General features: G+C 42.7%; 1 protein-coding gene across 1 annotated transcript; it reads left to right on the forward strand.

Annotated features, from left to right (window-relative positions):
- The first annotated feature begins 19,257 nt into the window (after positions 1–19,257).
- On the forward strand, positions 19,258–120,442 carry CREB3L1 (cAMP responsive element binding protein 3 like 1). Its single transcript, XM_044437243.1, has 12 exons — positions 19,258–19,458; positions 76,932–77,160; positions 87,107–87,267; positions 90,453–90,531; positions 95,173–95,330; positions 96,562–96,711; positions 99,772–99,830; positions 106,410–106,478; positions 110,042–110,141; positions 111,578–111,698; positions 116,749–117,016; positions 118,505–120,442. Exons 1-12 carry the CDS (start codon positions 19,351–19,353, stop codon positions 118,539–118,541), a joined length of 1,539 nt encoding a protein of 512 aa, XP_044293178.1. The 5' UTR covers positions 19,258–19,350; the 3' UTR covers positions 118,542–120,442.
- The last annotated feature ends 23,737 nt before the right edge of the window (positions 120,443–144,179 follow it).

Genomic DNA, 144,179 nt, shown 5'->3' on the forward strand with positions numbered 1-144,179 from the left:
TGTAGTTCTGCCCTTAATTTTGAACAAATTAAAGGTGCATTCCTATCCACATTTAGATAGAAAATGTCCTACAGCTCCCAACATTCACCAGCCACTTGTAGGACTTTTTTTTTTGGCAAAATGTGTAGCGGATTGCCCTTAAGAGACAAGTGGGGAAGATGAATGGTGAAGCTTGGAAATAGAATTAAATTCAGTGCTACAAACTGTAAAATTATATATTGGGTAGGGAAATGTTTTGGTTATCAGCTGGAGACTCATCACTTGGAATTGACATGGAGATGGGAAAAGTATTGGTTGATCATTATCTGACAACAAATTCAAAACATTCATGCAGCTGGGTACAAATATTAGGTAGCGTATTCCTCACAGCAGTAGGAATACTCACCCATGTACAGTGCTGGTAAGATTTAATTTAGAATAGTATCTTATGTTTTGGCTACCAGTGCTGAAAAAAAATAGATTCAAACTGAGACAGACAATGATTGAGAAATAAAGAGCTTGTCAGAACAGCTGTAATTATTAAGAATTTTAAGAAACACTTTCTATTTCAAACCCTGAAACTCTTGACATAGTTCTTAGTCTGCACTTCTGCGTGGTCCAGTTCCATTGGATCCAATGCTGTGAATGTAACAATCTTGGGATGGGGTTGCCAACTGATCAGAAAATGTTGATTTAACATGTTCCTCTGCCTTTCACAACAGCTTGATTGCAATCACCACGTGAAATTCTTAATTGCAGGGAAATAAATATTAACACAGACTATCTGCAGATCAAGACAGAAGGAAAGATAAATCCACAGAAGCAAGAATCAAATAACAAGTTGACAAATCTATACTGAATATTGTCTAGAGAAACCTGGATTCAAAGTTCTTCTCTGCCATGAAAAATAACTATCCCTCAGCTGAATCTTATTGGGATAAAGTCCATAAACTGAAAATTTGCTAGTCTACAGAGTGTTTCCCTCTCTTGTAATCGGTTAAGGCAGAGCTCTGTTTTACTGTTTTGTTGCTGTGAAGTTGTTACCATTTTTGTTGCTTTTATATTGTACTATACATGTATTTTAGTAATTACAGAGGTATTTTAATTGTCTGTTAATAGTGTTGTCTTTATAACCTGCTCAGAGATGTTACTATGTTAGGTTGCATACAAGTATCACAAATTAATTAGATGGGTTAAAAATTGCGAGTACATTGCCCTGACCTCCTTCAAAAAATGGTGGAAGAATTCAAATGGGATAAGCAAGCACCACATGCAGGAGGCCTGTTTACTTTGGGATGCAGTATCTGGCATGTGTATCTCACATCACTTATGGGGGGATTCCTCACCCTAGTGTGGGGCCACAACTTGCATCATTCCAAGGCAGCATTGCCATTTGCACCACACTCTTGCCTGTAGGCTCTATCCAAGTGTGTTGAAGATAAAATGAAGAAAATGCAATCATTTTATTTATTTACTTATTTATTAAAAGCATTTCTAAACTGTCCACCACTAGCATCTCGGGATGTCTTACAATAAAAACAAATGGAATAAAACGAAACACTTCAGTATCCACAGTGTGAGATAATAAAACCCCAGTTAAAATCAATTAAACATTAAAATGATGGGAAAATAAAAATGATTACATAAAAATATGCAATCATTTAGCCTGATTTGACACTACCAAATACCATTTACACTGAGAGATTAAATGTATCTCTTCTGTACAACTGAAAAATTGTTTTTCACAAAACCTGTACAATATTTTGCTGTTGCTTTTGTGAAAGCAGCCCTTCTCCTAGTCAATTCTGTCTGACACAGCAGGTTTATAAAGGCAGCCAGCATGGTATAGTGGTTAGAGTGTCAGGCCAGGAGTGGGGAAACCCTGGTTCAAATCTCCAGTTAGCTATGACTGGGCCACTCACTGATGGAGTTCAGACAACATGACAAGCCATGTTGGTTTATTATTGTTGCTTGTTGTGTTGTCAGAACCCACTCATGATCTTTAGAAACCACAATAAAAATGGTTTATTCTATGGTTTCTCCATACCACTATGGCTTGTTTTGTTGTCTGAACCCAGAGTCATGGTTTCCACAGAGTCCCTTGGGAAAAGCAGTAAGTGCAGGAGCTGCTCCAACCACACTGTATCTATGTATCAACGAAAGGGGAAAAGGCAGGTGATGGAGACAGGGAGCAATGCAGCTTGAGACTGAACTCCAGGCTTCACTGGGATATGTGCTAACAACAAGAAGACTGAGTGGGAAGGATAGAAACTAGTATAACATAGAAATTACTTGATCTATCTTTTGAGTAAATAATGGTAAAAGACCAAGAACTGTAGTAACCATGCAGGGTTGCTTGTTGTGTTCTGTGAACCCAGTCACTGTATCTCAGCCTGATCTACTTTACAAGATTGTTGTGAAAATAAAATGGATGGGAAGAGAAACTTGCATTCTACCTCCTCAATGTTATGTATTTATTATAGTTATATTCTGCTTTTTTCTGTCAAGGAACTGATTCTGGCTTATGTAATTATCCTCCTCCTCCCAATCTTACAATCACAAGAGCCCTGTGAGGTAGGTTGGGCTGTGAGTTGGTGACTATCCCAAAGTCACCCATTGAGCTCCATGGCTGAGTGGAGTCTAGCATCCAGATCTCCTGAGTCCCAGTTCCACACTCTAAATCAATACGCCACTCTGACTAATAATGGTGGATTATAATGAAATAAATGCATAACATTATCTCATATATGGGCTTTCAGTGGGGATAAGAAACAATTATGATTTTACAGTTTGTTTGTTTTTTCCTCTCTCTTTCTTATCTCATACTTACAATATGTAGAACACAGTGCAGATTAGGACAGATGAAGTTATCTGAGAAACATTACCCCCATTATGAAAATGCTGATATGTTGATACAATTATTCAATTATTCTCTCTGTTCTGCTTCCCGAGTAACATATAATCATCTTGTTTGCCTTTAAAATTATTATTTTTAAATAGGAGAAATGGCTGTGCATGCAGTATTGTTTTAAATACTGATCATCCTTGCACCCATTCTATTTCCAGGCTTTGAGCATCTGGGTAGCTTTATCCATTTTAGTATTCCTCCTTATCTAAACACTATTTTGCACATGAAAGGAAATTATTTTCGGTCTCATGCCAGCATTTGTTACAAGGGCCTTTGCACTGTGACCTTCAATTTTAATTCTAGGAGTAGACAGTGGGTTTTAATTTCCTCTGTTTGTGGCATCCCCTGGGTCAATCCTTCCCAACACATCTCCCATTCCCCCACTCTTTGGAAACACTAGTTTAAAAAGTCATGATGCCAGTATCAATTAGAGTCCTAAACCACATTCAAGAATGGGCAATTTAGGTTTAGAGTCATTGTGGATCAACCCTGGCTGCCTTGGTTGTGTTTCATCTCTAAATCTGACATTTTTATATGTTATTTTTACTAGAATGATAAAAAATAAAGACCACATAGTGAGAGTTTTTGGAACTCTTCACAAAATAAAGATGCAAGTTTGATCAGAAATTAGGTTTTGCATAGGCTAAGACTTTGCTACATTTGTCAACAAAAGAATTTATTTCTGTTCACAGCTTCATAGGCAATGTAAGATTTGCGGTGTCACTCTTTTCTAATGTAGTAATGGCATAATCATTAATATGATATACTGGTATATAAAGAATGCAGAATTCCTTGGCTGTCTGGACTATTCTGGGAGAGCTAAAAATGTACTGAGCTTAGAAGTGGGATGTGAACATTTACTTATATGCTCTTCTGCCCCTCCTGGGGACATCTATGTAGTGGAAAGCCAGGAATAAATGCAGGGCCTAGTGGCAAGTATTATTATTATTATTATTATTATTATTATTATTATTATTATTTCTATACTGCCCAGTAGTCAAACCTGTCTGGTCAGTTCACAAAAAAAAAAAAAAACACTCCACAACATAAAATAAAAAATAAAAATCTTTAACATACAACATTTAAAACAATTTAAACATCTAAAAAAATTATAGTAAGATACTGGGCTGATAAAAACGTCATCATTATCTCACTGAATTGATACACATCACTTGCCTAATGTGCTGGAGCAGAGGCAGGGAAGCCAGGCCATGGCCAACTCCTCTTACTCCTAACCACCAATAGTTGGGTGGTTTCCTGGCTTTTGAGCAGTTTTTCCCTATAGTACAAGTCTGAAATGTACCTCGAAAGGCTCACAGGAAGAACTTGGACCTAAAATAGTGTTGGATTATTGGTGTTTTGCCTACCCCCTTTTGCACTGGTCCAAAGCCCTTTGCATACCAATAGAATGGTTGCTCCTCTAACCCACATGCATGAATATATTAACATGAAAAGAAAACTGACCTACAGACTGAGAAAAATAGAAAAATACCAAATATACAAACATAGGACAACTGTTATATTAATAATTAATTATATCAATTGATTATGTTTAAATTACATTAAAGCATATTAATACATGTTTTAATTAATTATTTTATTATGGTTTTATTTTGTTTAATTATTATGATATTTAATTGTATTATTTTATTAATACTATGTGTTTATTTTATATTATAATGGCTGCCCAGACAGCATGTTGCTAACAGGCAGCTTTAAAACAAATTTAATAAATTAATTAATTAATAATAAACTGTCCTAAAATACCACACTGAATATGTTTTGGAATCACTGTCCTTATAACATTAACGTCTTCATATGACTTACCTGGAATAATTTCCCTCATCTTGGAAACATTATTGGACACTCTACAGCAGTGGTGGCAAACCTATGGCATGCGTGCTGCAGCGGGCACGCACAGTCCTCTCTGTCGGCACGTGAGCCAAGTCACCCCAGCATCGCCCCAGCAGTCAAGCATCAGATAACAGCACACATAGTGGCCATGTGCATGCTTGGAAAGGAGTAGCAGCGCCAGGCGATGACATCATGAGCCACGACTCATTAGCCATGACTCGTCCGAGCTTTCGCATGGCCGGTCAGTGCGCTGCCAAGGACATATATATATTTGCTTGGACTGACTTTGAGTTGTGTTTTCTAAACTAAAACCTCAGTATTCAGGTTTTATTGCAGTGTTGGCACTTTGTGATAAATAAATGGGTTTGGGGTTGCAGTTTGGGCACTCGGTCTCTAAAAGGTTTGCCATCACTGCTCTAGAGTGTCCGATAATGCACTTTAGAGCAGCCTTCCCCAACATGGTCACCTCTAGATGTTTCAGCTAGAACTCCAGTATTACTGACCATTGGCCATACTGGCTGGGGCTGATAGGAACTGAAGTTTGAAATAACAGAAGAGCAGCAGGTTGAGCAAGGTATCTCTAGACACTAGCAATGGAGGTTGTGAGGTGTGTCTTTAACAATGGAAGAAGAAATGGGTATGCTCTGTAAGGCATTAGGATTGTAAAGGAAACTGGATTACTCCTTTTATATTTCATACTATGATCAGGCACTTTCATCAACTGCCAGTATGTTGTGCATGGGTTATTATGAACTACAGCAGTGTTCTTTTGGAATTGTATATTTTTCTTGGAACTGTACATTTTGTATGTGGACACACATTTTAAAATGTCAACCAAGATAAGCAGAGCTTGCCACTGAGAATATGCATGCCAGGTTTATATCCCTGTACTTTTTCAGTAAACATACCTGGTGTCTGAACAACATCTTTCCACCAGCAAACAGAACCCTCAATTCTTTCCTTGCTCCCTTTTAACCCTGTAATAGCCCTTATTCCAGCATCCATTACAGGGTAAATAGTGTGTTCCATTGGGCGAGGAGAGATCTGCTCAAGATACAGTCCACTCCTAAGCTCTACTCTGTAGGCTATACACATAGATTCAGGTACTCTAGCAATACTTTAAAAAAATCACTATTGCACTATTGCACAGAGACTGGGTTCAAATGTCATGACAAGCAACCCAATGTGCTTTTCACACTGTGCAGTTTTTTCCCTAGATGTATCTGACAGACAATAAAATGGTTTCTATACTAGTGTGGTTTCCACCCTCCTCATTCAGTCTTCCCACTGTTGACACAAATCCTATCATCCGCACCTGAAATTCAATCACACACTGAATGGTTGCGGCAGCTCCTGCAGCTGCCACTCTTTCCAGAGGACTCTCTGGGAGCAACATACCAAGTTCATGGAAATCACACTGCTGGGTTAGAACAAACAAAGAAAGCATGATGAAGCATGGAAACCATAGGACAAACCATGGTTTCTTATCTTAGTTTCTAAAACCCAAACATACCATGGTGAACATACTATGGGAGGTGGTTGAAGCCCCATTGATGAGGGTGTTTAAGGATAGGCTGGACACGCACAGGATTGACATGTCATGTGTGGAGCCTGCTGGAGCTGGGGATCAGACTAGATGACCTGGGGACCCCTCCTGACTCGCTCTGGTTCTATGTTTCCAAATACAATGACCGGGTTTAGATGACAAAATAGGCCATCCTGCTCAAGAAACCACAGGGGCTTGTTTTGCAAACCTACCCACAGTTTTAGCTCTGAGGTCTGCATTAAGAGAAGGATGGGAACAGACTCCCCTTCAGCCTCCTGCAAGAGCTAAAAATGGTAGATTCTCTTAAAGCTATATGCACACAAACAACCTCCTCCATTCCTTAATAAACTGCACTGCTGCTACAATCAACTTCACAGCTCTGTCTTCATTTCTCTAAAACACTGATATACCAGGAGAATGGCTAAGAACACTGGACTACACTGGAGAGTCTTAGAATGCTTTAATTGCCCTGCACGATACTGGGTTATTTTGCAGGACTAGTAAAATCCCTACTTTCTCAGCCATGGCCTTAGCTCCTGCACAATGGGTATAATAATGATAAACTTTATCTGCCCATATTGTCAACATGTTTTTAAAAAAATGTTTATAAATTCAGGATTTTTTTAAAGAAGACCAGAGTTAGTAAAATAATGAATTCATGTTTTTCCTGCTACATTTCATTTATTTATTTAGTACTGCTCAAACCTTGCTTCAGGAATTAATATAAATTTAATGAGGCTGCAAGTACTTCCTAACAGGGAAGATCCCTATAAGGTTTAACAGACCCAGATGGGTTAACACATCCAGATACTGGGCATGTTAACCACTGCTATGACTTCATTCATTGACTAAAAACCTTGAAAGGTGGAAGCTGACTAGTTTCTTACCAAAAAAATGGGCCAAGTAATGGCTGCACATTTTGTCGCATATATTGGGCTCTACAAGTGATAGAGACTTCATTTTAAAAAATGAAACCTGGGAATCTGGAGATTATGGATCATTCAGAGAGAAGGGCAACTGCACCCCCTTGCCCCTTATGCAGAAACCCTTTGTGCAAGAACACCCATGTTCCCCGGCAGTTGGTCTATGGAGGCATATACAGAGGTCAAGGTAATATATAGCTGCTCCTTTTCTCTCCATTGTTCCAAAGTGTTCCTCATTTGCATTTCTGCATTCATCTAAACAGTTTTACAGTTAAAAATTACACAGTGCTTTACCCTGAGGTTAGAAGGGAGTAAAGTAAAATCAACAACTTGCAGCTCCTTTAAAATTGCCCAACCAGCAACCTTGCTTAGGCAGAGCAAGTAATGGGTACTTGTGGCTAATACAGTCAACTCGCTGCCTCAAAGGAATATTTGCTTCAATTCTGCATGAAATTCTGTGTTAAACCTCAGAACTTGTTTATATAAAGTAGCTGTTCGTTACCATGTAAACAAGTCAAATCGAACATACAAGCTTTTCAGTTTGGTCTGCTTTAGCAAATACAGCTTGAACTCCGGCAGGCACCAGAGTTTTGGTTGAACTCAATGAGTCCTGTGGGTTGATTTCTAGGGGGAAGAGACACTGCTGTAGCTGATACAAGCAAGGGACAATATGAGGCCTTGCTGTAAGGGTGACATTTCAAGTATGCCTGTAAAATCAGTTGCCATGGAGATGTCTATTAGAGTCTTGGCTGCACTGCACCCTCTCAAGTTGTGAAACAGGTTTCACATTATTTATTTGTTTTTTCTTTAAAAGAAAACCATCTGCCAATAAGAGGTGTAGAAGAGGAAAGGGCATGTGATGACCCCCTCCACCGGATACGCACACAAACACAAACCCCTCGTTGAGTGAGTCAGGCCCACTTCAAGCTATTAACTGGCCCACCTTACGTCAAAACTCTGAATCAGAGGAAAGACTAAATGGAAATGTCAACAGACTTGAATGGAAAGGCCAGAAGGTAAAAGAAAAAAAATCTGAGCACCCTCAGTGAAGCGAGAGAAGATTAAAATTCAGTGAATGCATTACACGCAAATGAAAATCTGATTAAACCTGCTGTCTTCTGTATACTCCTAAACCGGAGCTCTAGACATCATAAAGAGAGTCCATGTCGGTGGGATTCTTTGAAATTAGGAGAGAGAGACGGTGATAGTAGGAAAACAACAGAAGTGAAATCTTCCACTGTACACTAAAAATGTGGAGTTTATTAGGCTCACTGCATCCAAGGCATGCCGGAGGTTTGTTCTTCTGTTGCCTTTTCCTGCACACTAATGGAGGTGGCACCCAATTGTGTCCATCAACCACAAGTGGAGCAGACTCTGGCAACATAATGGATTTCGCCTCTCCCATGTACCTCTGCATCTCTCAAATGCTATTCCAGAAGGCTGAGACACCTTCTAAAAGAAAGTAGCAGGGAATGTAGTCCAAGAAGAAGTCTGTTTATGTAACAGTAGAAGTGGGTCTTAATGAATTCAGTTCCTATGAATAATAGGAGGCTTTCAAGCAGTCAGAAATTAAACAGGATCCAGAGGGAGTATTCTGCACTTCTTACCCATTTGCCCCTGTTTATATGTGATGGGGACTGATTTATATTTAAACAATGGATCTGCCATCATCACACTTAGTTTAAGCTTTTGAGAACCTGCCTACAGCCTACACTCGAGGTTTTGATTTCTTTTGCTACATATGAAAGAGCTATGCCTTCATCACATAGAGTAGAGCATGCAGGAGAAGTGACTGTCTCACCAGTAATGGTACAAGAATGGTTTATACAAGGGATGTCAACAGCGGCTGAAATTTTGACCTGGCAAGACCAGTTTTATTTTGCACTTGAATTTTTGGAACCCTATTTCTGACATGTTGGGATCACTGCAAGCCAAACATGGCACAAATAACATGACCAAACATCCACCATATCCATTGCTCTTTCCCTTTCATTCACTATATTCATATAAATATGTATGTTAAAATCTACATGGTAGGAAAGCACACTAGTTCATACTGTGAAGGTGGCACCACAATACCATCCATTCTGCTATATTTTGTATAAATTCAGAACTCCAATCACCATTTCTACTGTCCTTTCTTCCACAAGGCTCTCCATTATGCTCTCCTCAAGTTCTTTCAAAAGAAGGGACCCCTTTCCTATTATGAATAGCCATTAATGGCTCAGACAAACTATGAAAATAAAGATTCCAAAAAACAGCTAAAAAGATGCACGAATAGTCCTATAACATGGTTGCCACGGAGCTGCTGTTCTCTGCGGAACATTTATTGCATAGATGGGCAACTTTGAGCAGTCTGGGGGCCCATTCCCATCCTGCCAACCTGCTGTAGGACAAAGCGGTCAGTCTCTCCATAAAATAATAAAACTGATATAAATCTGCCATCAGAAATGGCAACATTCAAACACTTGAGGAAGATAAGCTCAGTCTTCCAGGATACTCCAGGGCTGACCTGGTGGTTGACATTTTAAGAGGTAACTCCAGCAGGAAGCTGCTTATTTATTTGTATAATAATAGTCCAATAATAATAGTCCATAGTTTCAGTGAACTATGAGGGTGACTTACTTGTTCAGGCAATATCAAACAGTTAACATTCAAAAAATAACAACTTGAACTAAAAAGTATAAAAAAGGGAAAAATCATAAAAGCAATATAATGTAACAAGATTTTATTCTATCATTTTGGATTTAATCATGAAAATAGTTTCCTATATCACTACAGACACCAATTGATTTAGCAATGTTAGAGTTTTATTATTTTTACTGTTCTTGTGAAAGGTCATTTTGCTTATCTTAATTTTTACAAGCAATAGTAAGAGGCTGTCTTTTTTCTGTTTCATAGTGATTTGGCCACAGTGGCTGCATTCAGAAAACATGACAAGCCATGGTGGTTTTTTCATAGTACAGTGGTACCTTGGCTCAGGAACACCTTGAGTCATGAACAAAAATTTCATGAAACTTTTGACTTGGGTCACGAACTCCGCTTTGGGTGGCGACCAAGATCGCAATCATCTCCCCACCCCCCCAAGTGGGGAAATGGCCACGATCGCAGTCGCATTCATGTAGGGAACACGTGCGTGATCATGGCTGTGCTGTGCCGCGCCCGTCTTTCCTGCAGGAGCGCACCCGTGATCACGCACATCTTCCCTGCACGAACGCAACTGTGATCCTGGCCGTCTCCCCACTTGCGGGGTGGAGAGATGGCCGCAATCGTGCTGGTTGTGGGGGGGGAGATGGCCGAGATTGCACCCGTCTTTGCACCCGAGATTGCACCCATGCCAGGGTTTCTTTGAGAAGCACCACCCCAACATAACTGTAATGAACAGAGTGTTGATTCTGATGAACGATAACATGGTCTCTCATTTCCGGAGGGTTATGCAGCGCAGGAAAAAACAAGTGACTATAGATAGATTTTTCACCAAAATTGACCCTGCAGCTCAGAGACAAAGAAGAGAGGAAACCCATGAAAGAGATCTCCCCAATGTCCTTATGGAGGGGGATTCTCCCTCAAAACAATGACCTCCCCCCCAACCTAGGTTAGTATTCTCCACTGTACTGTACAGTACTTGGTTACTTTGTTGTTCTTTGTCACTTTGTTTCAAAATTTCTGATAAAAAAATAGTTACAGAACAGATTAACCTTATTTACGTTGAACCTTATGGGGAAATTTGACTTGGCTCATGACCAAAAACTGGCTCACAACCACATTTGGTAAGTTTGTTTCTTAGAAACCATGAAAGGAAACAATAGTTTTGTTCTATCATTTATCTGCACCACCATGGCTTGTCATGTTCCCTGAACCCAGAATCTTTGCTTCCACAGTCCTGGTATGCAACTACCACAATGTCCTTTAGAAAGAGTGGTAGCAGCAGGAGCCGCTTGTATGTGTAAACCCATAAGGAACAGGCTAGTGGCATAGGCAGGGAGTAATGCACCTTGGGATTGAATTTCAGGGGCAGTGGCTGATGGGATACATGCCAACAGTGGGAGGAATGAATGGAGAGGATAGACACTGTGATGGAGTAGAAGCCACTTGATTTTCTGTCAGGTGGATCATAGCAAAACAAAAGTCATCTAGCAGGGAATACTGGGAACTGTACTTGAACCCTTCTGGAGGGCACCAGACCAGAGAAGGCAAAGCTAAAGGATTTTTCTGTTTACAGTAAGTGAGGAAGAAAAAAAGGAGGGCATTCTTTATAATTGAAAGGAAGTACTGTAATCTCCCATAGCCCTTCCTTGCCATGAAGCAGCAGATGAACAACTTAAAGAGGCGATCCTATGAAATCTCGTTAACACTTCTCCCCCTTATTGCAGCATAAACATAAGCTTCCTTCTGATGAATGGGTCTGGCATGCTGCCGCAGACATTACATTTGGGAGTTTCTGTTTGAAAGATGAGTTGCTAATGAAGGTTTGCTTTACTTTGTCTCTGTTTTCCCCAAGTGAAAGTCTGTAATTAGCCATCATTGGGTGAGGCTGCCAGAGACTAAAACAATGTTATTTGAACTGGGAGGAGGATGAAACATGACTGAATTGCTACTTTTTATTTTCTCTTGGTACAATTCTGTGGAGGAATTCAACTTTTTTTAAAAGTTAAGTTTCTAAAGAACTGATAAAGATGTTCTTGTCATGCCTTCCTGGAAAAGGACAGCTATGAAAGAACACAGGCTGCTTAGACAAGCACACAAATTGAGAGTATGAAGTTAAACCTGTCTGTAGATGCCATGGAACTGTGGAAAACTATGTTTGTTTGTGAGCCACTATCACTTCAAGCAATATGCAGTCCTGCCAGTGTGCTGCCTCTCATTCTTTTGCACCAGTGTGTCTCACAACTAGTATAATAAGGAGTTCGTGCTGCCTTAAACAAGCCCAAAATAGGCTGTTTCTGGATTGGAATGACCTACAATTTCCACTGACCTGATCAGTTCCAGGAACAAGCATTTCTGCTAATTTCTGGTTGCTTTAAAAGGTGATAATTTCCCACTCCTCTAGCAGCTGGTTCTGTTGACATGCAGGTAACACTGGACACTGCCCATTGTTTCTACCCACTACTCCTCAATTTGTCCCTGATATGACTATTTTTGCCAGGCTTGCAAAACATGAGTGGACCATTTCCCCTTCCCCTGCTGGGGCTCGAACTCCCCTCTACTATTTCCCAACCCCATGCCCCATTGGAAGTTACTGTGTCTCTGAGGTAGTCTTCCCCCATTTTGGATGCTTGTCTCAAGAATATTTTCTTCCCTGGGTGGGTCCCAAGCCCTTGTTACAGGATGCTGCATATGTTTGCTGCAGGTATACTGCCCAGGGGGCTATATAAGTGTTGTGGTGTGTGGATTCTTTCCTTTTCTTTGCATCCCAAGAAGGCACCAACCCCTGGCTGTAGGAGGTACTGCCTGGCAACTGGGAGCAGCAGGATCATTGTTGGCAAAGCCACTGTGGAGAAGGGAGGGGAGCACTGTGGCCTTTTTTTCATGTGTTGTGCATGCAACTATGCAGGGGTGTGTTTCTTCATTGGCTCCCTCTGTTTGTGAGAGTCACATTGATGCTGACTGCTGCGATTTGAAAGCATTTCTAGGAACACTGGGAGTGTGCAGTGCCAACCCAACCATTTCATCATCTAAGGCAAAGAACATGATGGCGCACCCTTCCCACTCCATGTACAAAACTCTGGAATAACAGTTGTTGTTTTTTTTTCTTCGATACAAGCAATGGGGCAGCATCCTTTTCATACCAGAAGGCTGCAGGCTAGCTTAGGAGCCATAGGACACACAGCTCTCTCTTCCATCTCCTTGCTGCTGCCAATTGAGGTGACTGTCCCTCTCCAGGCTGAAAATGTATGGGGCACTGTGGCCATTCCACAAGCATCGCAGCTGCCCATTTCCCCTCCTCAGCATAATTAGTATACTAGAATCCTCTGCTAGTCTCTCAGGCTCTGCTCTGTTCTGCTCTCATAAGAGACAAAAGCAGTTATGAACTTTACATAGCACTGTGCTTGTGATTTCTCTTTCATTTCTGGCATTGCCCCAGGTTGCTCATTAACCCAACACATTCATGGAGTTTATCCATACACAAGACTGTAATTAATATTTTTACTCCCTGTCTCCCTGTTCCCTTAAGCTATTCCTAGAGATCTAAGCAATAAAGAGGGAAAATGATGTACATGTTCTCCTTTGTATATACATGCTTCTGAGGCAAACATAGAGTTCACATAGAATACTCTGCAGACTCAAATCACTGCTCAGACAAAGATGCACACATGCAACTATACAGTAAAACAGTTGTGTTTTCATTGCAAAAAATAAAAGAGCTTTTTAACTTAAATGAACAACAAGAAAAGGAAGTGTGGCATAGTGTCACATTACTGCTGTTCTTGCTCCCTCGGTACTCCTTGAGGAATGGTGGTAACAGGTGTTTAGTGTACCTGGCAAAGGGACAGAAGTAACAAGGAAGCAGGAAATGGAAAGCAGCTGAATCCGGCTTTGAGTAGCTTGTTTTTTTAACCAGCGTTCGGAAGATGATAATAATAAAAACAAACACACGCACGCACACTTTTTGTGTCTGCTAGAGTGTACAAACCTCTTTAAATCAATAGCCCTTTCTCCAGAGGACCTCTCTGTGGCAATATACTCCATCAGTCCTTGTTCACACAGTGATTAAATGGCTGAAATAAAACAGGATTGCATGTCAGCCGATCGTTTAATCTAGCATACAAGTGCATTGTAGATTCTCATTCTGCCTTGCAACCATCCCTGTTTTGATAGAGAAACAGTTTTACAGTGTGGCTTCAGATGTGCCGACTCTCTGATACATGTGTAGTGTGCCATGTGTTTAATTGGGATTCTTCTGACACCCTGGCTCAAGGATCCACTTTTGTTCTGGAAGGCACAGCCTGAAACCTATGCCAGGCCTCTGGAACCACCGCTAAAGTTCTGAAACAATAGAATATGCTTGCTTTCTCCTCGATTGAAGGAGGCCATTCCCTGGAACCAGGGTAAACATGCAAATGCTCGCCTGATTGCCATGCTACTCTCCAACTGACTATCCAGAGAATATCTTTGTACTAGCCAATCAAAATCCCTAGTGGGGAAAATGAAGTATCCATACCTCTTTGAATAGTGTGGTATGCTACTCTACTGTGAAGATTGGCAAGATGCAAACCATGTTTCACCTGGCTGTTTTTGGATTTGGTGTGGTAAAAAAATGACATTTTTCTTCTTAAGATAAGGCATGTGTGCAGTGCACATACCTTGTTGGGAAGTAGCGTCCTGCTCTTGGAAATTTCCCCTGTATTTGATTTTCTTTCCCAACAAAGTCTGTGTTTCTAAAAGAAAATGCCTCTTTTTCCCTGTTACTGGCAAAATCAGCAGTCTGGCAGAAGCAATTTCAGTGGTAATGGGGGAGAGCTGCAGGTCTTGGTGTGTTTTCAGATGGGGAAATGGCCCCAGACCTGCAGGTGTGAGCCAATCCTGCAATATAGATTAAAAAGGAATACAAATGCATATATTAATAGATGCAAAATTCATCCAGGGGCACAGAACATCCTCCCTGCTACTCAGTTGCCAGAACCAACTGTTCCTTTGTTTTGAACCGTGCTGTCACCTCATGCTGAAATCACAGCAAAATTGCTTATGCACAGTGGAGTCTACTTAGAAAGAGACCAAGGCCCTGATTGTGTGGGGAAAAAGACCACATCCTTCTCTGTGTAAGTTATTATTTTTAGGCTCAGAAAACCCTTTTGGGTAAAATCCTGTTAATGTTTAGAGAGAGAAAAGTCCTACAACTTTCAACATGCCACAGAGTGCATGACTGCCTGGGCACCCTGGACATTCTGGGGCTGTCCTCTCTCAAGACATGCATAGAATTGAACTCTTAATTATTTAATTGATCTGTTTCTCATGCCAAATTAATAGGTATCACACTGCAGTTCATACCAGAATGTAATAGCTATGCTATACGAGTCATTCTTCGTTTTTGTTTTGTTTTGTTTTTGATGTAGGGGGATTACTGCAGTAGGTGATGAAGAAAGCATCTGGCATAAATTGACAGCTCAGCTAATCTGAACTTCATCCTTGTCTGCTATTACTGAAGAAAAAGTGGAGCCTGAGGGGCCCCCTATACAGTTTTGCATAAATACATGGGATACAAGGCCGTGATTTTAAAGACACCTTCAGAAAGGATTTTGAGTGGTCAGAGTGGAGTGGGCTACTTTTCCCCTGCTTGTTTACTTCTTCATTTCATATTGCTCTTCACCAAATCTTTTCCTATTTTGGATTTGAAACAGGTAACTATGCATTTTGAACCTTGCAAGTGGGGGCAGTTTTGACCGACCATTTCTTCTCTCAGTCCTTTTCCCCAGTCTGTTTTCTTTCTTTTTAAACACACACATGCACACAACAGTGGTGGAGCCTCATTACACACATTGGCACAGCAAGCCTTTCAAGCCAAACAGCACAGACACTGCTAAGAAATCTGTATCAAAAGCTTCTGTAACATACTGCTTTCAGTATACAATGGGTATGTTTTCAAGGTATACCTTTCTCCATCTTCCTGCGTCCATGCCTACAACCTTATTCTTACTCCTGCCAATATTTACAACTTAACTCATAATTATCTGGAAATATTTCACCTCTATAGTGGTATGACAATGAAACATTTCCACTCCACATAAAATACTTTTAGCTCTGTAAAATGGAAATAGCAAGCTGTTTGGCTGCACAGACACAGGCTATCCCAGCTGAATTCAAAGTAGCCCTTTCTGGAGACCAGGCAGACACATGGGAAAGGACAACACAGCAAGCCATGATCTGAAGATTAATACAGAATGGTGGGTCTTATGTAAACTAGCTGCTAGGCTAGGGGTGGTTTTGGGAATGAGGGTGTAGAAACTTGCGTGTAACAACTATCATGAAGACTGCAGACACTGCTAATCTACTAGAAAGGAACATCTACTAGAAAGGAACAAAATGATTAACTTGTTTTGAGAGAAGGAAATGTTAGATGTTCATCCTAATTTGCTAATAGAGTCTAGATATAATCATTTGTCTTAGAGTGGATATTAGTTAAAATCAATAATATTTTCATGAGTCTTAACCAGGTACAAGACTGCAGTGGCTATGCAATGCTTGTCCACAATACAATGTAGTGAAGAGGAAAGCCTTACTGCAGGCTGTGTTCTCAGGAATGCGCTAGGCTACTTGACTATGCTACAGATGGCTGAGCTTCTTCCAAAAGATTATTCTAAGAGGTTTCTCTAGATGTCTATCAAATACAGGATAAGATTGGCCAAGGATCTGTAATCCCATTTACATGAAGCCCTGTAATCTTCCTGAAATTCTAAAATGGTGTTTGAATCTTTAATTACAGAGTGATTAGATGGGCTGCAGGAAATAGGCCCACCTGCATTGACAAAGTGACTGCTAGTGTAAACTCAGGAGTACCAAAAGCCAGATCTACTTGTTCACTTTCCATTCACCTTTGAAAATTCAGCTTTTGAAATTAATCTCTGTCTCTCCTGCCAAGAATACTTGTCTATTCAGACAAACAGAAAATCTTGCTCTAGCAGTCTTCCTCAACCGGGTACCCTCCAGATGTGTTAGATATGACTTTTATCACCCCCTGCCAACAGGACCAGAGTAGTCCTACTTACTTGTAGCATACCTGGTTGGGAAAGACTATTCTAGAGACACCAGGAAGAAAAATAGTTCTGCCAAAAAACTGTTTGCATTGTATTTCATCAAAATGAAAAGATGACCTTCAGAAATGGGCTGTCTTTAATTAAGGTTTCTGACCTCTGAGAGTAATCATTTTAGGTTCTGAAGTGCCAAAATATGCTGTGCATTCAGTTGCTACTACATTTTTCTTTTACGGGTTCAGTATATGAATGAATAAGGGAGGGAAAGATACACCTCAGGAAATGCTGAATATAGAAAGAAATCTCTTTTTGTCATCAGTATGCTGACTGCCCTAAAAAAGCTGGAAGAGTTCTGCATTGCATTGCAATTGCAATTTCCATGGAGACATCACTGACAATAATCTGTGAAAACGGTTTCATACAATCAGACTTATCACTAGATAGCAGGAGCAGTGATCATTTGATAAACATGGAACTGGACCATAGGAACCCTTAGAAAACCGAGGGTAACAATTGTGGTCTTCTAATCTATGTCCACCCGCCAATTTCTCACTTCTCACAGGATGAGGACAACATGAAGGGCTGACAGTGACATGTGAGGAAGCTCAACAAATAATTTGCTTGATTTAAGAATGCTCATGAGAACCCCATTGTTATTGTCCTGCTGTGCTATGATGGACATCTCTCTAGATAATTGTTTCTACAGGAGGCAGGACAACAGGATTCAAGCTCTGCCCAGAATTGTACAAGAGATAGAGGAGGAGGAAGAGAAAATATTAAGCCAATCTTGGGCTGATATGAATGTCTTATTAATAATAACCTCCTGAATATGTTACTAAAAGAAACCTAAGACTTTTTTTGAAATGCGAACACATTATACAAAGAGGTCAGCGGAAGAATACAGGCAGGCAGAGTATATGGTTCACTCCTTGGCATCTAAATTTAAAAGATCTCAGGTGGCTGCCTGAAAAAGGGTTATCTGCTTGAAAGCCATTGACACACAGAGTGGACCAATGGATCTTAACCTTGACTCCATTACTGTCCACCAAGTGTGCAACCTTGTCAGCAAATCTCCCAACAGCACTCCTGACAAAATCTCTGTATTTCTGATATACAGGCATATCTATGATGGCCACATTACACAGGTCTCCAGCATACATTCTATGAAACCAAAATGGTCACCAGAAAACTCCTTACTTTTAGGTGCATTTGAACACCTTCCGTTATTTTCTTGTTTTTGTTGCCACGGCACTACTTCCACCTCCTGTTTTCTTTCTGGAAGCTCAGAATGGGCTTTTTAAAGCTGATTTTTGTTCCAAAAACCAAGGAGGAGCCATTCCCGTTTGATTTCTTTGTCCCACTGCCTGCTTTTTAATGTCCTAGTGTGGGGATGCGGGGGAGAAATCTAGTCTGGGATTTTACCAAAACAGGGTTAACAATATAGGACTCTTCTCCACTAACTTTCAGAGCCATTGTACGAGGGAAGAAGGGCTTGTCTAGAATCCTACAAACTTCCCATTTGCCCCCAGAGTTCTGAACACACCCTTAATTTTTTGAGTACCCTGTAGGTGGCCATATGGAATCAGTACAGAAGGCAACAGTCCAATGGTTTGCCTGAGGAAAAGGCAGCTGTCAGCAAGGGACTTGTCAGCCGGGCCATAATCCTCGGGACAGCGCAAAGAGGGGGACAGTCTCTGGCACTGCTATCATTATGCTCTTTCCCGCAATCAGACGACGCTGCGGCTGCACGAACAAGACGAGAACTGGCGGGCCGTTGCCGATATACTACTTACTACGGTAAAACACGTCCTAAACTAAGCGCGCCCGGGCTACCTAGCTCGAGCTCCGCGTTCGCCTCTCGAGCCAGTTCCGAGTTCCCATTGGAAGGGACGGGAGTGGGCGAACCCTTCGCTTACCTCAGAGACCGAGGAGGTAGGTTTAAGCCGGCTGCGTCTTTACTTATTCATGAGTAAGGGGGCGTGGCATTGGGGAAGGGGGCGTGACAGGCGGCTGAGCTTAGGGCTGGACTGCCGAGTGTGGCGGTGACAGCTGGGCAGAGATCCCGGAGGAGGCGAAGCGCCCCTCCTTTCGTCCCTACAGGAGGCTGCCTCAGCCCCTTGCAGCTCCCCTCTCCCTCAGCCCAGATCCCGCACCCCCTCCTGCACTACCGGGGTGGCGTTCCTCAGCCGCACCCCCTCCAACCCGCCCCCCGCCACCGCTTCCCTAGCCCCGCTCACGGGAAACGACCCCCATGGATTACTGGCTTCCTTCAGGAGGAGGTATGAAGATGATGGCCCTTCCCTGCCCAGCGCCCTGGGATACGCTGCGCGCGGCTGCTCGCGAGTGACCCTGCCCGGCTCAGAAAGGACCCCGCAGCGCTGGAGGGGAACAGAGTGCCTTCCCGGTTCCCCACCACTTTCGCTCCTCCACCTCCGGATTGGCCCTTCTACCATGGACAGTATCCTGGAGCCCTTCCCCGCGGAGCGCCTCTTCCCCGGAGGCGCGTCCAGTTTCTTGGACCTGGGAGATCTGAACGAAGCGGATTTCCTCAGCAATGTGGTAAGGGGAGCGCCCGGGAGAGGGTTGAGGTTGTTGGGTGCGGGCGAAAAAGCAGAAGAGCAGCCGGCAAGATTTGTAAAGTAGCCCCCCGAAGATTTAGGTTGGCTGGGGCTCTTTCTTGGTCGGAGGGTGAGGGGGCAGAGGCACAGGGATGGAAAGAGGCGGAAGGAGCCTTGCTGTGTCCTGGGATGCCCCCGGATTTGCTTCCAGCCTCACCTTAAAAGAGCAGCTTGCTGGCAGCCACTTATTGGGAACTACCGCGATTTCAGTTAAAGTCGGGATCTGTTAAGCAACACGTGTTGCATGCAGATTTACACGACCGTTCATCCCCTGTATATTCCATCACATGCCTGGCAGGCGTGGCTCAAAACTGTGGGTTCATTCACTCACTCATGCACATACCATCCTTCGATTTCTCTGTGCTTGATGACTAGCAGCTAAATGCGTGACGCGAATCCATTGACAGCAAGCACTGTGCTTGACGTCTGATATGAACATCTATCTGTGATGCTTTTCTCACGCAATCACCATTTTATCCTATTGTCTCCAAAAGATAGCCATGTATGCATGGGTTAGCCAGAATGCTTGCTTTGAAGTATGGTGGCTGAGCAGGTGAACAAGAACTGATTAACTTTTTTTTTTTTTTTTGGTGGGGGGATCCATACAGATCGACCTGGTGATCTGAATGCAAAATGTCACCTCCCCATGGAACAAAGAATCATATGCATTCATGCTTGTATGATCAGATGGAGTATTTTCTGTAGATTCACAACACTATTTTTTCTATTTCAAGAAACAAATTCCATGTGATCCTGAAGTTGTAAGTAGTTCAGAACATGCCCAGCACAAAAGTTCTACAAACCTTTAAAAACTTGGTTAAGAATCAGATGAGATCCCATTAGCCTGTTATCTTAATGGATACGTCACCTCTGAAGTGCCAGAGGAGAAGTAATGCAAGAGATTTTTGATTAGATCTCTCTTTTTGTTTTAACTTAAAAACAGCAGTAGGATGGGGGAGCACCAATTTTGATTTGAACATCAATATGGTGCATCTGAAGGTGGCTAGCTGTTAAACTCTTCACTCTGCTATTCTTCATCTCTGGACATGTTTATGTGTGCACTGGCAATTTCAATTCATGCTGTTACTCTAAGGAGACTGTGAAAGGTGATGATAATTACTTGTGAGCCACGCTAGAATAGAGAAATGTGACCAGGTGAAGACTCCATGTCTGTTTTAGTACGTGTTAACTACCTCATCTTGGCTAATTTCATCTTGACTGTTTTCTGTAGTCTGAATAAGTTCTCCAGAAGTGCATGGAGCCCCTACTATATATATGCAAAATGCGTCATATGCACAAACATAGTGGATAGGCATTAGAAAGGTAGGAAAGAAATATCAATATAAATATAATTAATTTGAAATATAGGGACTTTTCTGATGTGTCAATGTTCCTATATTAGGGAGCCTAATGGAAATGCCACAACCTGTTTTGATAAATTATTCCACCACCTACCTTCTAGCTTGGAGAAGGCACTGAGGTGTAAGCAGGGGGACTATATTTAATAGCCATCTCCTTCCTGTAAAACAGTATGTTTTGATCTGGTCAGAGGAAAGAGGTAGATGAAAAATTAATTTGGATTTAAAAAGAACATTTTTTCTTTTAATTAAATTTTTTCTTTTAATTTAATTAAACCCATTTGTGCTTATTTACTTTTGGGGCAGGCAGTATAAACACCAAGACCATTTTTTGATGTAAGGGCTTTTTGGAGGGGAATGTATTTATGTATTTATAAAAGTTCATATTACCATTCCAAAATTCAGATAACAAGGTAGAGAAGGCATTGCACAAAAGCAACTATTTTAGTTCAGGCATTAACAATTGTTTTTGGATTCTGGTCCCTTCTAAACTTAGTCTATCTTTTGTATCCCCTGCCCACAACTCAGTACCAACCATCTATTCCCAGGATGAACATGAGTTTGGAGTTCCTTACATTCATGCAAATATATACGGAACTGGGATTTTATTTAGGGAGGGGGCATTCACACACCACTTTATTTCAGACCATATCTGATTAGTGGCCAGGAGCATATTATTTCTAGTTATCAAGCAACCCAAGCAGCAACTGTTCTTAAACTACTCCACTTTGCTGCAATAATATAATATTATTATTAATAATATAATAAAATTGTTACAGATTTTTATTTTAATCTATAATAAAAAAGAGGATGTGTGTCTGTCTGTCTATCCATCAGTGCCATACTTCAGGACTTTAAGATCTAATACCTGATATTACCTGCACAAGGGAACAATACAAGGGAGGCACCTAGGCGCTATTTTGTTTTTTAAATGGATTAATGTACATTAATTTAAATGCGTCCATATTGTTGATACCTCCAGTACCATCTTCAGACAGTAGGTGGCAGATTTCTCTAAACAGCCCATGTCTTTGCAAACAGCTGTGCTAGTTTGCTTTGTCTGTGGTTGAAGCCTGCAGTATTACTTTCAACCACTAGGGGCACACTACACTAACTGTAAATGGTTGTACAATCAATACAGTTCAGTGACAATTGAAGTTTAGAGTTAGCCATGCCAATTTCTTTCTTTTGCTTGTGCATGACATGCATCCCTACAATAGTTCTGGGGGGCACATATACAATCCACATGGAATCATAGAATAGTAGGGTTGGAAGGGGGCAAGAAGGCCATCAAATTCAACCCCTTGCTGGTACAGTACACCAGTTGCACCATCCCACTCAGATAATGGTCTATTGTGTGCAGTACTTAGGTAAAACAGGGGTTCTCAAACTTTTTATCTTCAGGGCTAATTGAAGAAAGGTGAAAATGACTGAGGCCTACCAACTGCAAAATGATGTTGTAAAGCCAGAGGTACTTACAAAATGGTGACAAATGAAGGTGATATTTGGTATTATAAGCTGCCAATTACTGATATAATTTCATATTGATGTTAGATCCTTCCTTGCAAAATTGTTGCTTTGTTTGCCACTGCTTTTAGTAATGAGCTCCATAATTCAGCTTTCCTCAAGTACAGACATTGGTTCAAATTTATTTCCGAAAGCATTTGCTGATCCAGAGACTCTAAATCTGGCTATGTTCGTGGATGCTGCTCTTGGCATCCATTAGGTTACCTGCTCTCTTGGTTTTAATGTTATTACCTTAGAATATTTGATTTTTAAAATGGGAAAGTCCTGTTATTTGTGTTTAGGTGAGAGCTTTAAAAACATTATTTTGGGGCTTAGACCCACAGTTTCTGGTTTATACTTAGACTCGTGCCCTAGATTTGAGCTAGTTGCTTTTCTGTTAGTCTCACTGGTTTGCCTGCTGGGAAATGAGTGTTTTGTGGCTCTCAATGCCCACAAATGGCAGCCATTTTATGAATGAGCAAGCCCCTCCTTGGCAGCCATTTTTAAGAGTGCCCAAAACACTGTTAAAATTCCTGTTTATTTTATATTGTTATTCTCATTCTGCCACATGCCTCTCCAAGTCTTCTTACCCATCTCCTATCATTTCTTCTTCCTTTCTTTTTTGCACGTAACTTTCAGCATCAACCTCCTGTAATCCCTTCCTCGTCCTGCTTTTACATTCAGTTCTTAGAACAGTTTCCCTCTTATCCCCTTCTTTTTTATGCCTAATTTTAAAACAGAACAAAATGAAACAACAGCTTAAAATATTGGCCTTGATGTCTACCCAAGCCCCATTACCACACCTGCCTGCGGCGCAAAGAGGCCCAGGCAGCTGCAACACTAAGACCTACCTGAATGTTGGCTGAGACCAGCTGGTGGGTACCAAGCCGCAGCTGGAGAAGCACTAGGATAAACACCATATGTAAAAAGAGCCTCTGCTGGCACTTCTCTCTGAAAGAAAGAGCAATGGGACTGTGCAACCAAAAGATAATAATGAGTCACAGAACAACTCTATGGGTGCTTGACAGCATCGAGAGGGCCATAGGAATGTTCAGATTCCCAGATCAGAGGTCAGAAAAAGCTCCTCTCTCAGAGCTGGGGATCCATGCTCAGAGCCTTCTACACCCTTTGCAGCTGGTGAAGAAAGAACCCTGTCAGCAGTTTCACCAAGTTCCTAAAAGCAACCTTGTAGGAGTGGAGAGGGCATTCCAGGGGACGGGGAGGGGAGGAGGCTGAGTCTTCCCGGATGCAACATGTTCTGGCAGTGCTTCAGGCTCCTTCCCTCTCCATCTGACCCACCTTGGGTAGATGGCCAGAACCAGCCATCAAGGGCAGGAAGAGTGCAGCACAAGGACATGCTCCTTCCACTCTGCATGGGATGCCTGCAATCCTCTGAGTGTGGAGGCTTTTAGGCAGCCCTGCTGGATTGCACCCTCAGCGACTCAGCCTTGGTCATACAGAAATATATAACTAATGAGTTTTACACAATTAAATCTTTTCATGCATTTTGTCTTTGTTGTGGGGAGGAAAATCCCATTATGGTGTGGTGGAGTGATACAGTTTGGAGCCACGGGAGAATAGCAGGGCCAGGGGCAGAGTTCTTATTCGGTCCCCTCCCCACTGCTGAGGGACAGCCCCCCCTCCTAGGGGAATAGAGTTGGCCAACTCCTCCTGTAGGAGGGCACTGGTGTGCACAGTGACAGGAGTAATGCCCAAATGTGTCAGCAGGCATGCCAGTACTTAAATAAACAGGTCACAGAGTGTCTAGCACTTGACAGACAGGAAGTTTGCGCAAAGATTTTGCTGTATCAAACTAAGGACCATTACATCCTGTGCAATGCTAGGACTGCTCATTAGTATTCAGTTTATCTGAAGCAAGGCCTCTGAAACTTTCTTTGTATCTTGCCTTCTCACTGGCCCATTGACTGGAGCATTCTTCTTACAGGGCCATCTTGTCTGTCTCTGAGGAAGCGGTGGCTGCAATGCCAAACTTTACTTTAGAGGTCTATTCATTCCCTTTGTTTTACCTCAGGTATCTTACACCCTATCCTGCAGTCTTAAAGAACCTAGGCAGGATCTGAAAAGGCCCTGCAGTTCAGTGAATGAGCACCTGATTAACATACATAAGGTTAGTTTTAAGGCAATGTCCAGTGTACTGATTAATGGTACTGCTTTGTTTATCACTTTTCCTCTCTGACTTAGCGAAAGTGTGTAGGCTGATGTATCCTGATACATCCTGGCAAGCAGTACCAGATGGTTTCTTGCCTCTTAGTGCAGTCTCGCAGCAAGCATTTATCAATGATTATTGTAATTAGTATCACTGATGTTTGCAAGCTCATTAAAATTGCAAAATGCTACTGCAGCCTTAGCCAACCAGATTTGTTGGACTGCAATGCCTATCATTCCCAGCCAGCATGGCCATGCCAGAGCAGTGCATCTGGAGGGCACCAGGTTGTAGAAAGCTGTGGTACAGCAACCTCAGGAAACACAGGTAAATGTCACTGTTTTTCTGCTCTTCGAATATGACACAAGTCAGAACAAAACGTATATCAGCAAGTGATACTTATGATTAGCAAGCTGTTCACATAATCAAGGAGTCTGAAAAAAGATAGAATTCTAGTTATCTACTAGAAAGTATTGAAAGGATAGAGTGATCATGACCTCACTGATTGTATTTCCTAGTCCAGATTATAATGAGAACATAAAATCACTAAACATTTTCTTACATATAGTAGGTCAATCAGTGAGTCGCTGAGCAATGGCAACTCTCTTAAGAATTCAGCAGAAAATGAGGGATAACTTGCATGATGACTTCATCTTCCAAAACAAACCATCCCAAAGTGCAGGCTTTAAAATATTTTTGATGTGATTCAGATAAAATCACCCTCTTCAACGATAGTGCTGAAAACATGAAAAACCTTTTCATTCTCCCCCCTGACTCACCACAGACTGGAAAGCAGACAGGGCCGGTGCTGGTCTTTTCCACTATATGCTGAGGCCCAGAAAACTACTTTCAAGCTTGTAGTACTGGTGCAGCTTTCTACTGAGGTGCAGCAGTAAAGGAATTTCTGAGGCACAGGGACAAAGCTGCCCAGATTGCCCTAGTACTATTGTAGTAGAAGCTTCTGCTGCAGTACTAGAGGCCTGGGGCTGTAGGGCTGCCATTGTGCAATAAGGGTTACCATTCTCTTGCCAGTCATCCTCACTTCCCTCCTATGCTGGTCATTATTCATTCTACTTTTGCAGATTAGTGGTGTAGCTAGGCTACTGTAGACCCTGTGCCTACCGCTTTTATGGGATGGTGGACTTTAGATGGCCATGTGTGTTGCTTTAGGAGTGATGACTACAAGTAATCTCTTTCCCCAGAACTTCCATACTTTACAATTGCTCCTACATTCCTAACATGTTAGAAGAACAAGAACCATGTTTGACAACCCTGATCTATTTTTTAAAAACCCAACAGTTTTGCTTTGTGAACTCACTTTAATCATAGCACCATTGCAACTGGGAATAAAATTGAGGTTTTTTCCTTCTGCTGCCCTCATCACCTGCCATTCTGGGGGATCACTTGGCCCAAGGTCCAGCCTTAGCAGTACTATCATTGCAGATGGAGAATTAAAGTCAAAATAATCAGCCTCTATTAAAGACAATAACTGAGAGTAGAGATTTTGGAAGAGGGAAAAATCTTCCCTCTCAGAAGCAACCCAAAATTGGAGGTGGGTTTGTCCTGTGCACCAGAGTTTTCTGACAATGTTTTAATCCTTTTGAAGAAAGTTTAAAGCTTCTTTGTTTTTTGCTTAGATGTATTATCTGAGTGGGGGAGAATATGGATAGCAAGATTTTGTTCTAAGTACTAAGAGCAGATTCATTATCTGACTAAAGCAAAAACTGCATCACTCATAGAGCAAATAATCTGAAAAAGAAAACCACAAAGGTTCTACGTGATATTTCTGGGTCCTCCACAGGGGCTCCAGAAGTCACTGAGTTCAGATTTTCCCTAACATCCTCAAAGCACCAGCTGCCTCCTTTCTGTAAAAAGTTGTAGGATTCCAATCTTTATAGCCTTAACTGTGTGTACTTCCATGACACACACAGGTGTGTGAGGTGAGATATGTCAGTCTTCATATCCAGGCCAGAATATACACATTTAAGAGAAGAAATTTATATTTATTTATGTTCCAGGTCAACATTCAAAACAATCATCAATGTGATAAATAACAGTGCTACAATCCCCAGCTTGCTTGCTTGCTTTTTACTGTTTAAGCATGCTTGGGATTGCACATTAACTAACACTGGCCTCTCATGAACTGCTCCTGACCTATTCCTAACGAACTTTCTTCAACTAATGCTAACTCCATCCATCATTCCATTTTGGCCTCTGCTGTTAGTCATTCCTCTTTACACACTCATCTGTTACAAAAGAGGTAAAAGAACCCAATGAGGACATACTCAACTGGCACAAAATGACTTTCTACATAAAACTTGGGAAAAAGCATGCGGTAGAGTATCCGTGAAAAGGATATGGCTGGCTGGCTTGAATTCTGAACAGCAGCAACCTGACACTGAAACATTTTGTTTCAGATCCCACTTATTTCGTCTGTTAGTCCAGGAATGCGAAACCTCTAGGCTGTTGGTTTAATCCAGCTCATGAAGTTTGTGCAACCAAGCCCTGGGGATGGTGCATGCCGCACTAAGCCAGGGACTTGTCCAGTGCTAGGAGGACCTCTTCCTCCTTGCAGCACTGGCCCTTTCTCTGTGCTGGGATGGTAAAAATAATGGGGGGGGGCAATGAAGTCAGTGCATGTGGCTATAACCACTGAAACCCTCCACCTTTGAGGACATAGTGGGGAGGATGCAATTCAGCTCACCCACACTGAAATACTACTTCACCTGTTCCTAACAAATACATTGCAATAAAGTCAGATTCTCTTCTGGCCTGGCACACAGCCTCTCTTTTGCCCTTGGGGGACCTGTGCTTGACTTCCTGACATGAAAGGAGTCTATATAAGTAAACTTAATCTTCCATGTCATGTTTACTTATGGACTGCAGTGAACGTTCTCATTATATTATTGCACTTGCTGTGTTAACCTTTCTATTGTCAGCACTAGATTTTGGCAGCATTGCTTAATCTTGCCAGAATGCCGCTATTCATTCATTGTTTTTATAAATGCTATGATGAAGAAGGCAGCCCTCAGTTCTTGCTTCAGACACAGTTATGCTTTGAGCGTTTGTTTGTTCTTTGCCTACCCTCTCTAGTGTTCTTGCTGGCTTTAAGCCAGAAAGACATTGGTGAACCAATTTGTCTATTCCTATTCTAATCCCACAATGAACCTGCTTTATCTTTGGGAACAATGCATATGGCAATACCATCCGTATTATTAACCCAATGATCCAAGATGCTTCTGAAAGGTTCAGAATTCCAAGCATGGGTAGAAGCCAGGCAAATACGTACACTGAATATTGTTAACGGGGGGGGGGGGGGGGGATACCACCTAGCCAGCTTTGGTTGACTCAACACCTGCTGATGTTTCTGAATGCTTTCTGACAAAGCTTTTGCCATGGCTTGACATACAGCTTTTGTCCATACATTTTCTGGAACTGGAAGATTGGGGAGATTTACTAGTTGCTAGTATCTAGCTCACTTAGTTTCTTGCGATTTGTATCCTGCAAGGTGATTTATTTCCTGTTGTTAGGCCTGGGAAATGACCACATGGTTTCTATTTGTTAGTTGATTACATGTCAGTTCTGCCCAGTCACTGAAGCTGTCTAAATGGTTTGCAAAATAAGAGTTAACACCACAAAATATAACAACATAAAAAAGCAGAATATAAAACATTTAAAAATTAAACTACAATTAAAAACCAAAGTAAAAGCCAGCAGCACTTCAAACATCTTAGAAAACACAGAGGAGGCAATCCTATGGCTCCTAGACAGCATCTGACAGGTCACAGGACTCTAATTTTAGAGCTGGGAATTAGCGCTCTGAACCTTTTCTCTTGTACCCTCACAGCTGGCCCAGAAAGGACCATACCAGCTGCTGTCTGGGGTCAGGGAAGTGAACTTGGTGAGGGTGGGGGTGTTGCAAAGGGAAGGGAGGAGACTGAGAAACCAGGTTATCAGCTATCCTGTAGCTGCCCAACTTCCTTCCCTCCCCCTCTGAGATGTTCTAGTTAGATATATTATCTGTATTATTAGATGTTAGTTAGATTATCACCCACTTAGTGAAAATGCAATGCGGGAGGATGTGGAGGCAAAGAGCATCTCTGCTGATTCTTCCACTCTGCATATGATGCTTGTAAGACTGCAAGTTCAGCATCTTACAGGCATCACAATAGGGTTGAGTTCCAACACTTAAAAAAACCTGGAGGTTTAAAAAGCACGGGAGAATGAAAAAAGTCTTCAGCCAGCGCTAAAATGACTGCAGTGTATGAGCTAGGCGAGTCTCTAGGGGAAGCTTATTCCACGGCTGGGGTGCCACAGGCCACAACAGAAAAGTCCTGCTTAAAAGCCATCTGCCTTGTGTCACTTGGTGAAGGCGCCTGGAGAATGCCTTTTGAAGCTGAACTTCCAAAGCCTGGGCAAGTAAGTGGGGGGGGGGGGGGAGAGAATTCATAAAACCCAGCAATTATCTTGTGGAGGGCAGCCCCTTGTAGTATAGGCTTCCCCCACTAGGTGAGTGTTCTAGGAACACATCTGCATCCGTGTACCCAGCTGGGCTGTTGTAAATGGCTGCATTCAGCTTCAGTGAGGTTTTTTGAGAGACCCTTTCAACGTGTTTTGCCTGTTTTGTGATGGCTGATTTACATGAACAAAGTGCGGCAGTGAAATTTTGTTCAGATGAGTGTTCAGCAGCTTTTGACCAAACATGGCATGACCCTTGTGCCCCACCTTCCCTATTCACCTATTTTGCCCATTGCAATCTTTTTTTTGTTTTTGTTTTTGTTTCCCTGGATGAAAAAATCCTCAAAGGGAAATGTTTTGCCAATGTGGAAGAGATGAAACAAAAAAATGGCAGAAGCACTAAAAGGCATCAAAATCAATGAGTTCAAAACTTGTTTTGAGCAATGGAAAAACTGTCTCCATAGGTGTATTGCATCAAACAGAGAGTGCTTTGAAGGTGATGGAAGTCTGAACATGTAAAAATAAATACACAGTTTTTAATAAGTAAATCCCTGGGTTTTTTGCCCCCCCCCCCATATGTGGGAGGAGACTATCCTCCAGGTAACCTGGTCCCACAGCGCTTAGAGCTTTACAAGTTAATATAGCACTTGGAATTAGGCTGAGAACAGGGCAAAGCGCTGGGGTAATATGATCATTTTGGCTGGGCCCCTGTTGACAATCTTGTTGCCCTATTTTGAACCAACTAGCTGAAGTTTCTTCACCATATACAAAGGCAGTCTCTCTCTCTCTCTCTCTCTCTCTCTCTCTCTCTCTCTCTGTGTGTGTGTGTGTGTGTGTGTGTGTGTGTGTGTGTGAACAAAATAATTTAAAAGTCTCCTGGGTGTCCTGATGAGGCCCAAGACTGGACAGACGATGAAATCAGAGTCAGGACAGGACAGGAAAGAATTGGCATAGAAAAAATCTCCACATACCATTTGATTAGCATAACAGATAATACACAGCTTTGGAAAACTTTTATACCCCTCATCCTAGCAAATATTGTGCTCACAGTGGATGAAAAGCTCACTTAATTGAAAAGGGCCATGTGCATTCAATTCTGCTTGAAAATTCCCCCCCTTCGCCCCCACCCTGAAAGCTGGAACTAAAAGTCTAGCCAAGAATTTTTACCAGTTTCCAGTTCTGCTGGATTCCATAGCTCAGTGGGAAGCTGTCTCAGCTGCTGTGAGAGGTACACAGATGTCTTTGGAGCTGATGCCAGCCCAGCACTGTGGCCTATACAGAAAGTGTCACACTTCCGATTTTATAAGCTGTTAACAGTTAGTTGATGTATACCATCTTTTGAATTATGGTTAGCCAGTGTTGTCTAGTTAGTCTAGCAATATGGAGTAAAAATGCTAGACGTTCCTTAGGGTGCAATCATATGCAGGTTTAGGCCACATTTTTCAGCTCCCAATATTTCCCACCCAGCGTAGGTCTAAACATGCATGGGACTGTGCCATTAGGCAAGGTCAATCTCATTTAATAAAGGCAGCTTACATCAAAGTTTGCAGTGCATAGGTTTGATGCAGCACTGGTCACCTAATCATTAATTGCTTGCTTAATTATTGCACCAGGTTGAGGGAAGCGAGATAAGACCATTTACAAATTTAGTGTAACTTTCTGTTTGCCACACTAACCAAGCAGTTGCCTTTGGAAGCCCATGGACAGGGTATAAACACAATGACCCTCTCCTGCTGTTGCTCTTCAGCTGCTGGAATTGAGCAGTATACTGCCTCTGATCCTCAAGGTTGCATATAACTGCTGTTACCTGCAGTCATAGAATAGACAGACTCATTCATTCTCCATGAATTTATCTTGATCCTCTTTAAAAACAATGTGTGGTACGGGCCATCACCTTATCTTGGGGTAGCAAGTTTCAGAAATTAATTATATGATAAGAAAAGAGGGCCTAAGAAATGCAGGAAAGTAAAGAAGAGGAAAAATGCAAAGATGATGAAGGGCATTTATATGACAGTTGTAAGAATTTGATTATACTATTGCCTTTAGTTGCTAGTTCAGGTGGGAAACTAGAGGCCAATCCGCACAATCCTTTAGGTTTGACAGACTGAGCAGATCATGTATCCAGATATGAACTCATGATAGCTTGCAAAATCTTCCATATGGAATTTGAACTGAGATTTAATTTGTAGTACCATAGAATCACCATATTCCTTCAATAAAATAGCTTTGGAGCTGAGTTTGTGAGGGTAAGGCAAATATGCTTAAGATGAATACTGTACATTAGATGATAATATATGTGGGATTCCCTTATCTATACCTGGCAATTGGTTTCAGAAAATAAGTGCTTCATTTTGTTAATTTTTGTAGGGTTCCAAGTTCCAGTTAAAGATGATGGATTCAGTATTCCAGAACTTCCTTTATATCAGGGGTCTCAAACTCAACTTACCTGGGGGCCTCTGGAAGTAGAGTCTGGGTGAGGCTGGGCTGCATCAAGTATTCCACAAAAAATGGATTTCAAGTATTCCAAAAAAAAGTACAACTGATCCAATCTTCTCAATCTTTACTAATAATAATTCAGAACATGAACGGTTCTTCAGAACATAGGCTTCTCTTACTTCCTCCTACTCCTTGCTGCCAGAGACCTGACAGCGCTTCCTCTTACACAGCTGAGCCACATTTGGCTTGAGGGAGAAAGCAACTGAGACCCTCAGTATGGCTTGAAGATGCTCAACAGTAAGTTTGGACCTGAACTTTGACTTATTAAAGTTCATGGTGGAGAAGAGCTTTTCACACAGATAGGTGCTCCCAAAAAGGCACATGGTCTGCTTGAACATCCTGGAAAGCTCAGGGAAGGTAAGGGGCAATTCTCTCAAAAATTGTCCAAGCTTGTCTGCTTTTCCACTCCCCTCCCTGAACTGCGGTGGTGGTGGGCCGCTCATCCTGCGTCGCTCCCGGAGGCCGGCCCGGGCGCTGCCGGTGCTTTGAAGGCCGCAGGGCCCCTCCCCCGTGCCCTGCTCGTCCCGGCACGCAGCTTAGAGGGAAGGCTAATGATTCACACAGGCTAATGACTCACACAGGTGCGTGTGAGAAAAACGCGTGGGCCGCACTATCACTAAACTTTGATATCAAGTGGGGGCCACAAAATATCATCCCACGGGCCGCAATTGGCCCGCAGGCCGTGAGTTTGAGACCCCTGCTTTATATCATCAGGCTTATCTGCTGATGCATACTGAAATTTGGTCATAGAATCATAGTAGAGTTGGATGGGCCCATTGGGCCATCAGATCCAACCCCATGCTAAGTGCAGGACTCCAGGTTAAACCATCCTTTTCCGATGGTCTTTTACCTTGGCCAACTTTGGAATCCTCTTGTCAGGTTCCTCTCTCTAAATGGGTGGAATTAGTTCTAGATATGCAAGAATTCATAGGGTTCCTCCCACAATTTCTATAGATAGTGATGTATGATGTCACATCAATTGCACTTTGAGCCATTTTTTATTTATTTATTTATTAAAACATTTTTATGCCGCCCCATTCGCCGAAGCCTCGGGGCGGCTTACAACAAAAAATTAAAATAACATTTTAAAATATATACAATAAAATACAAATATATAATATAAAACATACACTATAAAACAAGCCGCCCTGGCCAAATAAAATTCAATAATATTAACATTTAAAATACTGCTTAAATAAAAAGGTTTTTGCCTGGCGCCGAAAAACAAATAACGACGGCGCCAGGCGGACCTCTCTGGGGAGCGCATTCCATAACTTAGGCGCCACCGCTGAGAAAGCCCTCCTCCGAGTAACCACCCTCCTAACTTCTTCCATGGAGGGCTCCCGGAGAAGGGCCTCTCCCGCCGATCTCAGGGGGCGGCTGGGCATATAAGGATGTAAGCGCTCCTTCAGGTAACCAGGACCCAAGCCGTTTTTCATGATAAATTGACTTTATGGGGCAATCCATAAATCTAAAATCTACATCTAAATCTAAAAATTGATATTTTTGGTGGGGGGGGAGTGGTGGTGTTTGTGGTGGACATGAACAGATAAGGTGCTTTTTACTTTATACCAACAGGTGCATGCCAACATAAGCTATTATTTTCCGTCCTGTATGCCAAATATGATATGCCACCTATGACTGAATGGGAATACCTGCAATATCTAAGTTTGGCCCAGCCACTTTTAACAGCATCAGTGTCTCTGTCTTTAGTGGAAGCACTTATTGAGGGTGGTCAGGCAAAGTGACATACGACTAATATAAACACTTATTGGAATTAGATTGTTCTGTTTGCCTAATCAGTGGATCATCACTTTGGCATCTATACCTGTTCATCTATGCATCTTTGGTTGCATCATATTCAGCAAAATGTTTTGTTTTGTGCTTGTTGGACACCACAAGGTCTCTTTAATAAGGAATTGTCTAATTCATCTAAGTGCTGGTGATAGTCCTTTGACATTGAAGTAGAGCAGAGGAGAGAAGGAATTATACCTCATGTATGTTGGACTAAGCATACCATGCTAAGCTGTGAATTATTATTTTCTTGTCTTTTGGGAACAAGTGTTGGACAATTCTATGCACAGTTCTCTTAGTAAGCAGGTACTAAAATTAGGATGGTTGCTCTTTGCTTGGAGCTTAAATGAAACATAAGTGTACTGCTATATCATCTTCACCCTAGGCCATATGGAAAGAAAGTGAATCTGAAAGTAGGACATTCCATTCAGTATATTCTTACTAGATGTTTGTTTTTTGCTTGTTGTCAGGAGAGCTTTGTTCCTCAAGCTCTGGCATGGTCCTGAGAATAACCACAGATAAGGTCTGTTTGTTGTTTTTGTGAAACCTGTGCAAACTACATAGATAACACAAAACCAAGCAAACAGTTCCATCCTAAGTGTATTTATGCAGAGGTAAGCTTCTTCAAGTTTAATAGGAATTATTCCTGAGTAAGGGCGCCCAGAACTGCTGCCTAATAGATGGGATTCTCTGTTTAAGGCTGGGGAAGTTGTGTTGCTCATAGCCTTGGATTCTTACAAATGCAGGTAGTGAGGAGATTCTAAACATAGACTATCTATTCATTGATTGTTTCTTATTTTATTTTTCTGAAGACCAAAGGCACTCTTTCAAGATGTAATAGAAACTATTGTTCTGTTCTATGATGTGAATCTCCTTATACCAAGCAGATGTTAGAATATTTCATCTGCTACTGTTTTTACACTAATCTCTGAAGTTTGCAATGACTGTTTTGCTTTCTGTGGTTTCAGAAGATGTTCTTTCAATTTATTTTCCATACTGCAAGGATCCCATTTCTACCTATGCTGTTTTATGGTAGGATGCTGAAGTTCCATTCAATTTTTGCTTCCTTCACTGCAGAGCCAAGCAAATGTGGATCATCTTCTCTATTTATTTCATCTGGATAAGTGAAATATGTCTTATTGATGTTTCATGAAAAAGTGCTGATCATTCACTCTCTGCCTTATCTACCTCACAAGGTAGTTGTTGTGAGGATCAAGGTGTAAGCCACCTTGGGTTCCTCACAAGAAGAGAAAAGGCAGGATATAAATGCAATGTAGCACAGCAATTGTCCAAGTGTATTTGGTGGGACTTTCTTTCAGGCAAGTAAGTATGTGACTGCAGCCCAACTGAACTAGGAGGGGCAAAAACCTGCTTAGAAAAGATTTTTAAAAAGGAAGGTGAGAGCCTGAGGAAGCAAAATCCCAGATTTCCTGTAGTTTGTGAACATATAAGATAGTAACAAGAGACCTGAGTACCTCCTTATCTCAGCAACTTCACAGGGTTAATAAACTGGTTACTAATTGGAGGATCTGCCTTTGGAACCAGATAAATTGCCTTCTAGTTTGTTGTTACCATTACTATTTTGCCCTCTCTCAGTTCTCATTTGTGTCCTCTGTATGGATGTGCTTTGGCAAAAGCTCCTGCAGGAAGTTACATTTTAACTAGGAAAGGGAGATTATTATTCTACAGGAAAACTGCCCCTCAGGGGAAAGGATTAAAAGACTTTGAATGCCCTCGTTCAGCCTTCCCCAGCTTAGTGCCCTTCAGGTGTGTCATACTACAGCTCCCAAAGGGGTAAAGACCATCTAGAGAGCACGAAGTTGGGGAAGCTGCCCTAGCTGTCCAGACATCTTGGCAGGGGACCCCAGTTCCTGTGGATGCCAGTGTGCTCAGCCATGGCAGATGTGGAAGTCCTCTTAGTTCAGCACTTGGCCATGGGGTGCAGATCCGCAGATGAGTCCAGTGTGGTACTTGCAGTGGCAGCTGTGTGTGCATTGCAGGGACATGTATTTGTTAAGTTCTGTTCCTCAGGCAGGTTACAGGCAAGAAAAGAACAGGGCTGCGTTGAGAAAGAATAGCTGGGAAGAAAGCGTGAACTTAGCTGGAGATAACTTCAGCACGCTCCTGAGTCATTTGGGCCTACTGGCACAGACTCAGCAGGATAGGCTGAAGGGGTTATCCAGGGCATGATGTAATCCCCACAGTGCTGCTCTGGTATCTCTCCCTCCTGTAGCTCTGAAGGATGCTGCATCTGGTGCATGTTGGCAGTGGGTGTTTTGATTTCCTGTTGTTATCTGGGGAGATTTCCTGGCTGCTCCTCAGCTGCTCATGTTTTGGGTTGCTGTCCAGCCGGAACACAGAACAGCTGGACATGGCTTTGTCTGGCTTCAGTCCAGCCCCTTGTGCAACGAGCACTGTCGTTTTCCTGCTGAAGGGCAGATATGCAAGGCACAGGTCACTACTTAACTCTTGTGGGAGGAGTCATGTGACACACTGCCCCACTCACATTTATGGCAGAGCAGGAAATGCTTTCTTCCACATTCAGAAGGACCCCTCTTTGCACTGCCTGCTCGGTCTGCCCTTAGTTCTTGTTTGTGTCAGTCACATATTTCTTTTGGCTTGCAAAGCTGGAGCAGGGCATGAAAGTTTTCTATAGGCAGACTGGTGTGTGTGTGTGTGAGAGAGAGAGAGCGAGAGAGACAGACAGAAAGAGAGAGACTATAAAAGAATAAAACTTTACTTTGCATGGACTGCACCTTCTTGCTGGGTTTCCCAACAAATAAATCAAAAGGGGAAAAGTGAAACCTTACCTATCATCCAACTGGGGCTTGTTATCCCAGAATATTCCATCAAATACAAGGCAGTAAGCCCTTAGAGAGGCCTCTTCCCAGTCATTCCAGCTCAAGAGTGCTTCTGCTGAGCCTAAGCCAGGGGTTCTGAGTCACTGTTTTGGTTGGTATTGTCAGGGGTTGGTACACACCCTGCTCCTTCCATAGCGAGCAGAAAGCAAGTGAGTGAGCCACACCTGTCAGTAAGAGGGCCAGGAATACTAATAATAGAGAATTCCAAACTCCACACATATAGTCTGGGAAAAAATCAGATTTGAAAACCAGAAAAGAAAAGGTTGTGGGAGTGCCAGTGAGTCCAAGAGTCAGATGAATTTGACATGTCAAGCTGCTACTTGGAAAGATTTTTCTTTCTGATCAAAGCAGCAACTCCTATAGTCCAAGGCAGAACATTTCCAAAATGCCATTCAATGCCTTGGGAAAATGAACCAAAGATTTGCAGTTAAGTGAAGCAAAACATTAGGAGAATCAAGAACAATGTTTATACATATTTTGAAGTTGGAGAGAGAAGGACTGATGTAGGAGGACTGGGTGGGCACCGCGTAGAGCAGGAGAACCCGGGAAGTCTAACAGTTTGTGGGTGCAATCTTATGCATGTTTAGAAAGAGAAGAGGCCTAGCCAGTCAGCAGAAGTGAAACCGACTTCTGAGAAGACATGTTTTCGAGGTACAGTAAATGTGTTAAAATATATCTGTACCCAAAGGGCAAACAGTTACAGCCTTAGTTGAAGCCCTGGAGATGTGATTCCATTTCTGTCAGACACCATGACAGAGCTTCAGCAGACACAGGATTTAATTTCAAATTTAAAAATAGCTTCCCTTTTCATTCTTCTATAAAGCACAAGACGGACTGAATGGGAATATATGAAGTTACTTTAGGTCTTGGGTACCCCTAGCTCAGGGCCAAAGTAGGCTTTACTGTAAATCAGTATCTAGCAGTTATGTCTTTTTAAACTATTCTTCTAAACAAAGGATTCCTTGATCTAGATTTTCAAAACCCCCACACTCAGCTCCTATACCAAGGTCCTAATTTGAATTGGGCCTCCTGCTTTACTCTAAAGTTAAAATGAAAACAAAAGAGTATTAGTGTATTCTAGCAAATTTATTATGACATTAGTTTTTATGGATTGGAGACCACTTCATCATACCCAAGATCTGGCTGGTAGGTATATAGCGAGAATGGGTATAGACAGTGCTTTTTTTGTAAGAAAAAGGGTGCCGGAACTCATGAAATTATTTACCTTTCACACGTAGTCAATCACTGTACACACACCCACGTCAGTTGTGTAATGAAACATAACGGTCGCCGCCCACAGTAAGCACTCAGCATGCAACCACATGACCAGTCGCAAGCCGAGCAGCACCACAAGCTGAGCAGTGCCATCACAACCGGCGCGGATGAAGTACGCATGCATCGGATTTGACACACAAGGAGCCCACATGCACCATTTTAATGATTTTGCCGCCACCTGCTATGCTCAACAGGGTGATTCAAATCCACGTGGACCAAACATCAAATTTTCAAAAGTTATTTTTAAAATTTGGAAAATCTGTCGAAAAAAGGTGCCGGAACTCCGTTCTGGTGCATTCTATGACAAAAAAAAGCACTGGGTATAGAGAGAAAAATTGTTAGCAGTGAGATTAGGGAAAAACAAACTGCAAGAAATATAGACTGTGATAATTGAATTAAAGCTCAGATAAATGTAAAATAGTTACAGTTTTAAATATATAAAACAGTGTTGGTAACACAAACATTGTGATATTGTTAAGCTAAGTAACACCTGTCCTGAAATAAAAAGATGCTATTTTAACTGAGGCCACGAGAAATTAATTGAACTTCTTAGTAGCTGTTAATTCATTGGTTTCAGTCTGGAATTTCCCACTGAAATTCCTCGATTCCAGAATGTCCACCTTAAGGTAGCAGTGGAGTATCTTGGGAAGATGAATTGTTCTCCTGCATTGGAAGTAACTGCTGGCTAGATGGTCACATAATATATAATAGGCTGCCACAAATTTTGGATGCTGTTTTGGACTCATGAATAACTTGGATTCTGCAGCACAATTTAGTTCAAGGGAGGATTATGGCCATTTTTAATGACTGTCATCAGGGACCCTTTCAAGCCCTGATGGCACCATCAGGGTTCAGCTGTGTGGTTTAAGATGAGGTAACAGTGTGCTACTGATTCTGGCATGAACGATGCAAAAAACCCCAAGTGTTTCAACAAACAGTAAATAAATCTACAAAGCTGGCTGGAGTAGTAGAAACTTAGCAGAAATTCAGAAGAAATACAATTGGAAGAGAAACATTTTTGAGACTGAGACTACAGAAGATGAAGGAACTCTGCAGTTGTGCATGTGAGTTTAATTTCAGAGTAAATGTGTTCAATGTAATTTATGGTTTCTTAAGCTGAGCATCTATAATATTTTTGCTATTCAAAATTAGTTATTAAAGAGGAGAGTAATATTAAAAACCCAAACAATATATTAATATATTCAAGGGGAAAATGAAATGCAAAATGAATCAATTATATTATCTTAACCATGGGATACAAACATAATACAGTCTAAATGGAGCAGGCGGTTAGCAATACAGACACCGGGTAGAGGAGTAGGTGAGCAATGATGAGAAAGCCTGCGGCCCTTGGGTTGGGCAGAGGACTTTGTCCTATTGCTGGGGCTGAAGCAGGATTCAACTGCAAGTCTAGGCAGCTTCTACACATGGAATTGTGTATGTGTGTCGCAGGGGGTGCGAATGGGAACATAGAAGGCACCAGCCCATCTTGTTCTGCATTTCGGGCAGCAAAATGCCCTGGGCAGACCTTGGAGGCCTGTTTATTTGAAAGTACCTCCATGCCAGAACTGTCAAAAACATGCGTGACATGGAGAATACACATGGGGGAAGTTTTCTTGCTGATGTGTAAACTTTTTATATGCAGGGGCAGTTTGACATGGGGATACATTTCCAGAAACACCCTGAGGTGGTACAGTTGAACTGCCTGCCTTGCCCCATCTGCCTGTCTAAGAACATACAAATACCCATGCTGGGCAAAGCTCTCTTATCCAACATGCTGTTCACACAGTGGCCACCAACCTGCTGCCTGTCAGAAGCCCACAAGTAGGGCAGAGTGCAACAATACCTTCCTGCCCATGTTCCCCAGGGACAGGTGTAGGCAGGCCACTGCTTCTGATAACTGGAGGTAACAGAGACCCATTAGGACTAGTTGCTATTGGTAGCCTTATCCTGCATGAACTTGTCAAATCCCCTTTTAAAGTCACCCAAATTGACAGTCATCACCACATTTGTGGCAGCAAATTCCATACTCTAATAGGCAATGTGTGAAGTGATTCCCTTTATTCTTCCTTAATCTCCTGTCACTCAGCTTCTAAACCAGTTTCCTGCCAATTAGTCTCTAAAACCAATCATGAGAAATGGAGAAAAATATCTCTCTATCCACTTTCTGTGCACTATGTATAATTTTGTACAACACTATCATGGCTCTTGCTATGTGCCTTTTTTCTAAGCTAAATAATCCCAGACGTTGTAAACTTTCTTTGTAATGAAGTTGCTCTAGTCCAGTGCCTTCATCATTTTAGTTACTTCTTTCAGTCCTGATACTTGAGCTTCATGAGTTCAAAGAGTTCTTGTGCTCAATGTGGTACACCATTTTAGACAGTGCTACCATTAAGGGTATTATTTACATCACAGTATATTAATTTTAGGCTGCTTCAAGACAAGATATGCAGCCATCAATTTACATGGGAGCCAGACATCACCTTCCATTTGAAGTCTTTCAGTCTTTTCCCACAATTTTTTCCATCTTTTCTCTTACTTCAGACGAGTTTTTAAGGGAAAAAAAAAAAAATAGCTGCCCAGTGCCTTTTCACAGGTTGTGCAAAGAGCTCTGCTTCTAGAAGCATTTGAGTGATTTAACAATTGTGACAGTTCTAATATTGCGGAGCTTTGGCACAACATAGTCTGAGGTTGGCAATTATGAACTACTCCTTAAACAAATACATGGTTAAATTCCCAAATGTTACAGAATTTTGTGTTTTCCAAAGGATTAAATGTGCAACTAATCTCAGAAAAAGTACTTGAAATGTTGGCTTCCAAGAAAACAGTCTCTCCTGTGTTTTGCTTGCATTTGCCAAGGTCTATACAAGGAAACATGCTGTGGGGAACAACTTTCTGGATGGATTAGTCATTTAAAAAGACAAAGACCCTCCTGAGCAACTTCCTTTCCACAAGGCTGGTGTGGTTAGGACACACAAATAAAGAGACTGGGACAGTGAACCAGGAGTGTAAGAAAGGCACTTATTTCCCTTTCTAGCTATGGGCAACCCCAACCCACATCCAAATGCTTTGAACACAGCTGCCTTCACTACCTCTTTGTTTATTTATGTGAAGAAAAAGCATGGGAAGAAGAGCGTAAATGTATGCAACAATGTTAAATATTGTCATGATGGGGGTCTGGCTGTGGATCTTGCTGTTTCCTGCCAGTCCTTCCATTTGCTGTAATTTTCAACTGAACTGCACGCCCAGAAGTGGCCAATTGCTCATGGTGTGAAATGGTGTGGGAACAGCCTAGGACTTGGGTTACTTTATAGGGAGGGAAATAGTACCAGGCCAAAAAGGAAACAAAATAAACATTGCCTGTGAAAACATGGTCCAGACAGGTAATTCTGTGGTTCAGATATTCTGATACCTTTTCTGTGAATGCAGGAGGAACAGCTGAGTTCAGACTATCATGAATGGATTATGTGCGAAGGTGGTAATCAACTGTATTCCAACATCAGCTCTAATGTCTTGGGCTAACCTAAACCAACCTTTGCACAAGGCAATTAGTAATGTGTTGCCATTTTTTGGCAGCAAATAGCCACTTTTTCCCCATTGCCCTCACTTGAAAGTGGAGTGCCAAGGATTTTGGTGAGCTTAAGCTCTCCTTGTACTCCTGTTCCCAGTTTTGATAAACAAAGGGACAGTAGGGAATCGATAACTTAACACCATATACCATAGGTATCTGTGATACCATGAAGCCAGTGAATTCTTGTTTGCAGTGGTCATATCAAGAAATATGGAAATTGTAATAGACGGCTTGGAGTCTCTTCAGTTGGTCCAAGACTATAATCAGAAGAAATAGTTTCCTACTGGGTTTTTTGCTAGCAAGAACAAAACAGTGGCCACGACAGCCTTCCTCTCCATACCTTCATAGGATGCAGATATTCAAAATATTGATCCTCTCAAAATTCATTTCATTTGAGCCTTGTTGATGAGCTGTACCTGCAAAGAATAGCTATCCAGCCTACAAGATCCAAGCTCTCTCTGGCATAAGGAAGTAGCTTCACTTTATCCTGGTTTGCCAAGTTTTTTATTCTCTGGCCATAAAGTCATGGAGAAAATGATTATGCTCTCTCCCTCTCTGTCTCTCTGTTTTTAAAGCTAAGAGTTAAATGCTTAATAACCTCTATGATTGCAGGGCACAGTCTTTCCACTGAGTTACTGGCATCAGGTCAGAATTCTACATTATAAGCTACAGCACTTGGAAAACACTCACTGTGCTTGAAGGCACACATACACATTTTTGCCAACAGGCTCCCAGAGAGCTCCTTGCATGCCACGGTGCCCAGACATATCACATCACTAAAACCATGAGCAGTCTAGCAGCTTGTGAGATTCTGTTCATTCTGCAAATTACATCACCATCCTGCTGAATGCATAATCTTGAAGAGTTTCCCAGCTTGGCTTTAAGAGACTTAGGTGAAATGGAATTTTGCATCTGGATTGATCATAGTTCCTCATAATCTTGGTCTATTTTGGAGAAGCAGAACTTTCTTATTCCCTTTTATGAAGAACCTGGGAATAGTAATCATCTGTCTTGCTACCTGTTTGAGAAGGCTTCAGCCTTTATAGCATATTAGTGCATTGTTTGTTTTTCTTTTTAAAAGACCTGTCATTCTGAAGCCTGAGTCCTGGGCACTTTGTGTATCATTTGCTGCTTTGCTCCTTATATTATCAAAGAAGGTCACGGAAGATCACACAGTGTTTATTATTATGGATCTAGCCTTGGGGATCAATAAGAAAAAGGCTATTTCAGGTCATTAGAATCAATGCAAGAGCATTGTAATAGAATCAAATAGCAACTCTGGGAATAAGAGAGGTAACAGCAAATGGCTAGAAAGTTGAGAGCAAAGGCAGAAGGAAAATTAGCACCATTTGGCAAGCTGAACCCTAGGTGGTGTGGTAACTGACATTCTTTGTGATATAGGGTTCAGCTGGAGGTAAATAATATTTACTATATCAACAGAAATGTATTGGTAATATTGAGTGGATCAACATTCCTTGGTAAAAGAAATGACTTGTGGTTCTCATAGTAGTGAAGCACTACAATCTGGGCTAGGAATTCCTTATAGCAGCCTTTCTGCTCATAACTATTATGTGAGCTGGCTGAGGAAGATGGGAATTATAATCCAAGCAAGTGGAGGATGCAAGGTTGGGGAAAGCCACCTTTGGAGGGCACCATATTGGGGACGGCTGACTTAGGCCTTTGGCCACTAGCCTAACTCAGACCACATCACCTGCCTCCAGTCTTTGGACCTTTGTCTCTCTGCTCCTGAACCCACTTACCAGGCACCAGCAGGGAAAAAGAGAAAGAAGCCAAATTTGAGGCATCAAAAAGCATTCCATACCAACACAGGAGGCCTGCCCACAACAGTGATTGCCTGGAAGAAATAGGTGCAAGCATACCGGGAAGTGGATTTTATGCCTGAGGGTCTTAACCTGTTCGTGGCCATGGTGGCTACTTGTCAGTATGAACCCTGGAGATGTTGCATGCAGTCTAGGGGCTGATTCACTGTTTGCAGTCCATGGCATTATCAGGAATGTTGGAGAATGCAGTCTGGAAGTGTTGGATGTTTTAGTCTGGCAAAGACCTCCAGTGTAGCATTTGGGCACACCTATGGGGTCTCAATGAGGTGGTAGTATTGGGAGGAAGAATTCAGTTTTGTTAGGTGAGAGCCAATATGGTACCGTGATTTCAGAATGTGGGACTGGGACTCAGGACATCTGGATTCTAGTCCTCACTCAGTCATGGAGCTAACCATCACAAGATTCTCAGCCCAACTTTCCTCCCAGGAAGTGAGGATAAGATTCTGAGGAGGAGAATTATGTAAGTTGCCTTCAGTTCCTTGGAAGGAAAAACTGTGGAATATAAATATAATAAACAAATAAATAATAAGTAGGTGCTGCAGAATATTTTGGGACAGTCCAAAACTGTGTGAAAAGGAACTGCTTCCACCTGAAGTACAATGAAACAAAATAGTTAGATCTTAACAACACAAAAAAGAAAGAGCATCACAGAGCAGCTTTTAAACTGACATCTGCAGAAAGGCAACCTGTTCTGGGAAGCCATGTTGAATGTCACTCTTGGTAGAAAGGTGGGGTACAACTCAATTCAATTAAATAAAGGATGGTGGCATCAATGTTCCAGGTCATTAAATTCTAGATAGGCTACGAACTTAGCAATGAACTTATACAAAAGACACTTATACAAGAGGGACCAAACTGGTATGTGGAGAATCAGACATGAAAATAACTTTTGAAAAGTGATGCAACATATTAGGGCTAGGCTTTGTCCAGCCTCAGCAGGGAGATCAAATCTGGGGCAGGTGCTGTAGTCAAAGATGGTCAAGTGAGTGACTGGATTCAGGAGAAGGGAACAAAGATCCAGAGACTGGAAGCAGGTGATGCAGTATGGGTTGGGCTGGTAGGAAGGAACTGGAAAAGTCAGACAAAAATTGGGGCAGGGCAAGGTAAGGCAAGCAACTGCTTCTCCCAACAACAGGTTGCTCATACTGAGGAACTAACTCTGCAGTTCAGGCTCTGTAAAGCCTTGTGGGTCCTGATGGGTTTATGTGGTCAGCTGACAGTGTTTAGGTTGGTACTGAAACATTAGAAGGTTTTCTTGACCTGCAGAGCTTTTCTCTAGTTTCCTGAGTGCTGGTGTCATAGGAGGGAAGGCTCCAGGGACTAGATGTTGTGTTAGAACACACACACTCACTGCTTTATGGTAGTATTTTTATGCTAATGCCAGAAGGCTTCAAGTTAAAGATGGGGGAATTGGAGTAACTGTACTAAAATAATTTAAAAAACCAGATGTAGTAGGCATAACATGTGGGGGAACAATTGCAATCAGTGGGATGTGGTTACCAGTGGACATGTAAAATGACATGGAGGAACATACATGAAATGGAAAATGTAAAAGAGGTAAACTCTTCTACAGAATCTCCATGCATAGGAATATGAAACTCCAAATGAAATGTATCATAATGTAATACTAGAGATTTCTCTTCTATTGCTCTTCCATCTATAACTCTGATTGTTAGCTTGTGACTGGGGAAGCGGCATGTTGTGGAAATGCTGGTGGGTGGGCAACACCCCCCCCCAAATTCAGGGGGACCACAGGTAATTTTTTAAATGGCACATAAAATATTGTTTCAAGTATGGGGAACTTAAACTTAGCCTGTTTCCAAGCAGATTTTGATCCTGTTCACTGCCAGACTGAAGTTGCTCACTGCTGGGTAATTGCAGCTACCTGCACAGTGGTTTGAACACTTAGTCATGGAGCCAACTAGTGGCTGGTGACCCTTGACTTACTCTTGAGTGGTACCCAGGTGCAAAATGCATGTACGGTTGAACCACTCAGGAAGAGTGACTGCCACAATACTATCAGATTCAAGAAAGTAGAAAGTTATTCAGAAAGCTATTCAGAAAGTCAATACATTCACATTTAATTATTTATTTATTTAATATTTTTTTTCATGGGTACTGTGTGTGATTTTGAAATCACAATGAAAAATAATTTTAAACATCGCATTTAATTTCAACAGAGGAAATGTCTGAATAATGAGGATCCATTTAACAATTATGAAGGTTAAATCAATAGATCATATTTCTTTGGCATGCTTGGATGCTATTTAAAACCACTATAATAGAAGCTCAGTATCATCAAAGAGTATGCTAGTGTGATTAATCAGCAAAGTCAAAGAAGTTATAAAATACTTTAAAAACAACAATCACAAGAGCTAGAGGATTCCCCCCAAAGTAAGAAAATAAAAAGGAACATCAACTCTGGCAAAACAAGTGATAGTTGAGAATAAGCCAAGTCAGAAATGAACTTGAAGTGTAGATTGCTAAAAACATTAAAACAAACAATAAACATTTCTTTAGATACACCAGAAGGAGAAAGCCAGTCAAGCCATTGCTGGACATTTAGAAGACAAAGGAGAGAAATCATCTTGATGGAAGACAGAGAAGGAGCAAGAGCAGACTTGCTAAATAAATTCCTCACTCCACAAGATGTTAGGTTGAAGAGGTTTTTTTCCTTCAGAAGGGACAAAGAACTATTGCAAATAAAAGAGAAAAGATTTAAGGAAATATACAAAGTCACTAAGGATGCAATCCTGCTGCTCTACTAAACTCAGAAGTTTACATGCATCTTATGCCCAGCCTGTCAGCCATTGCTGGGCTTTGCACTGGGCATTTTCACTAGAGATCATTTTCAGCTGCCTAGATTTAGGGCCAACAAGGGGGAGGAAAGGAAGCTGAAATGCTGATTGAAATCAGTGGAAGTCCATGGTCCCAGCCTCCTACACTTCCTACCCTCACCCCCACGCTGGCACACCCCTGTTCATCTAGGGCTTGGGGACAGCAGGTGCAATTCTTTCCACACTGGCTGATAAGAGGCAGGATAGTCTTCTAAGTCTGAACGCCAAGGTTGGAGGAGCTCAGTGCCTGGACTCTGAAGAATCTTGTGGCCTCCGAGATGATGTTGGGATGCCATAAGATTGTGCCTTAACAGTCCTATTGTGGTGGGAGAATGCAAGAGAGAGCAGCTTCAGAATTTTTGCTGAGCAAAAGTAATAATGTAATCTGCCAAGTTGCAAGGGTACTTGGCAGACCTTCCTTGTTCTGGCAAGTGAATGAGCTGATAAAGAGGCTTTCAGGTTTTAGCACTGTGTGGGGCAGAATAACAAACAGAGGTTAGAAGATCAGGAAAATAGTTGAGCAGATAGGGTTCCTACTTTTGGCTACCTTTTAAATGGTAACACTTCTCTGCAAGATTATTTGGATTTTCTAACTAAATGCCAAAGGTTGGATTGCAGATGATTGAAGGTATTTTCTTAAGGCTCAGTGTGTTTTACTAGCTGAACCTATGCAGTCAGAAATAAGTAAGTACTGCCAAGTTCAGTGGAGCTTTCCCCCACATAACCAGGTTGGCTTGTTGGACACCTGCCAAGGGCTCACAAACCCTTGGAGCCCACTGACAACTGCCTCCTGAAGTTGCTTCTCCCAAACAAGTAAGTGGTACCAATCTTAAGAAAGCATTAGCAGCTGGGGAAAGCAGTGGTAAGAAGGGAGGCTCACTGAGGGAGAAGGCCACTAAGAATGTCCTGTCCAAGGACCGGCAAACGCCTTCAACCAGCACTGCATGTAGCTGTGCAGAAGGTTGCAGCCATGCCCTTAAATGCTTGTTTGGGAGTCTCTGTGATGGAACTGTAAATCGGAGTGTTTGCTCCTGTAAGTATAAATGACTGGAAAGCAAGCTTTCACTATTCGTTTTCTCTTTCTCCCAAGAGTATGACTGGATTCTATTTGGAGGCCTGATTTTGAGGGCTGTTGTTATAAGCTCATGCACTTCAAATGGAACAATGCATCACAGGTCACTAGCTTCAAATGGCATATACCTAAGAGTGCTTAAAAGAGTTCAAAAGTGAAATTGCTGATTTTCAGACAAAATAGTGCAATTTTTTGATAAAGACGGTCTCTTTGTTAGAAGATTGGAAGTAGCCTGTGCACCACCATTTCTTTTTTTGAAAGCATCCAGGAAGGAGCTAGGAAATTACAGATTCACTGATTACCAGTAAAATACAAGTGGATGGGAAGCATTGTTACAAGTTATATTATTAAATGTGTGGAAAGCCAACTTTAAGAGCTAACAGGGCTGTCAAGGACAGGACATTTTGGAAGGCATCCATTCACGGGGTTGCCCTACGTCAGAGACAACTTGACAAAACATAACATCGTCAACAACAGCAGAAGAGCAAGGCTTGACCCCATCATTTTAAAGCCATGTCAACAAATTAATAGCTAAGAGTGTTTTGATATCTTGTTTCAAATTCAAAGCTCCTTCCTGATCTTAGGTGTCATAGGATAAGGTCAGCTCTTTCAATATCTTGGAACCAATTAAACAACCAGAAGAATAAATGGATAGTCTTCACAATGGCTGATGTTAAGAATCAGGATCCCACAGGGATGTAGGGGTTAGAACACTGGACTAGGATTTGGTAGATTTGGGTTCTAGTCCCCACTCAGTCATGAAGCTCGCTTGGTGACTTTGGGCTTGTCACTGACTCTCATACTAACTTGCTTAAGATGGTAGTTGTGAGAATAAAATGGCGAGAACTATCATGCAAGGTGACTTGGGTACCTTGCAAGAGAAAAAAGTGTGCAATACGAAGAAGAAGGAGAAGGAGAACAACAACAACAACAGCGTGAGAAATAATAAATGCAGTTTAATGATACATAAAATAGAATGGCTCTGTGCAGTATCAGTACTACTTAACAAGTTTCTTGGCTATCTGGAGCCAGGTAAGCAAACAAAGAGGGAGGCTGGCCTTCCTCAGATGCCCCCACTACCTGAGCTTATGCTGGTGACCAGGGAGAGGTCATTCTCAGACCATTTGCCTTATCCTTTCAGTGGAAAGGAAAGAAGTTTTCATTGTCCTAAGCCTTTCAGATATTGTTTGAATTCTGCAGTTTTATGCTGTGTCTGGCATGCACACACACTAAGTGTGCATGTGCATATTTATCATTTAATTGTTCTTCTGTTAAACAGTGACTTACTAATATGTTTTCTGATTATTTTGGCTAAATTCAATGGAAGCGAGAATGGCCCTCCTCCTAGACAGAGCGCAATGACTGTCTCAGGCAGTTAATTTTGGGTGTCATTACAGGACAGGCAATTCTTAGTTATTTAATTTCTCCTTATCATATTCTTTTCTGGAAATATAACCGAAGAATAGTATAAAATAGTGTAGTATATCAATATGTAAATGATAAATGATTCACTAAAAATGAGTGGAAGTTGTAAATATTATGAGGAATTATGTGAAGCTAAATGGGGTAACAGTGGCTACCTTGCTATGGCTAAAGCATAATACACTCTCCCCACATTTATTATAATACATATATTTGTTTATATATTATATAAATACATTACATTATAATATATGTATTAAATATTATATAAATGTATATTATATTATATTTTATTTTTATATTTATTATAATCTATGTAATATGGTAATTCTGTATTTTGCATATGCAGAAGCAGTATCTTTACAGCTCCTCCTGTACTGTACTCCTTTAGGGTGCAAGTAGGACATCACATTTTGAATGTTTCCCATGCAGCAAAAATGCATGTGCAAAAACTCCTTGTGTGTCAGGACAAAAGGATTTTCTCTGGCATATTCCCTGTTGAAAAGAAAACATTACATTGTATAGCAATCACACATTCTTTTTCTTCCTTACTTGAAGAAAGCAGCATAAGCTTCTTGGCTCTGAATTATTATGACATCTTGCTGTCCATTGCTGTAAACTACTGTGTTGCAACCACATGGTACTAGCATGATGATACGGGAACCCCAAGCAGTGGCCAGGTGCCTGCCCATTTGTGCCACATGATCAGTGATGCAAACCTGACAAGAAAGGGGGATGAGTCAAGGCTGATGCAACTGCGAACTATCCATAGGTATTCATAAGGATAAAATGGATGGTTATTTGGCAAGTAGGGCAAAAGGCTTAGCTTATGAACTTTGCTGGCCCAAGGCATTTCTTTCTGCCTGAGATGGAGCATCAAATGTATCCCCCCTGAGTTGATATGCATAGTTCTGAAAGCCAGCTGAGTAATCAGACAGAAAATCCCACAAACACCTCCATGCGCGCCGCAGTAAAAACAGAGTAACAACAAAACAATTTACAAACAATTCCCTGCCCTTTCATGACACCTCAGATCAGCTGCCTGAGAGAGCCACCTCCCATTGCCCTAGGGCAGGGCCAATGCTACATATCAGCTGTTGAATTTAGCTTTAACAGCAAAAGTGTAAGTCAGTGTTTACATTCCTACAATCCAAGCTAATCTCTAGGATCTACTATTTCCCTTAGTCTTTGTGATTTAACTGAGCAGTACATATTTTTGCCTATTTAGAAAATCCAACTTTCAGAGGGAATTGTTTTAAAGCAAGTCAGACCTTGACACTGTCTAGTACAGTATTGTCCCTCACCGGCCCGGGCATTGGCATTCCATCAGGTCAAGCAAAGGCCTTTCTTAGCTTTGCTGCCCACTATCCTTTGAGCAGGAGGTGCTTGCTGAGGCATTGAAGCTGGGGTCTTCCACTAGCAAAGTATGTATTCTGCCCCATTCTGTCCCTGTGAGATGTTTCTACCCATCTAAACCCATGGCACAGGGTAGTCCTTGACTGTGTATGTTTCTCACTTGCAGGGAAGAGATAAGGCAAATACAGACTGCTCCCTAATCATTCAGGGTTCTGGGGATCAGCCTGCTCAGGACATATACAGGCTTTTCCACTGGTGCTTTGCAATGTAACCTTTATCTGTGAGCCAAAGCAGATGCACCGTTTTTGTAGTGGAAATAACAGCTGCAGGAAGTCTGAACCACTTCAGGACCACACAGAGTAAGCAGAAGGAGTTAAGAACCTAAGAGGAGCTGTGCTGGAGCAGACCAAGGTCCTTCTTCTAGTCCAGCATTATTTTCACATGGAAAACCCACAAGTAGAACATGAATGCAATAGCGCACTCCTGCCCCTGTTCTCCGACAACCAGTGTGCACAGACACACTGACCAATACTGGAAGTAGCATATACTTGTCATGACTAGTAGTTACTGATAGCCTTCTTCTCCAGGCACTTGTCCAGTTACCTTTTTAAAGCCATCCAAACTGGTGATCATCACTACATATGGTGAAAGTGAATTCCACAGTTTAATGATGTAATGAAAGTTGTACTTCCTTTTATTTGTCCTGAATCTCCAACCATTCAGCTTAGTAGGATGATCCCTGATTCTGTTATCAGGAAAAAAGATGAAAAATGTCTTCCTACCTACCTTCTCCATATCATGCATAATTTCATTTACCTCTATCATAGCCTACTTTACTCATCCTTTTTCAAAGCTAAACAGCCCCAGACACCTTTCCTCACAGGAGACTTGCTCCAGCCCCTTGATAATTATAGTTACCCCTTCCTGCACATTTTCCAACTCTGCAACAGCCTTTTTTAGGTGCGGTGAACAGAACTGTATACAATATTCCAAGTGTGGTCACACCATAGATTTATATAAGGGGAATTTGATACTGGCAGTTTTATTTTCAATTGCTTTTCTAACATGGAATTTGCTTTTAGCACCGTAGTCACATGCTGGGTCAATATTTTCATCAAATTGTCCACTATAACCCCAAGATCTCTCTCTTGTCAGTGACTGCTATTTCAGATCCCATCAACTTATACCTTAAGTTGGAAAGTTTGGCTGCACATGTGTCACTTTACTCTTGATTGCATTGAACCAAATTTGCCATTTTGATGCTCATTCTCCCAGTTGGGAGAGATCTTTCTGGAGCTTTTTGCAACCCCTTTTTTCTGTTTTGAGCACTCTAAGTCATTTGGTATCATTAGCAAACTTGGCTACTTCACTGTTTACTCTAAATTTCAGATCATTTATGAACAATTGGAATAGCATTGGCCCCAGTATGAAATTCTGTCCTCACACTTCTTTATACAGTGGTACCTCAGTTCACAAATGCCTCAGTTCATGACCAAATCGGGTCACAAACAGAAATTTTGGCAAAATTTTGCCTCCATTCGTGAACTCCACATCGGGTGATGACCACGATTGCGGCCATGTTCCCACACGAACACTCCAAACAATAACCTTCTCCTCACTCACCACGAGGGGAGGTCATGAGGGCGCACTCACCTCGGTCAAGGCCTTCCCGGCTCCTTGCCGCAGGCCCACTTCAGAGCCAGAGGAAGTTCCCCTCGCAGATGCTTACCCAGCTCTGGGAGTGGGGAGCAGGAGTGGGAGGCCGGAGAGGGCCGCGAGGAGAGAGCTAAGGGCTGCTTTCCATGGGCTGAGGCAAGGAGAGGTGAGGGACAGGGCTGCGGCTGGCTGAGCAGGGTGCCTCCCACCTCTCCCCGTCCCGGGGGAAGAAGCATGGCAGCTACTCGGTGGCGGTGGCTTGCCCTGAGAAGGCCGCGGCAGAGGCGCGGGAGCCGCAGCCCCGCAGCCGCTCCGCCTTGGCCCGTCCACGCCCAGGCTTGGCTTGACAGCTGCGGCTTGGCCCACAGCCCAGGACGTGGCTCATATTTTTGTGGTTTAAAAAAATGCATATTTATTTATTTATTTAAAACTTTTATATGCCATCCTTTATGTATAACATAAAGTTATGGTTTAGAACAGATTAACTTTATTTACATTGAACCTTATGGGGAAATTTGACTTGGCTCGTGACCAGTTCGGGTCACAACCAGAATCGTGGAACGAATTAAGTTCGTGAACTGAGGTACCATTGTATATCCCTCTAAGCTGCTCTTTACATCAGGAGGAAATGCCGGTGGAGGCTTCTCTCCTGAAAAAAGATAGTAACTTTAAGGCCAGTGCCTTCAGGACTGCTGCATGGGGAAAGAGGGATGACTCTGTGATTCTGATGCTACTGTTCCTGCTGCTCAGCTTCTATTTACATTACAAAACCATGCACATAAATTGCATTCATGCAATTAATGTGACATTTCATTTGACCCCTGGCTTCATACAGTCTTCATCACACATGTACTCAAAAGTTCCAAACATTGAGCAGATCTTGATGAAGCACCCCCTGAGTACTCCACATCCTATGATTCAGACCTTCCCTGTAGAGTCTGGCAATTCTGTGATGTTTAGCTTCCCCTTTTCCCATACACACACACACACACACACTCCTTGTTAGCTCTAAAAGTAATTCCAGGCTTGGAAAGCAGGACCATCATTGCCAAACTGCAGTCAAGAACAGGGATAGGACAACCAGGGTAGTGCAACATGCCAAAATTCTCCAAACCTTACTCCAAAGCTGGCTCAATGGACTCCCAGTTTTGATGGTGGCATGCTTTTCAAGTTTGTTCAGATGGAAAAAGGCACACTTTCCTGCATCAACTAAAGCATAACATGTATGTGTGTTGTTTTGCTAAATGCACATTTAAAGGGCACTTTTAAAAACACACATACAGACACAAATATGCAAACATTTTTTTAAAAATAATGCATTCACAGGGGGTTGCAAATCGGACAACTGAAACACAATTCTTGCACGTATCTTGTGATATGTGGGGATAACTGTAGAATGTAGTTTTTAAAAATAGTTTAATGTAGACAGAAAAACCAGAAATCACACACATGCTCCCCCACAAAGGTTTTTAAAAAGTAATGGACAGGAGGGTAGTGTCTCTTGACATTCCTTCTCAGTGAATGGTAAGGTTGAAAATGTGCTATTTTTCATGACTTCCTTCTTCTGGCCACGAAGTTTTGATGTGGGCTCAATTGTAAGCCTGGATGTTCTTGACATCACTATGAATTCTGACCATTTCTTTTTCCAGTGTAGACACAGGATAGTCTCTTTCTGCCACAATGAGAGCTGGGAAACCGAAATGAGCTGTCTCTCAGGCTTCCAAGAGCCAAACTGTACGTTACATGAAGAAATCTGCACTAGGAGATCCTGGCAGCTGCTCTTCTTTTTCTTTTTAACTCTCCTCTTGCCAATCACTTTCCTGCTTCAAATAGCCCCCCAAGTGAATTTTGGAGAGTGTGGAGCAACAAAATGGCAAGCAGGAAAACTTTTTAACCCCCGCCTTTCAATTGTCCCCTTTTGAAACAACGAAAAGTAGCCAGGATGCAGTTTGTTAGCATCTACAATGAAGTTTGGTTCTTAACATTCAGAACTAGTTGCAAAATCTAAAGAAAGAGCCAGATCATGAGCCAGAAATACAAATAATGTATTTTTTTAGACTATCCCAAGTTCTACACAAGAAACAAATATCGTTAATGGCAGTACTGAAATTAAATTGTATAGTTTAGTTATGCAGCTGTTCCCATGATCCTCATAAAGATGGGACTTGTGCTGCAACCAATCAGAGGTGCTTTAGAAAAGGCAAATTCAGAGAGAACATCAAAAGTCTGGGCTCTGAGAACACTCCAGAATGCTGCTGCTGGACCAGATCAGAAAGTCTTTGATGATTTACATTAGAAGGTAGTGCTATTATCAGCCTGCTATAAGGGCTACTTATACAGCCTGCATACTTTCCAATTTCCTATGTGGTGAGAAGTTCTAAGAGAAGGGTTTTCCCATATTTGGCTTTCAGTGGAAGGAGAGATCATTGGAGATTTACAGCATTTGTGTCATCTTTTGATTTATTTACAAATAGAGGATGGGCAGAGGCAAACAGTATATCATTCTCAAAATGAGCAGAGTGTAGTATAGATCTTCACCCAACACTGGATTCCCAGGGAGGATCCCAAGATCTTTTTAGCTCACTCTCATTCAAAGTAAACAGTGGTGCCACAAAGACCTTGGATCAGTCCCAGGCTTTAGCTGGGATGGGGGTAGGGAAGAAGAGTGAGTCATTTTCACTAGCTAAAAGATTTCATTTCCAGGGATCAGCAAGAAACCATCATCAGAACAATTAGTTTCTGGGCCATTTGCCTATAATTTCCCTCACAAAAGATGTGGCTGTCACAGCTTGGCCACTGACCATTAAAGACCATTAACTATTTGTTCTGGCCCTTCAACACTCACTCCCTGACAGCAATCAGATAGCAAATTCACAACACCATAATTAAGTGGGTGCACTAAGACATGATGGGAAGGGTAATGGTGTGTGCTTTGAAGTCTGGTGGGGAGGCAGTTCCTTCAGGAACGCACATTCCAAAGCAAAAGCCTGAGAGTGATAAATATTTGGTACTACTCCAAAATAGAAATCTGAGTCAGATTTCTTTATGTCCATCTCTAGTTGGCTTAACTCAGTCTTTCTCAACCATGCTGGCTGCAGGATGTTAGAAGTTGTGGTTCAACACGTCTGGAGGATGCCATGTTGAAAAAGACTGGATTAACTGATACCCATTTATAAAGTACAAGAATTGTGACAGTGCAGACAGTTTTCCTTTATTATGGGAGTTGGAAGTGGAAATGCATTATCGAGCATATCTAATATGAAATCTCTTCAAAGAGAGAGTGCTTGAAGTAAATTCACAGAAAAAACCTCCTGAAAATCAGTCACAGTTAACTGCAACCAGCTGTGTTTCTAACAGAACCAGACAATCTTCTCTGTAGATACTTTGCTATGGCCACAAGTTCTTCCAGCTGCTGAGCCATGTCTGATCTAAGATGATTTTCAATTTTTTGAGAAAAAGAAAATAATAAAATTGGTGGGTCTTTCCTGTTTATTATTATTCTCTTTTTCTGACAGTCCTTCAGTGACTAAGAACAAATACGGTATGTTGGTCTGTAATGACCCTTTGTCTAGAGACAGATACACCGATCTGCTCCTGGACCTGTGTATCCCATTTCTGCAGTTCTGCAGAGGCTCACAGGTGGCCACAAATGTCTGCTTGCTGGAGAGCTCCAACAGACCCATTACTTCAGCAATGGTTTGGCTGTTAATTTAGACTGAGGGTGTATTTGCACATCACAATCTGTGAGAGAGCCAGAAACTTCATTCCTTCCTAGCTCTAGATGCCTAAAAGTGCTTCCCCATCTTCCCAAATTTTCTTACATGTAGGACAGCACTGGCAGCCTGCAGCTCTGGCCTGGATTACTATCTTCTCTGCTCCTGTGGCCAATCATCCAGGCAAATGTTAGGAAGACCTCTGGTCTTGCAGCTGGAACATCTCTGTCTGAAGGTTTTGCAGGAACCAGATTTCCCCAAGGTTGCTGGTCATTTGGCTATCAAATGTTTGCTGGCTGGGTTTTGCTGTAGAATTTGCTTCCCTTGAGAAGGCCTCAGGTTCAGGTTCAGGGGTAACAGTGTAACTTGCTTAATGGGCATATATATTTAAGCCATTAGGTGAATTTTCCCGTGAGCAGAGAGTGTAGATAGTATCTTGCTCAATATGATCTGAGGGCAAAATAAGAAGTGATGGCAGGAGATACATAGTCAGGAACTCCTGCATTTTTTCTCTCAACAGTTAAAGAGTTACATGGTAAGCCTTTGAATAAAATTGAGGCTATTGTGCTGCAGAAGCAGGGCTAGGTCTTGATCAGATGTCATTTTCTAACTCTGAATCTCTTGAGACTGTCTCTCTGTAGAGGAAAGTGTGCAGGTGGAGCAGCTAGCTGATTTTTATTAACAGGAAAATAGAAACTTGAGTGGATTGGGGAACAATTTAGTTCAGGAAAATGGCATGGGTGAAAGGGGTGACAGCCTATGCTAGAAGTGACATAGCTCCTATTTGGAGACTCCATAATGTAGCACAAATCTCATGTTTTATCTTAGGAGAACAAACATGAGGATGCTCCTGTGCAATGAACCACTGTGTGGGAAAATAGAGCAGGACAGAGAGAGGCAGAATCTGAGCTAAAGCTACATTCAACAGCAACACCAATTCCTTCAAGGCCAATGTAACATGCAATGGGAGAAAAGTGGAGAAGGAGTGCAGGTGTTCACAGGCACAACTCGCAAGGAGTGACAGCAGGTGGGGGCTGCCATAGTGCTCTCAGTTGCTAGGCAGACTTGAGGAAGAAGAACAGGCTTAGGCAGGGGCAGCACAATCTTTGGCTTGGCAAAGCTGGAGAACCGAGTTTGCCCATGAGAACAGAAGCGGCCGCATCTTCTCAGAGAATGCTAGCCTGTGCCTGCTAGCCCATCTTCTCAGAGAATAAGGAAATTTGCATCTGGATTTGCACTAAGTCATAGCTGGTTAAACCCTGAAACAAGCCATGGCCCTTGTGAAAGTATTCACTCCCTCTTTGATTTTTCCACTTTGTGCTACAACCTGGAATTGCAATGGATTTAATTGCTATTGTTACTAGTTAAGGTGTACAAGATATTGTGAAGGTGCATTTTTTTTTATTCTGGTGCAAAACTAAACAAACAAAAACAATCTGAAACAATTGGTTGCACAAGTATTTACAACCTTTGCTATATGACAAGCCACTGCCTTCAGAAGTCACATACAAAAAGTAGCTGAATGATGTCCACCTGTGTGCAATTCTAGTATCACATGGTCTCAGATTTAATGCATCTGTTTCTCAGATTAAAGGCCTGAAGATTGTTGGATAGCATATCTAAGCCAACAGCATCATGAAGACTAAGGAGCTATCAAAATAATTCTGGGATAAAGTTGTGCAGAAGCACTTTGGGTTGGGTTGGGTTATAAAAAATATCCCAAATTATGAACATCCTGTGGAGCACCATTAAATCAATTCTCACAAAATAGAAAGAATATGACAGAACTGTAGCTCTGCCTCAAGAATAGTAGACCACGGGAACACCAAGGTCCCCTCTCACTCTGACACTGAGCAGGGGCACCAGGGAGAGAAAAGGGGAGTGCCCAGCATTTTAAGCTACCCTTGAGTAGGCCAAAGTGATACATGCTGTCTCCCACGCAGCTGAAAATGCTGACCCTATCCTCTCCCCTTGGTCCCCCCACAGGTATCCCAGGAGCCTCCCTATGGCTGCCTTCCAGTGGCACTCAGGATGGGGGATGGGCAGTTGCTTCAGCCTGTTCACAGGTTGATGGGGATGCGACACAGGTAGACTGAAGTAACAGACACTGCCTGCTGCTTCCCTGCTGGTGCTGTCAGCCCAAAACAGCAAGTAGAGATGTACTGGCTGCTGCCAGTTGGCGACTGCCAATCCTAACAGTGAGGAATTGGCCTTCTAAGCAGGGCTGAACAGAACATGGCTCACCCTGTGCCTCCAGCTGGTGGCTGCAGTGGCACAGCTGGCCCAAAGTTTTCTCTGGGCACTTCATGGCAGCTCTCATCAGCACTCCTCCAGAAGCACTTTTTTTGCCACGAAGCTCTGGAGCATTGTGGCTTGCCTCCCAGTGAATCCTGTTGTCCTCATTCAGGTGACACCCCAACCCACTGTGGGACAAAGAAACCCTACAACAGGCCATGACTTGGCAGGGTGGGTTATAAACCAAAGCTAAGCCGACCTGACAAAAGCTTCCTGGGTTCAGACAACATAAACGACTGGGGCTTTGCAGCCATGGCAGCCTAGTGTATCACGTGAACCCAGTCAGCCTGTATAAGCAGCAGAATGGGCTGCAGTAGATCAACATGGCTTCATTTTACATACTACAACAACTGCATGGCATAGTTGCTCTGAAATAACATTACTGATTGTTGAAATCTGTGACTGTATGCACAATACCATGGAATAAGTGATTTATGGATTGCAGCCGAACTCTCTAATTCTAAATATTTCCACAGGCTTATCTGCCTGCAGTGCATCTGTCAGTGCAGTCCACATAAAGCATTTATCTGTTGATGGAGCAAGTCAGCATTGAGCCAGAAGAATGATTTTTTAAGCCTTAGGCAAAATAAATGGAATGCAACTTGGAAACACTGAGTTTAATTCTAGCTAATTATTGTAAACTGCTATCAGCTAACTGGTAACAATGAACCAGCATTGAGTAGAACAGTCTCATGAGCTTAAGGGGAAGTTTGGAATCGTTCAAGAGATAATTTCAGCATATTGTAGCTGATTAGTACATCTACATTAGTTGTGTGGCTTTATTCCCACTCCCACACACAGTGCATGACTCAAAGGGGACCAGCTCATGGGCCTTGGGGAGGCCAAGGTCCTGGAGTACGAGAATAAGTCATTCATATTCTTTTGGCAGTAAGGGCTGATCAGGCTGTTTCCAAACACCCCAAGTCTGGAACATAAAGAGATTGCTCCTAGTCCCACATCCAGCACATGAGGACCTGCAGGACTGGTTGCTTTCATATTTCCCTAAAATGTGTAACTCAGATGCCATTTAAATCTGAACCACATGGGGAGGGGAGGGGGAGGCAGGCAGGCAGGCAAGCACGAAGGACACTTTCTGCCAAGCAGCAGCTCTATCAGGTTCCCTTTCTGAAATAGGTGCCATCTCCTGCCTTGGCCACACAGGAAGCATTGGTAAACACGTGTGGCCCAGATTTGACCAAGTGCATGAGTGCTTGTGAAAGTAAAGACTGGTGCTTGGGTTTGTTCTCCCACTGTAGGAAGTTTGCGCCCTGCTGCAGCGCTTTGCAGCCTCCTCTCTCAGCGCGGCCTTGTCGGACTACATCTCCCATAGCAGGGGAACAGTTATCATCTGACACACCTGGAGGGCACCCGGGCGGGGAAAGCAGTTTCTCTATGGTGTGCCCTTATGCAGGGGCAAACAACTGTGCCCCACAGCACAAAGGGTGCTCTTGCCTCCCCTTTTCGGGCGATGCTCTGCCCGGAAGGCCAAACCGGGGCTGCAGTCACGCAGCGCGGCCGGGGGCGGGACTCTGCTGCACGACGGCACCTCTCGCCTGCTTTCGGGAACTGCCTTCCAAGCGCTCTGGAGGCTCGCTACGCGCTGGCTGCCTGGGCCCCTGCCCCAGCCCAGACAAACGCATACGGAGCAGCCGCTCCATTCTAACCCTGCACTCCTCTTGATCTGCTCACCAAAAACGTTCCTCGGTTGGCAGGCGCTTCCCATTGGCCCCAGGTCTCTAGGAGCTGTCCAATAGGCTGATAGGTTTCTTATTGTTGCTTTAGAAGGCCTCTTCTGGGAGTAAGTTAACCCTTTGTACGCGGTCAGTTTCCCGGTGTTCTTAAGGCGCTCGTGCCTTCTTTTTGTTTTCTCCAGTTCTCCCCTCTCCTCCCCTCCCCTTCTGCTTTCTCTTTACACTTCCTTGCGCTTACTCCGCTATGCACTATTTCCTTTGGAACCTTTCAGCAGTCTTCATCCCATATACAGTCTAGAGGCAAATAAAATTATAGCAGCCCCTTCCTCAATGCATGCACAAGCAAGAACAAAACTTTTCCTAGTACACTTTTAAATGCTAAGCAAAGCTCCCTTCCCTTTTGGTTCTGCCTGTAAAGTTCTCTTAAAAAATACAAACAAACCGTTTAGGCACTGGGAACCTATGTTATGTTTCCTAACTCAAAGATACAGTGGATTCTCAAATTTACACTCCTTAGATTCATTAATCCGATTTTCTTTGGATACTTCCAGACAACGTTTTCCTTATGCAGTCGCCTTGTCTTATTCATGAAATTTTATGGGGTCAGATGTTGGGTGCTTCTAGATGAAGGGGTCCCCACTCTATCTTTCTACCACATTTTCTGTTTTTGTTCCCTTACCACAGAAAATAAGTTAAGGGAGGCTAGGAGATAGAATAGTGGCATAATTTTTGACTGGCTGTGCTAGAAGTTGCCTGTTTGAAAGCACCCTTTGTCCCAGCCAGCCCTGTCCTTAGAATGGTCAGCAGTGCTGTCTTTACATATCACCTTTAAAGGCCCTTTTTGGGGAATAAAGAGGACCAATGTTTAGTCTGGTCAAACCCAACCTGCTACAGATCCATTGGACTACAATTTCGGCATTCCTGAAACAACATGACATTGTAGTTCAGTACTTCCAGAGGGCGCTAGTTTAGGGAATACTGGTTTAGACTGCAAGCACTTTGGGACAGGGACCTGTCATTTGCTTACGTCTCTCTGCTGAGCACCACATGTACATCAACAGACATCATAAACATGCATGGAGGAATGCATACATGCCCAGCCTCTGTGCATTGAAGATAAACTCTGAAAGAGCATCTACTTTTCTAATGCTCTCTTTTTTTGTGGAGAGAGGGGCCTCTACATGCACAGTTGTATGTACAAGGGCCATTTTAGCTCTGTATAATGTGTGTGGCTTCAGCACACACTATTTCTTTATCTCTCTCCATATATGCATCTGGAAAGGGTTACTGATCTTCAGTTATGTACAGATTAGTATCTATGTTTAGCTGGGAACTATCATTCTGTGCTCAGAAAGGAACAAAGAATCCCTAACACACCCATTCCTAATCTGGTGGCTTTGGACGCTGTGGACCATGGCTCCCATCAGACTGAACAAGCATGGCCAATGATCAGGGATTCTGAGAAGTGTAGCCCAGAACAAGGCACCAAGTGGGGAAACCTGCTGTAACACTTCTTTGTTGTTGTTTAGTCACAAAGTCATGCCCAGTCCATCACAACCCCATGAACAACATTCCTCCAGGCTCTCCTGTCCTTCACCATTCCTCAGAGTCTACCCAAGCCCACACCCACCATCCCAGTGACCCCATCTAGCCACCTCAACCTCTGTAGTCACCTTCTCTTTTTACCACTGTAACACTACTCCCAACATTTTAACCAAACTACAATTCCCAGAATGCTTTGGAATAAGCTAGGCAGAGTTCATACATAATATACACTTGCAACCTCTAGTCTGAGGTTGACTTTGATGGAGAAAGGCCAATTGTTCCAAGGCTACGTAGTAAAGTTGATTTTTAAACAGACTAAACATTGTCAAATCTGGGCTCCCAGATTCATGTACATCTTGCTACTCAGCTGAGCATGCTCAGAATATGTGGGTGCAGCTCACATGCGACGTTGGTACTGTGGCTGTCACTGACTTTTTTAAAAATCATCCCAGATATGTGAACAACAGTAATATAAACAATAATTGATCACCCTTCAATGATTTTCTGGAACCCTCATTAGAAAATAAATGTTAATACAGTTTTAAAATAATATTTAGGAAATGAATTTGTTAGCACCAATTAGGAAATGGCTTCTTCTTTGGGGATCTGCTGCAGACTGCTAAGTCATGTACTGCATTGGAGAGTTTAAAATAAATGTGGATTTTTTTTCAATCCACACAAAGGTTTGTTTTTATGCTTTTATTTTTTCAGTCTGCTGTAAGCCACCTTAGGCTCCTTCAGTTGGAAGGCAGGCAGAGAATGAATCTTAAGAACAAACAAACAAATATTAATATTCAGAAGTTACCAGCAATAATCTAGATCAGGCAGTGGGAGGTTGAGGATTATGTTTCATGCTGGATATTCCATCAAGGTCTGTACTTCTGCTACCCTCAGCTTGTTCTCCAAGTTTATATCAGTGAGTCCTCAACAGTATGGACCTTTAGTGATGCAAAGACTTGAGAAGAGCTCACAGTAGTTGCTCAATATTTATGTACAGTTTGTAGAACTCCTGCAATTCCTTGCTGTTTTAGCTGATGAAATGAATTAGCAGATCCCTGTTCCTGCTACCCCATCTTGGCCTCTCTCGGAAAAACTCTGCTGGCAGCTGAAGGTGTGAAGAAGGTGGTGGGAGGGGCAATAGGAATAGTGGAGTTCCATGTATTCATGGTCCATGGCCTAACATGAGCAGATTTCATCACACTGGTGTTGCTGAACAGGAACACACTTGTATCTTGAAACTTTCTGGACATGTTTGAATACTTGTATGTAGATGGATAGCAGAGAAACCAATAATAATCGGAGCTGGTCTGTGCTTGTCCAGCTCTGAGCATCTGTCACTCAGTCTTAAAGGTAGAGATGGCCACTTCGGGTTTGATTCTTAATCTTAGAATATGTCAGTCCAATTCTTAATTCAAATTATTTCAAGCAAGGAGCAGATGCATGTGTCAGGATTGAGTGGCAAGGTGAAAAACAGCAGAATACATCTGTTCCTCAGGTGCAATGAAATATGAAAAGGCTATTAAGGAAGAGGAATCAATCTCTAACAATTGAAATGCCCCTTCTGTAATCACTCTGATGTGTGAGTTCTGGGGATCATTACGCATTAGTTGGCTTGATAACAGGGGCTGCTTCATCGTCTCCTTGCACCTGTCCATGCTGAGTTGCCTGGAGAGGTCATAAGAATAGGCAATGACAGCAAGGTGGAACAGCCGGTAGGCCAAGAGGATCCGGAGGCTGACAGAGGCCCACAGCTGAACGGTGAGCTTTGGCAAATATCAGACAGTGTAAACACTTGATACTGTTCCTGTATCTGCTACAGCTCTAAAACCATTTTTCATGCATTTCTTACCCTCATGGTGCCCTTTGTAGTATGTGTGAGACCCAAAATGAGAATTTATAGATCCAAACCTTTGTTGGCAGTAGATTTGCATGGCAATACCTGACCTTCATTGTGGCTTCTTTAAAGAGATGAAGATTATAGCCAAAGGGAAAGTATATGTTACATATCACTTTCCATTGCTGGGTATCAAAATGTTAATGCATAGGAAGAAAATACTTTTCACTGCTGTCTAGTGAATATTTTCGTGCTTGCAGTCTCTCTCTCTCTCTCTCTCTTCTCTGTTGGTTTTGATTATGTAAAAGTGCCCACTTTCCCATCCTTATTTTTGCTGCTGGCAGGAAAGCAGGAATGCTTTCCAGAGCCATTTAGAAACTCAAGGATTCCAGAACTCAGTCAACTTGACAGGATTCCTTTAAAAACTTTTCTGTAGAAGTGATATGAAGGGGTGGGGGGAGAGTCTGTACTTTTGAAGTAAAAGTTTGAAGTAACAACTGGGCAACAGTAACTCTCTGAGTGTGCCAGGGCTGGGACACTACAAGGTCTTTGTGGTAAAGCCAGGGGGCTTTACACCTTCCTTCCACATGGTGCCCTCCAAAGTGTTGGTCCAACACATTTGAACATCAGGTTCAGGAAGGCTGCTTTAAGTCGTAATCTATATATCAGGTGGGTGGATCTTTCCTTTTCTCTTCAGGGCCACATTTCCAGGAGGCAATCTGTTGGGAGGGTCACATGTATGGGGTATGTGGGGCTGAAGCCAGCAATGGGCAGGCCAGAGCTATTTTTTAATTTCTTTTTCTCCTCCCTCCTCCTCTGCCTCGTTTCCTCTCCATCCACCAGGCAGACTGCTGGGAGGGGGACTGAGGAAGACTTTTGAAATTGGCCAGAGGGCCACATGCAGCATTAGGGCTGCAGTTGGCCCACCTCTGCTATACCTGCTCACTTGAGAGAACAGACCATTCAGTACAGTGGGACTTATTTCCATAGGCAGCATGCACAGGATTGTGCTCTCAGGCCAGCTCTTTACAAGGGAAAACTAGCTTGCTAAGAAGACTAGATCACATCTCCTGCAGGGTATCCAGTCTCACCCCTTCACCCTACCAGCAAGCTTTTCAATAGCTTGCAGTTATTGATTGCTTGATAACTTTTTATCCCACCCTTCCTCCAGGGAGCCATGGACAAAAACAAGCGTCAATCTCCCTAGGAAAGAAAAAATACTATTTTGGGTGAAAATAATTCATTCAAATGGTGGGTGCTGACATTCCCTTATTCCAGTCATACCTTCATTTTAGCAGTATTTGTGATGCTGGAAGATCAGGCCTTGGCAGATGCTTGGACTTAAACATGTTCCTTGCTTTATTACTTCCTCTATTTTCTGTATCACCCAACTTTGGCTAATTATCATTTTATTGTAATAGAAATTCAGTCTGCACAGGATTCTACAGTATAGGCTTCCTAATGCCATTTCACACATTACATTGATTCCCATGAATAGAAAAACATGTACACCACTGTGGATGCTGTTTTCATAAGTTCCTTGACCCTCATACTCTTAGCAAATTAAACCCCAGTGTTCCATTTTATATGTAGTGTTTGTGCCATTAATTCCTGCACAAAAATTATCTATAAAAAGGGAACTGTGTAAAATGGCTATGGACTTCACTCACAGTTCAGTTGTAGATTGTGAGTGAAGCTTGTAGGGATGAGCATCCCTCGGGAGAGATGTGGAAAGTTTCAGCTGTTTGAGTAAAGGTCGTTGTGGTCCATTATCTTCCATTATGTATTTAACAGAAAAGTTATGTTTTCTCCCATGTGTCAATTGCTGCTGTTTGCTTATTTTTCACCTATTATTAAAGCGAACCCAAAGGAAGCTTGCTAAGGACCACAGTAAACCTGTAGCAGGCAATAGGAGATGGATGATCTTGTACCAAGAGGCTTCTTTCTGCTTGCTCTAAGTTGGATGTAACCCATTGTGACTACTTATTTAAAATATTTGTTTATCCATTTGATTTAAATATAAGCAAAGCAGACATAATTAGATCCTAATGTTTGCCAATTATAGTCATCCTGTTAGAATATCTACCATACGTTCACTAATGAATGCCAAGTTCTTAAAATTCTGTGAAAAATCTTAGTTCCGTGTTGTTGTTTTTCTTTCCACAGTATGCACAATTTCTATAAGTTTTTACTATGAGTGACATGTAAACCCATGCCCTCTTAATATTAAAGGGGCAGGCATATAATATAGCATTGATGTACTGCTTATGGAATGGACAATTCATTCACTTATTCAGTAACTAGAATGAAATAGGAAAGGCTGTTGCATATTTGAGCATATGGCCATTGTAGAGAAAATAGAAAAGGAATGCTCAGGAAAGTGGAAAATTCTTAATCTTAGTATTTTAAAAATTGTGTTTTAAAAATTGAAATTGAGATTGAAATTTGAAAATATGCTCACTGGATTATGGTTATTGATGGAACATGCCTCTGCTACTCTTCTTTTCACTTCCTGAAAAAGAGATGGTTGAGGCCCCATCGGTGCGGGTGTTCAAGGATAGGCTGGACATCCACATGGTGGGCATGTCGTGAGTGGAGCCGGCTGGTGCCGGAGGTCAGACTAGATGGCCCGGGAGACCCCTTCTGACTCGCTCTGTTTCTATGTTTCTATGTTATTTGACTCAGGTCTTACCACCACACTATGAAACTCCTGTTCACATGCATAAAAAATGTACATACTTCTCTTTCTCTAGTCTGCATCATACTCTCAGGGCTGCCTAACCCAATAACTGACACTAAAGGGTTGAGTATAAATTGTTGAACTGTGGATTATTGTCTTGTTTGAACCCAGCTCTGATAACAAGCCATGAACAACCCACAAAGAGAACCATGGTTTGCTTTTGGGTTGTGAACTGTGGATTGTTCACCATAGTTTGTTATTTCAGCAGTGTTCAAACGGCATGATAACCCATAATTCGACAATAATCCACATTCAACTCATACTCAATTCCTGAGTGTGGGTTACTGTGTTGTCTTAATCCATAACTGAATAGACCAACCATGGTTTGTGATTAATTGACAAACAGAATCAGCAGTCATAGCCTGACATGGTTTTACAAGGCTGTGAGTCATGTAAACTATGATTTAAATATGGTTTGTATTTGTGTTATTGCTGCTAGCCTTGAGCATCATTTGGTGGTAAGGCAGGATACAAATTTAATAAACCAACTAGGGTAATATCTGAATCGACAAACCATAGTTACAGCCATCTTCAAATTTATTTATTTATTTTTGGATTTATATCCTGCCTTTTTCCTACAAAGGGCTCAAGGCAGCTTACATCTCCTCCTCCATCTTATCCCCACAACAACAACCCTGTGATGTAGGTTGCGCTGACAGTCTGTGACTGGCCCAAAGTCACCCAGTTGGCCCCATGGCTGAGCGGGGACTAGAACCCAGATCATCTGAGTCCCAGTCCCATGCTCTTAACCACTACACCACAATGCTGTTCTTCAAGGAGTGTGGTAAGTGTATGAACTGAGTGCTTAGATGACAGAAGAAGGCAAGCACCTTTACACCATAGCTTGCTCTCTGCACCTTTGAAATTTCAAATCATGACTTGGATTTTAACTGTGGTTAACACAAACCATGTTTGACATGATATTGGAACTGAGCTATTCAAGTTTAAAGATGTTTCAAACATGCATGGAGACTCATGCATGCACATATCTGGGGTTCCTCAACAGCTTGGCACATGTACATGTTTTAAGTCAGTGTGCATGTGTTCTTTAAACATCAATTTGTCTCCACTATTGCATGTGCACACTAAAAGTATAATGTGCAAAGAGTCCATGATAGAAGTCCAGGAGTGAAATAGTGGTATGCCAAGAACAATGGGCATTAGAGGACTGGGAAGAGAGGAATGGAACAGGATTGCAGAAATTGTGAGGATCCGTTCGGAGACGTGCTAACCAGGTGTCAAGACCAAAGCATCCTTGGCAGCTACCCACATATTGCCTGTCTCTGGTTAGCCCCATCATTTTCCTGAGCAGTAAAATTCACCACTTTCTTACTAATATTAAATGGATGGAAGGATAAAACTTCTCTTTTGGAGTGTAAAGGAAACCTCAGCTGTGAAGCTGGAGTGCAGGGGAGGGAGGCATTCATTCCTTCTTGAAAGGAGAGAAGGGAAATGCAGATGTCACAGCTGGAATTGGAGATTTGTCTTGGCAGGCAGAGAAGGAAAATATTTTTTAAGAAAAAGTAAAAGAGAAAACTTATAAGAATCCCCTCCCGGTTTGGCACAGTTGGCCAGCATGAGGAGAACCTCTGACTTGCAAGCGGCCTTCATCTTCTGGGTTTGGGCTTCCAGCCAGTAGTATTGGCCTTTGCTGGTTGCTTTTTGGAATGAGTTTCAGTGTAGGAATGTCGGGACTGGGAGAACTTGTATGAATCTGAAGGGGGTGGGGAACTCCCCTGAAGTACAGAAAGGGACATGACCATGAGCCAAAGGAAAAAAGAATGTGGACTTTTCACGAGGAAGAAGAGACCTGAAGCACCAGAGAGTATTCATCAGGAGAAGAAGGGGAAAGTTCATTTTTGTGTATTTTCAGCATAACCCTTGAGATCAACTTGTATACTTAGAAGGCGGAGGTCCTCAACGGCTTTGGTGGTGTCATTCTGGCGGGAGATTGTGTGATGGTGAGAACATGTGGTGGAAATATGTTTGGAAGACTTAGGAGAGTCACTAGGAGAGTGCGAGTGCCACAGCCAATGACTTGACAGCCTCACATGCTTGCCTCAGGAATGAGATGCCTTAAATGTGAGCAGATTTTCCTGCGGAAAGACAGCCTGAAATTTAGAGAGTGGTGCCAGCAGCACATATGATATCAAGATATATGCATTTCCTCCTATCTCTGGGTGCATGGGAAAGAGCTAAGCTAGCCAGACCCTTTGGCATGAATCAGGAAATAGGCGCAGCCCCACAACAGGGCTGATGAACCTTGGCTGCCCTCATGTTCACTACACATTGGTAATAATGCTTTGGGAGCACATCTTGTGCTAGTTCTTGGCTGTGAATTTTGGGGAGAGGGGAAGAGTGAGAAAGAGATAAGAAGAAATAACACGGTATATGGCTGCCTTCCACAGCCTGTTGTCCTCCAGATATGTTAGGCGACAATTCCCAGCATCCCTAACCAACAGCTGGGATATAGAACCTGCCCTTTTAGCTTTGGGCCTATTTGGAAGGGGTTGCTCATGTTCCCAGCTAGCTTGCATCAAACTGATGCTTACCTACCTGTTGGCAAGTTCACAGCAAGTCTCTTGCTATATGAAATTTGCTGCAAAATCTTCTTCCACATATTTAATGACTAACTCAGTTCTAAGGATGCTCATGTGGTGTTGAGAACCAGCTAGGAGAGACACAAGGAAACATGTAGCACCTCGACCTTGTGCTTTTATTTACACCTCTTTCATCACTGAGCACCTAGTGAGCATTCCTAGCTACATTCATTTGTTCCATGGAATTTCCTTTCCATCACAGCACAAAAGAGAATGATCAAAACTCTTAAAGTCTCTATTAAAAACTCTTAAAGTCTCCATAAAATTCTTCTTTTTGACATGTTGGGTTCTCACCAGTATTTTATTAACATTTGTGCAGTGCACACTAGACACTATTGATTATTCTGTGAAACTGCTAATGTAGGTTATAGTTCTTTCCTGCTCTTAGCTCCCTGCAACTAGTAGCTACTTTGGGAGGGTCTGTAACACACTGATAAAGCAAGTGCTTTGGATGCACAAGGGCTTGGATTAACCCCTGGCATTCCAGGTAGGGCCAGGAGATCTTACTTGGAGAACCAATGGCATTCAGTGTCAACAATACCGGGTTAGATGGACAAATGGTCTACCATGGTATAAGGCAACTTCCCATGTTCCCACATAGCATTTAGTAGTTTACTGCCTCTGAATATACAGGTTTCATATCATTCTTGTCATTACCACCATCATCCACTTCTTTGTGACTAGAAGCCACCAACAGACCCAGCTTCCATCCATTTTAAAGCTATCCTAGTAGAAACTACTGCCGTATCTTGTGGCAATGAACACTGTAAACTAGATATGCATTGTGTGAAGAAGTATTTTCTTTTTTCTGTCCTGAACTTAATGCCAGTTGCTTTCACTGGATGTGATTTGAGCATTTAACCTGCTGCTTTACTGGGGCTTCTACTTCTCTTTTCTTTGTGGTAGGAAGAGCCCATCCTTTACATGTGGATTTTTTCCAGGAGTTTTCATTGCCATTTTCAAAATTCAATGCACAACCACAGGGTGGTACTGTGATAGCGTACTATTGCAAAAAATACATAGTAATTTTTAGCACTTTTTAGGGAAAAACATGACTTTCTTCACTCTAAAAAGTGATGGAGGTGATGAACCCACCCCTCCCTACCCCAAGTTGTTTTTGTAAACTAGGGAATACTAAAGAATGTAGCCTTTCCTTACAGGAAACTTGCTTTGGCTGCCTTATCCCTTTGATTGCCCTTTTCAGCATTTTTTTTCCATAACACAAGCTTCAGACACTAGTTTAGTTGTGGAATTGTTTAAGCACTAAATATCCAAGGATTGTCCTCAAGTAAGTACAGAACTTCAAGTAAGTGAATAAGTAAGTAAGTAAGACCCCCATATCCACTGTCTCAATTACCACAATTTTACTAAAATGCAGTTTTCTATGGCCCTGCACATTCATGGGGATTGGGGTGCTAATCGTAGAACCCTGCAAAAGTGAAAAAACCATGAATATCTCTAGGAAAAGAAGCAGAAACATCTCTAGAGTCTTCACACCCACTGAGAGACAAAATGCATGAATGAAGCTGTTTAGTACTGAGACAAAGAGTATGGCATCCCCAGAGTTCCTAGAGATAATTGTGGTTTTTCCACTTTCACAGGGGTCCTGTGCCCCTAATTCCTGAGAATGTGGAGGGCCAACTGTACAAAATTTAGTGTTCGCTACTATCCACAGTTGCAGGTATCCACTGGGGGAGGGGCTTGGAACCCATCTCCCATGGATATGGAATGGAGGTCCTACTCTATTCCAGAATTTTATTCAGGGATCACCATTTTTATTCTCAAAAACCAGGAGTTCCATAATCAGTATTTGGACAATACTTTTATTTCGCTAGCCTAAAGATCATATAATAATGTACAAACGTTCAGCTTCTCCAGAAGTCTTCCTCAAACAAAGTAAACAAAGCAAAATTGGTCGTGGTGGAAAAACACTGCCTGATGTTGAAGCCATGGAATCTGAGATGGAATGTGAAAGGAAGTTACAGGTGTTCAAATTAGACTTCAGCTGGTACTGTGGTGATTTCTGGTTGTATCTAGGATATTCCTCATAACTGCTGAGATGAAGAAACAAAGATTGGTTGATTCTCCATTTTTGAAAAAATAAAATCCAGCTGTTACCCAGATTTATCTGTAGCAACATTCTTTGTTAGATGGAAAACAGAAGAAGGGAGAAACTAGACAGTTTTTTTTTAATTAACAAGCTGGAGATAATTTTAGATGCTGTGCTAGGTAAATGAAAAAAGTCCATCAGATCTAAGTTAGATAGTTTACCTGGTAGCTAGAGGGGAAATGTCCTCAGAAAATAAAGTTCAAACTTCAGGCAGTATAAAATTCTCTTACTCCATTGTAGGATCCTGCTGTTGAACAGCTAAACTCAGTATTCTCCAAACTGTACAAAAAGGAAAAGTGTTGGTTGTAATAAAAATTCCAAAATCTGTATTAGGGCAATATCTTTATTAGATCAACCCAAAGAGCTTGAGTTTTCACATTCTCCAGTCTGATTCATTGGACAAGACAGTTAAATAAGGAGTGAACAACTCTAGAGATGTTGTTGGATTGCAGCTCCAATTGGCTGTGCTGGCCAAGTTTAATATGAGTTGGAGTCCAGCATCATTTGGGAGTCCCAGGTTGCCCACCTGTGAAATAAATGAAGTGAGAAGAGTGTTAGTGGTGGTGATGAAGTTGGCTGATGTTGAAGATATGGAGGCCAGGTGTCCTTCAATGATGATGTTGATAATAGTTCATGGACAGATCACTCTGTTTTCGGAAAGTGTCCACCAGATATAACAACCTTGAAAAAAGATCAAGTCCAGAGCTCCTGATCTTGCCAGGGGGTGCTCATGACTGTTTTTCAACTCCCTTCAGCCCTTGATTCACCCCCAGAATGCATAAGCTCTGATTCACCTCCAAATCTGTTGCCTTGTCTGAAATGAAAGAGCATTTTCCAAATCTAGGGTATGTTCAGTGCCCTTTCTTCTTCAGGAGTGTTTGCTCTTCTTGCCATCCTTGGTGATAATGATCCCTAATCTCCATGTGTTATCTACTCTAAGTAGAGAAAGCCCTTCTCTCTGGGCAGGAGAGGAAAAACCATTCTAAGATATATAACATTTAGCACTAATCTAGAAAATGAAAACTTACTCTGGGACACAGGCACAGATGAGGAAGCATTGGCACTTATGAAAGGGTCAAAATAATTTGTCACAAGGGATAGAATTTTCGAATGACAGAAGTAGTTTGTAGTTCCACTAAGCCCAGTGCCCTGTTCAGTGCAGTAAATCCAGAGCAATAGGCAGCAGGCAGCTATATCATGGTCTTCTCTGTGCTGGGAATAGTTGTACAGATTGAATTTTGCTGCTGTAGAAGAATAAAAAAATTAACTTCAGTTCAGTTTTGATAAGAATTTTCCAAGGTTTGCTAAGTTCTTCATATTCAAGAGAGAAAAGGCATGATAATTTTTTAAAAATCTGAACATGGGAGAAAGGAAAACAGGCATTATTTTTCCTCTAACAGGCAGCACTACAATCTAACAGGCAGCACTACAATCTTGCTTTTACAGCAAGTCAGACCATGTACTGCTTCCTGGTTGCTTGGCCTACTTGCTGCTTTCTATTCTTGGATTTGATTTTACATCTGAGAGTCTGCCTTTTAAGTTCTTGAAAGCTGACTGATTTCTAATGTATATTAAGGGTTCCCAAGAAATGTGGATATATTTCTCCCTTTTGGGAAATAATGACTTACAAAGCAATTGTATAGATAACAATAGATAAATTTGCCATGCCCACACTGGTGTAACAAAATACCCAGATTCAACTTGTTGTCTTCTATCATCAGTGGAGGGCTCAATATCTTCTAGGCGTGTCTCTCAAAAGAGGACAAAAATCAAAACTGGGTGGCCATGCTGGTGTAAAGAGCCAGCCATGCTTACTTAATGAAGTGTCCCTGTTCAGCGGCAATATATTCTCCGTAGATATGTTCACATGACTCCAGTTCTCCGTCAGCTTCACTGGCTTCCCATTGAAGTCTGGGCCCAATTCAAGGTGTTGGTGATGATCTATAAAGCCCTAAACGGCTTGGGTCCAGGCTACCTGAAGGAGCGCTTACATCCATATATGCCCAGCCGCCCCCTGAGATCGGCGGGAGAGGCCCTTCTCCGGGAGCCCCCCGTGAAGGAAATTAGGAGGGTGGTTACTCGGAGGAGGGCTTTCTCAGCGGTGGCGCCTAAGTTATGGAATGCGCTCCCCAGAGAGGTCCGCCTGGCACCGTCGTTATTTGTTTTTCGGCGCCAGGCGAAGACCTTTTTATTTAAGCAGCATTTTAAATGTTAATATTATTGAATTTTATCTGGCCAGGGCGGCTTATTTTATATTGTATGTATTTTATTTTAATGTTTATATTTTTAATTATAATTATTTAATTAATTGTTGTAAGCCGCCCTGAGGCTTCGGCGAATGGGGCGGCATAAAAATGTTTTAATTAATAAATAAATAAATAATGGGGACATTATCTGCCAAGCTTGCAGTTCGAAAGCATGCAAATGCAAGTAGATAAAAAGGTACCATTTTGGTGGGAAGGTAACAGCATTCCATGCACCTCGGTGTTTAGTCATGCCGGCCACATGACCACGGAAACTGTCTGCAGACAAACACTGGCTCCCTCGGCTAGGAAACAGAGATGAGCACCGCCCCCTAGAGTCAGGCATGACTGGACTTCAGGTCAAGGGAAAACCTTTACCTTGACATTTGATGGGGACATATACAACTTTAGGGTCAAGTTCATTCGCAATCTTAAGTTTCACCCCATAGTTTCTTAGGACAATTTGCTGTTAACTGTTCCACATGTTGTGATAGTCATGTACAGACCTCTTGTGCACATTTTGAAAGCTTTCACCAGTGTTGATAACTGGGTTGAAAAGGAGTGTGCAAATAATTCCCATTAGTAGCTTATCTTATGTCAGTGGTAGGTGAGTACATAGTATCTAACTATAGCCCTCTTCCAGCTGCACTCTGGTATTCTTCACTTTTAAGAACAAGGCTGGGGGCCAATGGCTGATAAATGAGGCCTGATACCTGTTCCTTTCACCAGACTTCTCATGGTCTGGCTTCTGTTTGCACAATGATGTTGTGCTAGAAGAAAGTAAACACACTTTTTTACTGAAACAGGAACTTACACTCTGTAGAATCCGGGGTGCACTGTTACCTCCTTCAGTTTTTCTGCTGGCAGGTATGACTTGAGGGATTTTGGCACTCTCCATAAGACAGGCAATTGCCTTTCCTCTCCAGTCTGAATTTCTAAATGCAAGCTATAAGCAACAGAATGGAGTTTAGACATCATACATCTCACACTCTAAAGCATATCTTTTCCTGCTGGGTTTTGTTCTGTTTTTGTTTTGTTTTTTTTTATAAAATGCCATATTAAATACCTATTCATATCAACTCCCTGTCCTTGAAAATGTAACCTTTCAGGGATAAATAGATGCCCTACAATAGAATGGCAATCCTATCAAGAAAATATTTTTTATCATTAAAACTGAGCAAGGTTACCATCTTTTTGTTGTTTGCCTGATGTAAACAAATATGGAAGCTGATCCTATGCAAGGTTAATAATAAGTTTGTTCAGTTACACTTATACCCAGGAATGCATACATAGATGGGATGACCACTGTAGCTGGAGAAACTTTTCTACCACCTATCTTTTTGCCAAGAAAAGCTTTCTTCAAACAGTGTAATTCTGTTGGCAAATAGGATAGGCAAGTTTTGTAAAAGGTGGGAGCCTTGTGTTCAAGGAAGAGTTTAGTGTAATTCATAAGCTCACAAACTGCCTTGTGAACGCCGATTGGTCTCCAGAAAGGTGTTGCATTCCTAGGCACACATCTGGTACCCTTCAGCTGTTGGACTTCACTTTTCACCAGCTCATGACCAGTGGTCAGGAATGTTGGACACTGTTCAGGCACCAAGCTGGGGAAGGCTGAAATACATTCTGGGTGGGAATAAAGTCCTATTGAACTCACGGTGGAATATGTTTGAACTGGGCTTCCCCCACAGTTGCTATTAATCACAAAAAACAACCACCACCACCACCAAACCATGGGAGATCCTATTTATAGAATCCCACATGCCATAAACAACTTTTTACATTCATAGGAATATTAATGAAAATGGTGGAATGGGATTTGTAGGAACAGAGAATAAAAAGTAAGTCTGAAATGTAGAGACAAAAGGGGAACAGATAAGACTTTAAAGGTGCAAGAAGACAGTGTTATTATCCTCTGTGTTTTAAATATTGAAACTGTTCCTCAAGACAACTCTGATTCATTGTGGTAATTATTAAACCTAGATGGTGTGGAAGACATGTTTGGAGTTTCTCTAAACTTTTGATCAGGGATGGGATAGTTTAGCCAATTTAAATTTGCTGCCAAGTATACCACTATAAAATGCACCTTAGGCCATAGTAAAGTTTGATATGCCAGCCCCAGCCATTGGAAATGGGTCTGAGGGGCCTAAGTCTAACACCAAGGGAATTGCATCTTCCTTTACAGAAGCAGGGATGTTAGACTGGAGAGTTCCCAATCCATTCACCAGCAGTGGTGAATCCACGGCACATCAGATGTGGGACTACAATTCCCATCATCCCCACTGACCTTGCTGGCTGGGGGTAATAGTTCTTGGAGTGCAACACTACACAGAAAATCATGGCTTTCCTAGTCTTGACCTATACACAATGGAAAGAGAAGGTTCATGCTGTATAGCATACATATTCATTGAGGTTACCTTTCTGTTGGGAAAATGAAAGGTGTAAAGTGCAATTGTCATCTGTTCCCCCTTTGTAAGTTTTTTCCCACCATTAGTCAATGAATCTTTTTTGTCCTGTGCTGTCAAATAATATTGTGACAAATGGAAAAATCTGGGAGGATGAGTTTTTAATTAAAAGTTGGATAATGTTTTTATTTATTGGATATTTGTGGTATGATTTTATTGACGTTTCCAAGTCATATTTAAACCTTGGTTTGGTCAGTAAGCCAAACAGGCATGATAAGACTTCAGGATATTCTCCTCTAAGCCTTGAAAGATTGCTGGAATTCTAAAGGAAATTAAAATATCACAGCCCTTTCCTTTTATTTTGTTTAAATGTATCCCTGTTAAGCATTAGCAGAAATAGTTGTTCTTATAATCTCTGAGGGGACAGAGGTTACAAGACCAACTGTTTCTGCCTGTGTCATTCCAGCTGAACAGCATCTGGGAAGGTGTGTTACCTCAGCGGTAGTATCTACAGAGGACAAAACATTTTTTGTAAGCTGTTTGATTTTGCATAAAGTTGCTTGATTTTGTTTTTCACCCTTAGGTAGACAGATGTGTGGGTCTTAGGCACCTGTGACAAAATTGCACCATAGCAAACTTCTCAAATGTTATTACTGTGAAAGGTGTATGGGGCATGTGGTGATAACAACATGGAGATGGAAGGCATGAAATATTCTCCACTCCTTGCCAGATGGATAAACTTCTGTGATCCATAGGAATGGAAAGGAAATTCTGGAGATGGGAAGAGACTTAGGGTGTGATGCTATGCATGTTTAAACAGAAAAAAATCCTACAACTCCCTGCATTCCATAACTGGTTAGGGAGTGCTGGGAATGAAGGACTCCCCCCCCCCCCCCGAACATACATAGGATTTCACTCTTTAGAGATTAATAGAGGGAAGGCTTGATAGAAACAAGTTAGGAACCAGTAAGGCTGAGAGGTATAATCTGGTGGGGCTTTGTAAAATTAATGAAGAAGGTAGAACAGCACCATGCATTAAGAGTAATGAAGGAATCATTGATGTAAAGCTAGTATTGTTACCTGCAGCAAGCATGCAATATGTGAGCATCATTCCCACATATGCATGCATGTCTTTTAACATCTATATACAAATGTATTGGAATCCTTTCCTAGTCAGAGTTTCCAGATCCAAGTACTGACAGAGATGTGTATATTTGGAGGTTGTAAGTTGCTACAAGGAATACTATTTTCCCATGACAATCATAATGTGTACATCTGGTATAAATGGAAATACTGTGTAGGATGCACCTCATAATGTCATCTGTCCAGTAACATCACCATTTATGTTACCTCCAGAGTCATCAGCTTTTGCAGCTGATTATGTAAGAATTTTTTCTCACAGAATTTGCATTTTTGTCTGACCATGTATGACTAACAGAATGATATCCCAGAAGCCTTTTGCTATTTTATTATGAGGTCCCAAAGGGGGCACTGGAAGAATTATCCATTTTGCCACAGTGCTTGCTTATTATTTAGAGTGGGTAAATCAAGTTTTCCCCTGAGTCTTCTGGCTGTTTTGCAGCTGTTTAATAATAATAGAATTTAGACTGTCCAAAACCTTAATCTGTAGCTCAAATGTAAATTTGTATTTCTGTATACTTGTTGGATATTATTCTGTCAATAATTGGCTTCATCCCTTGAGACACCACTTTGGACCCACCTCCAATTGGTAGTCCTTGAGATTCTAGTAAGGTCTGGTATCCCCTGTCTTAGAGGCCTATTAATTGGCAGCGGTGTTATTGCTGATGATAATGATGGTGGTGATTGTAATGTAGGCACACATGCCATTGGTCACAGTCACTGCATAAGAGAAAACTTTACAAAAACTCTCTGATATTTTGGAGTGTGAACACCAGCACTGTTAAAAGAAAGGAGAAGCTGTGTTAGTCTGTTGCAGTGAAAAATAGCAAAGAATCGTATGGTATTTTGAAGATCAACATATTTATTATGACAAAAGTGTTCATAAGTACTGTCTACTGCATGAGATGTATGGAGGGTTACTCTCAAATGGGCAGATTTATGTGCACATGTTGTGGAGGGAAGAATTGTAAACAGTGAGATGAGAAGAAATTGAAATGCAGAAGAGAAGTTTGTTTGTTCAAGAATAGCCATCCTAAAGTCACTGACAGAGTTTCCCAAGAATTTGAAGTGTTCTCCCACTGGTAGACAAACCAGTAATTCTGATGTCTGTGGTACTTAATATCACTAAGACAACTTGGAAAAGATGGACTAATAGACAGTTAGGAGTGCAGAGGGGATGGGTGTCTATCAAATTCAGATAGTTAAATTAAAAGAGAGGCAGGCAGATATATCATTGTGGATTTTGGCTTGTTCATTTAAAAAAGCAGTGTTCTGTAGCTATGAAAGTAGCAAAATAAAAGATGGATATAGTTGCTTTCTATCCAAATAATTTGGCTCCCAATCTGTCTGTCTAGGGATACATTTCAGGGGAAGGCCCTCTAGTCTCTCACGGAGGTGATGCTAACTCTCTTCTTTCATGTGTTGCTTTCTCAGCATTTCTCTGAGAGCTTCGACCACTTCTCTGAGAACATGGAGGACTTTTCCAATGAACTGTTCAACAGCTTCTTTGATGATCCCATGCTGGCCGAAAAGAATCCCTTGCTGGACATGGACCTGGATCCTCCTACTCCTGGCATCCAGGCAGAGCACAGCTATTCCTTGAGTGGAGACTCTGCTCCACAGAGCCCTCTCATGCCTGTCAAGACAGAAGAGAATGCCAATGGTGAGTACAAGGAATGTGCATGCTGGATCTAGAAATACGGCCCTACATTTCAGTGTTATAGTTTCATTAACAGAGGAGGGGAGCTGACTCTGCCAGTCACTGTGAGTGTGTTCTCTTCCAAAGGACCATGCCTTCAGAAACAGATGAGCTCTGGTCAGCTAATAGGAGCTGCCCACATCTCCATTTCCAATATGGCTGGGCTGAAATAGCCTTCTCCAATGTGGTGCACACCAGTTGTTTTGAACTACAACCCACGTTGTCACCAGCCACGATGACCAATTGCCTGGGATGATGAGTGATGCAGTCCAAAACATCTGGAGGGTATCCTGGGCAAGGAATTTGGCCCATTTTTAACTATCTTAAATTCAGCTAATGATAACAGAGCTAGGTTTATTCATTAAATTATCCTTTGGAAATACAAAACATCCAATTATGCTCAACTGGAAAGGTGTACATGTCCTAGTCCTTTCCCGTCTTCTTTCGGAATATGCATCAACATTACTATTGTTATCAAGAAACCATCTGAGCAATCTGGAAAAATGGAGTGGTTGTACTAAAGCAAGGTAAGGAATAGCTCAGAAATGGAAGCCTAGGCTGCAACCCTACACACACTTACTTGGCAGTAAACTCTGATTGATCACAAATGGGGCATGCATTTGATTAAACATGCATAGGAATATGCTTGAAATTTTAGCAAATTAAAGAAAGACAATTTCAGTTGACATATTTACAGTTGTTCTGTGTTCAGAGCAGCAATAATAAAAGGAACTGGCATGGGCCATTTGGAATTTTTAAAGAGCTGTAATATACAGTAGGGGGGCTGGAAATATACCAGACCTAACAGTGACCTCTTTTTCCTCTTCAGGGTCTGCAAAACAGACTAAACAGGAGTTTTGGCTACATGACTCACAGCAAGGAGTCACTAACCGACTGTTTTCAGAGGGGAAAAATCTTAGTCTTGCAGTCTTTTAATGTGATAACTGGCTATTTCCATCCTGGAACTTGTCCAGTAAACTGACTTCTCACTAACAATTCTTAATATTCACTACTATAGATACTTCCATAGTTTAAAGCAGTGCTGGTTGCCCAATGTTTGCTGTCTGAAACACACTTAATTAGTTGGATCATTTGGGAATATATCTTGGTTACTCCTAATTCTCTCTGTCAGTGTGCTTCTTTATGGGATGTTTTGGAGGGAATTCATTCATAGGGCTGCCATAAGTCACGTGACAGTACATAACAACAAAGCAACATATGGGCTCCTCTATATGAAGGGTTTAACTGCTACTGTATGTTTAACCTGCCCTTTTCATTGCAGAGGAAAAATGCATCCTTTACACAGGGCTTCTTCCCAGGGTTTGTATTTTTTGGCCATACTATATATTCTTTTAACTAACAACAAAGATTTTATTCTTTTGCAAGATTTTTCTTCCAGTTTGTTATGATTTAAATTTAATAGCAGATTTTCCTGACCCTAAACAACCATTTTAAAAGTTGGAAAATTTTGGAGAGGCTCTGGGAGACAAAAGAGTCATGAAAGGGTCCTGTAAACTCATGAGTGAGGGATCACAGGTTGAACAAATCTCCAAGTGTGATGGTCAATATGGACATGGTAAAAAAGGGAAGCAAATGGGGAAAATCATTAAATAATTGTTTTTAGATTAACCCATGTTGAAGAAATATTAATGGAATGCAGCAATTTTTGTTAGGCTTTTATAAGAATGTCTAGTGTAAAATACAAGTAAAGAAGATATACTTGAAAAATATTTCCAAGGGACCAATATCTTGTAAAACATAGTTTGACACAGAGAACTGAGTTTTGTTGAGGTTTTCAGATCATGCTATCAATGAATGCCTGGAAGATGCTAATCTTCCCCTTACCTACCTTCAGTGAACACCTGAGCAGAGAACCCTGTGCATACAGGTGTACATGAAGAGGACTCTGTCTACATCATCATCAGTGGAGCCCTCCATGCATGCAGTGACACCTATGGAGCCCCATTCAGGAGTTTGATGGTGAAGGACTGTAACTCAGTGCTGGAACACCTGTTTTGCATGCAAAGATTCCCAGGTTCAATCCCTGACATCTTCAAGTAGGGCTGGGAAAGACAGGCCCTTGCCAGAAACCATGTGGTCCACTGCCAGTCAGGGAAGACACAAGGACAAAAGAAGAGACATGCAGGATCTGAAAAGAGGGCTGCTTAGTTCAGCATTTTGTTCCTGGTGTATCCATTTAAGTGCCTATGGGAAGCTCACAAGAGAACATGAATGAACGCACACCCCCCTGGTCATACATAGAGGCATGCTGGAAGTAATATAGAGCTGAAATGACTAATAATCCTGGACATTATTATTCTCCATGAATTGGACTAATCCCCTTTAAAACTGGCCAAGATGGTAACCATCTCTACAGTACTACTCTAGATGGACCAGTGGTTTGACATGGTATAAGGAAGCTTCCTCTTGATTAAAATCCATGCTGGAAAAGAATTTTCATCTTACATGCAAGCCTCCAGCCCCATCACTTTCAACCCACCTAGTGCTCCTAAGCCCCTTCCCCCATATTTTTAAAACATATTATCAGGCAGCATCAGTGGTCACAGAAATTCACCTGCAGTACAGAATGAGGAAGGCACTTTCTTCCCTTCCTCTCTGGCACCCTGCCTGCAATCCCACAGCAAAGGCTCTGGGGGAGTGTAGGTTTTCCCAGATTTCCTGTAGTTCAAAGAGGCAGATATTGGCTTGGCTCAAGTAAGAAATAGAGCTGTTTCTAGTCATATTTATTTATTTAGTGCATTTCTATACTGCCTCACAGCCAAAGTTTTCTGGGCGGTTAACACAGTCCATAACAAGAAATGATAAAAGTACAATTAAAATACTACAAAATCAGAAAAATATTTAAAGTTTTAAACAGCTAAAAACAAATAAAAACAGAGAATAACAAGGAATAACAAAAAGAGAGATGTGGGGAAAGAGAGACACAGAGAGAGAGAGACTTTTCAAAACACCTGGACTCAGGCCTCTGGGCGTCTGAGTAAGTCGTTAAAAGCCACAGAAAAAAGGGCCATCTTAACCTGGCACTGAAAAAATGACAGATGCAGTGCCAGCCGGGCCGCAGTGGGGAGGTTATTCCATAGACATGCATACAAGTAAAGCTGGAGCTCATCAAAGTTTTCCAAATTCCACCTTGAAGCTTTTTCCATCTCATGTCCCCATCAAATTGCAATTTTTTTCAGGGTTTTTTTTGTGGGGTGGTTTCTGCATGCAAATTTGTTGTAATTCCCAAACGTATAGGTTGGTTGTACACATCTTTGAAACATACATGTTCTTTTTGCATTAATTAAAAGAGTGTTTATATGTTTTTTAAAGTATGCATTTTTCATGGGCAATTTTCAAATATGAGCATGCTGCTGAAGGCATTTTCTAGGCCTGCAAATCAAATTGCAACCCCAGAATATGTATAGATGAGGTAAATCTGGGTTTTAAAAGCAACAAATTAAACATTCCTAGCTGTTTCTGACTTTTGAGGCAACTGCTTGGCTTATTTTTGAGAAAAGTTTACACAGGCTGAGAGAAAGACCATAGCCCAGTGGTAGAACATACACTGTGCATGCAATCGAGCTGGGAGAACGCCTGCCTGCAATCCTGGAGAGCTGCTGCCGGTCAGTGTCAACAATACTGAGCTAGATGGACCAATAGCCTGATGCAGTGTAAGGCAGCTTTCTGGGTTCCAATGTAAGCTTACTCATCCTTACACAGAAACAGAATCCTTCTGACAGACCATTTGCCTCCTTGCATGCTCAGGCAGGATCAGGCAACTCTCTTCATATAGAAAATGGGGCTGCTTTCTGTTCAAATTAAGCCCAAGGAATGTCGAAGGAGACAAACTTCTGTTGACTAGCAGGGTTGTTTATGATCTGAGTTACATCCCCACCCCTCAGAACTGTGCCAAGAAAAATGGAATACTGTGATCTATATATATTATGCAAATAGGGCACATTTGCAAAATTTCCTCTTACTTTGCATAATTTATTCTATTTCTGTTAATCATATGAAGGGGTAAGGAGCTATTCTGGGAGCTGCAGCCCTTCCTCTGCTATGAAAATTTATTAACCAGCAGCCTTTCTAGCTTCCAAGGTATCACCCGGCATTAGCAATCCACTCTCAAACATATCTTCACAACTGTAAGAACTGGAAACTTGCTTTAATTTTTTAATACTTTAAAAAGGAAAGAAAGAGCTGACTTTTGCAGGAAGATGACTTCTGAGGATAGTGTAAATCACATTCTGCCCTTAAATAGGATCACAATATTCACACAGTTCCTGATTGTATGTTAATAATAGAATCATAGTATGTTAGAATTGGAAGGGATCATGGAGGTCATCTAGTCCAACCCCCTGCTCAGTGCAGGGAATACAATTTATTATGCAACTGGATCACCCAGATCTACTTAACTATCTCCACCAAGGCAAAGCCCACTGCTTTCTAAAATGAATGGTTTCCCTGCTGAACAGCTCTCACTATTAGGAAGTATCTTTTAATATCTGACTGAAATCTGCTTCTTTGCAGTTTCCACCTTTCTGAGTCCTGCTTAGAATAACGGAGAACACATCTGCTCCAGGAGTAAAAGCTACTTTCCTTGCTTTAAGACCTAACCTGCTACCTGCCTGAAAAAGTTCTGTCAAACTCATGCATTTCCTCTAAAAAGAAGGCCTAATAAAAGGTGTCAACTTACCCTCTATTTTCCCCTGGCAAGCTGTCAGAGGAACTTCCTGGTTGCTGGGTGTGGATGCACAGCACTGAGCCTTGCCTGGCACTTTTGGCTTGGGCGTAGACGGAGTGGAGGCCACTGCCTGCAGCCAGTGCTTACTGGTGTATGGGGAAGACTAAGTGGCTTCCTTTCTTACCAGCGAATTTCTCCACAGGAGACGAAGAGGAACCGTCATTTCAAAGCCTATTTTTAAAACAATTCATTTTAGGGTAATTTGTGATGACAGGATATTTTTAGAACAATCCCAGCACAGGATCCTGTAATTTGTGGGTCCATGTGGGTGTTCCAGTGGTTGAAGGACAACAGTCATCCTGAAAATGGAATGGCATTGATTCAGTATATACAAGAGAAGAAAGACCTTCCTTTTAGCAAAAGCAAGGGATAGGTTTCCCTGCTGTGGTCAGGGATTATCCAGGCAGAGTGATACAAAGTTCCAGAAGAGAGGAAACAAAGAAATGACCCATTTTTGTAGGTTATTCTCTTTTCATTGTAGAAGTGGGGCTGCTCTAGAGAAATACCTGGTCACATGGATAGCCTCTTCTTAGACGGGACAACTTCTCACTACAGGTGAGAGAGGGCATTTAGTCATATGTGGAAAGGCAAACCTTTCCCCATTGCAGACTTCTTAGACATCCTGTGGCATGCACAGGTTGTTTATATTTCCAGTCCTGCTGACACAGCAGTTCCAGAACTCAGGGCATAACCTTCTTGCTTACCTGCTTTCTCCATGGCCTTCTGCTCAGCACAAATCTTCCTGTGCCAAAGTTCAGCAGGAAAGTGAAGACCCACAGGAAATCCTGAGTCTTAGTTGGGAGTACTATAAGCTTCTGGTTAGTTGTACTTATAGCAGCATCTTCCCACTGGAGTGCGTTTCTTCAGAGTGGGGAGGCAGGGGGGCAGATAATGGCTCTCAAAGGCAGTGAATGGACTGTGGTTCTGTAGACTGGCCTGTACAAGCTTAGGACAGGGAGGCATAGAAGACAAGATAAAACAAGGCAATGTTATGTTCTGTAGCTTTCCCTGGCAGCTCCTCTTTCTTCAGTGGCCTTTCACAGCCCTGGAGAATCAATAGATTCTGAGTCCATTGTGGATCCCACATGCACATTCCAAATATATGACTACATGTCCATGGGAGATTACTCAAGTCAGTTTTGTTGGTGTCCCCAGCACAGTGGGGGGCAGCCAGCTTTCCATGGTCTGTAGCTCATGCCTCCTGGTGAGATCATAGAGTGAGGATGCAGCTGTTAAAAAGGCCTTCTTGGAATCAGACTCTTCTCCTTTCTTCACAACTAGGTTCAAAGTCTGCACCCCACTGGAAGCAATCCTGTCTATTATATGTTGCAGTCACATATAACTTACTTTGGGGAACTGGCTTTGTTCTGTCCTGTCTTTTTAAAAGAAAACAATAACAGAGTTGGGCAATATCTGTCTTTTGTAGAACCAAACTTCCACAAAATGTATTTATTTATTATTTATACATTTTCTTTGTTAAAGAACTGAAAGTGGCTCCTCCTCCTGCACTCAGTCTTATTCCTCACAACAACACCCTGTGGGGTAGGTTGGGCTGAGAGTCTGTGACTGGCCCAAAGTCACCCAGTTGGCTCCATGCCTGAGTGGAGACTAGAACCCAGATCACCTGAGTCCCAGTTCCAGACTCTTAACCGCTACACCTGAACACTTCTTCAGGACAAATAGAACAATAAGCAGAGGAGTGAGGAAGAAATAGAACAGTTTCCTTCTTTTTCATTCTCTTTAATTTTAAAATTACTCTGGATATACTAATTTTAAAAAATGCAACTGAAACACAACTAGCAACATTTGCTGTCTGGATAGGTAAATCAGAGGAGATGAAATGGAAGCAGGGACTGGCCTTTTTTCTTTCATTTACATGCATGTACATTATAGAGCATTATTTATAGCATGCCTGGCTAACCTGGAGACATCATACTGCCTGCCAATTGCAGGGGCTTAAGCAGGCACACCTGCTTTTCCTTCTGTGCCTAATGAACGTGTTGAGGTCTAAGCTCCCAGTAGTTGACGCAGGCAGTCCAATCACCTAATCCCAGCCCAGCCCATAAGAATCCTATTCAAGTCTAGCAACCTTGATAGGTAAGAAGCTCAGGAGCTGACTACACATTTAATGCCTGTAACTGAGCTTTGATGGGAATTACTGTCCCACAACATCATGAGGGCCACTGGTTCCTAGCCCTGCAGCAAAACTGTTTACTGTTAAGAATGCTGGCAAGTAGGAGGCCTCTGCTAATTTATTTCAGTTGATAGAGAGGCTTATATGGGTGACTAGATGCACACTCAAGTACTGGAGAAAGTGAGTGCATGTTTATCTATTATTGCATGTATATTTTTCCTCCAAGGAATGAACCAAAAGTGGCATACCTCCTCCTCTTCTTCTTCTTCATTTTATCCTCACAATAACAACCCTGTGAAGTAGGTTAGGCTGAGAGTCTGTGACTGGCTCATAGTCTCCCTGTGGGTTTCGTGGCCTAGTAGTGACTTGAACTCCAGTCTCCCAAGTCTCTAGCCCAGTGCCCTAGCCACTCCACCATAGTGGCTTTCACAGCTTTCAGAGATCTACATTTTGAAAGTGCTGGGTAGTCTGGGAGCGGAGTGGGGGGGGCTGTTGCATGGGAAGTTGATAGTGACGCTCAAGAGCATAGTCACCTAGCAACCTCATGTGGCAATTGACTACGACCAGGCCTCACACAACTAGAGCTGCAGAGTATTCCCTCACATGTTCAGAGCTGCTTAGGCTTGTGTATAGGTGTCTCTTCCCCTTTTTATCCTTACAGCAACCCTGTGAGGTACATTACACTAAGCGATAGGGACTGGCCCCGGATCATGGCTAAATGAAGACTTGCCCACACCGTCTCAGCACTCTGATCCTCAGACCCTTTTGGCTCTCACACTGAGAGTGGAGGTCAGTGGATGTGATTCGTATATCACCCCATTAGAAATAAAGCTCTGAGGCCCAAACAAGATAAAATGGTGACAGACCCCTAACTTTAAAAGCATGCATAAAGCAACAGAGGGTCTAATTTTAAGGGAAAACGGGACACCCAGGAAGTTATTATTTTTGCTTAACCCTCCCTTTGCTTTCTTTCCTACAATCACTTGCCTTAGGTACTGTTCTCTTAGTTGGGCTGTGTGACAGTTAAATCCTGGAGCAGGAGACCATTTAAAATGCACACTGCCTCTTCTCTTTTGTTCTTAAATCCTGCACTCCTAGTGTTTTATATAGGCTTAGGGCCAACATACATTTGAAAAGCCAGGTCTGCCACCACTATCTCTAGCTTTGCTCTCATTCGCAGAAAAATGAGATGTGGGGGTTGCCTTCCGTGTCACTGCCTAATGGTGTTTATTATCTTTTAAGCTAGCTTGCATCTATTATCTCTTTAAATGATCATTGGAGCTTAAATTACATGATGTGGGGGCTCAACCCATCACAAACGAAAGGTATACACCATTCCTGTTAGCTGCAGTGAAAGAGGGAAATACAGCCATGTTTGGCCTCTACCTGGCATTAATCTAAAACCCCTCTGGAAAGTAGGTTTTCTGGCTCTATATGTATGGTGGAACAAAACAAGAACATCCTGGAATTGCTTTGCCAGAGAACTCCTTCCCTGGGTGGCCGGGGACTATATTTTTATTTTGCTTATCCATGTGAAGTATTTTTATGCCACTCCTCAGCCAAAAAGGCTCCTTGGGGCAATTTACATATAATAAATCTAACAAGATATACCCTGCCTACAGACCTACAATCTGTAGTTGGGGAGAGAAGAGGCAAACATGCTGACAATGGCATTTATAATGTGATTACCTATTTACTTGTGACAAAATGTTGCAGTGTGGAATGTTTCTGTTCAGTATTCCAACTATTCCATCTGCCAGGATGCTCCATTATCCTGCCCCTCCCCCCCCCACACACAATCATTTAGCATTCTGCATGTATTGAGCACCTTCATTTTTAGTTTCTTTTTAGGGAATCCCCTTATGCTCCCCCACTAACTTTTCTTTCAAACTTCTACAAATCTTTGGGATCCCACTAATCTGCTTCCTCTTATAAATAGAAGGTGCAATTTTGACTACATAAGGATGCAGAGATCTGGGAAGTAAGTCTGCTATTACTGTGTATCAGTTTTCCCCTAACTTCTACCAAACACATACTGGTTGGGGGATACTGGGAATTGCAGTCCAGCACATTTGCAAAGCACCAAGTGTGTGGAGGAGAGGGCCAACCGTATAACATGTTTTTTCTAGAAGCCAAGGCATCTGTACATACAACAGCCCTCCCACACACTCCATCTGTTCTTATGTACCAGGGATAGCCCTTATTTTGTGATAAATCAGCTGTAACCCAACACATATGGTGGGCACCAGTCTAGGGAAGGCTGAATTAAATGGTAGTTCTGTTCTTGTAGAGAAAGATGCTCAGTTGTTTTAAAGTAGGTGTGGGCAAGCTCTAGTTTTGAACTACAGCTCCCCCTGTCCATTGGCCATGCTGGGTGGGGTGATGGAAGTTGTAATCCAAACAACTGAAAAGCATCAGTTTGCCTAGCCATCTTACAGTTTAACAGAACATGTGATCCCTTCTGAAATTAGTGCTCTAACTGCAAAAAATATGGAGGACTGCTTTTGAAGAGGGTTCAGAAGTAGAAACTAACTTTAATGAAAATAGTTAAACTATAGAATTAGCTGCCATGGGAAATGGTGATGGCCACCAACTTGGGTGGCTTTAAAAGGGGGATGGACAGATCCATGAGGGAAGAGGCTATCAGTGGCTACTGGACTTGCTGGCTGTGTGCCAGCTCCTTGCCCAGAGGTGGCATGCTTGCATGCACAAATTGCTGAGGAGCTTGGGCAGGAGGAGCTCTTGCACACCTCCTTCTTGAGGAATCCTGTGGGCAACTGGTGCGTATGAAGTGCTGGACTGGATGGACCTTGGGTCTGATCCAGCATGGCTTTTCTTATGTTCTTCAAAAGAAAAATGTTATGAAAATGAAAAGGAAAGCTATAAGAAAACGAGATTCCCACCAGCGAAGCCTTACTAAATAGTGGCAGTCATGCATGCACTTACCATGCACATCACCCTCCGTTTACACTGTTAAACCACCATAAAGCTCAGCACAGTTTGACTTTGGTGTCCGTTTTTCCTCTCAGAGCTGGAAAATGGCATGTGGTCACTGCAGCATAAGCTCTGTTCCATCATGGTGAAGCAGGAGCAGAACATGGCACCAGAACATCCAGAGCCCCACCTGCCGGCTAATGTAGTGCCCATGTTGAATCTTAACCCACTGCAGAGGTTGCCTGTCCCTGATGAGGTAAGTCCAGAGCACTTAAAGACCTGTGATAACATGTCCAAGCTTCATATTCTGATACTACTTGAGCGTTTCTTCAAGCCTTTCAACAAAAAAGAGCAGTGGTAATGCAGAATATAAAAGATGGCATCAAAAGCTGTGAATTTCTCCTGTTAGTCATCACTGATTTGAAATAGCAAAACTCCTTTATAAACAAAACTAACAGAGCAAAAGGAAAGGGGGACATTTAAGACACCTCTGGCTGGAGTGACCAAGTTCACACAACATGACAAGCCCCTGTCTCCAAGCATATTTCTGACCGCACCATGCTGATCAGAGATGCTAAAGATTTTCAAGCTAGTGATGGGAGAGGACAAGGCTCAGTGCTAGAGCTGCTGCTTGGCATGGAGAAGGTCCCGGGTTCAGTCCCTGGCATCTTCACATGGGGCAGGAAAAATTCCTGCCTGAAACCCTGGAGAGTGGCTGCCAGTTAGTGTTGACAGCTCTGAGCTAGATGAAGCAGCAGGCTATCTCAGTACAAGATGGATTCCTGAGTTCCTAATGTGAATGGATTGATCTGATTATAGTTTTAAACCACCCACTAACCCAAGTTTTAATGTGAACAGCACATTAAAAATATAACATACAAACAATACATGAACAGCAAGATAAAATCAGTTAGAAAGAACACACACTTTCTGGGACATAAAACTGATGTAAAAACAAGGGGAATAAAAGTGCCATGATCTGAAAGCACTAAAACAGTTCTCAAAATACCCCTTTCTGCCAGGACACTAGTCATGCAAGACACCTTCCCGATGTTCTTGTGGATAGTTTCCTATTAACACCTGGGTGAATTGGAATGTGACCCCAACTAATACTTAAAGGAAATTCTTAAAGGAGTACCCTAAATGCTGTTAGTTCCCTGCAGTCCCTGTAACTGTTTCACTGCTATGGGAATGTTTTCAGAGGTGTTTTGAATAGTGTGGATAGCTCTAGATGTGTGGGGGACTGGAGGTCAACAAGGTGAGCAAAGGACAAGGTGTGAGGCTGGTAAAGGATACATCGAGACCTTATTTAAGGCACACAAATGCAGAGCAGTCTCTCTTATCCTGGCTTACAACTTTCTGGGTATAATGTAAAGTGAGCGATCTCCTTGGTGATAAAGTCCAATGTAGGTTATCTTCCTTCCACTTATGGTGGGTAAAAGAAACTTATGTGAAATAAGCAACTCAGGCCAAACATATACACAAACTTCCTTCTCTGTTTATTCAGCTTGAATTCACTGTGTCTACAATGCAGATCCATGTGATGTGTATGTTTGACAGCTGGCCCAAGTTTCCTCCCCAAGCTGTGTTTACTGTCTGAGGCAGTATGAAATATATCTGTTTAATGTTTTACAAATCTCTCTCTCTCTCTCTGGCATTTGGTGGGATAGAAAGGCTGGTAAGAGAGGATCAGTCGCAATGGGGCATTGAGGAGTAAAGTGCTCTTCATGTTAACTCTTCATCTCATTTGATCAGAAGCAGCTGTTGAGTGGCCCTGCAGAAAGTCCAGTGAACGGTAGAGAGTGTTCTTTGTCTCCAAAACTCTGTGCAAATATACCCTACTCAAATTACAGCAGAAGAAAGAAAGTCTTCCCTTTTTGATCTGGAAGAAAAGCTAAAGCAGACCTTTTTAGTGACTGGAGAGAAGGTAACAGCAGAGGTGACTCTGTCCACTATGGAAATGCCACCTGTGCAATGCACCTTCCTAGCACACCTGCATGATACTTACTCTCTCTTGACGAAAGCATTCTTCTTTTGAATGGTGTCTTCCCTGGATGCAAAAGAATGTGGAGGCTTCAGCTTGCCTGTGAGCCGTGGGCTTTTGACACTCAAGTGGATAAGCATAGGTAGAACAGGAAAATTGGGGGACCATCTCTTAATCCCACAGGGACAGAGGAAACCTAGAAAGGTAGTGACTGAAATCACAAGGCATGTTGGTACACATTACAGGCTTTGTTCTAGATGAGTGCTGGTTGAAGTTGGCTCGGCCACTAGGGTCCTGCAGCTTCTGTACTCTAGCACGCATCTGGAAGGGGCCATAGCTCAGTGGTAGAGCACAAGCTTTGCATGGACAAGGAACAAGTGCTGACAAAATCTGTCTTCCCCCACCACCAATTCCTGGAGAGGCAGCAGGTGCACAAAGCAGAGGAGGTAGCAGACTGACAAGGAGCCATTCTGGACAAAGAGATAATTTACTGACAGGGCAGCCATTTATGCATCAACCCAAAAAAAGGGCAAACACTACACTGATTTGCATGCAATTTTCATATGCCAATGCATGTATTCGGATTTAAATTTTAAAACCATGACTATAACTTAAATAGAAATGAACATCTCAGCATAGTAGGGGAAACTACAGCCAGATGATGTGTGTGTTTGCCTACCTCAGTTGGCTGTCCATGTGCTAATTGTTGATGGGCCATTTGGAGGCCTGTGCTTTCTCTTCTTATGCTTATTTGTAAATGGTATTTGGACTGACCAGTCCTTCAAATAGATGATGCCTTCAAATCAAGGAATGTGTAAAGTAGGACACAGGGTCACTCTTCCTACTGGCTTCCTTCAGTGACATATCACCCCCGCTGAAGGAATGTAGCACATTTTGGAAGTATAAACCCCAGCAGCAGCACTTGATTGGTTCTTCAGGATCACTGGAATCCCTACAGGATTCTAGCCTGTGGTGTAAGCATCCCAGCTTGAATTGCTGCTGTTCTCTCATCTCACCTGAGGCCCAAATGGATTTGATGGCTTAACCTGCAAGGCTTCTGACTCAGGTTCCTCCCTACTTTCCATGCCTCATGGCACTTTCTCACTGGAAAGGAAAAAAATAAACCCAGTGCAGTTGGTGTCTGTCAGTGACACAGAATTTCATCAGCAGTAGAAGAAATCTAGGCCAAAGCAGAGCCTTGGCAACTGACAGAACTCATGCCACAACTATGCACAGCCAGATTGCCTCAGGGTGAACCCAGGTTGTGTTTTCTGACCCAGCTCCACCAAGAAGCAAATTATAAGACACCTCAAAGTGTGTAGCTGCCTTGTGAATGATGTGAACCTGCACTGCATGGTAAAGAAACCAGTTGATCTGCAGAGGATCAAAGTCATGCATGAATTGCCTTTGAGAAGTCAAAGTACTGCATATTTCATTTCACCTGTATTCTTTTACAGACTCCCATTGAAATGACACCCCAACCTGTAATCAAAGCTGAACCCAAAGAAGTTAACCAATTTTTAAATGTGCCAACAGGTAAGCTGAGGGACTCATGTGTTCTCCTTCTGGCATTTTACCCTTGTGCCTTTAATTATGAAAGAACTAACAATTGCAGAGGATGCTTCCTCCATTCCATTTGCACAAGCACCCAAATACATTGCTCATGTGGGAAAGGCGCTGGTGTTCCCTGTGGATCAGCAGGATTCACTTCTGATCTTCTTTTGTGCAATGTCTGGAAGTATTTCAGGACCTTAAAATATAGATCAAGCCAAGGTTGTATATAAGAAGCATTTACATACCTATTTGTTACTTGTTAGCATCGCAGATCCAAATTTCAAAACAAAGCAGCCTAGGATGTCATCATATACTTCTAAACTGACTTATTAAGGAAAATGCAAAAATATTTGCCAACAGGGCTTATCATTTTTAACTGAAGTAATGATAGTAGGTAAGTCCTCTGGATATAATTTTGCATCCAGGCCATGAATGTTTTTGTGATTCCTCTAATCTCATGGCTCTGAACAGGTCCCAGACTCATGTGCATCTGCTTTCCTTAGAAGCAAATGGCGTGGTTCAGTATCCATGAATCCAGATTAGAGCTGGGTCTTCCATGAGGCAGGGTTAGTGCTTCGCCTTAGATGGCAGAAGGGGAGGGGGTACAGTGGATTGGGGCTCCTACCTCTCTGCTGTGTCCCTTTCTGCCACTGCCATATTCACCTCCACCAGCCTAACTGGCTCACTGCCTTCTGTTGCTGCCATTCTGACCACCCAGCATGGAGTGCTGCCACCACTGCTCTTGTGCTTCAGGTCAGCATTTGCCAGTGTGGGAAAACAGCAGTCAGTGGAGCTCCCTGGAGTGCCTGCCTACCACATGCCGTGTTGCATGCTGTGAGGAAAGGTCCTTCTTTGGACAAAGTGCTGTGGGAAAGGCGAATCTGGAAAGCACCTGGGCCACTGTCAATTTGACCTGAAAGCAATTGCTTTTATGCTTCGAAGTTACTTCAAACTGCCTTTGCCACCATCGTGGCAGGACCTCAGCACAGGAAATCTTTGGGGCCTTCTCATCCACAATGCCTTACTCTAAGAAAGGACCTTGTTGTCAGTCTATGTCACTGAGGGTGAGGCAGCTTTGGAAAGACTGAGGGCATCCATGTTGCAACCAATAATTTAAAAAAAGCTTTTTAAAAGACCAGCTACTGTGGAGTGAGAGGCAGATATGCCTGTCTTAGATGGCGTTTTTGTGCTGACCATACATAGTGTGTATGTGTTTGCCTGTCCTGTGTGCTACAAGGCACATTTAGATACGCTGCCAGTATCCTATCAGACTTTGAAATGTTCTGCTTTAAATGATAATAATGTGCACCATTACAACTTCTGAGTACCTTGCAAAGATCTGCAGCAACTCAGTTGAGTTGCAAATATTATAGTGTTGTCAATGAAGTCTGTAATTTTTTCCCAATTCTAGCAACCGATATATGAAAATGCAACAGGCATTTTAAAGCTTTGTTGGATAAGACTTTTTGTAACAAGCCATTGGAAGGCTATTAGTGTAGGTTGCCAGTTTTCTGTGGGTCTGGTGTCACTATAAAGGATGTGAAATTTGTTTCCAGAAGGATAATGACATCAAGAATGCAGCTTGGCAGTCACTAACACACCACAGAGGGGTCTGTTTAGCACAAACGAGCACATTTACTTATTTACTTTCAAAATGTAATATCCCTCATAGGCACTGGACACTCATATTCAAGGAAGCAAACAGTATTTCATACAAAATATTAGGCCCTCTTGAATGCTTGGTTCTTCACGTCTCCCAACAAAGCAGGCTTTCTTTGTCATGAAACCACTAGGAAGTCCACCATCTTCCATTAACAGTCCAGGAATTAGGAGTCACAGTCGAGAGGCAGCAGTTAGCATATCCAGGTTCTGGCAAGCGGTACCCAGGAATACGTTCCAAAAGACTTGGTGGGGCAACTCCCATGATTGGAATGTAGCAACTGAAGAATATAACTTGGTCAAAAAGGAATAGATGAAACAGAAAGGAAAGGGGAGTAATAATATCTGTCAAAAGGAGGGAGCCCTGTGGGGAGGAACTGGGTAAAAATACACAGAAAAGAAATAAAGCACAGGCATTGTACTCAGTCTACTACAGACCATCAAACCAAGGATGTGGATGATGTTTACCTGAGTAAACCTGAGTATAAGTATTTCAGGGAAGCATGAATTAGCAGGAATGGGGGACTTCAGTGACCATGTTACCTGCTAGGAGACAAACTGTAAAGGAATTGCCAAGGAATTCCTGATTTTCTTGCTGGTGATTTCTGCTTTCAGAAAGTGCTGGGAATTTTGAGGAGGTCAGCTATCTTTGACTTGATTGTAACCGATAGGCAAGAATTTATCAGTGAGAGTAGCAGGAACTTCGAGGAAAAGTGACAATATAATACTGAAATCCATGAAAACCAACAATGAGCATAGTCAAATGGGTACCATGAATTGTACCTTGGATTTTAGGAAAGCTAGTTTTAATTTCTGAAAATAATTGTTAAGAAGAATTCCAAGTCTAGGTATCCTAACAGTGAAAGATGGTCAGGATGGATGGGTGTTCTTAAAGGTTTCTTGATGATTTTGCTTCTGCCTGCATGACTCAGTCCCCCTCCCTCCCCACTACTGCCATCATCCTATTTTAGGGCCAAGCAGGAGCTCGGCTCCTAGTTTAAGATACAACCAGGGAAGGATATAGTAGAGGAAGCACTACTGAAAAAGCATCAGCGTGGCTTCTTCAAAGATATGCCTTGTCTTACTGAGCTTTTAGAGTTTTTTGTGTCAGTCAACATGTGGATAGGGGTGATCCCATAGAATCCGTGTATCTGGACTTCCAGTGGACTTTTGACAAAGTCCCTCACTAACTACTCCTGAACAAAGTTAGCAATCACAGGGTAAGAGGGGAGGGCTCTTATACTGTATATCAGAAACTGATTAACAAACAGAAAGCAGAGATTAAGGATAAGTGGTCAGTTCTTGCAGTGGGGGAATATAAACTGTAGGTTCCCATAAGGATATGCACACTATTGGGGCCAGTGCTTTTTAACTTGTTTAGAAATTATCTGGGCTGCAGGTTGAGCAATGAGAGAGTCACATATGCTGATGACAGCAAATTCTTTAGGGTGGTTCAAACAAAATGGGATTGCAAAGAGCTCCAAAAGGATGTCTCCAAGCTGAAAAAAGAACATTAACATGGATTCAGTGTAAGCAAGTGAAAAGTAATGCACTATAGCAAAAATTCCTAGCTATGTATACCATGGTGGGGTGGGGTCTAAGCTTTTGATGACTAACCAAGAAAGGGATCTTATGGTTATGGTGAATAGCTCAGTGAAAATATTGACATGTGTAGCTACTGTGGAAAAGGCATATCCCATATCAGGGATCATTAGGAAATGAACTGAGAATAAAGCTGCAGATATCATAATGCCTTTGTACGAATCCATGGTGTAAGCACACTTGGAATACTGTGTATAGTTCTGGTCACCATGCTGCAGGAAGGATTTTGTAGACCAGTTGCTGGGGGAACGTGAGCAGGAGTGTGCTGTTGCACTCCTGCTGTGCTTATGCACTTTGCATTGGCATTTGGTTTGCCAATGGGAAGAGAATGTTGGACAAGAGATGCCTTTGGTCTGATCTGGCACAGATCTTATGTAAGTTTGCACCCTGAATAAAAAGCCCAAATGTTGACTTCCTGCTGTCTTGAGAAGATAAAAGAGCACCCCTCTACTTATATTCATAGATTTGCAAAGCTCATGGTTTACCATGTGTAAACAAGCCCAAACTGCTCCACCAAGACAGGGATATTCATGTTGGCTCCCCAACATATCATGCCACACAGTCCAGATCATAGTATAAACCAAGGAGCAAATACATAGCATAATGGTGAGAGAAGAATAATTACCTCCAGAGCAATCAAGCAAGTGAGCCAAGCTGCAAGTTCTGTCAAAAGGCAACAGAGCTGTGAGCCTATCGTCCCATTTTCAGATATATCTACCATTTAAGGCTCTGGTATAAGCACAACCAATAAGCTGAGTCACTCCAAAGTTTCAGATGCATCCACATTTAAGGCTGTGGTATAAGCACAACCATAAAGCTGAGTCACTCCAAAGTCACCCCATTATGACGAACTGCCTTATGTTAAGTCAGATTGTTGGTCCATCTAAGTCTGCTGTTTGCTCTGACGGGTAGCAACTTGTCAAAGGAAAACCTTTTAGATGGTGATGCCAGAAATGGAATCTGGGACATTCTTCATAGGAGATAATGGACTATGTGCTACACCACTGAGCCAGAACTCCTCTAATGCACCTTAATTCACAGTCCTTGCCAGAGCCAACAAGAGCAGTTCTGGCTCCATTTATGTCTGCTTCATCTAGAAATCTATGTCAGTGCAATCAATGTACCTTTTAGTGCTGGTGTTATCATGTAATTTTGCCTTGGTTTTACTGCTGCTTCTCTTAAGGTCTACTGCTTCTTTGTTACTGAATACATGCCGAGTTGGTAGGTTGCCATCCAGGCTTCCATTTCACCTAGATGTGCACCTTTTCCATTCCTCTTGTCAAATAGCTCTTCTTTGTTGCCAGCCATGAAAGACTCAGACTGCAGCTGCTGTTAACCTCTTCTCTGTATCATCCACATTAGATGACCTGGTGCAGATGCCACCTACCCCTCCCAGCAGCCATGGCAGTGACAGTGACGGATCTCAGAGCCCAAGGTCCCTGCCCCCCTCCAGTCCAGCCCGCCCTACTGCTCGCTCCTCCACAGCCATCTCTTCTTCTCCTCTTCTTACAGCACCACATGTAAGCAAAGAAAAAATGGGTTGGTGTACATGCTCAGAGCATGAGCTTCAGTGTGCCTCTTTGCAGATAGACACCTTGCATAATGTGAAAATTTGAAACTGCTTCATGCACTCACAGTCTGAAATTATCAGACCTGGAACTACAGTTTGCTAAAAATCTGAATGGTGACACTGGAATCATTCATGACCAATGCCAGAAATCAGGATTATTTAGAGCAAGGGTGTTTACCCTCTTTCAGCGGGAGGGCCAAATTCAGATCTGAAGACGCTGTTGGGAGTAGGGGTGCATTCCAGTGGGTGAGGCCAAGATTATCCTCATCTGATATTGCTGTATGAAGCACTACTGTGTTGCTAGAGGATTCCATCTGTGAGTTACCCATGCCCATTTCCTGCTTGCATCAGTAGCTGACAGGATGGATTAAATTCATCCTCCTGATCCTTGTGCCCTCCAAATCTGTCCACTTGCAGATGCTGCCCCAGGCACTTCATCCTCCCCATATGGATTTGGACATGAAGGGCCTAGAAAAACTGTGGGTGCATGGAGAATAAGGTGGCATTGTTGTGGCATAAGTGGTGGCATTGCACATCATCCCTGATCTTTGAGCCTCCAGTTTCCTGGCTTTGTGGAACTTGTGCTAACAGGAGATAGCCTTAACTCTGATCTAAAATTGGGAAGTTTTCTCAATCGCTCAATCTGTCTGTCTTCCCCAACCAGATGCTCTCTAAAGGTTTTAAACTACAGTTCCCAGCATTTCTGACTGTTAACAATGCTGGCTGGGCTGATGGAAGTTGGAAAAGTCAGGAGCACAGTAGGCTGGGGAAGCTGTTATATATTTTTAAGATGTCACAAGTCCTTTGTTTGTGTTTTGTGTAGAGTATACAAAACTCTCAAGAGAATCCTGCCCATGGAGTACTGTGGTTGAGGGAAGTGGGTATAAGGAGTGCTTCTGCTTTGTAAGCTGTATAGTACCATAACATTTCAAGTACTACTGCAGTGATTGATGGTTTGGTTTGAGGACTGTTGCATTTGAATGCAGATAAGCCTATACAGAGTGAGGGCACTGATTATATATATCTTCAGGAATGGCCTTCCCTCTATCACTCCTTACATGCCCTGTGTTTGCAATGAGAACATTTAGCAAGGATTTTTGTTGTGTTGTTTGCAGAGAGAAATTGGGGGTTGAATTGTTGGTGGATGTTCTGAAAGCATTCTTCTTTCTTCATCCTTACAGAAGTTACAGGGAACTTCAGGACCCCTGCTCTTAACTGAGGAGGAAAAGCGTACCCTAATAGCTGAAGGCTATCCGATCCCAACCAAGCTGCCTCTCACCAAAGCAGAGGAGAAAGCACTGAAGAGAGTTAGACGAAAGATAAAGAACAAGGTCTGTAATTCCACTGAATAGGATAACTCAGGATGGTATGTGTATAATTCCTGTAAGCATGTCTCTTCTCTTCCTTGCCTCTTAGGTCCACTGTTCATTTGGAAACATTGTCCTGTTGAAGCAGTAGGCTTTGCATATTGTCATACATTTTGTAGGAAGAATTTGGATCCTGAAGGAGGAATTCTACACAAATATCAAGATAATTTCAATATCCCAGTTTTGGGATATCTATCTGTCTTTCTAGTGCTGCCATTGGCAACTTGATTGAAGCGTAGGGACATTTAGCAGCTGAAACTGCCACAAAATGGTTGCCACGGCAAATGGTTGCCAGAAACTGTCCTGGGTACTGCCACAAAATGGTTGCCACGGCAAAGGACAAGTGACCTGCCATAGAGGCTGAGTATGATAAAGGCAGGGTCTGAGCCCCAGGACAATAAATAATTCCTTTTAACCCAGAGTTTTCAACACCAACAGAAACCTGTTTCAAAGCTATCCAAGCTGCTGCTAAGAAAAGTGGGCACCTTGTCAGCTTCCAAAAATGGTGAGCTAGCATACAATAGGGTCCATGGACACCATAGAGCCAAAATCCAGTCAAGTGCCACTGTTGTGCCTGGTGATTTACACAGTACAAAAAGGCAGGCTTCTTCCCCTGGAGCTTCGAGTCTCAAGATTGGCACAGGGGAAACTACAGTGGAAGGGAAGGAAGCAGAGCTGGGTAAACAGGAATCCATGTGCTGTTGTTTCAGTTACCTGTGCTTGGGCTTAGTTATGAAAATCATAAAAGCAGGACCATATGACGAACACCTGTGCAAGTCAGAATAAGCCTTGGTCAAGCATTACCACCATGCTTCCCCCTGCCCCACAATTCCTTTGTTGTGGTTGGGTTCACACAATTAATTATGCATAGGTGATTATGCAGATCATACAGTGTGTGACAGGCACATGTGGGGAAAGGAAAGAAACTTCAAAATAGTTGGCCTCTGTTTAAGATACAAACAGTAGAAAGATTTGTTGGGGCAAGAATGCTGGATGTCTCCATTTGAAAAGTCATGGGGTGCTTCCAGACAAAGCTTTTATTATGCCTTCACCCGGCCTCACTCACAGAACTTCATAGGGGTTCCAGGCATTCCATGTTGTATTTGTATCCATTCTGTGTTTTCCCCCTGCTACTTCAGTCTTTTATTCTTACTGCAGAAAATCTGATGAGGAGGTAAAGATGGAAAAATGCGAGGAGCCCTTTACCTGGAAGCATCCGCTCTTTTCCTACTCATAAAACCTCAGCCTCTTCTTCCATCAAACCCTACATGCATGCCCCCCATCCTTCCTTCTTTCCTTGTAGTTGTCTATTCCTTACCAACATGTTATACCACCAATATGCAATGTTAACAATATACAGTATTCATAAATTTCCCAAGATGCATCAGTTAAGAGTATTAATATTCATTTGCCTTATTCAATGTAATGTCACAACTTGGTTCTTCTAACTGCAGAATTTAGAAGACTGGAAGGGTGTTCTCCCCAGACCACCCCTTTCTTTTTTAATATACGAAAATATTAAATCAGCCTTGCTTGATTTAGTTTACCATTACAACAAAAATGTTTGCAGTTTTCTACCCACTCACTTGTAGCTTTGTTTACATAACGGGCAATGTGAATGGTTCGTTTCATCAACTAATTGCCCAGAAGGAATTGTTTCTCACCAAAGTGAACGAGCAAGCTATTGTCTGCAAATTGGTATTAAATTCTAAATACTAATTGTGGGCTCCCACTAAATGTGAGCTCCCATATTAAGAACCCACAGTACACATTAGTCACCTGTTGTGACTCAGAGATGCACTTCAGAGCAAGAGACAGTTATTTTGTGAATGATTCAACTGCTTCTGGTAATCCTGATCCACAGGGAAGTAAATCAGAGACATTGTCTACAAGCTGGTTTACACTCTGATCATAATGTGAACATGATTCATCAACACACACATGCTTAAAATAGGATGCTAGCCCAAAGCAACATGCCATATTATGCTGATCTTGCGGGAACCTGATGATGGTGTCTCGGGCAGAACAGCAGAAGTCTCAGAATAAGGAAGGGCAACACAAGAGTTTGTTCCCAAGACTGTGGACAAGCCATGAAAGTGCATACACACTTCTGAATGTACTTGCTGTGCATCACTGTTGCTACAAAAGTAGCACAGTGGGATATAAAAATGCTATTATATAGATCTCTGCATGAAGACAAGGTGCATGTGATGTTGAAGAACTTGCAAGACGAAGCACAGCTTCCACATGCTTCTTGTCTCAGTTGATACTGGAACATGAGGAAGGGCTCTGAAGAATGTGTAGTGCCCAGGGAGGCAGCATTCCTGCAGGGACCCATCTGCTCCTGGTACTACAGGACACCAAGCTGCCCTACCCTTCCCACATTTTTTTCAATTAACACATTTTCTTACTGGCAACAGGGTCTGTTGTTTCTGTTGGCACTGAAAATTGTGAGTTCAAAGGAGCTTAGTGTGTTTGAGTCTTGGACTCCACCACTATCATATATTCATTCCTTTGGGCAGATTATTTATCATTTCCCATGCCTTCTTTGGTAGCCTGGTGGTGTCCAGGGTGATTTCTTAAAATGGCCAATGTGCATATGACCCAAGAAAGGCAATCACACAGAAAAATCTCCTGTGGCTTCTGTCTGATTTCCCTTTTAAAGAACAGCAAGGGATCCATGTTAGATGGGGGTTAGAAAACAGGTTGTCAGCCTTTCTTCCCACACCATATCCACAATTTAACCATGACCTCTTGAAGCTGTCACAGAGCAAACATACTGCTTCCAGGCAGGTAGGTATCCGTATACGACCTGTGTGTTTGGCCCTGTGGATCAGATGGCAGCTTCTTCATCTTCAGATCCAAATCTAACTTGATCCCCTCCTTTTAAAAATGTGGAAGATCATGTTCACAATCTCCTGCATCACATTTGGTTTGACCCTGTGAATGAAAATATGTGAATAGTTCATATGGGGTGTGTTCAGGCCATTAGTGCTGCTAATGTTTGTATTCCTCATTCCTCAGATTTCTGCACAGGAGAGTCGCAGGAAGAAGAAAGAATATGTCGAGTGTTTGGAGAAAAAGTGAGTAGCTTCTTCTCTCTGAGCAGCCACGCTATGCAAATTCTAAACTAGCAAGGTCACCGCCCTCTCTTGCAGTATAAATTGAAGATTACTGTACTTCTGGTTAGGAATGCAGGGAGATTTTGTCTGATCCACATTTTTAAGCAAACCAACCTGACCTGCGCTCCCCAGACCAGATCAAAATGCAGTAATCCTTTGGCTTCCTCATTTCTCCCAGTGTTGTAATGTACTTCTCAGCTAAAAAAAAACCAACCCCCTCCCCCCGTCACAATTTATTACATTTTTATACTGTTCCCATAGCCCACAGGACTCTCTGGGTGGTTGACAAATAAGATATAAACAATGATAAAATAAGCAATTACACAACATTAAAAACCAGTCAAAAAGCAAATACACAAAACTTGTCAACTCACAGTGATAATACCATTTGGCTGTCACAAATGATGCTCCACCTGTGGAACTAAGCTCTGTACCAAAAGGAGAATCCAACTAAAGTCATGCTTGCACAACTACTTGCACAACAGAACAACTCAGTGGAGCTTTACCAGTGCTATTTGTGTTTGCAGAATGCTGCTGTTGGACACTGTTTACCGTGTGTTCCTTGAAAAAAGATTTCAGACTTAGGTGGAACTTGAAAATTGATTCATGGGGGCATACAAGTGAAACTGATTCAAAGGAATAAAGAGGGATTTCTACAATAGGACAAATCATTTCCAAAAGTCAAAATACTCACAATCCTTTTTGGCTTAACTTACTGCCCAGTGGACATGCTCCTTCTTATGCATTACTTCCATGCACTAGATTACTTACATTAGTAAGTGATTACTTATTACCACAAGCACCAATATTGCTATGAACACAGTTCACCCATGCTAAATCTAAAGCTGCTAAGCGAGTGATCCTATGATTACTTAGACATTGGCTAGGAGACCATAGGATCTTGCAAAACCCACCTCTGAGGTCAGAAAGAGGGCTCCAGCCTCTGAGTTGGGCTTCCACACTTCAATCATCCACTCTCTGTCCCTCATGGCCAGCATGGAAAGAGCAACTCTGGCTACTTTTCTGAGCTTGGAAAATTGACATGGGAGAGGGGGTAAAGGGGCAGGGATGGGCAGATGGTGTGCCAGCATCACCCCCTCCCCTTCTAAAGCTGCTGTCTAGCTGAACTGCGGAGTAAGAGGATGCAGAGCGGAGCTTCCCTCCACTAGCTTCCTCACTCTGCACTGGATGGTTGTAAGCCATCAGATTTGGAGGGCACAAATGATAGGACTGTGCCCTAAATCTCTTTTGCTTTCCCCCTTCTGTCTTTGTCCTCCATATTTCTGTTCTAACAAAGTTATGAAATGTATAATACATAGGAAGTTATTTTATATCAAAGAGTATAATCTATCCTGGGAACTTTATACATTTCAAGCACCTAACAGACTTGACCATTGGAAGCTCAGTTTGAGGAGAATGAGATCATTTTTCCTCCTCTTGTGTGCTAGTTATTTGGCGGTAGAGAATAATGGGTTTACACTGCAGCCAGAAAGACTTAGAAAGGCCATTCTGACTGTAAGAGATGAACGGGGGTTTCAGAGCCAAAGTAGATGTAACATGGGGAATCCATGATCTTCAAAAAAGAAATGAATATGAATTGGTAGCCCCGTGCATCCATTATAAAGATCAGGAAATTGGTGCTGGGGGAGACTTCCTCCTCAATCCCATTTTTTCAGTCTATATCGCAACACCACCACGGTCACAGCTGTTCTTAGCCACTTCCCCAGTCTTCAAACCATTCATATTTATTTGCTTATTCATTTGATTTATAGCCCACTTTTTCTTTTTTTAAAGAACTTCAAGTGGCTCACATCATTCTCTTCCTCCTGCTCTCAGTCCTTCCCCACAAAAACAACCCTGTGAGGGAGTTTGGGCTGAGAGTTTATGACTGGCCCAAAGTCACCCAGTTGATTCCACGCTGAGTGGGGAGTAGAACCCAGATGGCCTGACTCCCAATCCACATTTAACCACTACACCACATTGGCTATACATAAGGAGCTAAGGATAAGTTTTAAAATGCCACAAAATCTGCAGATTATCCTGATCATGGATTTCCCATGTAACCACCTCTACTTTGATCCTTGGAAGTTTGTAAAGGGTCTTTATACCCTTTATGGTTTCAACTTTCAGAGGCAGATAGGGCAAATATCTAGTGGGTAAACTTATTTATTTAAAGTTTTTATATGCCAGCCCCATTGCTACACAGCCTCGGGACGGCTCACATCATAAATAAATAAAACAAACAGAATAACATTTACAATTACAATTTACAATTAAAACTTGGAAACACACTGGCTGCATAATTAAAACTATAAATATTAAAGATTATTAAAATACTGTTTGAATAAAAAGGTCTTGGCCTGGCGCCAAAAAACAAATAATGACGGCACCAGACGGACCTCTCTGGGGAGCGCATTCCACAGATGGGGCCCCACCGCAGAGAAGGCCCTCCTCCGAGTACTTTGCTTCCTAATATCTCTTACAGAGGGCTCCTGGAGGAGAGCCCCTGCTGCCGATCTCAAGGGGCAGGAAGGCAAATATGGCCACAGGCATTCCTTCAAGTATCTGGGTCCCAAGCTGTTAAGGGCTTTATAAGTAATTACCAACACCTTGAATTGAGCCCGGACTTCGATGGGAAGCCAGTGAAACTGGTAGAGGACTGGGGTTATATGAGAATAATGCCCAGTCCCCGTCAGCAACCTGGCTACTTTATTTCACACCATCTGAAGTATCCAGACTGTTTTCAAGGGCAGCCCCACGCAGAGCGTGTTACAGAAATCCAACCGGGAAGTAACCAATGCATGAGTCACTGTCGCTAGGCAGTCGTCCTCCAGGTAGGGACGCAGCTGACGGATCAACCGAAGCTGATGGAAAGCGCTCCTCACCACTGCTGACACTTGAGCTTCCAAAGTCAGCTCCAGGTCGAGGAGCATTCCCAAGCTGCGGACCCTGTCTTTTATAGGGAGTGCAACCCCATCCAGGACAAGATCCAAGTCACCTACCCAGGAGTTCGAACCACCTACCAGCAGGACCTCTGTCTTGTCTGGATTGAGCTTCAGTTTATTGGCCCTCATCCAGCCCATTACCTCGGCCAGGCACCGGTTCAGTACAGCCACTGCCTCACCTGGATTGGTTGAAAAAGAGAGGTAGAGCTGGGTGTCATCAGCGTACTGATGATTCCGCAGCCCACACCTCCGGATGACCTCTCCCAGCGGTTTCATGTAGATGTTGAAGAGCAAGGGGGACAGAATAGACCCCTGCAGAACTCCATGTCTAACTGCCATGGTGCAGAGGTAAAGTCCCCCAGCACCACCTTCTGGAATTGGCCGTCGAGGTAGGAGTGGAACCACTGCCAAGCAGTGCCTCCTACTCCCAGTCCCCTTAGCCTATCCAGAAGGATACCATGGTCGATGGTATCGAAAGCCGCTGAGAGGTCCAGGAGAACCAACAGGGACACACTCCCCCTGTCTCTCTCCCTGCACAGGTCATCATACAGGGTGACCAAGGCAGATTCAGTACCATACCCAGAACTGAAGCCAGACTGAAATGGGTCCAGATAATCAGTCTCATCCAAGAGAGCTTGGAGTTGTCCCACCACCACCCACTCCAGAACCTTGCCCAAAAATGGGATGTTGGCCACCGGTCTATAATTGAAGGCCATCTCTGGATCCAGGGACACCTTCTTTAGGACCAGCCTGACTACCGCCTCCTTTAGAGGGGCAGACACCCAGCCATCCTTCAAAGAGGTGTTGATGACCTCCCGGATCCAGGAACCAATCCTGTGTTTGGCTTTAGATAGTAGCCACGATGGGCAAGGGTCCAGTACCCAGGTGGTGGTACGTACTTGTCCAAGTACCTTGTCCTCATCATCAGGCCGCAATAACTGAAACTCATCCAACAATGTGTGACCAGACAGTAACATTGGCACCTCCCCTAAGGAATCTGAGTCACTAGTGGAGTCCAGCTCATGACGAATCTGAGCGACTTTCTCCTTGAAGTGCTGCGCAAAGTCATCACAGCGGGTTATCGAGGATGGTACAGTTTCTTTCTTGGGGCCTGTTTGTACCAGCCCCTGTACCACCCGAAAAAGTTCCGCTGGACGGCACTGTGAGAAGGCAATGGAAGTGGAGAAGAATTTCTTCTTCACTGCCCTCACCACCACAGCACAGGCCCAATAATGGGCTCTTAAGTGTGTTCGGTCAGATTCATCCCGTGATTTTCTCCACCTACGCTCTAGTCGTCTCCCAACCTGCTTCATTGCCCATAATTCAGGTGTGTACCAAGGGGATGAATGGGCTCTGCCTGGCGGGAGAGGACACTTAGGAGCAATCGTGTCAATAGCTCTGGTCATTTCCCCATTCCACAGTTTGACCAGAGAATCAACAGGAGCGCCAGCTTTATCAACTGGAAACTCCCCCAGAGCTTTCAGGAATCCATCCGGATCCGAGGGCGGACCCACACAATAGGGTCCACACCCTTACAGAGGGAAAGGCCGTCATCGAGCTCAAACCTCACAAGGAAGTGGTCTGACCATGACAGGGGAGTCAGACACAAATTCCTCACCCTCAGATCACCCTCTTCCTGTCCCGTCAAGAAAACCAGGTCCAGTGTGTGTCCACATTCATGGGTCAGGCCAATGACATGTTGAGACAGCCCCATGGCCGTCATGGAGGCCATGAAGTCCTGAACTTACCCCATGACACCTGGGTAGCAGCAGTTAAATGCTTCGAATCACATGTAGGCCCCTATGTACATGGCTAAAGAAAAGGAGTTTTTCTTTGTGCATTTATTACAAAAAGCATTTAAGAAAGATTTATGTTTTTGGCAAGGCTTTGGAGTGAATGTAATTACCATTGTTGGTATTTTCTGCATTTTATTTGTCTCTGGCCTCACAGTTTACTCCCAGCACAGAGACATATGTGTGTGAATTTATGAATGTATTATGTTTGTGTATGTGTGGATACACATACACACACATACCTACATTACTTCATGGATCTGATGGGTTGTAGTCCAGAAAAGCAGATCCTATCCATTTCCAATTTGGTGTCCTTCACACGGGTTTGATTATAGTTCCCATAATCCAAGGCCAATATAGACACACTGGCTGTGCATTATGGAAATGGAAGTCCAACACATCTGGAGAACACCATCTTGGGAAAGGCTGATTTATGCCATCATAAATGTGTTAATTTTCCAGGCACCGTAAGATTCTGTTGCTTATGGTTCATGAAGTTTCCCCAGTTTCCCAGCAAGTAGTATATAAATCTAACAAATAAATATGGAAAAGTATGAATATGTAATAATGCGGCTTAGAATGGGCTGTTTGACCATGTATGTAATCCTTACGTAAATGAAACATCAGTGTGAAAAGGTGTGAGTGCACCACCTGTTTTTGAACTCTTGAGCTTACAAATGTGGTTTGTCCAGATTTTACTTGTCTAGGGAAATAATAGGATGGGTCTCTAATCTTCTTAACTATCCCACTTGACTGGTATAGTGAATGTAAATGCAATAATAAATGTGAAGAATTTTAAACACTAAATGCTAAGTAAAAGACAATCATAGCTACTTATCATTATTACATTACATGTATACATACCCACTTTTTCCCTCTGACAAAGAATCCAAAGCAACTAACATGATCTTCTTCCCCTCAATCTTATCCCCACAATAATCTTGTGCAGTTGGTTAGGTTGAAAGTCAATGGGTGGCTCAAAGTCACCCTATGAGCTTCACTGCTGAAAAAAGAATAAAACTTGGGTCTCCAAAGTCATAATCCAACATTCTCCCCACTGTTCTGCATAGCGAGCATTCTGAAAGAGCTACAAGAATCTACCCAGTCTTGTTTTTAATAACTTCTTTGTTGTTTTATTTATGGTTGTATTTTAATGCTTTTTTTTTTTAATGCATTTCTATTGCATGGAACGTCTTCAAGTTGTAGAGTGGAATACAAACCGCCTTTTAAAAAGAAAAGAAAAGAATAATACAGTACCTACAGACAGGGTTTATTTTTGGACAGATTCCTGCATTTTCACCTATGGTGCTATGCCACTTTTAAACATGTGTCTTACAAGGCAGAGCAAGCATGTTTTGTAAACAGGCGGCAACTGCAGTAGAGCTTAATACCAAACTAGATGTGAGACTTCTCTACATGAGGCATTTATTAAGTACTTGCGATTCTTCACTCATGGTTGTTTGCAGTGCTTTACCTCAAAAACCTCTCTTGTGCTTTCCAAGCATTCTGTCTGTCTCTCGCGAGCTCTCTCTCTGAGCTAAATGTAGTATTATCTGGAAATGATGGAGCAAAGGGCAATGAGACACTGTGTATTTTGTCATTCTGCTGCACCACAGTGCCACCTTGTGGTTGTGTAGTGAAACCTATAGAAAGGCAGGAAACAAAAAGCCCATGCGGGGTGGGGGGAATCAAGTGTAAAGGAGCTGATGGTAATCCTGTAAAAACTGCCTGATGTGATGTCAGTTGCATGATTGTGATTAACATACACATTTTATTAACCGGGCCTTGTCTTCACTCTCCAGGGTTGAAACATATACATCCGAGAACAATGAACTGTGGAAAAAAGTGGAGACGTTAGAAAATGCAAACAGGTGAGGGGAATCTAAATTTGGTCTTTGAATGAAGGACTCTGCCAAGCAGGGAATTCAGGAGAATGCTGGGAACAAAAAGGGAAGGGAAGATCACCCCCTGCACACATGTGCACATACTTCTTGACAGACTTTTAGCTACTTTGCGAGGCCTGTTTCTTCCTCCGGTAGTGGCAGCAAGGTGGTAGGGTTTGGTTAGTGAGTGAGGAATGGTAGGAAGAACTCTTCCTGAAGAAATACAGCCAGAGGGTGGGAGTGAATATTGGTCAACTTCCTCCTCCTCCGCTCAGTGGATTCAACTCCGGTCCTCCAACTCTGCTGCTTGCTTCCAGAGTGACTCTGAAGTTGCCCATTTTGTCCTGTTCTGAGAAGCCTGACCCTCTCTTGTTGGTCTCCTTGGCCTTGGCTCTGACTGGCTGGCAGCTTGGATCCTTTTCTAGGGTGAGGATGATGATCAGTGCCAAGTAGATATAAGTTGGAGTTACTAACCTAGGAAGTAGGGGGCAAGGAACAGCTGAGAGAAGCTAGTATTCAAGGAACAGAATACAGAAAGGGGCTCAAGGGCATCTTAACTGAAGGGAGGCTGGACTCACTCACTAAAGGCCATTTGCAGAATGTCCAGGTTAGAAGCTGAGTGATGCAGTTATGTCATGTTAGCCTCTGGGCTTAATGGGGAGGGGGACTCCCTTTTGATTAGGATGAGCAACTTGAAGCCTTTGTTCTGCAATTGCTATCAGTCTTGGCCAACGTAGAAAACAAAGCGATGATGGGAGCTGCAGTCCTCCAGATTTTATTTATTTATTTAGCATTTTTGTATGCCGTCCCCTTTCTATATAGCCTCGGGACGGCTCACACAAATAAATAAATATAATACAAATACAGTTAAAACCTGGAAACACCCTGGCTGCACAATTAAAACCTATAAATATTATACATTGCTAAAATATTGTTTGAATAAAAAAGTCTTAGCTGGTGCCAAAAAACAAATAACGACAGTGCCAGGCAGACCTCTCTGGGGAGCGTATTCCACAGATGGGGCGCCACTGCAGAGAAGTGTCCCATTCATACTTTAGATGGTAATGTACTGAATGTTACTTATCTCAAAAGGTGGTATACCAGCACTGCCACTTTTGGGGGCCTTCCTGCTCATTGGTCAGGGCTTTGAATGTCTCCTCCCAGAGTTCACCCCTTTTGGCACCCCTGGAACAGTTATCTGTGCAGAGAAAGAGGACAGGAGTTGAGTTTGAAGTCAAGTAGTATGTGAGAGCTCTCTGAAGGAAAAGGGAACTGAAGGAAAGCCCTTTCTTTCCCAGGTCTTCTGTCATGGCTGAATGGTTGAGGTTGTGGTCAATAGCTATATTAAATGGGACTCTTTCCTATGGTCTTTGATGAGACACAGACACAAAGAAGAGAGCCCTTTTCTGACTGACATCAGCCTGTGCTTTGGTGGCCAATTCTGCCCCCATCACCCCACCCCAAACAGGCCTGTCTCTGTTAGGATCTGGTTAGGGCCTATTGCTTCCAGTCCATGCTATCCAAGGCACCAGAGTAGCCATAACAAAGAAGCAAATATCCTCTTACCATGGACTGGACCTCTGCCTGCACAATCCATGGGGCCCCATTCTTCCCATCTGGCAGTATCCCTGCCCAAGGAATGTGTTTTCTTTGACGCTTGCTGCGGGGAGACAAATATCCACTTCATGTAGCAATAGGAGAAAGCAGCAGGAGGGACCTGGAATTTGCCTAGCCTCCCATGAAGGGCCAAAGCAAAGAGAAGTATCAGCTCATAAAACATGGGCAAAGACAGCTGCTCTGGGGACAACGCCTTCACATCCTCCTGCACTATACTAGGTTACTATGTTCCACTCTCATTTTATTTCCCTTCCCAGACTGCAGGCCAGGTTCACACCAGTAAATTCATCAGGCCCACTTCACTTTCAGACACATTTCTGTCTGAACCCCTACTGCTTCCATGAGCATTATGCAAGCACAGGCTCTGGCCTTCTCTTTCCAGCATACCTGGATTAACTATCTGGCTGGATTAACAGACTATCTGGCTATTTGCCCTATAGGAAGCAGAGCCAAATAGCACTAAGGGATGTCCCCCACATGGCTTCTGAATCACTGGATCCTTTTGGAAGAAAACGTGTGTGGATGGACAACTTCAGATGCATGTGTAACCAGTACAGGAATGAAACAAAGCCCTTTTGATAAACCTCTTGAGGCATTTAGCACCATTTCGGATGGTCTCATGTACTGCTCCCCAGCATGGCTCTTCCAGCTAGACACAGAGATTGCTTGAGTCTGTGAGACTTCAGCCAAACAGGGAAACTATGTGCTAGGACCTTGCTATCCTGAACCTACCCCCTTGCTTAATCTCACCTGCACACTTGATCTGACATGCAAGCTTTTTGTGGGAGTGGGGCTTTCTGCCCTCATTTAAAAGTGCCCCAGCACTCTCATTTCCTCCAGTTGCCTAACAAGGGGCTTCTGAGTCAGGCTTTCTGGTTTGTTGCCACTCCATAGAGACCAAGGAAATGTCAAGCACATCCTCTGGTTTTTTTCAATGGCTTAAAAGCTTTTCACCAGTAGGTTAAATAGCTTTATGGTGGTGGTTGTTGCCTGCCATCTGCTGGACAATCTGTGAACAGCTGTGTAAACACTTCCTCCCAAAATAATAATAGTAATCTGCATTTCTTGTCCTGTGCTAGCCTGAATACTGGATCTCTCCACCCTCCATCAGCCTTCTTTCACTGCTAAAGTTTGTTTGTGTTCCTCACAATAGTTCTGCTGAAATTGGCCCTCCAGTGCTATGTACTCCAAATGAGTTCTAAATCATAGTTCACTGTTGATAGGAATGTTTATATCACTCAAACTGTCCACATCATTCTTTTCAAAGACAGCACCAGGAGGAGAAATCCAGCATTCAGCCTACAGCCTGGTGAAGCATTGATCCAGCACTGAACCCCAAACACATTAAATTAATATTAATAATAATACCAACAACTAGGATTTGCATTTACATTCCACTGACAATGTGTGAATCCTACCATGGCTGAGCAGTTCCAAAGACAGCTCCTGCATTATTCATTCATTCATTATTATTCTTCACTGTGAAGTTACCAAATTGCTCTAGGAAGCTCACAAAGATCAAAACACTGAATGGCAACATGATAAAACATAATGTAAAACCTCCGACATATAACATTTTTGAAACAGCTAAAACAATTAAAAAGCAGAAGTGGACCCTTAAAACAACATATAAGAGTCCTGTCAGATGTCCTCGTTATCGAAATGTGTGTACAAATTTAGTGTAAGCTTTACAAGGACACTATTTGCATGCTTCTGTAGATAGGATTCTACTGTGCCCTTAATTGATTTTTATACTTCATTATCTTAAACTATTCAGTGCATATGGTATTCCTATATTAGAGAATCTGAAAGTATTATTTTCTGAATATTTAATTTATTTGATTTGGTTTCATTCTTGTTTTGTCCCCTAATTAAACAAACAAATAAGGATTTTTACTAAAAGCTCAACCTTTTCCAATGCTGCTCTTTTCCAGGACTCTCCTCCAGCAGTTACAAAAGCTGCAGGCTTTAGTAGCAGGGAAGGTTTCAAGGCCATACAAAATGGCTTCCACACAGACAGGGACCTGCCTGATGGTAAGACTGGCATGTTTTCCTTTCCTTATTTGGTTAGTATTGAGCCTTATTGCTCTGCCTTTCCCAGCTTTTGCAATATTTGTTTTAATAGCTGATAAAGGTGGTGCAGAGGTGGCAGTTCTGCAGATTCCTCAGGAATCTTTTTGGCTTGCCTTCTTATTTGGTCCTATACAGGCCTCTGATGTTCCTGCTCAGTCATTAGATTGGCAGAAGGCAAAGCCCCCACTTCCTTACCCCTTCACATATAAATGGTAACATGTATTAGCACATATATCAAAAAGATTTGTATTCTTATTTCTTTTTAATCCTCACTAATGTAGTTCGGCTATTCTTGCTATACATTGATACATAAACCTAAAATCCCAGTAGGCAGGGTCGGCCATAGGGTGAAAGAAAGGCCTCTCTCAAAGGAGACCCAACCATGGAGTTCCCCTCTGTGCTCCTATGGAAACCTCCAAGCCCAGGTCTTCAACAGGAAATGAATTAATTTCCTCCCATTGAAACTATAAACATTCATACCAGTGATGCATTCATTAAAAAGGGGTGGGTGCTGCTCCTCCTCCGTCACTTTTGCCTTGTTGGCAATAGTCCAACAGGATCTAGGATCCTTTTAAACCTCTGCAGTTGGAGACTCTCTCTCCTCCCCCATCACTGGAAAGGTTGTTTTGTTAGTGCATTATGAGCCTAGGCTTCCCTCTTGCTTCTCTGGCAGAGGTCCCTTTTTAACAACTTCATGATGGACAGGAATTCAGCAGCTGAAGCTTATTCAATCTTCTGCCTGTTATGCAGCTATTAGACAGAGGAGCCCTGCTAGAGAAAAAGGTGTCAGCAGGGTATGAACAAGAAAGAAATGTTACATTTTAGTAGCCCCTGATTACTGCTCCTCATATTTCTCTTCTGAGGATATAGGGTTTCAGATGAAGACTAAAGAGATCCAGGTCCGTCCCACCTCAAGCAATAAATATCCCACAGTCTAATGGATCTTGTGGGGTTGTTGCAATGACAGAGGAGGGTGAGAACCAGGAGCACTGCTCTGGGCTCCTTGAAGCAAGGCAGGGCGAACACAGAGGGACTAAATAACTTGGCTATATTTAACCCGTGTTGTGAGCCGCCCTGAGGCTTCGGCGAATGGGGCGGCATAGAAGCTTCCTAAATAAATAAACCCTAAAGTTCAGAGGATTTGTATAGGGTACAATTATAACTGTTGTTTAGAAATCACATGGAATAATTCCACATTAAACATGTACTCACTAATTCAATTCTACTAATTTTTCAAAAGCACTGTAGTGACCTGCTATTCTGCACGCATGCAGGTATGCACTCAAGAACGCGTGCACACAGTTTGCAGCCCAGTTGCCCAGTACAGTCCATACATACAACCATGTTGTTTCTCTTTGTTGGCTACACTGACTATTTCTACTATCTCCTCTCCACAGGTCCTAGTTTTGTGCTTTGTTCTGGTTCTGGGCTCCATGATGCCATGTCTCCCAGAATTCTCTGCAACATCACAGACAGTCAAAACAGCTCCAAAGCCAGACATTTACACAACCAGCAAAAGTGAGTCAAAGATGATCTCATCCTTGGTTAGTGCAAAGCTTTTGAAGAGTCAGGCCAGTATCAAGCCACTACGGGGCCTGCCCTATCATTTTTAGAACATTGCGCAAATTACCCATCTGTCCCAACAACTCCAACAACATTTCTTCCATGTGATCCATTTTATTACAGGGATATATCATTCCATTACGTTAATGCATTACATTTTCCTGGGTATCTTTTCCTGTTGGCTCCAGTTTGTTCTTTTCATTGCCTGTACATAAGCTGTGCAATGAAAAGTTCCTTGCCATCCCAATGATTAATTTTCTTTCTCTTTCCCAGGCTTAGATGCTTCCTGCCCTGCTCTCCACACTGTGGAGAGAAGTGAACAAGTTAACTGCAAGGTCTCCTTGACCTGGCAAGATAAAACGCCAAATCAAGTTTCAAATAAGCATATGTTGTCCCAGTTCATTTGTTTGTGGTCAGGCTGCTGGGAGAAGTGCAGCAGCTGTGCCAATAGAAGGAGACAATGCAGGAAAAACAAAATACATTTCTACTGTCAAGTGTGGAAATACATCCTCCTTTTGAGGCAGAATAAGGATTTTTCCTGTGTCTTGTATCCAGAAGTGAGCAGGTCTGGATGCTTCAGGAAGTCTGTAATGGAACAAGATATTGCTTCTATTTAGGACAGACTTTTGCCCACCATTACAGACACACCCCTCTCTTTGAAGGTGTTCTCTCTTTAAAGGCTCCTTGGCTGCTTTAAAGACAAAGAAGCAGAAGGAAGGGAGGAGATTAGGGTCTTGATGTTGCCCATCAGCCATTAGCCACTTCCTGGGCAACAGACCAAGTAGGCACAGTAGTGTCAGTTTTCTCCATTTCAGTGAGATGTATTCTGCTTCTGTTTAAATAATAATAATTCTGAAATGCTCTACACAGTTTAAAATTCAGGTATACCACACATACAGATATGGGTGCTGTGAGGCTGATATTCTTGTTGTCAATGAACTCATCTGATCCTCCTTAAAACAACAGCACTCTAGTATTTCCTTCCAAGGGTTGAAGTTGGGAATACAATGAAATTAACAGAATCTTTTGTGTTATTAATTTTTATTCATAGCCATCATCACATCTCATTGTCTTCCATCATTTCTACAGAAAAAGATTCCTGTCCCCAAAATGTAAATAAATTAAGAACAGTGCTCATGCGGGTGGCAACTAAGGAGAGGAGACTGACAGCAGTCCAAGACGAAGGCTACAAGCTATGCAGAAAACTGCACTCCTACAACCATTATCACGACAACCCTCCCTGGTCCTTTCCCTGAGTGCCTGTGTCTATCACCTCAACTCTACATGCACATGCTTTTAAGATCCCTTGTCCAGCCAATGAGTCTTTCATTCATTCATTCATTCATTCATTCATTCATTCATTCAAAACTTTTATATGCCGTCCCCTCATGCCTCGGCATCTCGGGACGGCTTACAACATAGAATTAAAACAATAAAACAGTAACACACAAAGCACAAAGAAATACAAACTAGAAACAAGGGACTCATTCTCATAAAAAGCATTCAAGGTGATAAACCTGTGTGGGCTGCTCAGGTGGAGGCTTCCGTGATGGGATACTCCATCCAGCCTTAAAGATGATTAAATACTGTCCATTGAGAATCAGTATATCAGGGAGAAGTGTGCAGCAGCTCTTGTACCATTTGCCCTTCTGACTCCTCCAAGCTTCCTTAACCTGGTGATTTCCAGTTGTGTTGGGAGTACAACCCCCAGCTTGTGTCCAGTAGTGAGTTTTCTACAAATGTGCTAAAGTTCAGGACCTACTGTATTTATGCCCTGTTAAGTACTGAATAAAAGAGCAATGCAGATACTTTACTTCAGAGAATTTGCATAAATCTCTCTCAACATTTTGTAAGAGTTAAATTTGTGCAAACCTCCCTGAAAATGGAAAAAGCACTGCTAAATACAGAGATTTTCCCAAAGGTGAAAAGAAAAGGTGTGGCCATCTTGGGACATGGCAAGATGGAGAAATAAATTGAATAGTGTCATTTCAAGCCATAATACTGAAAGTATATCATTCATGAGATTGCAAGGTACAATCCAGTTTTTCACTGTTCTTCCAACTTCCAACAAGCCGTGCACAAGCCATTCTGCTGGGTTTGCTTGTCATGATAAGCATTCTAAAAATAAGCCATCCTGTAAAACCCAACAATGAGCTATGAGTTCCTTAGTTGGTTTGTGCATAGTTAACCATGCTGAGGAAACTATATAAAGTTTGGATGTCACAAAATGCCACCTTGAAAGTAGCTGTCAACCCACCACAGGTTGCAGTGTCTTGTGAACCAGCTTTCTGATAGCTTCTCACCATAGTTCCTGATAGACATTTTCCCCCATCACCTCCTACATTAATTTGTTCACTGGAGGTGCCAGTGGTTGAACGTGGGACTTCCTCATTCAGAAGATGTGCCCAATGCTTCCTGACATCTAATTTCCTGTTAGTGTGAGGGGGAAGTCTCTTTGTGTGAAGGGGAAAGCTAGTGTGGCTAGAGATTCAGACTAACACTGAGGAGAATTAGGTTTCAGTTGGCACTGAGTTACAAACCACAGGGTGTAATCTGAGGCCAGTCACTAGCTATGGGCCTAAGTGGCTTCCTGAGGTCTGTATGAAGTTCACATGGTGGAGAGAACTCTATGTGCTGGGTTAAATCTGCAAGAACAAATCAGAGGCAGTTTGAAATGGTTCTGTCCAATTGCTGGCTTATTGGTGGCCAATTATGAATTGCCAGAAAAAGGAAATCACTGAAGAAGGCAAAGAGGATACGCATTTCCATAAAACCACACATGCTGCTTTAGAAAGGAATGTTATCGTTTAAATGGAAATTCATTACAGCTCATTGTGGTGTGGAAAAATATGGCCAGGTGCTAACCGTAGATCAACAACAGTTCTTATGGTCCTTTATCTTGAAACCAGAATTAGACAGAATGGCCCTTCAAACAGAGGACACCTTGAAACAAAGGACAGTCTGCTGGAAAAGAGGACATATGGCCACCTTATGTGGTCTACCACTCCTTCTCCAATCTCATCCCAAAAGCACTTGGGCTAGTCTTTTGGAATGGGGGAATCTGAAATCCCCAAACCACCATTAAACATGCTTCTTGCTACCTAGGTAGGCCCGACAGCAGATGGGTTGCTTTAAAGCAGCTTAGACACAACAACCATGGCTCGAATCCCACCCTCACAGGGGGGCTGTCACAATATGCAGATGGACCCCTGTCACTGGGAGGCTGGACCAGTGGAAAGGCTTGAAGGCAGGCATAACCACTCTCCCTTTCTCTTCCTCTTTTTATGTTTTAAGAGCCTTGAGAAGTCAAAATGCAGCCTGTTTTAAAACCTCTGCTTTATGAGACTTACTACTTTATTACTTTTCTTCCCCACCCTTCCTTTAAATAAGGTGGAGCAGTGTATTGGATAGCCATAAATATGGTCTGATTGTCATAACAGCTCTAGCCAGACTTAGCTCTGTCTAGATTCAGGAGTAGAGCTGCACTGTATGATGAAAGATTGCCCTTCTTCCACCTGGTGCCTTCCAGATGTCTTAGACTACAACACCTATCATTCCCAGCCAGCCTGGTCATTGCTGTCCAAAACACCTGCAGGGCATCAGGTGGGGGAAGGCTATGCTACAGCAATTTCAGGGAATACAAGTAAATGCCCCCTTTTTTCCAACTACCTGTATGACACAACTGAGGTGCACAGGCTGAAACCTGCTGGGGGCTGACTAAACCTGTCGAGGACTGTAGCCTAAGTCAGAATAAAATAGATATACTTAATGTTCTCAGCACATACTCTTTATGAGAATATAATCCCTTTCTAATTCACACATTTGTTGTTCTGTTGGGGAAAGTATGTTGCTAGATACCAGTGTCTACTACGAGTCAATTCGACACTCAGAGATTACCTAGCATTTTGACAACATATATGCAGAGAGTTCACAGGCAGAAGACGGGGGTTGCTTGTTCCCTAAAGCAACAAATCTCATTATCAAAGGTTCTATTCATATCTGCACACTCTTGTTGCAAACAAAGTATTATATGCTAGACACAGGTGTATCTGTCCTCTTTGATTCAGTGCCCTTTCCCATTTTTAAATCTTATGTTTGTTTTGGCCTGGTTTTGTATCAGGATACAGTTGATTTATTTAATGGTAAAAAGGCAGCATGAAAAAATACATACACTTTGCTGTGCACTTCTAATAGCTGCATAATTACGTGCACATTTTTCTAATTGACACAATGTCACACACATTTTTTCTTAATGTGAGCAATTTGTTTGCAACTGTAGGGCATGTTTGTATGGCATTTCCACCAGTATACACATATACATAAATCCAGTGTGACATGATGGTTAGTTAGTTTATTTATTTATTTGGGATATTTCTAGCCTGTCCAATCACTCTATGTCTCTTGACGACTCACAACAGAACCAACCAGTTGGTTGGACTGGAATTCTGGAGAACCAGGTTCTAGTCTGCACTCAGTCATGAAGCTCACTGGGTGTTTTTGGCCCAATCACAGCATTGTGAGAATGGAATGCTGAAGAGGAGGAAGATTAAGTAAGCTGCTCTTAGTTTCTTGCAGGAAATCAGTGCTTATATAAAGTTTTGTTTACACATACAAAACAAACTGTTAGGTGCACACTTCCAGAATGCTCTTTCTCCTAACATACACATTCTTGTATGCCCTTTTCTGAGTGGAGAACCATATTACAACTTTCAGTAAATTGTAAATTTCCAAGCATAAGCTCTTTTTGCTTTTCTTCTTGGCTCAAGAGTTACATATTAGCCACAAAGTTTGCATAAGCCATGGAGATACAACAGAGGAATTCCTAACCTGCTGACTTTCTCCTCGCTAGGGAGCTAGGGGTGGAAGGGTATGTCGGTCCTGCGGTAAGCTTGTGCCTATGAACATGTGCGTATTTATGTCCTTAAGCACACGGGAGGGTGTTGGGCTATCCTATCAGCATCCTCAAATCCTGTTCTCGGTGCTTAATTGAGCTCTCCTTCTGCAGTTCAGTCACGGAGCCTCCTGTTCTATGATGAGCCCGGGGGCTCCTTAGAGGAGGGCTACAGCTCCTTCATCTCTGTGGAAGCTCCAGAGAAGTGGGAAGCTGAGAAGAGGCCAAGTGAAGAAGAGGAGCAGCCTCTGGAGCATGTGCGCAGTCCCTTGGCTGTAGCCCACGAAACAGAAAAATATCTCAATAAGCCCCGCCCGGAGGGGCCAAATCAGAACCAGACCAGCTCAGCTCTCAGCCACCCCAAGGAGCGGTTCCATGAGAGGTAAGCAGGCAAGAGACCTTCCACTTGTGCCAAGTTTTCTGCCACAACTTGGGATGCTAGAAAAATAGCTTTATTCTTAAGAAAGCCCAAGGCATTTCAGCCCAGTTTTCCTAGGGGCTATGAAACAGTTAATACAGATTTCTCACCTAAAGCAAATGTATGTGAGAGATTTGATTAAAATGTCTTCTGTTTTACAACTGCTGAAAAAGATCCTAAAGAAAATCTGGGCCAAAATCCACTGGGCTTTCGTGAGGATAAAGTTGTTTTTCTAGCATCCTAAGATATACTCTCCCTTTGTGGATTTCTAATGGACCCCTTCTCATTGTAAGGCAGCCTTCCCCAAACCACTGCCTTCCAGATATTTTGGATTACAACTCCCAGAATTCCTGAGCAGTGGTCATGCTAGCCGAGTCTGATGAGAGTTGAAGTTGAAAACATCTGGAGGGCACCAGGCTGTTGAAGACTGGTCCCCTTTTTTTAAACTGACCCCCATTTTTGTGTTTTTAACAGATCTGCAAGCATCAACAGCTGATCTCTGCCAATTAAGCCACTGTTAAAGGCACCAAAGCAAAGCAGAGCATTCCCCCCCCCCCCCCCCCGATCCTGCTTGCTGCCATATTAGTCTGTTACAGCAAAACAACAGAGAGTCCTGTGCTGCCCAAAAGTTCATTCCGTAATGCAAGTTGTACACCAAAATTCATGCCATAATAAGTGTTGGTGGTTAAGGTATTCGGCATCCTTTCAGATCACCAAATCCAAACTATCTGATTTACTCCCCAAAATATTTTTTATTATTATATTTCTAAGCTATCCAATAGCCAAGGCTCTCTGGGTGGTTTGCAAAAGTCTCCAGAAGGGTTGCTCTGTGAACCATGGGTACCTCCAATAGCAGAGACCAATCCTGCTTGCACTGTCAAGGTTGTGTTGAGCAACCAAATGCGTGCGGTGTGACTGAAATCTCTTCAGTGGGATTGATTGAGCTCTCCCACGAAACCCTAGCAACTAGTTTTGCAAGGATCATGTGTTTTCTCAGCTGGAGGCCACTAGGAAGCTGCCTTATGCCAGATCAGATTATTTATACCTGGCAGCAGCTCTACAGGGCTACTGGTGGAAGTGGTTCTCATCACCTTCTGCCTCTTCTGTTTCAAACTAGACACTCCAGGACTGACCCTGACTCCTGCTGCCTGCAAAACATGTGCTCTGCTGCCAAGCTGCAGGCTGAGGGTCTCCTACCTGCCCCCCTTTAACTGGTGACTGAGACTAAGATAGCTGAATTACCTTCCACAGGAAAATTGATGCGACCCCAGCACTGTGGGAAGCAGGGGAATAGGAAGGTCTTCAGAGGAACCTGATCAGCCACCTTGGAAAAGGAAAACCATGGCAGAGGCATCAGAGCAGTCATCATAGGTCTGAATCTGATAAGGGGTGAGGCATCTGGTGAAAAAAATGATTAACAGATTATTCTGCTTTCTTTTTTTTGTTTTGCAGGGACAGAACCTCCAGTGATACAGCTGAATATTTGTAGCAGCTGCCAGCCCTCAGGGCCTCTTCTGTCTGGATGAAGGATTCTTTTCTAGCTGCCTGATTTAAGGTGGGAAGCCTGTGCCCCATAGCAGGGAGTAAGTCCCATTGAACTCAGTGGGACTTATGTCTCAGTAAACATGCATAGGCTTGCACCATACCTGGGAGAGGATTCTCCATTTAGACATCCCCCAGTTGGCCTTGAGTTCAGTTTCTTGTCCACTTGTTCTTTGATCACCAATGTTAATATGGATCTTTCAGTCACTGATCACCATAATCAGGGATAGCACCTGGCAACATAGACAGAAGCCTCCACCTTCCGTTTATCCCCGCTTGGGATCCACATGGGCGCTGGAATAGTTGCATTCTTTCTTCTCTCTGCAAGCTGCCACAAAAAGTTACCAACTTCTCAGCATGCAGTTCCACCAGAAATTATCAACTTCTCAGTGTGCAGTATTATATAAAGCAGGAAAAACTCTCTCTGTCAGGAAAAACTTTATTTTTACCTTGTCAGCTACTGTTTTGTTTGAATTTTTGTAGTAGTTTCCCCATGCCCTCACACATACACAGCCACAAACAAAATGTAGAGAACACAAAAGCAGAGATGTAAGAACATATTACAGTTAAATGTCTGAAGAGAGGAAAAACAGTCTTCAAAGGAAGTATGTTTTTTCTAATTAAATAATAAGAATAAGCAAAGCTCTCAAATCATAATCCATGAAATTATCCTGTTTGTGAGTATTATGGCTCACAATACTCATGTACATTCCATACAAATGTACCTGGGAGTAAATCTCATTAAACTCAATGCGATTGACTTTTAATTAAAGTTTTAAATGCTATAAAACTGATCTATCCAGTCCTCTAGTCCAAAACATTTATTCTGTTTTGGCTGATAACTGCTTTTCTCTCTTTCCCCAGATCAGTGGGCGGGTGTTGGTGGGGAACATGTGCTTTCTCAGCTGAAGATACTAGTTACAATTGAACCCCAAAGCTGTTCCAGGAACAGCCCACAGAATCTTACATATGGAATTAGGAATCGGTGTACATCTGTTTTCAGGGTTGTTATTTTTCTTAATCTCCTTCCAGACATTTTTTTTCTCTAAATAAGCAGCCTTAATGAGGTCCTTCTTTTTTCTTATATTCCCCTATTAAACCATGATTGCAAGCTGGATGGGCTTCTATATCAACTGAAGTAAGATGTCTGTCAGGCCATGTCCACAAATATTCTTTATCAATATACAGAAGGAGATTAGGCAGAGATGGCCAGAGTGTACACACTTTCCCTGCCAACCATCTCGTTCTTTCCATGTTTCTTGGTGCTAAATGTGCAGGTCAGCAGGCTTCAGTTCTGGTTCCCAGTTCAAGAAATCTGTCAGTATGGTGAGATCTTCCAAACAATGTTTCTTTAATAAATTCCAGCAAGACCAAAATATACCACTGCAGCTCCCCAAACTCCAAAGACACCCTTTTCCCAACCAAAACCAGCATAAAGAACCACTGTTCAGTTAATGCACATCCTTTTCATGTTTCCATTAGCCAGAAATTCTACTGGGCATAATCCATGCGTGCCTCAAGTTCATACTGTTGTACAGAGACCAAAAGCAGAAATTGTTTGTACATAATGAACCTTATTTTGTATTATTGCCAGTCCCTTAAGATATTGTATTTTGGAGACTCTCAGATCCTATTTTCTGTATTGTATTTTATTAAGAGTTATTGCGAGCTTGGCCTCTATGAACTTCCTCTCTTTTCAAGCTGCTGTTTCCTTTTAGTCTAGCAGCTGATGGTTGCCTTGGTTGTTTTTTTTTTTTTTAGTGTTATTGTTTTGTTTTAATATAGCACTGTTTTCCTCCTGTTACTTGCTCCTGCAATTGCTTTCAAGCAGCAAAATTAAAAAAAAAGATGCAGCATCAGCCCTGTTGTTCAGATTGTTTGTTATTTGAGGGGTGATTAATTTAGTTCATCTTTGTTCCAGTTCAGCCCTGATCGGCCACTGAATACGAGCTAGGCTCTTGCAACACACAAAATAGTCTCCAAGCTGAGCTGCTAATGCTCCTCTAAATTCTCTAAATTTCTCTACAGAAATTTGATTAATGAAGAATGATGGTAGCAGCTTGCCTCTTAGATCTATTATTGCAATAGTCTAATCCTGCAGTAATTGCCTGAAAAGGAATATCATATAATTTAATATAATATACAGCGGATGTGGAAGAAGGCTTGTGGGGCTATTCTTGCTGGCAAAGGAAAGGCATATTTGCTTTTAAGAACAAGCAAAATATTCTGTCTCAAGTGCTAGAAGAAAGAAGTCCTTAAAACACACTCTAGAATAGCAATGAAAGAAGAGGAATGGTAGCTTGAATTCTTTGTTGGCTTCTCTGAATGCACATGATTTCAGCAATGCTTACATCATGGATTTTCAAATCATTTTAAAGAGAAAATTAACCTTTTGTATATAAAAAAAAGCCAAAACTTGGGCAGGCACAGGTGGCAGCGCAGTACCATGTTGCACACAACAGTGATAGTGTTGGGAAGGGCTGCTGATGAAAACTTCCATCCCATTACACCAGCAAAATCCACCTAGAGTTGAATTCCCATTAATGACAGCAGCATGACCAGGAGGCCAGAAGTGGGTATTTCTTACAACGAATTATAAATATGCTGCCATCTCTTAAAGAAATCAGATGTATGGATGAGTACTGAAGTCTCACCATTTAAGGTTCTAACAGCTGTGAGCTGTTAAAAGCCTTTCTCAGAAGATACAATTCCCAAGCAGGGCCTTGGGAATATTAAGGCAGAAAATCTACCTGCAAGTAAGGACCTGCAAATCTTGCTTCAGAATATTGAAACAGGCTTCCAGCACTACACCCACTCACTGATCTAAAAATATCAGCTTTGGGAAGATTGCCATAGCTTTTTCCACCATAAAATGTGAACAAAACCTTTACACTCTGAGTTAATATATGTAGACGGTTTTCACAAGTACCTTTATAACTGGGTTTTTTTTAAAAACTATCTCCTACATTTCTAGCTTGAATTTTTAAAAATCTGCAGTAGCTAGAATGAATGCTTACTTTTAATGCTTCCACTTTGTATCCTGCAGTTATGGTGTGCAGGGTGTCAAAGGGATTGTTTCAAATGACAGGGGAGCTCCATGTGCATGCTATGGCTCCTTCATCTGCAGAAAACTGGAATCAGAGAGGTGGTGGGGGGAGAGAGAATTTTATGTAGTCTGTGTGCATGCTGGCTAGAAGACTTTTAGGCTGCAAATTTCTAGGAATTCCAGGTTCTGCTTCCTGTTTGGCACAGTAGTGCACTACCAGGCATCCTGGGAATAGTGCACAGGTAGCTTTCAATCACCCCAATATAAGTTCATGTTGGTGACGCATCAGTCATTGGTATTGCAGTTGTTCCTTGTCAGGGCTGAGCGAGCTAGGATAGCACTGAATTGGGATCAAGCTGTAATAACAATCTAAAGGCAAAACCTGGAGCCAAGAGAACTGATGCTGACCAAACCAGGTCTTAACTGAAACTAGAAGCCTTCCATTGCTCATCTGGCTTAGTAGTGCCCAATGGCCAGACTGCTTGAGTAGGTTGGGTCTTGTCCAGAGTCTGCAAATGCTTCTGGACCTCCAAAACACAGTTCTGTCTAAGATGGTCACTTACACTTAGAAATCTCCCTCTCTCCCTCCCTCCCTCCCTCTCTCTCTCTCTTACACACACACACACACACAGAGTGTGCATGTGTCAATGAGTGTGCATAGATGTCAATTTAGAAAATTCAAAGAAATCAGCGTAGTGGGGAAGACTGACCTGGTGATTTATGTACCTGCTCAGTCTGTTGCCCAAGAGGTGGATAATGTTGATGGGCTCCTTCTCCTTATGGTCCTTTAAACGAGAGTGGAGAGCTCTTCAAACAGATTGCACTTCAAACAGAGGGTTCTGAAAAGTTGAACATATGGCCACCCTACCAGGAACATCAAACAAGGGTGTAGAAACTTTTAGGGTAAGTCTAACAAGTGTGTTTTAGCCAGGATGACCAAATGGAGCCTCCATTTTCAGAGGCAGTATATCTTCAAATAAGATGTGCTAGAGGTGCTCCACTGTCTTCCATTAGACATCTGGCTGGCCAACAGCATGCTGGCATGAAGGGCCCTTGGTCTGACCCTGTAGGCCTTTTTCCAGGTTTTGAAATGTGATAGGTTATTCTTCTATGGAGGGGTGTGTGTGTGTGTGTGTGAAGGAGCAAACTCAGCCCCATGATGCTATTTCAGTAGTGACCCCAGGGTTAGTTTCACATGCACTGCTTCATAGGAATGCTCTTTGAATAATCCTCTTAACTTATTCCAGGCAGAATTAGACATACTTTTCTTTTAAAGAGCAAACAACTCCCCAACCTGTTTTATAATATCACCTTTAGCTATCTGTACAATAGGTACAAATGAGCACTGCCCCATTCAAATACTTTTAAGCAAGTGGGGGTCTCTCTACTGCTGAAAGGTGAGCTCCATGCCATTTACGCCTCTGCTGAGACAGCTCCAAACGGGTGTATCAGTCCTCCCTCACATGCCTTGCTGGAAGTGGGTGGGCTGGCGATCTCTTCACTGAACCCTGTGCTTTTGTCAAAGGCAAAGGAGTTGGTGATTATTTCTGAGCAGCACAGTCATGATGTGAAAGACTACTTCTGTGTGAAAGTAATGGCTCCAGTTACTTGGAAACATTATTAGTCCAAGGAGAAGGGACCCCCTGAGGCTGGTTGCTGTAATGTGTGGCATCCTTAGTATTGTCAGAACTGAATGAGCGAAAGCCTGACAGTATAAGAACAGCTTTAGAATTGTTAAGGTGGGATCTGATCTGATCACAAAGACATGTTGCAAGTCTTCTTCCTCATGTACATCTCAGATATGCTAATATATGCCAGTCCTGAAAGCTTTTTTTTTTTTTTTTGGTCCCTTATAATGATCCATCCAATCCTTTTGTTCCAATCTCATGTGCCTTTAGCAAACTGCCTACCTGATCTGCCAGCCTCCTCCAAACTGTGGACGTGACTAATAGGCTATAAAAGCATCTTCTACAGAATCCATCTTTGTAGTCCCTTGGTGGCTACCCACATGCTGCATGTGTTTCCTGCATGCCTGAATAAATCGTTCTTTTGATTGTACACCTGCAGCATACTTGCCTTCTCTGTTTCCTGGCAGTTGCATCACAGCTAACTTTCTCACCCTCCTTCTTGGCTTGCTCCAACACAGATTCTCATAAATAACAAAGGGGATGTGGTGAGTCAACCTGTAGACTAGCGGAACAGCAGTGGCCACTAGTGGCTTTCCAGGGTTTCAAGCTGGATTCTTTCCTTGCCTTACCTGGAGATACCCAAGAGTACACTCTCAGACCAGCATGCAAAGCAAATGCTCTGCCACACAGCCATGGCTGCTAGAACCAAAAATGTAAACAGGTTCAGGAACAATTGTCACTCAAACAGGGCAGAAAAAATTTGCAGCAGTCGCAATATGATTTGTGTATTCATACAGTCTCTGAGCTGTTGTATCACTGATAGCAACACATAGCATCAGAACAAATAACAAAACACATAGCTCTTTCAGCAACACATAGCCTCAAAGTAAATAAATGCAAAACTCCAGTGACAGGGTGCAATTTGGGTGCAGTTTGATGATCTCCTGACATTGTCTGGGGAGGGGGTAGAATATGATTTCTTGAAATCTCAACTCTGAAGTCCTTCAACCTTGGTGTTGGGACTCTGTCAAGGTTGGGTTGTGTCTCTTTCTCAAGGTGGAGACCTTGCCCTGCCCTCCTTCCAGTTGGCACAGAAAGAACCGTAACAGGTGCCATTGCAAAGTTGTAAAATTGGCCTGAGAAAGAGTTCATGGAGTGTGCCAGGCATGGGGAGAACAGCTAACAGTTCACACCACACCCAGACTGTGTCCCTGCTTCCTTTCCTTCTGACTAGATGTCTGCAACAGTTGTCTGCAACATTTCATCTAGTCTGAAAAGGTGAAATGTATAAGTAAAATGCAGGGTGTGAGGTACAGGACCCATGGAGACTGCTGCAGCACCTTGCATTCTGGTTTGGATGCACATAGCGTATGTGCATTGAAGCAAAGGACATTAGGTTATGCCCAAAGGCTGCAATCTTATGTATACTTACTTGGGAGCAAATCCCATGAGACACAATGGGATTGGGGAATTTACCTCTGAATAGGCATGAATAAGATTGTGTTAAGTAAGAATAAGAAGCAAAAAAGCTGTAATTTCAAATTTAAAAAAACCAAAGCAGCCAAATATGGGGAAAGGATGATTTCAGAATGCAGCTTCAAACCCAGCATTGAAAATAAAACTAGCTTCAATTAATAAAAATGTTTTACAACCCCCACACACTCTTTTGGGGAATCCATGATAGTTAAGTGATGTAAAAGAGATATATGTTTGACCCTTTTGGTATGGTTTCCATTGCAAACCTTTCTCTCCACACAGTTCCTAAGTAACTCTTTCAGGCTTCCTCTGGTGTTAGCTACCAACCTGGAGCACCTTCAGCTCAGTACCTCTCTCTTAACAACCCAACTTCCTCACCTGTGCATGACTTAAATTCACATTGTATGGCTATGGCACACATTAGGATTAGAAATGTCACTAGAGCAAGAGCTGTCTTTTTGTTCTGTGCTGGCGCTACCAGTGGGAAGCTTTACACTCTTCAGAGGTTTTCTGCTAGTGCCAAAGATTTGTGCTAACATTGTGATGCTAATCTTGTGGAGCCAGATGGAGGGCTGCCTTCATCTGACTTCCCTCCAACACTTAAAATTGCATGCGAGCTGTGGGACCTGCTGACACTTCTTCCTCCCCGCTCCTCTTGGCAGACATGAAAGTTGCTCGGTGGACACACGATCAGACACGCTCTAGCTGCAGCAGTACTTCCTTGCCCAATGGGAAAGGAATAGAGGAGAGGCATTTCCACCCAAGCAGCATAGCACATGGCTGGCTGGGGGATGTTGGGAGTTGTGGTCCAAGAATGCTGTAAGGCAGGGTAGTCCAACACATGCCCCATGAGCCATATGCAGCCCCCGAGGTCTTGTTCTGTGACCCTCTTGCCACTCAGAGCCCCCTGCTCCTTCCCACAATCTGGATCCCAGTGATGGCACAGGCATGACTGCAGTGAGCTTGCCTGAGGTCCCATCCTGCTCTCTTCCTGAGGCTCTGGAACAGAGCAGAGTGGGCTGGTGGCCTCGTGAGAGTTCATCCCTGCTTACCCCACTACACTCCAGCTGATGGGTGCAAAGGTGCTCAGGGTGGTACCCCTCTGCACTCAGCGGCAGGAGTGGGCTGGGCCTGCTGGGGGGAGTTCGTTGGCTCAAGTACAAGAGGCTCAGCACTCCAATTCCAAGAAGGAAGGCATGGCTGGCTGGGGGGATCACATGGGAGGGTTTCTGGGTGGGAGAAACAGGGAAGACAGGGATGGACCACCCCAGAGGAGCAGTCATTGTGCTTGGGCTGTGGCTGGAGAAGGAGCTCCCTCAGAGATCACAGGCCCACAAAGCATTCTTTTTAATTCCTCCTAAAAATCATCTTAAAATTATATCAGTTAATTAAATATATTGTGTACATTAAATAAATGCATTGCAAACACTTTAATTTAGAATATGGAAATATAATTTACTGTGCAACCCTCCCCCCTGCTTAAATGTCAAAATCCATACACTGCCCTTGAGGCATGAAAAGCAGGAGTGTCCTGCTCTAAGGGATAGCCATTGGAACAGAAAGGCCTTTCACAGCAACTAGACGTGTAGAAATTAGCCAGGGAGGCATGGAAAGAAGCAGCAGTATTGCCGGTAACAGCACCGTAACAGGCCAGGTGGGATTTTTTCTGATCATTTGACAATTTTACTTCTTTCAGCATTGTTTGATGACTCCAGCAGCAGTACTTTATGGAGTAGTTGCTTAGCACTACAGTCACTTTGCCTGCTGCCTTCAGTTTCCTCTGGGTATCGATTGTATTCAGAGGTGTTTATTAAGAGCTTCATTAGGCTCTGGGCACGTGCCTGTTCCTCTTCCATAGTGTATTCCCCTTCCTTAGTGTATATTTACACTAAATGCGCTGAAGGCCTGAAACAGAGAATGGTATTACTTTCTCCCCACCCCAGGCTATTGAAAACTGGAAGCCTAAGGCACGATTGCTTCCAGCAGGCCCAGCCCACTTTTGCCTTCAGTAAATAGGTTCGGTAGGTTTGTGCACTGTTTTAAAAAACAGGCTTTCTATGCACTATGATTATCCCTCCGCCTGCAAACTCTCCCGCTGTGTTGATCTATATTATAGGCAAGAAACCAGTTCTAGAAGCTTCCTCTGTTGGGAGCAGGCCTTTTGTAAAGCAAATGAGTCTTAATTGCCCACTGAAGAGCAGGCTACCCCAGAATACTTTGCCTTAAGATAGGGAACAATACATTGTTGCTGGGAAAATCCATCTGCCCTCCCCAGCCCCCCACCTGCTTTCAGGAGTGCAGTTAAGCCAGGGAATTCTGGCAGATGAGAGCAGGTTCTGACTCATTAAAAAGTGCCAACTCTTCTGGGCTCTGGCTCCTGTACAGCACTGAGTTCTCCCTGCCCCAAGAAACCATTGGGGTTTTTAAAACTCTGCTTTAAAAACCCTAATGCTGTGCACATTCATGGCATATACATCTGAGTCTCAAATATAGCTTTTTAAAATAGCTACCAGGCTGCCTAAAGTGAACTGATCCTGCAAAGTAATCCTCTAATTTTTGACTAATTTTTCCATTCTGTAAAGAAAAGTGACTGAGCGGGATTATCCAAGCAATTTCCCACCCACCTGCATGCCAGCTGAAAGAGTGATGTGCCCACGGTTGCCAAGCAGTTTCACAGTGCTTACCACTTGCACCAGGATTAGCTCGAGTTGGGTAGAGGTGGGTGGAGAGGGAGAGATACCATCTTTTAAATGACAAGAGTCATAATTGACAGCAGCACTGTCACTGCCAGGATTTGCCTGCTGGGAGCTTGATCCAGAAAGAACAAATTGTTTCTACAGGATTGCAAAATGTCCGTGAAGAACAGGGCAGGAACTGTACTGCAAAATTTTAGTGCAGGGCCAAGGCTTCACGTGAATTCTCCTTAAAATTCATTCTCATTTGCATTTTGCCTCACAGGACAAAGCATCTAACTTGTTGGTTCTGTGATCACCAACCATTCCAACACACAGTCTAGAGCAGCTTTCTCTAACATAGTGTGGCTGGGACTACAATTCCCAGCATTCCCTGTATGACTAGGAATGATGGGAGATGCACTTGGATGGCACCAGAAAGCAAAGGCTGCTCTACAGGTTCCATTTGTTCCCTTGTGCCAAATGTTACACTGCAATTGGATTATGGTGTCAATTATATATTATACTTACAGCCTGCCTAGAAATACTTTGGATAGTTCTGCTGCTCAGGAAAACATGCGGGGGGGGGAGGGGGGATCTAAAGGTCCAGCAATCCAAATGGTTGCAGCTATCCCAAAAGCTGTTCTGTATCTGGGTACTGAAGCTCTTTCCAGTGATGGACAAGGGAAAAAAGTGAGCAAAAAATACCGGCACAGTTTTGCCTCTCTTACTGTCGGTAGTTTAATCTAAGGAGGGGCATTTCAACCTTTCAGAATGGGGGGAAACCTTTGGACTGACATGTCTATCAGCCACAGTTGGCATGTTAAGAGCTGATGGGAGTTTGAGTCAAACAACACATTTCCCCACTAAAGCAGGGAAGTGGTGAAGTGGTGATCCCAAAAGAACTGGCCCTCTCTTCAAACGTTTCTTGCTTTTGTTCCTTCAGCCTTGTCTTCTACTACAGGGGTGAGAGGAGGTTGTGCTGCCCAAAGTGAGGTGAGCGGGGAGCAGGAGAGGCACCAGTCAGCAGCAGTTTCAGCTTCCAGGCCCTCACAAGCAAGACAGCCGTGGCAGTGAAACACAGGCCTTAAGTGCTGCTCCTACTGAGGTCCTTCCCAGCATTCCCAAGCACTCTTGTTTTGAGCTCAGTACCTGAGCATCAGCCACAGCAGCAGCAGCAGCAGCTTCTTGGCAGGAAATGTCACCTCTAGCTGGCTGGAGATCCCCCCCCCCACCGTGCTCTGTTGGCATCCACGCTAATTGGCCCTGGGGTATCCTGTGGGTGGAAGAAATGTCACAGGATAAAAGGCACTAATGACATAATGTCATGGATCAATAGACAGTGACACCGGGAGCTCTCCTGCAGTGCCTCCTGCTGGGAAAGAAAGAGTCTGCAGCTGTCCTGAGCTCCCAAGAGGGACCTGTCCTCCTGCCAGACTCCTTGCAGCTCCTCCAGCTGTGCCAGCTGGGAGCGTCTTGAGAAATCTTCTCCTCTGCCCCCGACGGAGTGCTCTCTTACGGATGCCTTTGCAAGGCTAGGGAGCACCTGTGAGTTCCCTCCTGTATCTGATGCTTTTATGTTTCTCCTTTCTTAGCTCCAAAGTAGAGTGACAGCAGCGTCGCCAGATTTGCTATGTGCTATCTTGACATTGTAAACAACATCCTGGCAGGCAGCAATTAAGCAGTTAAAATGTTTTTGTTTTGTTTTTTTTCCTGTCATGGAGTTACAGACACTGAAAACATATCAGGCTACTGTTAAAGGCACCTCAGTGGTGCCATGCCTTGCATTTTGTACTGTTTTCTAAGCTGGCAGCTCAAAGCCAGTAGGGTCAGTGCTACGTAGAAGAAGAACCAGCAACAGACCTGTGACTGGAAGATCCTGTTGCAATCTTAGGCATACTCCCCCGCGAGTAAATCTTTTTGAATTCATGATGATGTGTGTCAAAGCGAACATGCATAGGATTGCATTATTAGCAGGCTTCACCAGTAGATTAATGAACTAACAGAGGCGTTCTATGTCATTTTATTCAGAAATAAGTGGGTGTAGGATTGCACTGAAAAGTTAACATGTGCTAAGTATAAAGTTGTGTTTGTCTGATTTTTAAACATGCTACTTTGATCCTGGTGTGTTCCTCATAGTTTATATACAAATGGTATCTCTTTTCAACAGCAGTTGATAATTTTTGTTAAAATGTAAGTTGTTGTACACTTCCACTGTTTCTCAAAAAGACCTTCACACTGTAGATTTGATACCATTTCAGTATATTTAAATTTAATGATTTAAAATGTATGTTTTACATAATTACCGAAGAATGGAGAGTCAGCTAACAACAATGATAGAAATCTCAGCAGCACAGAAATAATGGAGTGTTTAGTTAAAAGGCAGATAAGTAATTAAATATATTAATGTATTGGCAGCCTCAGACAGGCAGTAAGTGTTGTAGCTGTGGATTCCTTCGGATTAATCTGGATCCCACAGTGGAGCCTGTAAACTGAAGTAAATGCAGATGCCTCTCCATCTGCCATTTCCATTCCATTCCTCCAGTGTCCCTCCTGGGTCCAGTTTCAGCTTGAAAGTCCCTTAGGGCACGGATATGGCTGGCATCTTGTACTTTGGAAAGTGCCATGTGCATAGAAAACCACCATTGCTCTGCCGTAAGTATAGCTGCTTTAGTAGTCCTTTAGGTGGCAAGCTTTACTGCCTCTGTATGAGGCTTCCAGCTGCCATTTGATATTTGTACCCCCAAATATTTGCAACTGAAACATTGTTCAGTTGTGTTTGTCTAGGCACCATTTTTAAGGGGAAAATAACCTTAGTTTTGAAATAATTTTTAACCAGCTACTCTGGTCTGTACACCAAACTGAATTTGTTTAAAAGCATTGAAAGCTGCTCAGAGAACCTTTGGGTTATGGAGCAGCATAGAAATGGAATTAAATAACTAACTAAATGCCACCTTAGACATGCTAGAATGTTTGGAAGGAGGACCATGTAATCTTCATAAATTTACATTTGTACCTTTTGGAGTCCCAAGCATGGGAAGAAATGATTCAGGGAACTTAAATTTGACACTAGGCTGCTCACACGAAAATTAAACAAAAATAGGCCGGGAATGCAGCCTTGTCTGGTGTTGACTTCAGCAGAGAACATTCCCAATAGACCAGAACCAACTTTTAAGCCTATATGAAAGTTGATTTTCTGCATCCAAATCTGCAGCTGCTTGCCATGTGTGAATGTGACCATTTCCCCCATAAACAGTTTGTCTATTAAAGGAAATGAAGAGGTAAAATCCATGAAAGCCACTTCAACTCTTCCTCTAGACCAGTGATGGCGAACCTATGGCACGCACGCCACAGCGGGCACACAGAGCTCTCTCTGTTGGTATGCAAGCCAATCGCCCCAGCATTGCCCCAGCAGCCATGTGCATATTCGGAAAGTGCAACATCATTCATTAGCCAGCGTCAAACAGGTGGCCAGAGGCAGGCACAACAGCCACAGTGGGTACACCAGGAAGAGAGCAGGCGAACAGCAAGTGGACATGCCGAGCGCTGGTGGCGGCGCCCTCCTCCTGCCTCCGCCTCCTCCTTCCAACCTGCAGCATGCAAGCGGCCACCCAAGCTGCCCTCCTAGCGCAATGGCAGGACCCTGCTGACTTGGTAGCCACAGGCACAGCCAGGCAGCTGCGTGCCCGCCTGCCCACGCACCCGCTCCCAGGCCAGGCTACCGCGCCAGTGGTCGTGGGGGAAGCTGGGCGAAGGGAGCAAGCGACAGGGTAGAGGTGGTGGAGCAGCAGCAGCAGCTGGAGCAAGGAGGAGGAAAGAGAGGGCACCTGGGATCTCCCTCTTGGGGAGGGAGGCCAAAACGAGGAAAAGTGGAGGCTGGAACTGCTGCGAAGCGAGAAGAGTGGGCATGTGGCAGAGACCCCCCTCCCCACCCGATCCCACTCACCAAGGCTTGGCAGAGCCTTGGGAGCCCCTTGAGGAAGATCCCAGTGGAAGCGTGGAAGGGATCAACAATAGCATCTCCTCACCTTTAGTTTAGGCCTCTCTCCCCCCACCCCCATTCTGCCCCTCCAAAAAACTTTCAAGCACCACCAAAGCTCCTGAGGCATTCCCAGTGGCTGGTTTGGGGGTGAGGAGGGAGGGAGGGAGGGCGCGCACCCGGGCGCAAGCAAGCCCGGCATCCCTCAAGTTGGCGCTGAACGTGAACATGGCTCCTTCTCTCTGTTATTGTGTTTTTCTTTTAAGACAAAAGATGTTAATGTATGAGTTGTTTTTTTTTCTAAACTGAAACCTCAGTATTAAGGTTTTATTGCAGTGTTGGCACTTTGGGATAAATAAGTGGGTTCTAGGTTGCAGTTTGGGCACTCGATCTCTAAAAGGTTCGACATCACTGCTCTAGACCTATTCAGACTTTTACAAATCAAGTTGGAGTACACAAAACACAGGATACTTGTGCCCTTCCCTACATGAAACCTGTTCATTCATCAGTAAAAAAGTTTTTTTTTTCTTTTTTCAAAATTCCGATTTGTTCAGCAGGAATCTTCCATGCACTTTTGAAACTAGGTCCAAGAGGCTGATTGTCCTGATTGTCAGGGCTTTTTTATGTAGCAAACAATTATATTGGACCACTATCCTGCAAGAATAGTTCTGTGTATTAAATAATAATAACTGCCTCCAGACTGTTTTGGAAAAGATGAAGAAATATAATTAGAATGATCAAATTAAATTGAACAAGAGTGTTGAACATTTTTGTGCCAGAAAAGCCAAAGTAAATTTCAGACTTACACTTGGGGAACACATTTTACCAATAGCTGGCTCCTACCATGGTGTCACCTATGGCAAAAGAAGCGCAGCTGAGATACCAGAAATGCCTGCATGTTGTAGTCTGAGGGCACAATCTAGTCAGGATGCCTGCAAGCCTCCAGGACGTGGAGGATTAGAGGCATCCTGTGCAGGGTAGGAAGAGCGTGGAGGTGATCTTTGCCTTGCTCCTCCTCCACCATGCAAATCATTGAGATGGCCAGTTTCCATCATCTAGCTGAGAGGCTTTGAATGGGGCAGGAAGGAGACTCAAACACCACTGTGTGCAGTGTGCAACACAGTCTCTCTCCTCTCTGCCCTGCACAACACCTACTATACTGCTCCTCCAAGGTTGTTTTTAAGGCCTTGGAGAAGCATCCGATGCATTTTTTTCTGTGCTGGATATGAATGGAGGGGGAGAATCAGAGCTCTTTTCCAGCCTCGGCTCTTGGAATTCAGAGAATCTATGGCCTCACAGAAACTGTCTAGGGAGACATGGGATTGTTCTACCCAACTCTAAATGCCAGGAACCAAACATTAGGAGAGGTGTTTCAGCCACTGAGAATGAAGAAAAACTGTGGAAAATCCATTGCAGTGCATCTTGGCAGTTCCTTGACCTGCTGCTGTAACTTATCACACAGCATGTGTTGACAGGCAGAGAGACCATTTGGAGAATAATGGTGCCAGAAGAAATCATCATAATGAGGTTTATAAGAAAGAAGCCATGCTTGACAAACTCAATCATTTCGCTTGATAGAATCTTCAACCAATCAGCAAAGACGGAGGCTGCTGGGCATTAAGTGAGTCTTGCTTCTGGATAGACTTTTTTGTTTTCATGGACATAGTGGGCTGTTTGGACATAACCACAGCTTTTCATTTCAATTTGTAGGTTTATTAACCCCATAAATTTCAGGGATGCCCTTTGAATGCAAGGGCTCAGTACTGTTTCCAGTAAGAACCAAGAGCAAGCCATGAATTGCAGGTTGTTTAACCCACGAATAATACCAAATTCCAACAGTCAGACATCACAGAATATGGCATTCAAGGGGTGCTACTGTAGGAAGCACCTCAGGTGCCAGTTGTGTCCTTGCAGTTTGTGGAGTAATTAAGCTATAGATTACCACAGAAAGCCACTGTTAAGTATGAACACAGTCATCAATAATATTTTCCATGGGCTGCCGTTTTAAGGCCAAGGATATGCCTTTCATCACCTGGAGCTATGTGACATCAGCAAGAGAAAGATGAAGCTGAATTCCCTTGCAACAATAGACTTTCAGGGGATGGTATTATATGTTAGGAAAAATTCATTCTCTGATTATTATTGCTTATGTAGCCAAAAAGGCACCCACCATGCCCAACAGGGAGGTATCAGCAGGCTTAGCAGAGGGAATCTAAGGTGTGTATGTGCAAAATGGATGCCACTTTATAGAATTTTCTCTGGAAATTGCCCTCCATGTTTTTGTCATCACAGCCTACATTTCCCACCACAAACACATGCTCAAAGCTGTGGAGAGTTGCTAGGCAGAGAAAAGCCTTCCTTTTTGAGTAAAATATAGTAGAAGGAGGTAACTCCTGGGTAAGACAGAATAATTGATAATTAAATGTGCTTCTGTTTGCACATCATGTAAAGATTAACAGCCATCCTATGCTGTACCTTGAAGCCTTTTGTTAGGTGGAAGCATCACAAGGTACCCTTCTTTTCAGCTTGGGTAATTATCCCCAGGTTTTATGAAGATTGATGAAATACTTAGCTGTGTTAAAAGGCAGCAAAACACTAAAGGTAACTTTCATGGAAGAACTAAATGCTGAAAGATCATAATTTCCTAATGCTCTGAAAGAAACTAAACAGATCAATCATTTCAGTTTGATAATTTCTTAGAGGGTTGGTGGCTTTCCCTTGTTGGAGGTTTCTAAGCAGAGGCTCGGCAGCTATCTTCTTGGGGTTGCCCTGCCTTTGGATTTTCTACATCCAGCAGGGGGTGAAATAGGTCCACCTCAACTTGCAGGGGGGTATTCATATTAGCTGGTTACATCAAAAAGAGCAAAGAGTTCTGCAGCACCTGAAATGCCAACCTATATATTATTTTAAAAGTGGACACCAGTCTGCTGAAGCTTATCACATGATAAATATGTGAATTATGAAGGTTAGTCATTCAGAAAAGACCTGTCCGAAATTTTGCTTCTCCAAATATTCCCTTACATTTTGGAGTCTTGAATCATCTGATGCTTTCAAAATGGATCTGAATCAGTTTTAGATTGAATATTTCTGGTTCTAAATATTCTCTTGTTTCACAAATACTGAAAGACCATGGAGATTCTTCGGGTGGGCAGGGAGGGAAGTTGACCATGCAAAATTAATATCAGCCCATTTCTGTCATAAGGAATCTATAAATCATGATATCTGTCTGAGTAATACAATGAAATAGTTGAATTGTTATGCTGGAGGAGGCCTCATAAACCACCTAGATCAAGGGCTTTGAAGTTTGGGCCTGTGGGTCAAGTTCTGACAGTCTTGGATTCCAGTCTGGCCGTCTGGAGTCCCCCAGAAGCACATGCCTTCTCTCCACCACTTTCCCCAGTTTGGTGGTTTCTTAAGTGGTTCTGCATGGTTTTTCTCTCACTCTATAAGTTGGAATTGAGTCTCCTATGGCCCAGATAAGTTAGAATGTATTTTCCTCCTAACTAGGTCTTGTCTACCATTGGAAAGAAGTTCAGCACCCTTGATATAGAAAACCTTTGGGATATTTGCATGTATTTGGCATGGGATCCTAAAATTTTTTGCTCCATGTTTTGCCCTGCATGGAAGAACTCTATAAAGTATTTTAGGTGAGCAACAAAATGGGAGCAGGGAAGGGGCGGGAGAAGAGTTTTGATATGATGAGCAGGGGACTTGTGCATAATTCAGGAATAGCATGAACAACAACTACCTGTGGAACATAGTAAGTGGCTTTAAATGGGTCATTAGGGCCCAGGAGTGTCAACACTCACCTGGAGCTGTTCTTCAGAGATTCATGCAGGCTTCTTTACTGGTTCTACCCAGAGTTATTGTGAACTGAGGCTGGAAACTTCTTTAGGCAAAATGTGTTCTGCCATTGAGTTATGGCCCTTCCTATGTGTTTTTGATCCATTGCAAGCTAGAATAATTGCTCCAAATTGGTATGGATCCCTGGGGCTGAGTTTCACATTGGAGTAATCAAGACAGGGAAAGAAAAAAGCCTGTTTTATCCAACACGATGGAAAGAAATGATGAAAGCGAGGGGTGAGGTGTCATTGTAAACAGTATTGTTGACCTGGCAGAGTGCTAATTGGCTAGCAGTCCCTGTTGTCAGGGGGCATTGGTGCCAAGAGGCTGCTAGCCCATCAGCAACCACACATGGGCCTAGTGTTGCTAATGTCTACTGCCAGTCCTTTCTCTGATCAGGACAGACTTTCCCCAGTGAACCAGCTGCCATGCTGGTTACTGTCCATTGTTAGCTGCACTCCACAACCTCACACAGGGAATGCAACGGAGTCCCCCACAGCTTCTGGAGAGCTACGTATAATTGCCGAACCCTCTCTCTGTATGTGAGCATCATACGTAAGATAGAGAAATGCATTCTGTTCCTATTTTAATGTGAACTTCCCCAATGTGTGCACCTACAAACCAGGAGGCAAAGGGCAATTCAGTTATCTTTAGAAATTCTCATTCCCCTAAATAAAAAATACATACAAAAATGTATATATGAGAGAAAATAACATCCAAGAATGCATTATATTAGGGGCAACTTGTAAACATGTGTATATTAGGCACAAATGCATGCATGAGGAAAAACACATTCAAAAATGCCCATGAAATTTCACGCAAACTTTAAAAAAATCCTCAAAATGTAGGAGATTTACTGAACTTAAGACTAGGGAAATTCTTGAAGTTCTTGATAAACCAAACTAAAACTTGGAAAAACAGAACCCAAACTGACAGATTTGATCACTCTTATTTGTGATCCTCGGCTATTGTATGGTATAGAAACAGATGATGAATTCCTCTCTTTCTTCAAAAAGCTCAAGGTTATGTCCCTCCCTGGATTCTGAACCCTCCCTGGATTCTGAAATCTATGCTGTCATCTGATCTCATACTCTGTTCCTGAATAAGTTACTCCAGAGAGTGGTAGCATCTGAGCTTGAATGCAACTGATTATCTGGCTCCATACCATTGTACGTTCAGGTTTTGAGATGGAATTGACCTTGGTTGCCCTGGGGGATGACCTTGTTCAGGAGAGAGATGGGGGAGTACAACTGTCTTTTTTCTTGATCTCAATGGCTTTGGCTGCCATTGGCCATGGTATCCTCTTGAACTGCCTCCATCAATATACAGATGCACCCAATTCTATTTCTCTGTGACATCTGAATCAAGAGAAGCCATGCACATTCTGAAAGAGTGCCTGGATGCAATTATAGTTTGGATGAGGGCTAATAAACTGAAGCGGAATTCCAATAAGACAGACACCCTTTGGGTTGTCAGTTTCCAGATCAAGGAATTGTGCTGTTTGTCTCTTCTGCATGGGGCTGTACTCCCCCAGAGGAGTAGCTATGTAGTTTGGTTGTCTTCCTGGGTCCATCTCTGCCACTGGAGAGCCAGGTAATCAACCAAGCCTGTTTCTGGATAGGGGTAGCCTAGTCTGGTGGGCCATGCACTGGTAACCTCTTGACTAGAATATTGTAATAAGTGGGGCTGCCCTTGTGCCTGGTTCAGAAGCTGCAGGTTGTACAGAATACAGCATGTAAAGACCTTGAAGAAACACCCAGCCATGTTCACATGATACCCAGGCACTGGCCACTTGTTATCTGCCAAGCCTTTTCAAGGTCATGTTTATCGTCACGCAAAATCCTAACAACTTGGGAGCGGGCTAACTAGCAAGTCACTTTCCCTTATATTTACCCAGCTGAATTTTATGATCGTCAGAAGACGCCTTGCTGGTCATTCCAAAAGTAAGAGAATGCCACTGTATAATGCCTTTTCAGTAGCAGCACCAACACTCTGCAAAACCCTCCCCAGTGCAGTCTGGGAGGCAGAAAATAGGGCATGTTTCAAATGTCTCCTAAAAATGCACTTGTTAATGCAGGCTTTCCTTGGCTTGTAATTAAATGAATCATGCTGCTCCATCTTACCTGCTGCTCCCTTCTACTGCTCTGTCCTATTATTGTAACTGGAATTATTTTTAACATTGTATTTGAAATGAGATTTTAATATTTACATATAAACCATTTTGTGGATGTTATCATATGCAGCAGTATATATGGTAATTCACAGATACATAAATGATTACCTGGCCATTCTGATATGATTGTTCTACAACTCTCATCAGCCCCAACCAACACAGGCAATGATGAGGGACGATGGGAGTTGTAGTTCAACATCTGAAGGGCTGCATATTGCCCCATGTCCACAGTTCTTCATTAAGTGCTACAAGAAGAATAACATAAGAGGTCACAGAAGAATAAGCCAAATATCAGGGACAAACAGGAATTTATGAAGCAACAAATAGCTCATTATGTCTTATAGCAAGACCTTAGGATTCTATTTGATACCTGCCATAGAAGGAAGCAGTGGAATCCTGAGGGGGTAGAATAGACTGCACCACTTCAGGCTGCATGCAGGGTATTGTTTGTTTGTTTTTTTAATATTCCCCATTTTGGGGCAGGTGAAACCTCTACAAGGAGTGGGTTGGGCTTTGCAGTGCATTAATGGCATTTTAAAAACTTAAGCAGCAGTTTGTTCTTTGGGGGGAGCATTCCACAGTGGCATCCCTAGCCTGACGTGGTACAGTCCATTCTGTCACCTCAGAATTGTGCCACCTCATTCTGATGCATCTGTAGGCAAAAGCTGTATTCAGAGGAAAGAAGTTCTTGTTCAGATATGTAGCTTTGTAGCTCAGATTATTTGTCATGCAACCCCATCCTGCAAAAGTGTAGGCCCCATTGAACTTAATGGGTCTTACTTCCAAGTCAATGTAGTTGCAGCCTTCCTTCTGACCTTCACTGGGGTCCTCAGCTGCCATTACACCCAAACCCGGAGGCCTCTTCAAGAAGAAACTACAAAGGGAGCTATACTGTGACTGATATTTCTGCAGCTTGACAGAGCCATTTGGCTCAGTGAAACTCACTAAGTGCCTCTGGGATCCAGCAAGGCAGAGGAAAAGTGTCTTTCTGTGTCTGTCAGCACTTGTTTGTGAGTGTGAGACAGGGACTGTGAAAATAAGGTAATGAGGAACAATGTCTTTCCCTTTCAGGCGTGGAAGAAAATCTCTGACCCCAGGGCTCCTTCTTATTGTGGAGGAAGGTGCATGGCTTTGGAACAGGGATTAGCAAGAAAATGCAGTTCTGCAGCAAACCACAAGTGGAGTGAAGCTGCCCCTGTCTTTAATGTGGAGGGCAGACTGTCGGTAGGTGCAGGTTATCATAACTGAAGGGGCTCAAGCTCGAAGGCACAAGAGCTGGTCAAGGCAGCTGGGATATTGCTATTATTATTATGACATTACATGTATGTCCCACCCTTCTTTTTGCAAGGAACCCAAGGTGGCTTATGAGGTTTTCCTCCTCTTCATTTTATCCTCGCACCAACAACCCTGTGAGGTAGGCTTGGCTGAGAGCCTGTGACAGGCCAAAAGTCATCCAGCAAGCTTCATGCCTGAGTGGAGACCAGAACCCAAAACTGTGCATGGTCAGAATCTATATTTTAAAAATCAGGATTGTTAGAAGTTTTGTGGTCTTTTTGTTCTAATATGTGAGAAATGTAGTAGCAGTTGTCAAACATGGACTGGCGTTTGGGGAAGGAAAGAAATAGGTTAGCTGTGTGCTTCACAACTGAAGTAACACACAAGGTTGTCTCAAGTCCCTGCCCTGCTGCAACCAGAAGACGACTAATCCCAGGTGCTAAAATTACCCAGCTCCACCACGCTGCGTGAATAAGACCACATTAGACTGAATTTGGCTTGAAGCCATATGGAAGGGATAAGGTACCCCTTGACCTGCTTTCAGATAGTATCTTGGTCCAAAAAAGCACCCAGTTAAGTGGAAGAATCAGCTCTCCCCAGTTTCCTCTTCATATATACTTAATCTTGTGCTGTATGGTCTAATTTATTCCTTTGCCCTGAATTATTTCAAAGTTTGTCTTCTATTGAGATACAATATAATTTGGTAGTATGGAGAGGGAATATTACTGAGGTAGGGGCAATAATCTGAATTTCTGACTGGTTGGAAACTCCCTTAGTTTCAATAAGAATAGCGTGAATTGACTTAACCTCAGCTCTTGGTATTCACCTTGTTTTGTGTTAGCCAAATATTACTATCTGATTGGCTATAATTAGTTAATAACAAAGGCGTCCTGCAGCAAAGGGGACAAAGGGACCTGTTGAAGGGTGGAAAGTCAGGATTCCAGCAGGCCACCATGTTTTCTAGGATTCTGCATTTCATTTCCTACAATCTACTTTCCTCCCCACAATAAGACACTCAGAACTTTTGTATATGAGGCATTTATTGTATGCTCATGATTCCTTACTCATGATTGTTTATCTGTTCTCTAGATTATTTCATGATCCTCCAGTATCACTTCTATTTTGAAAAGCACATTCCATTTTTTAAAGTGGAAAAATCTTTCTGAACCAGAATAAGTGGTATTTTTTGTGTAAATGCAATATCCTGCTACAGCACAGCTCCACCTAAAGTTTGCATAGAAGAAAATCAGAAAGGAAAAACTAGCGCTCTAGTCTCAGTTCTGCAATGTAACTGAAAGTATATGTGGTGATTAACTGCCTTGCTCAACAATGCTTTTAGTGTGTGTTTGCCATGTCTTACTCACAGTAGCTTGCCGGTGCTTCCAATGGTGTCCTCATCTTCAAGAACATCTCCCGCCCTTTCCAAACATTTTTGCTGGGTGGAGGGGAGAGGAAGAGAAAAAATCCAGGTTTTGGAGGTATAGTGCAATGAAATCCCAGTGTAGTTACACAGCTCCACTATACCACAGTGTCACCTAGAGGTTATGTAAAGGCAGAAGAGAATCCGCCTCCAGGTATATAGGTTGAATCTTAATCTCGTAAAGAATCTGGAAGCAGAAGCAGCAGTAAGTGGTGGGTTAATAACCTCATCAAGGAAACCAGTCCTCATTATTTTGAAGTCCCCCCTTCTCAGGATTTCCCCACTAAAAATTGTTTTTATTTCTGCAAATTGTGGATCCCCACCCCACCCCACCTTGCTGATATATCCCACATTTATGATGGTGCTGTTTTGGCCACATAAGGAGTGGTGCTCTGAGAATAAGTTTGGTGTTGGCGAAATGGTAGTAATGGAACTTATGGCAACTGGGACTCACCATTTCCACTGCCTACTCCCTTTTCCCCAGCCACTGGTCCTTTAGTAATTCCTCATCTTCACTGTAGTGTTTTCTGCATTCCCCCACAAAAAATGAAATGTCTCTCCTAAGGGTTAGTTACTGGTAGTAAGAGCTTTCAGCTACAAGATGAGAGGGTGGGGAGGTTGTAATTTTTAGCCCCCACCCTTTTGCCTTTGGCCTTGCCCTCCATGGGCATGTGGCCCTCAAGAACTCTTCCAAAATGGTATTTATCCCTTGGACTGAAACAGGTTCTCTACCACTGTAGCGGCAGAACAGCGAAACCTGTAGTGGAAGAGGGTTTGTCTGTTCATTGGACAGAAGAGTACATCACTTGTTAGAGCCAAATCTAGCAATAAATAGATATTCATCCATCCACTGCTGGATACCTCTAGCCACCTAGAGAGCTTGGCCCAGTCCTGGGATTGTGGGAGATAAGAAAAAGGCTGTAGTCCAGACCAGAACTTGAAAACCTACTATCCATGTCACTGTTGGAGGAGTTCAAGTACTACCAAAGGAATTATATTTCATGCAGTGAATGTCTGCACAGAAGATGACTGCCAATCTGGAGAAGAACTCATGCTATCTGGGGGTTGATGGGGCTGAGTCATGGGAGAGATTTGGAAGGAAAGCCTGGAGAGCTTGGCTAAATGACAAGTCACGACAAGGCAGTTGGGGGATGTGGGAAGTGTGGGGAGGTTAGAGATGTCAAATGATCGATCTGTGTAAACTCCAGAGAGAGAAGAGCTGGCAGGGGAAAGCTACAAGGCAGCAATGTCACAAGTAGCACTTCTCATTTTGGGTGTGAAGTTTCAGGGCTTCTTTATCTCTCTGGTCCTAATGTTACACGATTTTCTCACAAAACTGAGAATCTGTAAGAAGCAGGCACAGTTCCTCTTACAAATCCCTTGCAGCTCCTTTTTACAGACAATGTATGTCTGTCGAAGTTCTTGGTAGGGTTTAGTGGGCATACCCTTGTTCAGCAGGAAGGTCCTGTTTCACCAGAAAAAAGTTGACACAGCTGCAAGCCTCAAGGAGCCCCATTTCTGTCCACTTTCATTATGGAAGTTATTCTGCCAGCTATGATGAAGCTGATTTATGCAGCAGATGAAAGGGGAAGGTATGCAAAGAGAGCAAGGCCAAAATACTAGGAAACACTGGTGGCCAGCATGACTTGCTATTACCCTTTTCACTATCCTTAAGTGGAGAGGAGACTCCAGTACATAAATTACCAAACATAACTTTATTGGTTAAATTTCTGGAGTACAAGTTAAGCTTTATGAAATGTGTTCTGTCATATAAAACCGCTCAGAGAGCATCAAGAACAATTGGTTATTTAGATAAGAAGTAAACATAGCTGTTGTTTTTCTCCTTTGGCTTGACATTTCAACTTTTGATGAAACTTTTTTTCTATGACTGTGGCCAGGCAGTCATAAATATCCTTAGAATGATGGGCGTGTGTCTGCACATTCACATAAACCAATAGTAGTTAATTGATCATGCATGATTTCTGGTGCAATTCATCTTCCTAACCACCAGAAGTCACCAGCTGAGAAACTTGGGAGCAGGGTAGAGATAAAAAGACTAGGGAGCAAAGTTTTACTGGATTTAATATAATTTATTCAATATATTCAGCATTATTTGACACAAATAATATGGTGGAATCCTGATGTAGCATGGCTCTGATGCAAAATTTAAGGGTTTGGGTATTCAGCTTTTTGGGACTAATGGACATTTCCTTTTAGCATCACACATACCATAAGTCCCTGTCCTGCAACAATAGCAAGAGGTACAAACAAATTAGTGATGGGGTAGTAAGTAAATTTGTTACAGGGAACAGTCAAGTTGCTCAATTTGTAAGAATTGTAAAAGTAAAATGAGAAGAAAAATAAATAAATAGGAAAAATGCCATTCAGTGTTAGAGATGGGAAGCACACAGCCTTCCAGGGGAAAAGGAGGAAAATCAGAATTGAGGGTATTGCTCAGAAGGAAGCATGCATCTTTGTCCACTTTTGTAATTCCTTTTGTAATATTTTTGTATATTTTGTAAGAATCAGTGATGTCATGGGCACTGTCTCCCATTCCTGTTTGTTACCCAAGCAGGTTACACATAGCCATCTCAATAGTAATGGGGACATTAGCTCTGGAGAGAATCATAGATAGACCCTTGGAAAAACATGAGACTTACTTTAAAGCAAGGCAGGAAATATGTCTCTTCCCTAGAACAATGGTAAGAACAATGCCATTATCTCCTCTTTAGAAGTAAATAAAACCTGTACAGACCCTAACTGTCCTTTTGATTATTTTGATAGCGATTGTAAAATGTAACCTACTATATATGCTTCCTCTCCATCTATATCTTACAAAGATCAATTCCTTCTTCTGTGGTATAAGTTTGGGATGCATTTCTTTGTTTGACTGAGTCTCCACTGAGAGGTAGTACCATTTTTATTTCCATTTTGCCAGAGGTTTAGTGGAGCCAAGCCTCACACTGATGCAGCAGCAAGAACACTTTTTTCAGTGTCACCCCTCATGGAATTCCCTGTTTCCTCTGAGTTTAGCTGCAATCCTCACAGTAGTTGGGAATGAAAGAAATGACCCTTCCCAGCAGCAGGGTCTTGTTCCCTGTTGCTTTTGGGTGAGCTGGTCTTCAAGGAGCAATTGAAACCCTGTACTTTTACAAAAGACCAGCTCCCCATGGAGATGAAAACCTCTGAAGCCACTTTGTTGATATGGATCAATACAGCTGCCTCCAATTTTTGAAATCCCTCTGGGAATGCAGCTGTAAATACTGAAATGAATACTCCCTGAGCTTCAACATGTACACCTACGCTGCTTCATTATACAGTTGAAAAAGTGAGGAAGAGAGTACAAAGAAGGGGGGAAATGATCAGGAAACTGGAAGAGTTCCCCTCTGAGAGGGGGCTATCAAAACTGGTACTGTTCAGCTTAGGAAAAAAGCAAGTAAGGAGAGACATGATAGAGGTGTTTAAAATAATGCATGGTGTGGAAAAAGGAGGAGATATTTTTCTCCCTCTCCTATAGCACATGAACCCATGAAGGTGACTGGTGGGAGGTTCAGGACAGTGGAAACTAGGGAACACTGCAGTGGGCACTGCTGATGGCCACTGACTTGGATGGCTTTAAATGGGGATTGGATAGATTCATGAGGGAGGAGGCTACCTGTGGCTATTATCCTTTCTGGATGAGTGCTAGTTCCTTGCCCAGGGGTGGCCTGCCTGCACACACCCCTTGCTGAGGAGCTTGGGCAGGAGGAGGTCTTGCACCCATCCTGCTTGAGGGATCTTGTGGGCAGCTTATTTGCCCCTGTGTGTACGTGCTGGACTAGATGGACCTTTGGTCTGATCTAACACGGCTTTTATTATGTTCTTATGAAGAGCATGAGCTTCAGTGCCCTGTTCATTCTCTGTATAGCAAAAAAACAAAAAAAGGAGGGGGGAGTATTTTCGAACAAGGGCACATGCCAGTTACATGCAGCTTACTCGTTAACTAGTTAGCAGAACAGCTGGCGGGATGCAGAAGGTGGGCCGGCAGATAAACTGTCCGCCTTTGACAGGGTGTGTGGTATTGCTCATATGCT

This window comes from Varanus komodoensis, unplaced genomic scaffold (assembly GCF_004798865.1).
Source record: "Varanus komodoensis strain SLA01 unplaced genomic scaffold, ASM479886v1 scaffold3, whole genome shotgun sequence".
In the NCBI taxonomy this organism is placed as follows: domain Eukaryota; kingdom Metazoa; phylum Chordata; class Lepidosauria; order Squamata; family Varanidae; genus Varanus; species Varanus komodoensis.

What these genes read in the sequence shown, in the direction of transcription:
- CREB3L1 (XM_044437243.1), top strand. Translation starts at nt 19,351, where the DNA reads ATGGACAGTATCCTGGAGCCCTTCCCCGCGGAGCGCCTCTTCCCCGGA. An exon ending in CGGATTTCCTCAGCAATGTG is followed by an intron (nt 19,459 to 76,931) that starts GTAAGGGGAGCG and finishes TTGCTTTCTCAG; the next exon opens with CATTTCTCTGAGAGCTTCGA. An exon ending in ATTTTTAAATGTGCCAACAG is followed by an intron (nt 90,532 to 95,172) that starts GTAAGCTGAGGG and finishes CATCCACATTAG; the next exon opens with ATGACCTGGTGCAGATGCCA.